The 127488-nt window shown below is 40.4% G+C and overlaps 3 protein-coding genes across 3 annotated transcripts; 2 read left to right on the top strand and 1 right to left on the bottom strand.

Moving 5' to 3' along the window:
• Positions 1–38589: 38589 nt before the first annotated feature.
• Positions 38590–79143, top strand: BAIAP2L1 (BAR/IMD domain containing adaptor protein 2 like 1). Its single transcript, XM_061992987.1, has 14 exons — positions 38590–38764; positions 47509–47584; positions 50748–50834; positions 67495–67556; positions 67651–67722; positions 68046–68183; positions 69513–69665; positions 70678–70845; positions 71588–71735; positions 72900–73107; positions 73388–73465; positions 73785–73950; positions 77788–77828; positions 78387–79143. Exons 1-14 carry the CDS (start codon positions 38714–38716, stop codon positions 78460–78462), a joined length of 1524 nt encoding a protein of 507 aa, XP_061848971.1. The 5' UTR covers positions 38590–38713; the 3' UTR covers positions 78463–79143.
• A 1246-nt stretch (positions 79144–80389) lies between these two features.
• Positions 80390–96078, bottom strand: BRI3 (brain protein I3). Its single transcript, XM_061992359.1, has 3 exons — positions 95797–96078; positions 94069–94183; positions 80390–80778 (listed from the first exon to the last, which is right to left on the bottom strand). Exons 1-3 carry the CDS (start codon positions 95960–95962, stop codon positions 80646–80648), a joined length of 414 nt encoding a protein of 137 aa, XP_061848343.1. The 5' UTR covers positions 95963–96078; the 3' UTR covers positions 80390–80645.
• A 3238-nt stretch (positions 96079–99316) lies between these two features.
• On the top strand, positions 99317–125040 carry TECPR1 (tectonin beta-propeller repeat containing 1). The gene is made up of 25 exons (XM_061994016.1): positions 99317–99399; positions 102569–102801; positions 103621–103803; positions 104260–104382; positions 105035–105160; positions 106627–106801; positions 107204–107304; positions 108648–108749; positions 109115–109260; positions 110102–110631; positions 111468–111613; positions 112553–112708; positions 113195–113344; positions 113966–114123; positions 115110–115237; positions 115518–115620; positions 116297–116393; positions 116797–116876; positions 117201–117257; positions 118756–118930; positions 120115–120250; positions 120574–120666; positions 121749–121855; positions 122297–122416; positions 123379–125040. The coding sequence occupies exons 2-25, from the start codon at positions 102571–102573 to the stop codon at positions 123574–123576; spliced, it is 3621 nt and encodes a 1206-aa protein (XP_061850000.1). The 5' UTR covers positions 99317–99399; positions 102569–102570; the 3' UTR covers positions 123577–125040.
• The last annotated feature ends 2448 nt before the right edge of the window (positions 125041–127488 follow it).

Genomic DNA, 127488 nt, shown 5'->3' with positions numbered 1-127488 from the left:
AATCTACACTGGGCATCAGGGACTAACTTAAAAATATAACAGAAATACTTTCTTAGATTAAAAGAAAAGGAAAGATATGTTATAAAGAGAGAACACTGTGTTTGGCTTCATTACTGCTCAGAAACAATGACACCTTCATCACATGGGCAGAGGATGAAAGACTGCCTACAACTGTAATATGCTATCAGAAGATGCCTGTAGCTCCCATTGTCTATCTATAGGGGCTCAAGGTGTTGGGAAAGGGAGCTCTTTCCACAGTAATTTCTCCCTCACTGATGCAGGCAAGAAGGAAATAGCCCAGGGGAAGAGTGGTGAACCTCAATCCCATCAGCAGCACACCATTACCAGCAGACAAGCATTAATGGTGTAACCTGTAATACTGAATAAACCCAGTGCAGATTAGTTTGCTCTGCAGAAAATTCTGAGCTTGCAAAGAACTGCAATGGTATGAGAGAAGTTTGCATCTTCAGTCTGCTTCTGGCACAGCCAGCTTGCACATAGCACTATGCCTCAGAGCTAAGCAGGCCAGTTGCTACTTGGAATGGTCTAATTTGGCACATAGATCATAATCCCCTCCATGCACACAGACTTCCTTCCACACACTATGCCCATGTGTGTACAAACACAGATTGTCATGCACTAGAACAGAAAAGCTATCCAAAACAGATGTGATGCAAGTCAGATAAAAACAGTTCAGTCCACATTCTCATCATGGTTCTGTTCACAGTTCACACCATTTCAAGGTAAGGCAGTTCAGAAGACGAAGATCAGTGCTTCCTCTACTTAATCCAAGTTAACAATGAACTGTCACTGAAAAGGTGGTCCTGTGCTGTTAGGGAAATGCACAGGGACATGGGCATGTGTGTGTGTGTGTGTGTATGTGTGTGTGTGTGTTCTGGACATCCTTGAGTACCAAAGAAAAGTGTATATTCACATTAGGGTAGATGTAAGCATTTTGACAGATGGTGAATGATTAACACATGTCAATATATAGCTGGGTCCCAAGGGTGGAGGTAAGGAGACAGTGTCTGCTTGGCTAACTGTGGGGTTGTTAGGAGTTAACTTCTAACCAGGGGAATAAGTTATGAGCTAAAGTTTTCTAAAATAGACACAACAGAGGGAAGTACCCAAGTTAGAAGACTAAAAGTTAAAATGCTTAAAATTGGAAATAATTATATAGAAAAAGGCCAACAAGACAGAACAAGGGCAACACTTTCTTTCCATAATGTTAAAAAGAGATTAGATCTTAATAAAGTTGAAATAGTAAACAACAAATAAGAACCAATTTAAACTCCTCTACCTGATTTAAGTAATACTACTGCAAGTTCTTTACACTGCATTATGCAAACTGCTTTCCATTGATTTGACAGATCAGATTAAATGTTTCTAAGCACTCTCTAAGCTGAAACTGAGGTCATGTACAAGATAATTCTCTACAACTGAAATGACTATTGCATTACAATAAGTCAAAGCAATGCAGTGTGGGTATGAATAAGGATCTGTATTCACTAATGCTGGACCAAACTATTAATGTTAGGCTGGATGATGATTACAGGTTTCCAACAATCTCATTTTATTATACCTTTGTGAAAAATACCGTGCCTCAAAACTTAGCAAAAATTTCTAAGGTGCAAAACCAAAAGCTGTCCCAAGGAGGACTTTGCAGAGAAAATTTTGTCCATACTAGATGTCTAATGCATTTCTCTGTGCAGGAAGTGAAGATGGAGCAGAGAGCTGGGAAAACTATTTCTAAATCCTGCAATTCCTATATGAGACTTGTGACACTAATACAACAGTTGTCTGGGGGCAAAAGGCTCAACAGAATAGCTGCAGGATCACAGACTGTGACTGCAATTTAAAGCTTCCTTCTGTACCTTCTCAGAATTGCTGAGCAGAGTTCACAGATAAATCCATTGAGATTCTCACTACACCTATGCTCAAGTCTGGCATGATAATAGATGCTAAGGTTTTAGCAGCTCTCTGTATTTCTCACCAGTGAAGAAAGGTGGTTGGTTTTCCAGTTAAAGGATTTTTCACTTATCTATAGGGACTTTTTTATTTATTTATTTTACACATGTTTAAAAAAGGAGGACATGAGAAATCTAGGGAAGTTGCTTATTCTAGAGAAGCCAGCAATGACTGACATATGTAGTGAGGAAGGTCTGTATCTCTGTATGTTTCAAACTTTGCCTTCAACCACTGTTGACAAGGCAAAAGTACAAGTATATAACACAAGGTTTCTTCCCCTTCTTTTCCAGATTTTGTTTCCATTGTCTACAAAAAAAGTACCCTAACAATTAAGATTACGGCAACATAAACCTCCAACATTAAGATTAAAAATCTGTTAATCTATTAGTACTCAAATCTATTCAAAAGGGAAAGAGCTCACATTGCCCTGAAAGCCTAGTGGAATGGGTATGCTTTGCTGTATTTCAAAAAAAGTCACAAGATTGGCATGGTACCTTCAAAGATATGACAAGTTCCAAGTGCTAGAACCTTCTCCCAGTAATCCTTTCCTAGTCAAATTTACTAATGCCAAATCCAGTTCAGTTCCCTCTACTGTTGCAGAATGGCACCCGAAGACAGACAGCATCTTAGACATGTCTCGAGATATACTTTTGTTCTGTTTATTCCATTTCAGAAAACAGATATACTTCCCCTGGAATAAATCTGTCTTGGAAAAATCCATAGGACTAAAAGAATTTCGTTGCTTTGACAATATTTCAAAAGAGTAAATAGTGTGACTTACACTGCTCTGAGTCATCCACCTCAATATTGATTTCGTGCAATATCTGATTAAAGATTATTACTTACTCTTAACAGATTAATTGTATTTTTTATTACTCCACAGGTTTTGGGGAAAGATAAGTCTTGTCAGATCAAATACTCCCACTAACAATTGACAGAACCAGTTAACAACATCTTTCTGAACATGTTTTAAGCTTTGAACTTAATACCACACAAGTTTCTGATTCTGAGAAACAAGATAGTCAGAAATTATGTTGCAATATCAAATTGCAAGACACCTCGATACTACATTTCTCTAGTAAGTGCTTATCAATTATTTATGATTTAGGGTGAAAAGTGACCGAGAGGACAGATTCTCAGCCAACAACACAATGAATTCTTCTATTACAAATACAGAATTAAAGCTGATAATGTTTGCAAAAGGAATAAGAATAGACAGAAGAGTGAACAATAACATAACAATACCATTTGCTTGGTTAACTGGATTCAAAGGATTCTTCTAAACAGGCTTGCAATGTCAAAAATAAACACTGTAATCCCTGACTCTTGGAAGGACCTGAAGAATTGTCAAAGGTATGTATCTCAAGACAAGCTACTGATTCCCAAGTTGATCAAACAGCTGAAATTTATGATGTGTGGTTTTGTAGAGAAGCATATTAGATTTTCATCATTCTAAATGTTACTACTTGTAAAATCTATACGTAAGAAGTGCTACAGAAGTCATTTGTGCTGAGTTTCCCCCATGAAATCTTATAATATATTACATCAATCATAATGCTGCTGCTGCCATTATTGACAGATTTGTAAATTGAAGTTCATTCTTTAATGTTTTTGCAACTCTAACTTTGATACCTGGAGCATACCAGGAAAAAATCTATAGTAGACAGCTACAGGCTTGTCAAATTTCTCACATTTGATTTAAATCAAAGCTGCAATGGGTTTGATCAATGATGTACTATGCTGATCCTGGACACAATTATTACATTGCTAGCATTTATATAAATAAACTTTCACAATTGTCCAAGTAAAACTACAAACATGTAATAACAGAAACTCACAGGAGCCAAGTCACTGTCAGCTTACTTTTCTGTATTTTATGGCTACACAGAGCTCATATATCACTTACTTGCAAACACTCTGTTGGCCTTGATGCAGCATGGCTCCTCACAGTACAAAAATAAAAACCTTTTTAATTATCACAATGAGAGGCAGAAGAAAGATGAATGCTATTCATTAAACCTTCCCTAATTAATTTTTATCGGGTTTTTTAATCCAGTAAAGTACAACATAAAAGCTAAGTATAGGTAATAATTTTTAAATTTAAGATTACCAGAGGAAAAAAGTGTTCCAGAATTTCTATCAGATTGAAGAAAGGATGTACAGTTATTTTCTGACACTTATGGCATAAAGAAACACAGATTGACCAAGCTCTGCAATTGGCAATTGTAAAGCAGAGACAAGTTGAAGAATTATTAAAAAAGAAAAGCACTTTCAAACCCTGAAGACTGTGGTTTGGAAGCATCTATCTGGTAATATTTCATATTATGGTAGATATTTGGAACAATGATGCAGAAAAAGTCTGTTCTTTTTCCTGGACACGAGATACAATGAACAGAGGTAACGTTTAAAAAGCAGAGCAGAGTATTCTCATCTTCCATTTTTGGAAAGGCTAAAGGGATTTCTTTGTCTACAATGGCATCTCCACTTTTTCTAATTCTATTAACTGTGCTCTGACAGAAATTATATATGACACAAGCTCACTTATCAAGGATAAATATTTGTCTTTGCAGTAACGCAGCATACAAAACGTGTCAGGTATTTTCAAAGCATTTTCCCAGGCACATCACTTCTACCTAATTCCACTTCTCTCTTTTTTCCAATTCTGTATGTTTCCTGGGATCAAAGGCAAACCATGTCTGTTTTCTGCATAGTACACAAAACTGTTCACTTAGGAGCCTTGACAAAGGTTGTAAAAGGGTATCTTTGTTAAGTAGAAAAACAACAGCCTATTTAATAATAAGCTAAATATGAGCCAGCAATGTGTCCTTGTGGCCAAGAAGGCCAATGGCATCCTGGGATGCATCAAGAAGAGTGTGGCCAGCAGGTCAAGGGAGGTTCTGCTCCCTCTCTACTCTGCCCTGGTGAGGCCTCATCTGGAGTTCTGTGTCCAGTTCTGGGCTCCTCAGCTCAGAGGGACAGGGAAGTGCTGGAGAGAGTCCAGCACAGGGTCACCAAGATGATCAGGGCTATGAAACGTCTTTCATATGGGGAAAGGCTGTGGGAACTGGGGCTGTTTAGTCTGGAGAAGAGGAGATTGAGGGGTGATCTTATTAACATTTATAAATATCTAAAGGGTGGGTGTCAGGAGGTTGGGACATCCCTCTTTTATATAGTAGATAGTAACAGGACAAGGGGTAATGGGATGAAGCTGGAACATAAACAGTTCCACTTTAACATAAGAAAAAACTATTTCACTGTTCAGGTGAGGGAGCCCTGGCACAGGCTGCCCAGAGGGGTTGTGGAGGCTCCTTCCTTGGAGGTCTTCAAGACGCGCCTGGACATGTTCCTATGCGACCTGATCTAGGTGACCCTGCTTCTGCAGGCGGGTTGGACTAGATGGACTCTAAAGGTCCCTTCCAACCCCTACCATTCTATGATTCTATGATTCTAGTCAGTTCCTCTGTTTTCTCTGGAAATAGATCATAATGGTTTGTTTTGTTCAGAACTGATATCTAAAACAGTGGCATAACCACTGTCACATGATGAACAAAGACAACGCAAGGTAGAGCAGATGGGAGAAGACACTGTCAGTAAGGATGTGGAGTTTGCAATCAGTGATCACTGATTAATGCTTTCTTGGACAGAGCAAAATATACTTCCCAACAGCTGGAATCATCAGAGTTTTGCAGTATGTTTCACACAAGGATATTTAAGAAATACTTCTACTATGTTCTAAAAATAAGTAGCTTAAATCCCGAGTTTACAACAAAGCATTTTTCAAGAAGAGCACCACAGCACACTTCAGAGTGATATCAGTAATAAATGTTTAAACCCCATTGAATTCCAGAAAATACTGAAGCTTTTCTTTCATTTGACTAGTTTAAATGAACACATAAAAGTCATGTTAAAAAAAAAAAGCATACAGGAGGAGATTCTTAAAAGGTTTCCTGACAAAGGAAATGATCTACAACTCAGAAATGAAAACTAAATTCCAATTATAGATTGAATGTGAAAGTTTAACCTCAAAGAGAAACCATTTTCTATCTGTAAAAAGAGAAAATGGATCTAATCTAATTGCAAAGCATTAGAAAAAAATCAGAGAATAAGTAAGCCACAGTTTAAAAAGACAAAATGATCACAAGAACTATTTGGCTGAGGGTATTCCCATGCAACAAGAAGCAACGTTTCAAAGTAGATAAATAAGAATGGGATGAGGCTTTATCAGAACAAGTATGTTGAACATTAACTCCTAGCAACAAAATTACAGAACAGCATCCTGTAACACTCATATTTTTGCCAGAATCAATTGGGAGTTTCAAGCAGCCGTGTACTGCTACCCTTACTTTCACTTAGTGAACTAAAACACAGAAAATGAGGCAAAATGCCAAATCACTCAGGAGACCCAAGAGTAGTGACCTCTGGTTTAGTTTAGCAAGCAAACTCCTAATTATGCTGCCTTCCAGCATTTCTTACAAAGCAGTAACAAAGAGCTTTAAGAGGCCTCTGATGTTCAGAGTCTCTGAACAGAGTTCATTAGCACAATAGCTCTTATTTTTAAAGTATGAACATCTGGTAATAGACTTAATAATACAAAGTATCTCACAAAATGTCTGTATTTTTATTGCATGGTGGTAATCAGTGCTAACACTGATACTAGAAAAAACACTTCTTTACATATTCTTGTGTATCTATCTCTTTATTATCATAAAGTATCACATTTCTAAAAGGCATAGATTCCTAAACTTGTCAGGAGGTTGGGACATCCCTTTTTTCTATAGGAGATAGTAACAGGACAAGGGGTAATGGGATGAAGCTGGAACACAAAAAGTTCCTTTTAAACATAAGAAAAAATTATTTCACCATGAGGGTGAGGGAGCCCTGGCACAGGCTGCCCAGGGAGGGTTGTGGAGTCTCCTTCCTTGGAGGTCTTCAAGACCCGCCTGGACATGTTCCTATGCGACCTGATCTAGGTGACCCTGCTTCTGCAGGGATATTGGACTGGATGATCTCTAAAGGTCCTTCCCAACCCTACCATTCTATGATTCTAAACTTAAAACAGTATCATAAAATATAATTAATAATAAGTCCCTGGCAATTGAATAAAATCTGGCTTTAATAGTCTACATTAAAATTATTGTGGAACAATTTTATTCCTAAAAACAATAACTCAAAGAATGTTCTTAAAATTAAAAAGTCCTGTAATCAGATTGTGTTCAGTTGTTTATTTTGATTGATAAGGAAGCTGTAACCCATGAAAATATTCATTGCACGAAACAAAAAAGAAAAAACTGGATGGTATTAATCTCATGAAGAGATTCTGAATTACACCTTTTATTATCCTACAGAGAATTACACTTCCATTTTCTCTTACACCCACATAAGATAAAGCAAGTGTAAATCTGTCTTTCTCCAGGCAGGGAATTTCTTAATGCTGTATTAGAGAGGTGATTATTCTATCCTCACATTTCATAACACTGTTTTCTTAACAAGCAGAAGCACTCATTTAATATTGACAGATGTTTTGACTGAGGGCAACTATGGATATGGGCTGAAACTAAAAATGAAAACCCCATATGAATAAATACTGAAATGCACATTAATCTTATTCTAATGGTAGTCTTCCAACATCACGATGCTTGGCCAAGATTTCCTCTAAATATTTGCAGCAGCAGGATTAAATTTTTATGCAACTTTTATAAATTACAATTATTTAAATTACAAAACATTCAATTGTTTCTTCTTCTTTTAACTGTACTTAGCATAGGGCATTCACATCTGTGCCAATTTACACTCGTATAAACAACAGAAGTACAGGCTGATTGCATCTAACTCGAGGCATAATTTTCCACAATGCAAACGGTACAAGAAGAAATTTTTGTAAATATGTCAAATTTGTGTTTGATATATTTTCCTATATCATCCCACAATATGACATATATCATCAATTCAGCTGTGATAGGCTTCTGACTGAAAAGTTAGCTGCCATCCATTTGCATGTGGTAACTACTTGCTCAAACTATTAAAAAATGTCAGCTGTCACAACGTTCCTTGGAGAACAAGGTGGTGGCTTGGGTAGATAGAGTCAAAACTTTTGGGACATTATAGATTAAATTCATACTGGAACTTGGATATTTAATGGAAAGGACAAGGAAAAGAAAGGTCTGTAACACTTGCTAAATTACAAATTGCATAGTAACTGAAATGTAATTAATAGAGGTGTACTGCAACATGGTTATACATGCCATTTGATAAACGTATGTTACAGGTTTATATCTGAAGTAACATTTTCATGCAAGACAGCAGAGTTTAATGATTTGCAAAACCATGTACTTGAAGCAGCAGTAACACACCTTAGAGAATACTCTCATCTTGATGCTTGAGAAGGTTTGCATACAAAACAGTTCTCCTCAAAATGAAAACATAAAACTCTGGCTTCTCAAGTGAAAATTATTATTCACAGACTGAATAATAACTACACTTCTCATTGAAGCTGAGATGCATCCCATATAGCTAGGGAAAGAGGGGGCACATTCCCTTCTGTATCCACTGGTCCCACAGCCATCTTAGACCCAGTGCAGTAAGTGACAGCTTTAAGGATGATCTGCATTGTGCCAGGCCCCCAGGTTTTTCTAGCATCTTAAAATCACCTGTGCCCAACAATACTCTCTAGCCAAATGCTTCTCAACAGTCCTGCAATCAAGTAATCCCCTGTTCTAGTTCTATGTCTCCCCAGGATAGTCTTCTACAGCAAAGTCCCCAACCATCCGGTTAGCTCAGCTTTCAGAGAGCTTTGATTCTACAAAGTGGCTCAAAGCAGTAAGGAAAAAGATAGATCTGCCTCTCAGTATTTTGCATATATTGAACCAGATTCTGAACCTAGTTTGATGAATGTAAATCCAGGAGAACTTCACTGAGGACAAGGATACGGGTCAGGGAACATGATTTTTCTGTCCAATACTAAGCACAGCTGGTTTTTAAGTAAAGAAAGAAAATTCCACCACTGTGCAAACATAAATCAGCACAGCTTCACTGAAATCAACTGAGTTATGAAAATTTACATCAGCTACAGATTTTCTCTGGTGCATAATGAATAATGTTCTGTTTGCTCTCCTGGGTCTCAGCTCAGGCTCTATATGAATACAACTGGATGTTTTTTCCACAATGAGTATCAACATATTTTCTCCTGAGTCACATATTCTTAGCTTCCATACACTGCACATTGCCAAGATGACTAAAAAAGCTTTCAAAAGCAATTAATTGTTTTTTCAATAAAAAACATCAATGGCAGGATTTTACTTACTCAACTTAGAAAACTCACAACATTTTATTGCCATTTATTGTACCAGAATGCTAAAAAAGTAATTTGCTGTAGAAGATAGATCTCAGGACAATATATAGTACTGAATGAAAAAAGAAACTTTGAGACTGAACAAACAGCACCTCTGAAAAGGCCACATGAAATGATGTCATTTGATTTTAGCCAGGAATTATAAAGAAGCCCCTTCTGAGAAGACAAAGAAAGGCACTTATTCAATTTCAGATAATGTACACATAGTCTGACTTCAAAAGTGTTATTGACTTGTAAAGTTAAGCATGCACAAGTTAGCATCAGAATTAGATCTGTTTGTGTTTATTCAATTGAGCAAAGCCTTGTGTATACACTGAAACACTGGGTTGTTACCTTGCTTTTCACATGATCTCTTGTTTTAGTGCACAAAGTAGCCATTTCTTGTCATTAGGCTTGCTGCAGTAATATGAAGGGTATACTTTTAATGCAGAAAATGTTTGATTCTTAAAGGCTTATTTCAGCTGCACTGAAGCCATTACCAAAATGTCAGTCAAATCCAGTGGGATCATGATTAGTCATACTAAATCCTGCTTGAAAGTCTACAGATCTTTGTGGCTTACGAGCCCTACTTACAACAGTAGTCAGTGCAGAGGGATAACCTTACCTTCTTCTAGTAAATTCATCTGCAAGCCCATTAATACATACTACTAATGAGTCAGAGTGACGTAGCTAAATAAGTCTCAGTAGACCCAGAGACTGTAAGACTACCTAAATGAAAAGAAGTTAGCAGCTACACTAGATAGGTGGAAATGGCTTGTTAAAAGATTTTCAACCAGCTGTAACCAGTACTGTTTCCATCAGAAAGCTGAAAACATAAATGCAGTTTTTGTTAATATTGTAGCAAGAAAAGGATTTTCTTGAGGAAACAGACCTTGAGTATTTACGATTTATAATGGCAGTTCTAGGAATCTACCAAGGAGCAGGATACCATTCACAGAAATAAACTGAACAGTTTCATGTATAGGCAAGAATTATAAGAAAAATAATTCTGGTTTTCCTTTTTTAATAACTAGAATCTGAATAAGAATTTCATTTAATGTAAAGTTAATGAAAAGTTAAGGCCCTTCCTCCATTTTTGCTTTGGTACAGTTTCTATTTGTATGAACAGCCTAAGATATATCATAGTACAGGCATCTCTTTAAAGATAAAACATTAGGAATTCCAATGTAGAAAATTTGGGCTCAACTACCTTCATTTTTATTGGTAAAAATATATCATAACAATAAATTTCCAAATACAACATTGGAATTACAGTGGTATCAACTAGTATTAAGTATTAAGCTCGATATGGTTAACAGTATAAGGTTGCTAGAAGCAAACAATAAAACTAGAAATTCACAAGAGAAGTTTTCTCAGAACACTTACCACATTCTACTTGGAAACTATAGTTTAAGTGTTTGTTTTCTTCTGGAAATTAGGAACAGTTGGAAGCAAAAGAGGCAGTACAACATGTGAATAGGGAACCAGCCCTGACCTCAGAATTCATTGGTTTTCCTTCCAGCTGTATCATTAGCTTTTCAGGTGACCTTGGATAAATTGCTGCTTTTCTCTAGATCTCAGTTTTCTCATCTGCAAATAGGTACAACAATCCTTTGCAAAGCCTTTTTTAAAATCCACAGGTGGAAAGCACTGTAAGAATTATCCTTTCCCACCACTAATAACAAGTGTTCACAACAGAACAGGGTCTAAGAGATTTTCAAAGTGATGTGTTCATGCACTTATTTTCTGTTTAAGGTTCTTCATGCATTTCTAACCTATAGTCATGTGTATTATTTTAGAAGATATATGACCACAAGTTATAATACTTAATGATTAAGGAAGACTAACGTGGTCCTGTGAAAGCATATGCAAGATAAATCAGTGCCCCTGATATACCTGGATCTACAGATTTGATTACAAAATAAACAATAAAACCTCATTAAATAGCTCAAGTAGAATGGCAGTTCTCAAATAAAACATCTATATAAATATTTAGAATATATACTACAACAGCACTTTATTTTACCTCTGCCACCATGCAATGATCAAATATCCATCATTTTAACTGGTAAGAAGTAATTATTTTGCTAAAATAAGCAGAATATACTCATAGATTTCAAAATCTGCATTAAAATAAAAATTTCAGGGAAAAAAACCCCACACAAACAAACAGAAAATACAAAGTGCAGAACCTAATTTGTAAATATGGATGTTTAAACAGAATATACAAGTATTGGAGATTGAGAGTAATATGCTACGAAATTTTTCATGCAGCCTCTAAATAAGCTACATTCAGAGAGGAATGATCAAGAAGAACTGGCTATGGTATAGCTGCATAGCTGTTCTGTTCATACATGTGTAACCAGGGACCAGAAAACCAAGCTGGGGTTTTCCTAGTAAAGCTGAGAATGTGAGAGTCATCCTACATAATACCCGCTGCCATCTCCATGGAGCAGAAACAAATGAATTAATCTTTGCTTTTAAAACCTCCCTTATTGTTCAGTCTGCTCTGTGATATTCTAATTACAATGTTTATGATGACAAAAAGTAAATTTTGGTCATTTATGCCTAAATATTGTTTAGCCACATCCTTTGAAAATTAAGCCTGCAATAGTATTTAAAATGCATTTATTGTTAATATTGGTATTTTGCTCTTCTTCTAATTATTCTGAGGAAAAAAAATGAATGGAGGAAAGAATACTCTCTAAAATACCAAAAGCTGTAAAGTTATTCTGTAAGATATCTTACACTTCACTGAAATAAGCTGAAACAAAAGACATTATCCCTCAAAAACGCAAAACATGAAGAAGATAGAAAAGTAATTTTAAGCTGCTCAGGTTTAAGCACCCAGTAGGCCATAGCAACAGAATTGTTTCAAGCAGCTATATATCCGCTGAGATGCTCAACATCTGAAAATAAAATCCCCTTTTATCAGCATAGGTGGGTAACAATATTCCATTTCTTTATGATTTGGCAATTGTTGCAAAGATAGAATGAAAAAACAGAATACCATCCAATACTCAATTTTCAGTGGTTTGTGTCAAAAACTATAATGTAGCAGTATTTTCTGTTTTAAAACTAAAAATGTACTCTCATCACACCTGAAGTAAACAAGACCATACTAATATACCCATTCTGAACTTTAGGAAAGTCTTGATTCAGCTTTGAGCAATTCTAGTTACTTAATTTGTTCGATGTGTCAGCAGAACTAGAGTCTACATTGCTCTTTTCAGTTCCATGACTATAACTTTCAATACTGCATAGGGTATCTTAATGGAAAGACAGACCTAAAACAACTTCAGGCTCGCTTGCTACATTTGCTTAAGACCATAACTCAATCAGAAACAAAAAGAATACTAGCCTTTGTAGGAATAGGGAGGAGATAAGGTCAGAAACATCCCATTAGGATTTGGAAGAGATTATGGGATCATTTCCCTAGGTGAACTGATGTTATTGAGCATCTTATATCAAGACTATTTATGCTGTGCTGTGCTCTTTTTTGCTTGGAAGTCCCAATCATAGATGCTGCTTGATTTGTAAATTCCACTCAGAAAGTTGCATTGGTTTTGGCACAGAACAATCAAACTTGGAACATTCTCTGACCCAAATTTCTTCATTTCTCTTTCCAGCATGTAGCCTGTTTCATCCCCAGAATTTTGCATGAAATGGATTTGGATTGGAGGCCAAAATCATGATAGCTGATGGCAGTTAAGTCATCTTACTGCACTTGTTAAAAATAAGGTTGAAGGATATCTGTTCTCACAACTAACAGCTGTCATTTTGACATAACACTTACGATGTGAAACGGCTCACAGGATTGGGCAACACTTCATTTCCAATATATACAGAATCAAGAGATACTTTAATTTCTTAAAAGGATGAGAAGTTAAAGTATTTCTAAAAAGCACTAGAAAGTAATTTTATTCTCTTTTAAAAGTGTTTTCAAAGAGGTTGTTAACAGCTGATTTATTTTATTCCTCCTACATTCGTCTGTGTGTCTTCATGATTACACTTTAAGGAAAAGCTGTTTCACTGTTTTAAGTTGTGGGCTGTTATTTCTTTTTTAGACTGACTAGCGTTGTCACTTCCAGTTTCTCTGTAAATCAGTCCATAAGGCTCTGCACCTTTCATGAGTTTTACTTCTGCTACTGTTAGCTGTGATGTCTGCATCAGAACAATGACTGTGCTTGTCTCATTTCAACTGTTGTGCCATATGTCAGCAATGTGGTTTCAAAATAATTTTTAAGCTTTGCATTCTAGATAAATCCTCACACGTGTTTGTTCACAGCAACAGCTACTTCAAGAATTACTGTTGTGTTGGGCACCTAGAAGGACACATCCTTAGACAGTAGCACCAGCGATAAATATGTATTTCCTACTTATTTGACATGAAATTTGCTATCACCTCTACCACGCATGAGCAGGTATGCAGAGCAGTTTTAAAACAACATCCACTTCCACACGCCTACCTTCTGCTATATGAGATTGTGTCCATGAGGAAGGATGATTGCCATGCCATTAGGCAAAAGAAAACAATGCAAAATTCAGAAGAGCCACTACCTGAAAATGGAAGTGATGAAGTCGAATGGCAGAGCCCCCAGCAGTCAACAGCAGCCACTCATTTATATCTTTTCAGTGACATGCTATCTCCATCAAGGTAAACCAAAAAATCTGATTTTAGAAAGTTTAACAAGTACATAGGTATTGCTGTGAAGAGCATCCTTCTTAAAACAGGTTTTATTGTGTTATTTCTTTGATTCAATTTCACTTTTGAAGTAAGACAATGTTGTCTACATAGAGTTTTATCATAACTATATCAGTGACTTTACTGCCTCTGAGCATTAAAAAAAGAGTTGGTTTCCAAGTGGGATGGAAGATATTGTCAAGAATTAATAATTTGAATTCACTTCCTCACTGTAACACAAAAACTGTGCTATATTCAAGTCATATGACTTTGCCCTAGTTTTCAAGCTGTAAAAGAAACAGGAAGTTTCTACACTTACTACATAGTACTACTGTAAAGCTTTATGAATTTAGATCTTCTTTTTTCATTCCTTACAGTAAGTAACATCTCTACAACTAATCCCATTAACACTCTGGTCTATTTCTCTGGTCTATTTCTATTGCTCTTTTTTATTAAGAAACATCAGTTGCTTACCTCCCTTCAAATACATTAGCCAGAAGAATCAGAAATAAAATTATGTTCTCCTCAAGCTGTATTTCTCACCTGACCTTCTTAAAGGGATAAAAAACCATCTTAAAAAATAATTCAGTTGAAACCCTGGAACAGAAAAAGAAATTTTCCTTTCTGAACTATACTTACAAACATATACAAGTTCCCTTTTCTTTTTGCTTTAGCCTAAGGCTTCCAGTATGTAGAAACCTGCTGCCTAAAATAAAACTTATACATTTAATAAGAATTCGAAGCTGTCTGAAGAGAATTGGCTCTTTTATTAACTACATAAGTCTGAAACTCAGTTAGACACTGTTCAGAGTTCTGTAAATATGTCTATATTTCACCATGGACATGTTCAGTTACTTAACAACAATATAAACAGGGTAATTCCCAAATGAACATGGCTTTTTTTTTTCCTCAATGCAGGCATATCCATCCCAGTTACTGAGAACTCTATTTCTTACAGTATTCTAGTGAGGGTTTTTGAGTGAGGTTGTTTATGGGAAAAGAAACTTGCAAAGAACAAGCAGCGTGTGAATAGCAAAGTTACTGCTCATGTTCTAATACAACATCCAAAATTACAATTATATATAGAATATTGGTACAACACATTGTCTTGGTTACAAAGAGAGCTACATTTCTGGCCTACCTCAAAAAGAACAAACTGAAAGAGGCTGTAAAGGGAAAGAAGTTCCTTCCTTGCCTGCATTGTGGTGCTACAATGGTGCCATAGCAGGATATCATGCACATGGTGTATCTTGTTACAGCAGCCCTATTTTCACTTAAAAAAATAAAAGAAAAGAAAAGAAAGAGAAAACTCTTAAGCCTAATGCTTCAGACAGCTATTGGCAAAAACTTTTTTGGGTACAAATGTTGAACAATTCTTAAATCTTAAAAACCCATTGAAAGGTTACTCTTAGAAACTCAGCAAAAACCACATATTTTTTTCTAGACACATTGAGCCAGCAATACTTCCCTACAGAAAAGCTCTGAATCTCTCTGATCTGCAAAAGATGCAATGCCTTCACCCACAGTCAGAGACTCTATGTGTGCAGGACCAACAGTGTGGAAGCAGTGTCTTGGAAAGACAGACACGCAATCATTGGCACAAGCACACTGTCAGGCTCTGTCTGCTTCTGCAGCCTCCATGTAGAATATCTCCTCACTGACCACCTTTAAAAATCCATTGACAATTTCAAATCACAATGCTGATGGAAAGAGGCAGCACCTTCCAGTCCCAGGGACTCATTTCCACCTCTGAGTTATCCGTGGCAGTAAAACACAGCCACGTGAAAGATTATAACTAACGAGTCTGCTCCTGATCCAATTTATCACCTGAACATTGTACCCTACCACCTGGGAGGGAGAGGTGAGAAGGTGAGACTGAACAGCTACAACAGAAGTTAATGCAGGGCTGAAGCCCTCAAGAGTAACACTGGTTTAATTTGCACAGAACTAGAACTATACACTCAAGTCAGCAAGGAGGAGAACTGAGTGTAAGACTGATTTGACTCTCACGTTTTGAACAGGCATCAAAATTCTTTCCATCGAGTCTAAAGATAAAAAAGATGCAAGATGAGCTCTATGTAGCAAATAATAAGGGCATAAACAGGGACCAGACAACAGGGAAACCGTCTGCCCAGCTACAAGAATGACAATGTCAAAGGACAAAGACTGTAGAAGCTATGAGAATGTATGTTTCCTACTGAATATGTGCAAATAACTACAAAACACAGACCGCCCTAAAGAGTAATATCCAAGTATTTCCATTAAAGGCAGAAAGTATTTATTGCTTCCATAACTTTACAACAGAGTTATCAAAGACAACGTACAAGGATTGAAATTGTAAAACATTTTAACACTTCTGAAAACAGATAGAGAAGAAACATTTTTTTCCCAGACACATATAACAGTAAGCAGTCTATATTAATCCTGCGTTGCAAAGCAAGCTGGTCTTGTATTATTTGGGAGTGAAAGACAGATTTAGCTGTACTGGTGAAACAAAGTACAAAAGCAAAGAATTCCATCAACATAACGTGAAAAGGCAACCAAGGTCATTTCAGATGGCATCAAAACGTTACCTTAAAAATGGTTTCCAATTTTTTCAAACATCCAGAGACAACCAAAAATAGAGACTGAACTTACCCATTATAGGGCTCTGGAACCATAGCCAAAATTAACTGCAGTGACTAAGCATACTCCTCTTGCCAGCAACGAGGGAGGGAGAAAGAAGGGATATCTTTTATCCATGATGATTTAAGGATAGTTATTATTAACAAAAACTCAAATATCAATGTCCTCACTCTAAAATACAGAATTTTTCATATTAACAGACGATGAGCATTTGACAAGGTGAGCAATCTCACAGAAGCCCAAGGATAAATGGAGTCTGAAAGGGAATATTTCATGCTGAATACAAACTGCAGGGATGACATGAAGACTGTTGAAGAGTTTTAGCAGAAGTTCTCTCCAAGACTTTTCCATAGTAGGCAAGGATTGATAAAACAACAGAAAATGTCAATAACATCAGAAGCCTTAATAAACACAGCAGGGAGGCTATTACTTATTCAGGTCTCAAGTGAACTTCAGGTTCACTTCAAAACACTTTCCTCATTACAAAAATATGTAGCAAGTAGCAACAGGCATCATAAATGGGAAAGCACAAGGCTAAATACTAAATCTCTACAATCTCTACTAAATCTCCACAGCAAGATTTTAAATTGGATTTGGTTTTGCTCTCTGGAGGAGCTACACTACATGCTAGTAAGGAACTTAGAAAAGACTTAGGGTGAAATCTGCAACTGTTTAGTTGTAAGTAGCTTTACTGCAGACACTTGATAGCAGCCACAATACACAAATTGCATCAGAACTTTCATTATAACACATAGGTCTCAAAATCTTGCAGGTCACATCCTATGCTTGCCATCTACAGCAGTTTCCAGTGGTTTCAGGAAAGCAGCAAAATTAAACAAAGCTGGAACATACTGATTTTCAGCAGCTAGGCTGAAATTTCCTAGTCTTGGCTTCAGTTTAGAGCTGTTGTTTTTAAGCATTCAGAGATATAAATTCAGCCATCTTTTCATTATGGAAAGTGAAAAATTATGCTTACAGTATACTTGTAAGCCTTTTTCCTGCTCAAGTAGCTTGACAATTTGGAACTTGCACATCTTTATGGGAATAGTCTCTCCAAGGTTAGTTAAATCCAATACAGCTCCAAAGTGTGTTGACCAGCAATACCTTAAAACTATAAACACTGTAAATTCAACCAACACCTATGTTTTGAACACCAAAACTCAAGATAGGTTCAGAAGCATTTCATTGCCTGTTCCTAGTTAATTACAATTCAGAAATGATATGTAAAGATGCTGCCACTCTGCCCACATCTCTGCAAAACCTAAATACATCAGGAATCCCCTTCACACTGAAACTTGGCTAGGAAAGGAAAGATGTTGGTTGCACTCCCAGACCACTGGATTATTCGTGTTTACTGGCCAGTGAATTCCCTGCCCTCATTACTTTCAAACAAATACATTGCAGAATCAAACGTTTGTATTCATGCTTTCCTTCTGGGCCTATTTTGCACTGTGGCCCAGCTTCAGTAGACTAAAGAGAATAACTGCTGCTGCCCACAGCCTGTGATTTCAACATCCCTCATCTGCATCTGATCTGGGGAGCTGTGAAACAGCCTATTATTGTAACTAGTTAGAATAACAGAATATGCTAAATTTTCAGAGCAGACCTATTTTTCTGGTTCAAAGATTACCACAATCTGTGCATTTAAAGCTTTTACCAATGAGGTGATGTATTTTCTTTTTAGCTTTAGAAGTCTACAGATTGAAAGGTCTAATGTCCCTCTGTCCACTTCAGGAGCCAAGAACTGTGTCCATGTCTGAAAGGAGAGACCTCCCCAGATTATCAAGTCTGTTGTCAGAAAAATGAGGTTGGGCAAACCCATGACCTCCGTATAGTTGGGAATTTTTTGCCTTTTGAGAGGAGAGAAGACCAAATCTTTACATTAACATCTGAACCTTAACTTTTAAATCTGCAAGCCACACACCAGTTGGCAAACTATCCATTGTGAACAGGACTTCTCGTTTTGTACCAAGCCAGTGAATCTGGCACAGCCTCATTCATTTGTAACAATTTATAGGATCACTATAATCAATGATCAATAACCTAGAAGTGCAACAATAGAAATTTAAGGTATCTATACCTTTATTACATGTTTTACTATAAACTTTACTTAATAAAAACATTGTTTCTCAAATAAGCCACTATAATATCATGCACTTTTCTTAAGGATCAATTTAAACCTGCACATGCTGAAGTGATTTACATTTTAATACCCACACACTCATCTAAATTGAATTTAATCTGACAACTTATTAGCAAGTTCTATTACATTCTCCTGGAGCTCTTAGTAATCTTTTCTAATATTGACTAATTTAAATAAATTAATGACATTACCATGCTTTGACATCCAGCTTTTCACCATTACTCTAGGCAGATCACATAGTAATACATCAGTTGGTGTACGAAGCCCCAGATAACCCCAATGTTTGTCTTCTTTCCAGTCTTCCCCAACCTTGCTTTTTATGTTTCCTACCTCTTCATGCATTTTACATGACTGGAAAAACTTTTCCATTGCCTTAGTTGCTCCAATATTCCTTAATAATTTTGTATGAGTTACTTTAGCTAAAACCTTTCAAATGTCTAAATATATTATAGCTCCCAGGTCTCTTTTATTCTCTGTTTCATTAAATCCTTCAAGAATTTTCAGCAGTTGAAAAGACATAATTTAACTTTATAGAAGCTATCCAGATTTGTCCTTTGTGTTGCTTTATGTAATATCACTCATAAATACATATATAATAGATTCTTTTTACCTTTTATGCTCTTCCCGATTGCTTTTCTGGCTCTGAACAACAATTCTTCATATTTTTCTAAGATAAACTTGTCTTTTAAAAGGATTTTAAAAACCTGAGCACTCATCAATCAGTATTACCTATCAGTGATAGGAAGCTATGGCCTTGCTCTAACTGTGACTCTGAAAAGTTGTGTAAGATTTCCACAAAAACTTCCACTAGAAAGTTCCAATAGATTTGAAGCCTAATTTCTTCACTTTTTCCCTCTTTCATCTTTTCTCAGTCTCATTCCCAGCAGAGTAAGTACCATCATCCTGGGTAAAACCAAATGAATGTCAGCAAACATTTCTATAATGTCTTGAAGAATATCTTTATTCTCTTTAATATGCATTTTTCATGTTTGCTATGACTTGATGAGCAAACAATCCTCATATCATGACTGAGCTCAGACTCGACTGACCACTCTTGAAACATACACATTGGGCCCATTTTTGAAATCATAGAAAGACAGGGATTGAAAGGGACCTTTAGAGATCATCTAGACCAACCTCCCTGCAAAAGAAGGTCCACCTAGATCAGGTCACACAAGAAAACATCCAGGTGGGTCTTGAAGACCTCCAAAGGAGACTCTACTCCCTCCCTGGGCAGCCTGTGCCAGGGCTCCCTCACAGTAAAATAGTTTTTCCTTATGTTTAAAAGGAACTTTTTGTGTTCCAGCTTCATCCCATTACCCTTTGTCCTGTTACTATCTACTATAGAAAAAAGGGATGTCCCAACCTCCTGACACCCACCCTTTAGATATTTGTAAATATTAATGAGATCCTTCCTCAGTCTCCTCCAGACTAAACAGCCCCAGTTCCCACAGCCTTTCCTCATAAGGAAGATGTTCCAGTCCCCTGATCATCTTGGTGGCCCTGCACTGGACTCTCTCCAGCACTTCCCTGTTCCTCTTGAGCTGAGGAGCCCAGAACTGGACACAGGACTCCGGATGAGGCCTCACCAGGGCAGAGTAGAAGGAGAGGAGAATCTCCCTCAATCTGCTGGCCATGCTTTTCTTGATGCATTCCAGGAAGCCATTGGCTTCTTGGCCACGAGAGCACATTGCTGGCTCGTGGTTAGTTTATTATCAACCAGGATTCCCAGGTCTCTCTCTGCATAGTTACTACCATTGTTACTGGTTAACACTTTAATGAACAGAATCATGCTACTACAGAGCTTTCAAGATGAAAATTCATTTCATTCGCAGAGTATTGAGGCAATAAATGTTTTATCTTCAAAAAAAAATTATTTAAAGATTACCTGTTTGAGAAGGATAAGAATACCAGCAATTCAGAGACAAATTGTAGGTAACACCATATGCAAGACAGTATTTTATTCTGCTAGACATTAGATGGCTTGATAAAAGACAAAAGTATTGCAGGTTAATAAAAGAAAAAATCATGTTAGTACAGAAAGATGACAACCCCAAACATATGCAGCTTTTTCTAACGTACATTACAAAAGAATTTGCTTTTAAATTAAGTAACTACAAAGCTTTTAATCATTACTAAACACAAAAGATGATGCCAGAAGTAGAATAAAGGATTGAGAACTCACAAATTCCTTTTCTTGATCTTTACTCTGTAGTAAACTTGGTACAAGTTGTGTAAGTTGCTTAGAATAAGCTTTCAATTTATCTTCACAAAGCCCTAAAAAAGGTTTTCAGTGAAAACATCTGCATTTGTAGTTAAGAGATACTACAGGAGTGTAACGAAGTACTTTACAGTTTCCATCTCTGATAGAGTGTTTCTGAATTAATACAAATAAATGGATTGAGAACAAAGCTATCCTACAAATTCCATTGAGAGTGGACAACAATTACTTACCTAAAATATAGATTTGTAATGGATTACTGTACGCTTTCATCAGCAGTTGTAACAGTTTTAGCCCAAAGAACTGCATTGTCTGTCTCAAAAGATCTCCGTTGACATGGCAACACATTGTCATTAAATGAAACAAAAAACTACCTTCAAATAAATACAACACTTCTGTAATGGATCATGTAGTTTTTTGGAAACTTTTAAATGAAACTGCAAATAAATATGGAAAGGTAAAACACTATCTTCCTAGAAAAGTGTGTCTGCAGCACAGGTAAGATTCTTCCATAACACAGGACAGATGCCTACACAGGGTGGTCAGAGCTGAAAAACACATTTACTTGTCTTTAAACACCATAAAAGCCTGATAGAGGAATGATTCCTCATAACAATAAATAGGTGCTATGTTCATTATTCTAAGATTGAGTAAGTGGCAAATATAAGAGTACAATTCTACTAAATGGGCTACGGAGTTGGGAAGAGAAAACCTAAGCAGAGGTAGCTTTTAAGAGCGCCCTTGGCTCTATAAAAAAATTGAGGGAAAGTAAGACCACTCAAAATAGCATGCAGAACAGCAATATGCTACAGCACAGAGATGCCTAAAGTCATGTCTTGAAGCCATTGCCTAGAATAAAACATTGGCATCCAGAAGGATTGGTGCAATCCCTGTCTCAATATGGGAGCTGCAAAACACTACAGCTGCAACCATTTTTGCAATAGGAACATGTTATACATACCCAGGTACTTCTCATACTTTCAAACAACTGCTATCACCTAAATCCCACTGTTTTTATTTAAAAATAAAAATAGATAAAAAAGGGCTACCTACATTCTTCCAAAAAAAAATAAGGCTGGAAACACTGAAATCATTCTATTTTCGGTTTTACAGCTCTTAACCAACATACAACAAACTCCAGTTCAAGTCCTGCCTCAAGGTGAAGTAACTCAAAGCTATAGTTCACATCTCACCAAAAAAAATATCATGCACAATTAGACTATCAACTGGTTTTGTATTTCATGAAAAATAGTTACTGGTTAAGCATTAAGTAACCAGACAAAACATAGAAATAGCTCTAGTAATAAACTTACATTTGAAGGCTCTCCACTCACAACTGACTTCAGGAGTCACTAGAATACTACGATCTTGTCCATTCCATCCTTATGTTCAGTAATAGTGAATCTCAAATACTTTTCATGGATAGTAGCACACTTCTGATCAAAAGGTGTCCTGAACTTGAGGCCTCAGAAAGTTTTAAGATGACTATTTTAGACAGGAGAGCCTACACAATAGCTAAATTTACTCAGCTTAGAATCTTTTTTTGCCTCCAACATTATATCCTCAAGTAACTGAAATGCATTCTTGTGTTATAACACATCCAAAATAAATGTCATATCCAGACTTGATATCATTTGAACACTATTTGAAGTTCCATATATCATTTTGAAGACTTTGAGTTCCTCAAAGCTAGCAGAAGTTGTGACTCTTGTCACACTGGAAGATGGCTCATAAATGGGGGCTAAAATTGCACTTATTTTCCTCCCCTGCACTCTTCTCTTGGAAATACTCAAGGTCAATGACAATGCTTGGGATTATTGTAAAGAAGACGGATATCTGTAGGGAAAGCCTCCCCTTGGGAGTTCTTAAAAATCCACAACACAGAAAATAACAATGAACATTATTTGAATGTAAATTGGAAAATGTATTTCAGTTCTGTAAATTAACCAGCCTTAAATCTCCATGGGAAATTAGGAACATTGTTCTCAGTTTCACTTCCCTACAAATTACGGTTTCATTTTGCAAACATTTCCCCAAACCAAACTCCCTTAAATTTACACACACCTACGACAGTTGAACAAAGCATAAAGAGGCAGCAACAGTTCCTGAAGAAATAAAAGATAATATGTTATTACAGTGTGCATATTCAGACATATAAAGTGATACATAACTTCCAGTGACATCCAAGTGATACCTAAGTTCTAGTGCCTAGTCATAGAATGGTAGGGGTTGGAAGGCACCTTTAGAGATCACCTGGTCCAAATCCCCTTCAGAAGCAGGTCCATGTAGATCAGGTTGGATAGGAATGTGTCCAGATGGGTCTTGAAGATCTCCAAGGAAGGAGACTCCACAACCCCTCTGGGCAGCCTGTGCCAGGGCTCCCTCACCTGAACAGTGAAATAGTTTTTTCCTATGTTTAAATGGAACTTTTTGTGTTCCAGCTTCATCCCATTACCCCTTGTTCTGTTGCTAGACACCATTGAAAAAAAAGTATGTCCCAACCTCCTGACATGCAACATTTAGATATTTGTAAATATTAGTAAGATCTCCCCTGGATCTCCCCTTTTCTAGACTAAACAGCCCCAGTTCCCGCAGTTTCTTCATATGAAAGATGTTCCAATCCCTTGATCATCTTGCTAGCCCTGTGCTGGAGTCTCTCAAGAAGTTCTCTGTCCCTCTTGAGCTGAGGAGCCCAGCTCTGAGCAGGAAACCACCGTGAGGAAACCAGTGGGAAAGAGTAAGGCAATGAGACTCAGGTGGGATCAGACCATCTCAATATAGTATCTTGTCGAATAAACCTCACAGTAGATGTTTACTATGTTATTTTCTTGCACTGTAGAAGATGTCGTCTCACCCTCAGATACCACCTACGCATTTTAATCTACATGATGCCAATACTTATGCATGTATTCATACTCACACAAATATTTATACTTAACTTTGCAATAAAGAGATTGAAAAACAAGAACAAGAGATTTAGACATGTTAGAGTAAATGGGATCTTCTAATTGACTGTAGGCTTGGGCTCCTACCTCCCTCATTCCTGTCACAACAGTGGGAACGTGTACATCGGGGACATTCACTGAGAGTATAGTAGACACATTCCATATCCTGGACAAAACAGCATCCTGAAGAAAGGCTCCAGGTGACCACAACTAGAAGCCCATCTTTGCCAAAGCAGAACAATCTGTCTCTGACTTTAGACTTAATTCCATCTCAAGTGGACTTCACTACTTGTACAACCACAGAAGTAACCACCCCAAAAAAATTAAGTAGATTCAGAGATTAAGGAACTCCTAGTTAAACAATGAATCATCAGTTTTGGCAAACAATGGGAAATAATGTATATGTGTTATCACAATGTATTTTTGTTATACTGCAATATTTTTCAATGTTTTAAGTTTATAGCCCAAAAATACTAACACATCTCTTATGTTATGCAAATAATATTCCTATTTTACCCAAGTTGTATACTGCAATTCCAGGTGCCAGAAGGTCTATCCATTTGATTTCTAGATAAAATCAAAGGCCCTCCTTTTTATTCAGATGAAAGATACCTTAGTAATGCATCACTACTGTCTACATTTTAGATCAACACTCATGTGTCAAGCTCATTCTTACATTTGCATACCAGTCTATGACCAGAAATGTTAATCTGCATTAGGTTTCTCTGACCTAAAGCTCACCATGTGCATCAAGGTGAGAAAAGTATTAGGGAAAAGGATAGACAGAATGACACAAAAACTACTTAAAAGATGAATAAAACATATTAGTTTCTCACACTTTGTGTAGAATTGATGAATTGATTTGAGCTGTGAAACTGTCGTAGCATAGAACGTTTGAAATCTCTGTTACATGGAGACTAGGTAAAGAGGAAGTGTGAATCAACAGTATATTCTAGCTTAATCTATTTTTCATTTTCCTCTCTGAGCCAAAGCATAAAAATGTATGATTTTGAGTAAATGCCAATGCTCTTAGCTTCAACATATCTTACTCATAAAGTACATAGGGCTGTGTGATCACTATAGGGAGACAATGCTGCCGACAGATCAGCAAGCTTTGATGGTCTTTGTTGCCTCCCAGCAAGCAGAAACAGAACTGGCATATGTCAAATTTTCTTACCAGGCCCCAAAGAAAAATTAATTCTAAAAGATGACTTTTGCACTTAGATACTGTTTCGGTTCATAAAAACAGCAAAAAGCAAATAAAACTCTTTGTGCAAAGTGAATGCTGTGAAGGAAGCAAGCAGCTGCACCATGAAATCTATACCTAAACCACTCTACTGGACAAATTCTTTCTCCCCTTCTTCCTGTCTCTCTCTCATACACAGTAAGTGTTCATTTTCCAGTACAATACAGTTGCTACATCAAGTCTAAGTAAAAAGACAAAGCAATATAGCAGGAATCATGAAGAGAAATGAAAATTAGGATGTGGTCCTTGAAGTGGATCTTGCATCCAGTGATGGCTTACATGAATATAACAGGATATATAAACAAACATATAGGTTTTGCAATAAAAGGGAGAATTTCAGCTGTATTTTCACTCCAGATTTTAGAGGTTAGATTGTCTGTTTCCATAGTGAAACAGGACAAAAAGGCAAAAATTAAGATAAAAGTAATCAGGAACTGATAGTTCTGTTCCCAGCTGAACAGAACTGTATCGAGAAAAAAAATATGTGACATAAAATGTTTACAAGTATTTATTTCATATTTTTATCTAATTTTAAACAATTTGAAGAAATTCAAACATAAAAAACCCTTGTTTCACAGTACTAAATGACATATAAGCAACTTCAGAGCTATAAAAAAAAGGTGGTTTAATTTTTTGGAAAAAAACCATCTCTCATGTTTGATTTTAACACTTCTGACACCAAAAAAAAAGGCATTCAGCAAAATAATTAACTGTTCCAGCTATCAGTAGCTTATATACAACTGGCAGTTATTTTATTGCTTTCTGGAATAGCATTTTCATGCTAGTTCCTTCAATGAAAGACTGAATTCTATTACCTGCTGCTTCACTGGTTGTATTTGGTTATTATTCTCACTTTCTTTGCAATTATTGTACTTAAGCTGAATGAACTTGCCTTCCCCAGAAGCAACTTCCACTTCAAGTCAGTCAATAGATCAAGTTGCTGTCTCATTTGGGAAACCCTGTGTGACAGCACATTATTTATAACTGCAATCCAAAAGTCTGCATTTGTATAGAGTACTAACATTATTGCACTGACCTCTGATGATGACTTTTAGTGTATATACAGGTTAGTCCTTTTCCACCTTCTGGGCTTGTTTAAGAATATAACAACACAGTAACCTCAACAAAATTGGAATCAACTGTTAATTGTTATTCCATTTAACAGAGATGAAAGCCAAAGCATTCTGACTAAGAGGATATTGCACAAGGCATTCGAAGAGGATGCTGCCTTTACTACATTACATTAAGCTATATATAACTGCATCAAATGGAATATTTAAGCATTTTAACTTGAGCATTTTATGCCTTAGTAATTCACTTAATTATTTTCTCTGGAGAAGAAGTGGTATAATATCATGATGATGCATGGGGAGTTATATGAGTAAATCTCTAGGCATCAGGGTAGGATCAGATACCCAAGAGCCTCACTTAAATCAATAAAATTAGGAGGAAGTAGTGGGAAAGATGTTGCTTCTGGCTTATTTTGCATCACTGTATGTACAGCACGTACACAAATCTAGTTGCCTTAATAAAAATGTAACTCAAATTTTCACACATCCATAAAAAATAAAGAGCTACCTACTTATGTTACATTCTTATTTAAAATGTATCTGCTAGCCCTCTTGCTTCATAATAATCAGGTTCTAATGAGTGAGAGCTATTCAGGTCACATTGTACTTCTACATGGTCACTGCAATCCCGGAAAGCAGGTGAGAATGAATCAGTAGAGTGAAAGGGCATAAACAAGAAACCTCACTAACGACTTCCTGCAGATAAATAAATTAATATGTCACTATTCTCCAACAAATAACCTCACCAACTCAGCTAAACCAGCTCTCTCTAAAATATTTTCTGCACACTGGTCTATTTTTATAGCTCTGAATTTGATACAGGAAATATTCCATCTGTAATCGATGAGTGCACAGAGAAATTGAGATGGGAAAGAGTCATAAAATGAGCAGGAAAGGTGAGGAGAGATGGAACATAATGTTAGAGATCTGAAAAGGGGGAACAGGACTTCTGTTAGTTTTCATGTATTTTATACTATGTTTTCATTTTATTACATTGGCAAATAGCACCTGTAGTTGGGGCAGGAGAAACTCAAAATTAAAGAAATAGAATAAGACACTGACTCAAAATTGGCAAAATAAAAAGAGCTCAGGATATGAAGTGTACCTGATCCCAGCTGCATCTGATACTACAGACTGGGTGACAGCCAAACAGCTCCATTTTCAGATCTCAAACTCCATGACTGCTGCGGTAAAATCTAGACCACAGTGTGATTAAGCTAGCATTAACATCCAACAGATTTCAAGCTATAGTGTTGCCTTAATTTGTATGCTGCTAGCCACTTTCTTGGGTGGATTGTGCTAATAGCTGAGACTAAATCAGAACAAATTTCCAATGCTAGTTTTGCTCTGGAGTTTCAACAGATTGGACACTAGAGAAAAATTTACTTTAAGCTGCCATGGTAGCTGTCTGTTACTGAAGCATTCCTCCTATGTAAAGGGAATTCTTACCTAGTCACTTTGTCTAACTTTCAAACTACTTGGTGCTGCTGCTGAGGTTGAGATGTGATTTTGACCCTCATTATCTAGGAACTAAGAGCTAACAAAGTACTACCCATTTGACTTTGTCATTGTGACATCATTCTTGATATGATGGTGAGTAGTTGCCATAGTTCTCTTGAAGTCTTGGAAAATTCCCCACAATATAATAAAATAAAAAGAAATTAACTACCCTTTTTTTTTCCCTTCTTGCCTGTAGTTATTCCAGTAATTAGCTTCGTTGTTGCTACTAATTAATGTATTCAAGATCTCCTAGTCCATTTGCTACAATGTTGCCTTTCACCTTTTTGTTTTACAGGAGTACAGATTTTGGTCCTTGACTGTCAAGGACCAAAATGCTTTTATTCTTTTTATAAGCATTACTCCATTATGAATACACAGCCAAGCATAATAAACCCAGATTTCAGCCTTCCTCTTGGCAGTCCTTGTAATATTGTTGTTGATGAAGTGTTACAGCTCTTACTTTACCTTTATAATTTGCAAGATCCTTTTTTGCCTAAAGAGCTATCCACAGGTTTTAGACAGACCTAAACTGCTCCCACTCCCCACAGCCCTTACAATAAAGTAGTTCTGCTGCTGAAAGATTACAGGCTTAAGTAAGAAAGTTTGGAGAAAATAAGTTGTAGATACTTTCGCTGTATATTTCTCTGTAGTGCTGAAGCAGTACTATTTGTATTGACATTTTCATCAGCAGTATTAATTTTACACACCATCTCATCCCTTGGAGTTTTCCAGAAAAAACAACAAAACAGGTTAATACTTGAAGTGTTACTTAAAGCATTAGCCATGAAGTCAAGAATATACCTGGACTACAGGTATATGTCTTCCCGAAAGAAAAATCTATTCCTCACAGTGTGAGTTTTTAAGGATTCAGAAATTGTAGGAGATGAACTATCCGTTGTGTCAGTTGGAGGAGGAAGGGGACTTAGGAAACTGATCAGGAATAGCTCCCAGTAAAATATTACATCTTCTCTGGGTGTTCCAAAAACAGGGACAATCATAATTGTCCTTTTTTACTTCATTACTATGTATGGTAGTACTTTTGTTTCAATCTTGTGTGTTGGTTTGTAAATGCTATATACAGAACACTGGAAAGCAGAACCAGGCCACTCTTTTCACACCTAAAAGTATAAAACCAATGTCAGATCCCTGAACATCTGAAAATTTCAGATCCAAACTGAAATCTGAATTTTGCAGCTTAGGTCCATCTCTCTATAGTAAACAAGGGGTTTGAATGCTTTGTTGTTGTTGTTCTTTTGATTTACTTTTAGTTGCTAAGCAGTATTACAATAGTAACAACGTGGGCAGAGAGAGAAAACTTTACATAAGGCTTTAGCTGCAAAGTATATATAATCCTTGATACTAAAGAAAAACAGCTTTACAAAACATTCCATCTCTATACACAGCGGATGATGAAACCAACTGATTGATGAAATACAGGCAATAAAAGTGTGTCACGTACAACAGCTATTTCCTGATATTTTAAGAGTTAAAGGAAGGAATAAGTAGTCTAAAATTATGTTTCACAAATCCTATCAGTGCAAGAATTTCTGAGAAACTGCTTTCTCTCTTAAAAGTTTCCATTACTCAAAGTTTAACATAAATCAAGAGAATAAAAATGAAAGCTGGGCTTCACTGAAATAAATCAAAAACTTGCACTGATTTTAGTTCAACTAAAATGTTGTCCAAAATTTAACAGAAAAATATGAATCTCATAGACAAGATTGGCCAAAAGAAGACCTACTACATGTCTTCTTTCCTAGTTTGAGCAAGCAGTATTGTACAGGCTTTCTGTATGAAAAAGAGCTTCAAATTTAACATATCCATTTAGAAAAAGCCAAAGATAAGTATCTTGATGTTCAATTCAGTTAATTCCAGGGTAGAGCAGAAAGGCAGGAATAGGCAGCAGAGAAGCAACTCCATTTATCTCCTGCATCCAGATGCAATGTTTTCTGATTCCAGGACAGTTAGTTCTAGAAGATCCAGTGTACCAAGGTGGCCAAGAAGCCCGATAGGTCTAGAGAACAAGTCCAGTGAGGAGCAACTTTGTTTAATCTGGAGAGGAGGAGGTTGAGGGAAGACATGATCACTTTCTACAGCTACCTGAAAGGAGGCTGTGGCAAGGTAGGGGTCAATCTGTTCTGCCAAGTAACGAGTGATAGGACAAGAGTAAATGGTCTCAAATTGCACCAGGGGAGGTTTGGTTTGGAAATAAGGAAGAACTGCTTCACTGAGAGGGTTGTTAAACACTGGAACAGACTGCTTAAGGAGGTGGTAGAGTTAACGTCCCTGGAGATATTTAAAAACCATGTAGCTGAGGAGCATGGTGGGTGTGAGGTTAGTGGCTAGACTTGATGACTTAAAGGTCTTTTCTATGCCCAGGAATCCCTGAAACAGAAACCATAGCCCTCATGTGAAAGGAAAAAAAGAAATAGTGAAATGCTTCTTCCTCAGAAGCCGTACAACTGAGCAGCTGCAACATCCATATTGTATCACAACCCACTTCTTACAAGTTATTTGTACTCTAAAAATCCCTTGGGTTCATATCATGGAAGAATTATGCCTTAGAAACCTCCTGAAAGTCAGTGGCCCACTGTGCCATCTCTCAGAAGTTACCTCCTTGTGTGTTAGGTGAGGATGACAAATAAGCTTAGTTCACTCCTGGATCCCTTTTACCCCCGATCATTTACATAACACATGTTACTTGACATGTTGGGTCTCTCTTGCTGCTGCTTCACCTTTAAAATTAAATCTGAGCTGCACCCTGAGATAAGCCCATTGCAAGGACCTACCTTAGAGCCCAAACATGTACAACCACACAGATTTAGCTGCCTCCACTCAGCACATTGCTGTAATGCTGTGGAGCTCAATCCGCCCTCAGAAGCTCACACCCCTCATGCCAAGCCCCAGGGCATGCACCAGGTACCTGCAGTATCATTCCATGCAAATGCTGCTTGGGCAAGCTATAACATAGCCCTCAAATTAGTTCAGACACTTTGAACTGAAAAACACACACCAGAGGAATGGTTAAAGATTTGCACTCTATGGATGGAGGCCAGCAGTGACCCAAACCAAGTATTGCCCAGCATGGATGTAGTTGGTATGTCTTAGAGAAAACATACCAGGATCCAGAGGGATTTGAGCCATCCCACAACACCTTGCCTTTAGGCTCAGAATGATGCCTTGTGATATAACCTACACATTTAATATTCAAATGAGAAAGCTGAGCAGAACATCATGCCAAACTCTTGCAGCAAATCCATAGGAACTGTACTGGCTTTAATGAAGACAATTAATCAGGAGCTGAGAAGCCACCTGTAATCCCTCTAACGTCCCTAACCATAGTATTTTCCCAATCTCAGTGTGACTGAAAGAGAGGCAGTTTGACCCTGGAGCTACTACCTTCCTGACAACCAGATAATCATCCTCTCCATCAAAATCTCTCAGACTGCCCTTGTCAATGTAATCACCACCTTCCCATCTTTGCAGACCAGCCCACTGCCTCCAGCCACTGCCCTTCTTAGGCAGTTTGCAAGCCAGATGCAAGACATCAACTGTATGTAGTAACTGCCAGCATTTGCTTTGGCATCTGCTATGGAGACGTGTTCAGTGCACACCATGGAGCTGCACACACACTTGTGATAGGCATTATTATAAATATCCATCACAGGCTGTGTGGATTGCTCCCAAGATTTGCATTGTTGAGCATCAACTATCCCTGCCTATAAGGTTCCTAGAAAGCATTTCAAGTATTGCCACTAGCCAGTGGGTGTCTAGAAATACGGAGTGGGCTGGCACAGCAGTGTTATATTCTGCTTCAGCAGCTTCCTGGAACAGCAACTGAACATAAAAGGAGAAGGCAGGCTCATAAGGACTCCATACAAAGAAACTTCAGTATGGTTTCATCCAAAAATACCCATGTATGGGTTTTGAATCATCATATTTTTTATTACCAAAACAGATTACTTTTTTTTGGTATCAGTACAGCTTCTTAAATATGTGCACAACTAAATAAGTTACAGGAAGAATGTAATGGTATTTTCTTTGAATTGCTTATTATTAATACAATCTTTTACTTTCTAATAACTCTCCATTACAGTAAGGTGGCATAAAATAGGTTAATGAGCTACAAATTTTGTTTCAACATGGAAATGCAGTTACAGGATTTTTGCTATTTTTAAAGTATAATCAAATTAGCAGTTTCATATACCTGTTCTTTTTCTAGCAGTGAAAAGGAAGAGGTGACATCACAATTTATGTTTGAGTTCTTTGAAAATACTCACAGAAATGCCACTTTACTCCTGGTCCATGTTTAGTTCCCAGCACAGCAATAGTATTATGTTCCAGTTGAGGTCTTTATATTCTAGTCCATAACAAATATAGGTAATTCTTACTCAGGTTGGAATACACAATCTATTGATATTACTAAGAACAGCAATGTGCAGATTCTGTGTTTAGCTCCAGTACTCTACACTCAGCCTCAGGCAAAACTAGTTTATCCATTTGGAAGAGAGTGCATCTGTTGTCAGTTAATCCCCAGTTGACAAATTACAAAAAGGAGAGTAACAAATACGTTATTATTTAAAATACTGTGTTTATGGCATGAGTCACTTCATAAAACCCTGAAACCTAAATGGATTAGAAGTTTACAAGAGTTTCACCAAGATGTTGCCTTGCTACTAGTGCTGACTTACAAAATAAAGTTACAGATCCCAAAGCATGTTTAGATTTCAGTAACACCAACATCCTAACAGCATCTACACTATTAAGAAAAAAAATCTGAGGCTATGTATGAGCAATATAAAGACTGTTCCATTTGCTTACTACTAATATCTACCTTATTACATTATAAAGCATTTTGAGAAAGCCTTGCGCATAGGCTCTGCAAGTTTACTTTGTTCCATCGTGCATACCTCGCTTGCCATCTAGTGGACACAGCATGCAAATTAAAGTGACTTGTTTTCTGCAAGAAATGAGCAGTCACGAAACGTGTGGGTATAACAGTTTTGAACAAACTATTTCAATTAGCAGCAGGAAAAGATTAGCATTGCTAACTACCACTGCCTATTATATTCCCTTGAACACTACATTCTGCCTAAATCCTAACCAGTCCCCTCAAAAATGTTTTAAATGCATTCTTCTATCCCTTGCATTCTGTCCAGTCTCAAAAAATTAACCCCAATGAGGAAATTAAATTATAACTCACCTTATAATAGCCAAATATTTTTGTAACATGAAAAAAAATGAGACACAAAATACAAGCATCCAAAGCATTCATCTCCAAGACAAAACTATCGTCCCATTTTCAGTGTGGAGAAAGAAGAGTTTATAAAAAGCATTTTGATTCCACCCCCAAAATACAGTGAATTAATTACACGTTTAAATTAGGTATTTGATTAAGTGTCTTTCTTGATCAGAGAGCTCCATGTCTTATTGAAGTGACCTGTGGGTCTGAGTTACAGCTCATTTGCTCTGAAATCAGCTCAGGACAATGAACAGCAGGGAACAAAATGATTTTGTGCTTGCTTGTATCAGTTTAAAAATGAAGTAAATCCATTAAACTAACCAGAGCTGAATCAGACCAAAATGTTCGGAAAGCCTTCAGAAGTTTTCCACACTTCTTTCAAATGACACTCTGAAAGTTTTAGTGTGCTTTTGCATTGTCAGCTGGAAGGAGACTAAAATACTTGAAAATTTCCTTGCGTCAACAGAGGACCAAAAAAAAAATACTAACCAGGAAAACTGATTGAAATGAAGAGTCATTTTCATTTCCTGCTCAGAAAATTTTATTCTGACTCTGAATGTTGTTTGATATCACTATATAATGTGCTGTGTCCATTTGTTTTGCTCTTAATTGAATTAAACTAATGACCACAGGGAAGGGAACAGGCCACAGCTGGCTATATCATGCATATGCGATTGCTGCTTAGCCACAATTTATGTAATTAGTTACAGTCATATTAAGCTATTTAAAACACTCGTTAAAGATCTAATGATGAGCTGACTTTAATGGGTCATTACAGCATGCTTAAATCATTTCCAAACAATATTTGAATGTGCCACTGACATGCAAATAGGACACAGACAACAATCATACATCAAAATGTTACCAATTTTAAAGAAATAAACATATTTACTCAGTGGAATATTTCTAAGTATGTACTCTTAAAAAAGATAGCCCAACAATATAATTTTCTCGTTACAACTTCAATGCTGTAAAGCTGACAATGCATGGGGAAAATTTTATTGTTGATACTCATGTTCCAGAACTCAAATGTTACACAGGAGAACTGGCCTTCTGTACGGAATGAACACAGCACTTATTTTGAGTTATTCCCATGACAGCAGTTTTACTAGCAAGTCTATGAGATTCTGCTTTTGGCCAACATGGAATCAACTGCCTGATTCAGGCCCAGAGCATAAACTTCACAGAAATCTACACAGAAAGACAGGCTCAGATTGAGATGAACTCAGTTCTAGGCCAGTCCCTGTGCTGGGCTGCCTCTGATAGCCATGAACCTGTGATGAGATAGAAGTGTTAACGATTGCAAGGATTAGATCAGGAGGCACTGAAGTCCATGTAATCTCTTTTAAGGGGTCTATTGGAGATTAAGCATAATTACAGCCTGCAAATATTTCTGTCTGGCATCAGGAAAGTGGTATGTGAGGCAGAAGGGGAGGTAGTGAGGAAGGAGTTTTGTTCTCTCAACAGGTAATGTGTTGCAGCCTAACGTCAAAGCTCTACTTACAACATGGAGGATGGCTGTTAAGGATAGGCAACCCAAGCTGGATGGGTTATCAAGGGATAGCCCCACATAAAACTTAACAACTATTGTGTCCCATTACACTGTAGAGGATTTTCTTGCAGAATTATGGGTTGTTTCAAAGAGAACTGTTGCAGTTCTGCTCCTCAACTTTTGCTTTCTGGAGACTTTCAAAATTCAACTGGACAAAGACCTGAGCAACCCAATGCTGAAGTTAGCCCTACTCTGATGAGAGACTGGACCAGGGAAGTTACTAACCTGCCAGGTTCTCTCTAATCTGAATCATTCTTGAGATGCAGTGACTGCTTGAGATGCAGTACAAAGATAAGAGTCAACAGACACAATTCACCAAAGAAAGAATATTTCTTTCTTCATATTTTCTGGCCAATGAAACAATATTTGAAGTGTCAGAAAAAGTAATCAGATAAATTTCAGTTCCAATCAGTTCAGCACATATGATTAGTGTATATATATTATATATAGAGTATATATTGTGTGTATATATACACTATATGTACAGTTTCTATATACACTATCTATATATATAGCTAGATTCCTGCTCAGAACTCCTCCCCAGAACAAAGTTAGCAAGTGATCTTTAGACTCTCTAAGAAATAAATCCGAAACAGACAACCCTGAGTACTCAAACACTGCTGTATCCAAAATCCAGCGTGATTAATGAATATAAACCAGAAACTTTTAAATGAAAATAATCATATTGGTATGTTTATTATATTACAGTAGTAGGTAGAAAACAGAGTATAAAGATGCATTCATTAAGGTTGCCGTTTTGCAAGCTATTAACTATTCTGTTCTCATCAGACAAAACACTTTGGTGTGTTACCAGAGGACTACTGCAAACGTGTTTAAGTGTAAGAGCATCCCTAAGTAACCTGTAAAAATGAGATCTCATTCAGCCGTTCTAAATTCATGTTGTTTGCACACATCAGGATTGATTCCAGCTAAATCATGAACATAACGCTAATCTGAACACAGTGTAAGATCAAAACTTCCCTATTAAGAGAATCAAATATTTTCTTTTGTATTACAAGCTCAAGCAGTCTTTTTCCTGCTTGAATGTGAAAATTTATGATTTATAGCAAAGGTCTAGATACTCATAAATTATGAATTCCATGTGCCTGGCAAGTTTCAAGTTTTTAGTCACACAGTAAAACACATCACTTAAACTGGAAGAGAGCAATAGTAATTATTATGGTCAATATATAAAATATTTCTGACACTGCAACAGAAAGAAAACACAGAAAATGCTTCCAAATGGTGTAGACATTTGTAGGATTCCCAAGATTTGGGAAAAACAATACAAAGCCATGACAATAATGGAAACATGAATAAAGATATAAAGATTATTTTCACACTATTGTTTTCATATTGGATTCTAATTTCAACAATAAAACTTGCTGTTGGTAGTTGGGAAAAAATTAAGACAGGTTGTCCTCCCATTTTTGCATCTGTTAACATTTTTTCCTTCATTGTCTCAATTACTTACTGGCATTTTTACATTCATCTGTACACAGATGACTTCACAGAAGCAGTTTATACAAAGAAAGGCTGCGGGAACTGGGGCTGTTTAGTCTGGAGAAGAGGAGATTGAAGGGAGATCTTATTAACATTTATAAATATCTAAAGGGTGGGTGTCAGGAGGTTGGGACATCCCTCTTTTCTATAGTAGATAGTAACAGGACAAGGGGTAATGGGATGAAGCTGGAACACAAAAAGTTCCACTTAAACATAAGAAAAAACTATTTCACTGTTCAGGTGATGGAGCCCTGGCACAGGCTGCCCAGAGGGGTTGTGGAATCTCCTTCTTTGGAGGTCTTCAAGACCCTCCTGGACATGTTCCTATGTGACCTGATCTAGGTGACCCTGCTTCTGCAGGGGGTTGGACTGGATGATCTCTAAAGGTCCTTTCCAACCCCTACCATTCTATGATTCTATGATTCTATGAATCATTACTCCAGATTAAGAATTCTTGCTTGTTAGGTTCATTTCTTTCTTAGGTATTCTTTTAAAACCACTTTTTTTTTTCCCTACACTACTTCACAACTGTATTATTAATTTCAGTTTTTCCTTTCCTTTCAATAGTCCACAGTACTAAAATCTCTAGAAATTGTATGGACATGAAGGCTGCAGAAACTAATACCAAAGGTCAACGAGAATACAAAAGAATATGAAGTTCAGTAGACCTATAAAAACAATTACATCTGTGTACACAGTTGAAAGACCTTTAGAAATGTGTAGTTTGAAAAGCTAAGCATTCCCACAATGTTAAGTATCACAACATTTTTAAACAACTCTGCCTGCATTACTTATCTATATTGCTCCTTTCTTATATGCACATCTCTTTAATACTTACGTTGCCATTCACTGTGGCTGAATTTAGCATGCCAACTGGAAACAAACACACTGCATCCTAGGTGAGCTCCACAACATTCAGAGGAAGGAAAACAAAATGCTTTGCTCTTAATGGGAATCATACACTCCATGCTCTACAATATACTCCCAGTAACTCTAGCAAGAGTCAGCAAAGGGAAGATACTTTTCATCTTCCTTTGGGTACCTGCACCCTCAAATTTGAATGCCAGCCTGTTAGGGAGGAATATCTTTTTTATGCATTGGCATATGGAAATACCAAAGCGGTAATACCCAGGCACAGTTTGCTTCTGGAGCTGTAAAAAACTCTTCAGACAAATGACTTGGGAATGAACAGTATGATTCTCTATCCCATGGTCACACATCACATTCTAGAGAACTGTTTATATGTACAAACAACTACTTAGTGGGAACGTAAATAATTCACTATACCTACAATATAACATTATAAATTAAATTATTGTTATAGAAAGACAATTAATTACATGATTATCAGATGTGGGAGTATGAAGCCTCATAAAACTCAGAGCATTTTATTGCTATTGTAGGTAAGATACTAAATGCCCACATTTTTCCCAGAAGATAAATTGCATTTATAATGGTATAAACACTTCCACGTGCTTGAATAAAAACATTTTTACAACTCTTGAAACCTGATAACAACGTCCTCCCACACCAGAGTACAACATCTAGAGTTCTGTTTCAAGTCCAGTTTTTGTTGCATGCTTGCCATGATTTTATTGCTGCAATAAAGGGGGGGAGAGGGAATAGAAGAGACAGCAACCTCGAGCAGGATATCCAGTGTGTAAGGATGTTGATCACACCTCAAGTATTCAACACTTAGCACTGTGCCTGAGTTTTACATACCCAAGATTATGAAATTCTCACAAAGTCCTTCAAGATTATGCTGACATTACATTATCAGAAAGATATTCCAACTAGGGTACTTTAAATTAATCTCACAATCTCTAGGCAATTTATGGTCCACAAAAATTTACAGCTTATCCGAGCCTTCCTTGCCTCCTTCCCACCCTCTGAAGGCCTTGTGAGTCATTTCACAGCAGAAAGATGACTGAGAGCACTGTTTTATTGTGTATATTTAAAGGAAGTAGAAAACTTAAGCGTGTGGCACAACGCTCAGGGGGTGCACCGGACCAGGTTTCAGGAGAAAGACATTTGTGTCCTTGCCTCAGAGGCCCTGCCTGAGGAACCGCCCCACATCTCTCCTTCATGCGGGGCTGCTGTCGATGGGAGAAAAGGGGACCATCTCCAGCCTAACTCCACTGGGGCTACGTCAGTTGATTCCGACAAGACTAACTCATTCTTACAGAGCCCTCATTAATTGCTGGGAGGAAGAATTTACATCCGACTGCCGCTGGTCGATCACAGCGGAGCTGCCTCCCTGAAGAGCCCCAGGCTAGGCGTCGGCAGCGGGGCACTGCGCAGAGGTGCGACCGCCGGGGCGCCGGAGCCGCGAGGGAGAGGCCCGGCAGGGGCTCCCGGAGAGGGGGCGGGGAGGAGGAGGAGGTGCCGCAGACGAAGAGGGCGGCAGCAGCTCAGGTAGCAGGGCCGCGGGCCGCCCGCCCTCTCGGCTGAGGTGAGGCGAGGCGAAGCGAAGCGATCAGCCGCCCGCCCAGCCTGTCCTGCCGCGTCAGGCTGCCGCGGCCCCGCAGGCTCCGCCCCGCCGGCGCTGCCCAGCTGGTTCCACAAGTTTTTGACAGTTTCTTAGCGGCGGAGGAAGAAGCCGACTGTGGTGTGCCGGCGCTGGGCCGGGGCCGCGGCGCTCCCCGGCGGACCAAGCTCTTCGAAGAGACCGCCTCCCCGCCGGCACCATGTCTCGGGACCCCGAGGAAATTAACAAGCTGACCGAGAACACCTACAAAGTGAGTGGGGGCCGGGGAGGGACGGGCGTCTGCCCGCCGCCTCGCCTGAGGAGACGCGGCCACCTTTGCCCCCGCTGGCCGGCAGCGAGGGGCCGAGGCGGGGGCTGTTGGCCGCCTCTCCACAGGCGGGGCCGGCGGGAGGGCTCCGGGCAGCCGCGGCTCCTCACGTGGAAAGGGAGAAAACTTTCATTTCATTTCATTTCCTTCTTTCTCTCCCTGGTGAGCGATCTTGCCTGTCGCAGGGTGACAAAGACCAAACCGGGGCAGAGGCAGCGGGGAGGCTTGGCTGCCCGCGCCGGCTGAGCCCCCGCCGGCGGCCGCTCCGCCGCAGCCCCTCGGGCGCGCCCGGCCGCGCGGGTTGCACCGCGTTACAGCGGGGAGCGACAGCCCCGGGACACGGCGGGCTTTGGGACTGGTTTCTGCCTCTCTAGCAGGCTTAGTTTTCTAGTGAGCCATAATTCCCTCAGCGTGTTTAGTGATAAGGTGGTTTCGAGATCTTGGTGCTTGTGGTCCCAGGGTATGAGCCACAACCTAAAAATGGCTTAACGCTGAGTTAGGTTGCTTGCCTGCGTTCTGAGCTGATAATCAGATTGATGGTTGTACACCCTAGTACTGCCTTAAAGCACTGACTGTGGTCCAGTTTGTGTCGAGTGGACTTTTTAAACTTTCCAAAGTGCTAAGTTATTTGTAGAGTTAAAAATATTTTGCATATGCTCCCTAGACACTCGTTTTGAACGTTTTCTGTTTAGAAACTTGGACACTTCAAAAACGCACGATTTTTAATTGGAAAAAAAACCCATAAGAATTCCCAGTTAAGCAATGGCCTTGTTGGATCCGTAATCTTCACTCTGTACAGTGTGTTGTACTAGAGGAAGCACTTAAATTTGCAAATGCATTTAATCATGCAAATGAACACAGCTGCAATGCATTTGCAGCTTTGAGCCCAAAGAAAAGCTGTCTGGGGGGTAGTTTTGCTATTTAGTAAATCTTACTGGTTTACTATCGAATGTTTTCATATTTCTGAAGTTGTTGTTGTTACCATTTAAAGGACTCTAAAAACATTTACTGGAGTATTTTGCTGTAAGTTTCGTGGTTCTTCGACACATTTAAGTCAACTTCATTCCTTCAAGTAGTCCAGTTATATTGGTGTCACGTTGTATTTGCTGTTTACTTTCTTTTGAATTAGGTAACAATTTAATGCAAAACTACTGAAGGGGGGGGGAAAAAAAAGAGACATTACTTGGCTGTAAGTTTAGTCCTCTAGAATCGGTGCAGGTCACCTTAAATGGTCTAGTGCTTTTTGATATCAGTTACATTCACGGCAAGGCCATAAGCAAACATAAGTTCCTCTTTCTCAGGGAGCAGCCTGTAAATACAGGCTCACAGAAGAGAAACCTGGGAAGTTGACTGTTCGGGGCTGTGCCGACAAAGGAATGTCCTAGCCTGTCTATTGACTTCCAGAGTGTAGCTAAAATAGTTTTACAGCAGAGAGGGAAGAAACTCTCATGTGTTTTAATGGATATTATAAAAGTTTTAAAGGAGTGACAGACATCTAGATAAACAAAATCTTACATGTTATTGAGCTCTTATTTACTGGGAAATCCTGCTGTTTTGCTTTATTTTTAAACTAATTCAAAGGTATTATGTAAGACTAAAACAAGTAGCAAAAAGCACAGTAAGGTGAAGTTAATGTTGACAGTGTGATGAAATGTCATCTAAGTGGATATTTTGAGAGGTCTAGTATGTTGCATCACATAGCTAGTACTCACAGGCTTGGAAACCCTGCTGCCTTGCCCTCATTAAAAATTGAAACTTTATCCAGATAAGGTGTAAAGGCTGCTTCAGACAGAGAGTGGATTCTGGGTCTACTTTTAAAGTAATTATTTCTGTATCAAAGTTAAAGTCTTGAAAGTAGCCCTTTACTTCCTAAGGGCAGAGAACAGTAGTCTCAGTAGTCAGCATTTGCTGTGACTGTAATCAACAGCTCCCTCATCTAAAACAAAGGAACACCTCTTGGTGCTGTGCTTTAGTCTGCACAGTTAACAAGCTCTGTTTAATAATGCTCATGTAACTTCTTCTCTTGTTGTGTGCCATCCTAGCAATACAATGCCTAACACCGTGCTGGTATTGATAAAATCAGGAGCAGTGTTTGTTTCTCCTACCAGGAAGGCTTGGTCTGGGGAAACCAATTCAGCATGGTATAGTGATGGCATCTGTGTGCTGCAGGACCAAACACAGGCTTTTGATTTCTGAAAAAAACACCCAAACAACTTTTGGGTGACCTGGAAAAACAATAGAAAATGAAATTGAATGCTTTGCTAGTTTGTTGTTTTTGTTATTATTTTCTTACAGTGCTAATCCCTGGGATTTATTAAATACATCGTAACCTGTGTTATACAAAGCTTCAAAACATACTTACAGGAGTGATCAGGTGGCTAAGTTAGGCCCTTGTATTTTTATCTTATTCATCCTTTTTGTTGGCAGCGATGTTGGAAAGTGAATGCCTCAACGTTTTTTAGCTAACCTGACTAAATAAACAACATAATCAACAAATACATGCATGTGTGCACACAAAAACCAAGGCTGGCATTTATTCTTTATGTAATACCTGAAGAATCCCTTTAGTGCATGAGAGGAATGGCACGTGCAAAATGAAGCCTAAGGGTGTGGGAGCCTATGACTAAAGAGGGCCACAGCCTCCCTTTGGCCAAGGAATTGCTGAGAGGTTCACTGGTATGATACTGCCCTGCCCTCGGAACCCTGCAGCAGCGTGCCAGCCTGGAGGGGACATCAGGGGACCCCTCTAGCACACTGACCAGGGCAATCCATAACCCCAGGAAAGCTGTTACATCTTGATGTGTTGCCAGAGTTCATATGATTTCATTTGTATCTGCTGTGTAGGGGTGAAAACTACTTGGCATCCAAGCTCTGATACACACAGTGCAGGGGAAAGGGGACAAAACAGGAAAGCACTGAGTTACAGACCTGTCCCTCTGTATGGTCTGAGGGCTGGCCAGCAGCTCACGTATTACTCCTGTGGTTTGAGGTTTCCAGAGCTCTTGATAACAGTATGATAGCTGTAATTCATTGGAGTTGGAAATCTGGTGGTTTAAAGTTCTGTTTATCTTTATACAAGTAAACCTTAACCCAGAAATTTTGGTTGTCATTCGAAGTGTAATTTAAGAAAAAAATGAAAACACACACCCCACCTCCCCCCAAAAAACCACAAACCACAACCAGTCCAACTTTGTTTGAGGGAGTGCTGTGTTCTCCTGAGGGGCATGTGTTTTTTACAGGGGCATGTAGAATTATTTTATTAGGCTGTATCGTGTTATTATGGGAATATATCTGATAAATTTACTTTAGAGTCCTAAATTCCATGTTTCCATAGCTTAAAAAGACCAGTAACTAAATTATCAGACGTTACAGAAACTAAAACTCACCTATAGTCCCATGTTACAGTAAAGCTGTTGTTTTGCATGACATGTATCTGCCTTTGGAAGTTTGTATATGTGTGAAGTCCAATTTTATCTTTGTGCAAATGATCTCTAGTGACCTTAGCTATGCCCACTTACAGTCTATCCTAGGTCCTGTATTCATAAACTGAAAAAGTTTACATTTGAAACACACTGATGGGTGGTGTATTAATGCTTCTCTTGTTCAAGAAATGTTCCATCAAGCTGAGTAATAGTTAGTCATAAGAATTAGTCTTTTTGAGTAAACACTGGCATCCTCATTTTTTCCTCATTCTATTAAACCTATTTTAAACCAATATGAAGCCAATTCACAACTTAATGTGAGATGTGTTGAAGGCTTAATCGTGCCCCTCTGAAAACTGCACTGTAGACTTCAAAAGCTAAAGGAGGAAATGCAATAATGTACAAAAGGCTGCAAGTATAGCAGAGCACAGTATGATTTACTCTCTATACAGCTTTCAGAATCCTCTCTGCCATACTATAGTACCACGAAAGATCTTAATTTTGATGTTTTCCAAACTGAGGGATAACAATTGAAACTATTCTATAAGGTGCTATTTTGTGATTTCAGACTTCTACCCAAATACATTGTTATCCACTGCAGGATGTAAACTTGAAACTACAGGGAGTCTATGCATTGTTTAGTTGTGTTCATACCTGCTGAGCTATTGTTCTGCGAGGTGTGTCTTTAAGTAAAAAGCAAAGTTGAGCATTTACAGGAAGGCACTTTTACAATGGTTGTCATTTGTTTTGAAGATTAGCGTTATTTAAATGACTGTCGGGAAATGCGGAACATATAATACCTATACACAAGTGGAAATACAAGGCTTGTTCCTCTTCACTCAGCTGCTTCCTACCAGGCTGCTTAACTCTCAGTGGTTTCATGTGAAGAGGTTTCATAGCACCTCTTGTACCGCATTGTGTGAGGATTTAATGATTCAAAGAATGACCAGAATTGGTTTCTCTTCTGCTTTTTCTTGGAAGATCACTTTTGCCAACTCTTAACTTTCTCTGCATAAAAAGATGTTTCCAGCTGACTGTTTTGCAAGTGTTTCCCTTTATTCCATTCATCCTAAATAATAGAAAGCTGTAAGATCCGATCATGTGCCTCCTCCTCTCCTCTAGTTAATTATGCTGTTCATGAGAGGTAGTGTGTCACTGGAATATAGGACACCAGACTGACAATTAGGAGGCCGAGTTTGTATCCCTCACTGTACAGGCAAAGAATGTGTCATGAACATCTTTTATTCCCAGGTTTTTCTTACTTTGTCTGTTGGGACTAAGACAAAAGTTTAATTAGTGGTTCTCTTGATCAGAAATTCTCCTTTGTTCCTCTATCACTGCTTTTGTAAAAGTTTTGAGATGCTGCTTAAATGTACGAGTTGCAGTCTTGAACTGGTGTTTCGATCATTTTCATGACTTATTCCTTTGACTGAAAGTAAGAAAAGCCATTAACTGTAAGAAGAAGAAAAAAAATGCCATACAGATTGATTTCTGAGTGTCTCCCTTCTGAAGCTGAACAAAATAATACAACAATTTTAACTGATCTGAAATGTCTTGGCTTTATCCAATTTATACTGATTCTAAATAAGGAGTTGCCAGTGACAGTTTCCTTTTTTGAAAAAGTGATGTAGATATTTCTTCCTGCATAGTACTTCAAAGACAGCAGCTGTGGTTAACTGTATAAAAAGAGCACTAGAAGCACAGCCTTGTTTTTGTTTGCTTTGAGAATCTAGTCTTTGGTAGAAAGTAAAAAAAGTAATCTAAGAATTATTACATTAGATCATTTTGAAGACCTAATGGGGGAGTGTGAGTGAAGCTAAGTCTTTCTATCAAACACAAATCTTTAGTAGGAATGCAGATGAGCCTTGCCCAGTGCTGTGAGGATCAGCTAACCTTACTCTGTGTTAAACCAATTCGGTTCTAAAGGGGAATTTCCATTGCAAAGGTTTTTGCTGCTTGTTGGGTGTCCACGTGCAGAGCCTCGTACAGACACTTCTGCTAACAATCAACCACCGTGGCAGTGCAAAGACTGCAAAACTTGCAAAGACTTCTTGGTCTAATAGAGAAAAGATCCATTAGTTGTATGCCTTCCAGCTGTTGCAGGCACTGAGCTAGAAATTGTTTCTCCATCTTTCCCAGCAGTTTTACATATACATTGAGCAGATGTGCTGTACTGGAGCTCTTCCTCAGAGTTCTTTGTGTTTCAGAGGACCTGTAGTGTTTCCACAATGTGGTCTATATCTGTCTTTCAAGAAACTTGTTTTCAGTACAGGGTGGCAATTCAAGGTGACAATGGCATTCTTTCCTGCCATGGATACATGTGACTTCTGTGTCATGTATGCCTTTTCCCCAGTATCATTTGAATACAGGACTCTGTATCCTAATACAATTCCCAAAGTCACCTATTTTTTTCTTATGGTTCACTGACTCCATATATGCCAGTAGACGTAGTTTTCAACACACTGCTAGAAAGAAATGGCAAAAAGTGAGAAAGGGAAGAGACAACTTAAACCTTGGAATAAAAGCCTTGCAGTCGCAGTGCCTCAGCTACGGGGAGGGAAGAGGCACAGCACCAACATCTTTTGAGGAGGGATGTTCCCAGACACTAGAGCTTGAAAATCCATACCATTAGAATAGACCTTAATGTTTTTGGTCCAATATGAAACACACGTTGCCAAATGATTTATAGAAGTGGTTTGTGAGTTAACACAAATCAAGGGCCTGGGGACAATAGGTAGTTTGCTTGCAGTGATTGTGTTTGGGTAGGTAAAACTTTAATGGTATAGACCAGCAAACAATGTCAGTTGCATTTAATTTATACAAATAGAGGCACTTAGGCTAGATATTGTTGTTCTGTGTCTGGTTTTGGTGTCTTATATATCTACGAGTATCAGAACTTAATAGATTTATATCTTTCCTTCTTTTTTCAATATCTGTATTTTTTTACTCAATGTGATTGTTCAAGTATTATTGGCGAAATCTGGAGTTAATTCCTCACTTTTTAAATTGACTGGAGTTCAGGCATAATACTATATTTGAAGGTCTGTCTGAACAACCGTGCCTGAAAATACAATAAATGTGGTGTTATTCCTGTTCTTTCTGGGTTAATGTATGTACTAAATATAAATATTTTCATTCTTTTAGTAGTAGAACAGACAAAAGCTTGACATTATTTCACTTGTGTCTGGTAAACAGAAAGCATCTGTTTTGAATTCCTAGAACCTAAAAGTTCTGCTGTGTGAACAGTATCTAGAAAGATGTGAATTGTGTCATTGTGAGAATAACAGAATCATGTCCTCGGGTACCTCACAATCTCCTTTTCATAATGAGAAAATTTTAGAGAATAATGTCATGGCTGTAGTTTTGTTTTGTTAGGAAGATTAGTGGAAAAGAAGGTTTAGAATATGCACACGTTTGTAAGATTTTCCCTGAAACATGGGGCTTGTATTAAAATGATTTTTAAAGAAAATATTAATTAATTGGAACATAAGAGATTCCAAAGAAAAACAAGGATTTCTTCACTGTGAGAGTGAGGGAGCACTGGAACAGGCTGCCCGGATGGGTTGTGGAGCCTCCTTCTCTGGGGACATTCAAACCCCACCTGTATGAGTTCCTGTGACCTACTCTAGGTGGCCCTGCTCTGGCAGGGGGGTTGAACTGGATGATCTTACAAGATCTGTTCCAACCCCTAAGATTCTGTGATTCTGTAATTACCAAATTGTTCTGAGACTTAGCAACTGGTGTTATATGAAATATTTTTTTTATGGAAGCTAGAAAGGATTAGAACATTGTGGTTACATGACTATTAAATGACAAGGCATATATGGCAAATTCTACAATGGTCAGAGGTAGTTCCTTACATACATGTAGGGGAGATTGCTACACAAACATGCTGTGTCTTTAATTCAGAGGGTGATTCTACCTCAATAAACCAAGAAGCCACCACATAAGTGAAGCTCAGAAGGCTCTCTTTCAGAGTCTTTTTCAGACTTCAAAAGTTAATTGCAACATCCAATATTTTGGAATACGGTTATTTATGCTACGTGTGCTTGAGACATCTTAAAGGGCATGATTCTAAGGAGGGAATTACTACTGTATTTATATCAGCATGTCAGTTTGGGGTTTTTTTCAGTGCTGTTAACAATATAAAAGGAGTTTTTGAATGTTGATTTGGTGGGGAGGGAAGAGAGTTATTGTCTAACCAGAAGGAAGAAGTCTGAAGCTTTCCTATGAGTAGAGACAACTAAAACCTTGTGTTTGACTTTCCTTTTTGGAGTAGGCAAAACCTTCCTCTCCTTTCTTTTTCACACCTCAACTTTGGGCAAAATCAAATTTGAATTCATGCTTCATGGCTTAACTTATTTTCTACTTTTTGCAAAGACTTGAAACTTTTCCGTTTAATGCTGTTGCTATTTTTCTTGCACTATCAAACTGCCAGTCATGATTTCTACCACTTCATCAGTTTACAGAATTTGCTAGGTATGAGAGCAGTCACTCTTAGAACTGCTGGATTTCAGATTCTGGTTGTTTCAGCCAGTAATTGTATTTAACAGCCAAAGCAGCTGCAGTGTATTTTTTTTCTTCTCTATTTAAATAAGGTCATAATTTTCATTTTCTTTCTGAAAGAACTACAGCTTCAGGTAATAAAATGCAGCTTGTTCAAACAAAAGCCCCAACAAAAAAGCCCACAACTAATTTTCCTAAATATTATCTGTAACTTAGGAAAGAGGAAGAATGTGCTTAATCTTCCTCAGATCAGGTATCTGGTGAATTTCTTTTCCTTTTTCCCTTTCCCAGTTTGTTTTTCTTTTGTTTGTTTGTTTTTTAGCAAAAGCAAGGAAAAAAACTCAAATCTTGAACTGTTCTCAGAAAGTTCCTTTTATTGTTTGTATTTCTAAAATTGCTGGATAAAGGTTTTTCTCATTCCTACTTCACCTTCACTTACTGTAAAAGAAGGATCTGTGTAAACTTTGATCACATACTTTACATCCTTTTCTGTTATAAACAGTCAGATTCCTTTTCATGCCTGTTGAAATAACTTACCTTTTTTTCTTCTGTTTGACCTTAAGTGCTCAGTTTCTTCTCTCTTCCATCCTTTGCTCTCCTCTTCCTCCCACATCCTCTACTTTTCATCCATCCACAGACTTTTCAGATTTATTCTGTACAAATGAAACAAAAAACTAGACATAAGTGACACAGATAAATATTTTCATATGCTGTTGAATTGCCTTGGTTATGACACAAATTTTGTTTTCTGTGCACTAGAATGTTATGGAACAGTTCAATCCAGGACTGAGGAATTTAATAAATCTGGGGAAGAGTTATGAAAAAGCTGTTAATGGTAAGTCTTCTAGGTGCTAATTTTATAAAGAATGTTTAACTTTCATGTAAATAAATATACATATTGGATATGAGGATTGTGTATAAGCTTAATTTCCAAGTTGAACTTTGAATGTGTTTAATCAGGAGAAAAAAAGCCACAAAACCAAAAAAGCACAGACACCTAAAGAGATGCACCTTCTCCTCTCTTTTTTTTTTCTTCCTTTTTTTTTTAATGCAGAAGTTACATCTCAAACATTTAGGCATAGGGCTAACATAAACTGCAAAATAAACTGAACATGAAGTGTAAATAACTCACATTGAATAATAATATAAATGGAGAAACCCCAAAGTTATATAAACTAGATGTTCTAGCGGTTTTTTTAATGGGAGTATCTTCCAAAGATATCTCACACTCTTAGATCTGTCCTATGCACATCACTACCTAAACCACCATGTGAACAACTTGAATGGGAGTTGCAAGAGTGGATTAATTTTTTTTTTCTTGTCCATACTACATCTGATGGTATTTTTTTAATGGAATCAAAATTGGAATGAATACATTTGAATCTCTCCAACTTTTATAATGTAGTTGTTTACCTTTATTATTGACTTCACAGAAACTGTCTAAGAGTGAGTTTCCAAGGCTTGGGCCCTAGATTCAAAAAACTTATGTTGTAGGCCTGGTAGGGCTTGCTACATTTTAGCTCTGCAGACCTGTTGAGCTACTTGATAACATATTAAAGCACTGTAGAATCTCTCTAATTTTGCCTCCTTCAAGTTTGTGGCACTTCCTTCCCGTACATGTAATCTAGTCCTCTGAGAAATGCTGTTTGGCTACGGCGTAGCCAAACAGACATTGAAATCTCTCTTCATGCAAATTTTAGGCCAGGCTTGAGAAAATAGCAAAACTAAAGCCTGCTGGAGATGAAAACAGGGTAATGTTGATTTATTTGCAGTAATGCCTAACCTGATGGATTACCATGGTGGTTACCTCATACCTAGTCTTAGTGATTGTAAGTAGTAACAGAAGTAATAACAAGCATTTTGTGTTCATCTCAGACTTTTATACCGAGTTCCAAGGATTCTGCTTTTCACTTACTTTACCGTTGATATGTTATATTGTGCCTCCTCTCCTTCAATTCAGTTTGTCATCAGTAATTCACAAAATAACTGTGCACAGCAGCACTGGAGAGGCTGCTGGATATTGTGTTCTAGCAAGTTTGCCTTTTTAAAACTGGCTGATAAAGCATTTCTATCATGAATGCTTAATTTCAAATGAATAAAGGTTTTCAATGTTGAAAACATTGTTGAAACTAAAGTTTGGACTTTCATAAATTGTCAATAATTTCTGCAGAAGTTTTGAGTGGTATAAATAGATCTATAACAAGGACTAAACAACTCTGTTGCTAAACAAATACTTTGCAGCTTTCCAAACGAGTCAGAAAAGAATATAACACAAGAACTTTGGATAGGTTCACAATATATTTTTTCCATTTTGAGGATAAAAGGTCAAAATTCCTTTTCTGCAGAGTAGTTTAGTAGCCATGGTATTGGTGAAGAGATTATGGATATTAGGGTGACCTGGATTAGCACAGGAGAAATCATAATTTTTCTTCCCTTTTTAGTGCCTGTATTATGATAAAAAAAATTGACTTGAGCCTGTCTTAAGAAATGGTAGAAAATCTTTGTGTACAAGTGACATACTGCTCCATCAGTAGCACCACTTCCCAAGTTTGGAAAGTTTGAATAGAGAGCACCCATACAGCTTAGACAGAAATTACTCTTGTCTAAAGCAACAGACCCTCAAAAAGAATCTTTGTTTCTTTTGGAAGAGTTTCAGGCTTCCCAGTGACTATGCTGTTAGGTAACCAAAGATGTCACCTTTTGCTAGTAAAAACTATAAAATTCAGACCTAAACACTGTATGTGGCAGATGCCAATTATATTCCTCTCAGGAAAAAAGTATGCTAAAGTCAACAGCGAGAGTCTGCTTGGTTTCCACTTTAGGCTAATTTAAAAACTAGTAGTGCAAAAAAATAAAGAATATTTGCTTCAACAAACTCTTGCTGCCTCTCACAATAAAAGCTTGCCAGTTTCTCCCTGTTATTTCTTTTCTTTGTGGTGTGCAGATCAGTTTTAGATATTATGAAGATGCAAGACAACCATTGTAAATCTACTTATGTAATATGTTTCTTGCATTTGGCCTCCCCACAGTTTGAATCTTGATGTTTCCGTGTTCATTCTAGCAAAACTGCCTTTGCTGTTTAAATCAGCAATAACCAGGAGATGATTAACTGAGACTAACCAAAACCTCAGTAATATATTATATATAGCTTATTGGTGCCTGTAAAACTGGAATTGAACTAGAAACAATAAAAGGTGGGGAGATGCCCTGGGGATGGGGGGGCAGGGGGATGATGAGCATCCAAGTGTTAACTAGGGCCTGTCTTTTTGTTTGGGAATGTTAAATCTTCAGGTTTTTCCTTAAACTGCATGTGCACCCGTTGCCTGAGATATTTATTGCTGAAAGTATTTGGAATACAAATTTCTCTGCCATTCTGAGTTCAGTGGCAAAGATAAAAGTAAGCACTTTCCCAGAGTATCAAAACGACTCTGTGCAGAACTTGTGGATATAAATGGCAACTTTCTGTGTCTGTCCAAGAAACCAGAGATCTTCCAGCACTGAAAGTCACTAAGTTGCTGGACAAAGTAAATTATAATAATGTCAAGAATATTGATGGTATATTGAAAACTGGGGGGGCAGTCAAATGAGTTATCTCCATAACCTGAACATCAGAGACTTCATTTTTGAAGTTTTAGCATTTCAGGCCTAAAATTTCTGTGAAGTGGAAAAGTTGGTGTTTAAAGTGGGATCCTCCGATTTCTATGCATTGCTTTGCCAAGGAATCATATTTGTCATTGCATTATATGATGTCTGTACGGTGTTGTCCATAATGTCAATTTTCAGGAGTGGCTGTATCGAATGTATCAAGTCTTCCATTGTTTCACTTTGAATTCCCTGATAGCAGGGTTTTCTTATTGCCAAAATACCCCTCTTACTGTGTGCCCTAGATTGCAAGAATTCATAGAATCATAGGTTAATACAAATGGAAAATAGTTTCATTTTCTCTTTTTCTTTTTCATCTTTTTTTCCTCACTACTCCTTCCCCCACCTCCCTCCAGCTATGGTAGTGGCTGGAAGAGCGTATTATGATAACCTTGCAAAGATTGGGGACATATCAGCTGATTCTCCAGTTTCTAAAGAATTGGGTAAGTGAAATCTCACTACTTAAAATTATTTCAGAATATAAACTTTAATTTTTGTTTTCCTGTTGGCAGTTCACCAAACTAGTGTGAGGTGAAGTATTGGAAAAAGTAGGGTGTGCTCTTATGCATAGATGGAAGTGGTTAGATTCCTTTAAGCTATATAATTTCTCAAGACACTTATAATGTTTGACATAATCACCTTTTTTACTTTTGTGAATCTATTTCTGCCTATGTATTTTTTAAAAATTGCATAATTCTATAATAAGTATGAAAAAATGTGTAGCTTTATTTTTAGTACCGAGATGAGTGTTGAAATATTTCTGCAATGGAATATTCGTATGAGGGGTCCTGGTGTTTGACAGCAATTCTAACCTAAACCAATTTTCTGGATGAGTTCCATTATGAAGAGTCAAGTTCTCCTTCACTATTTTTAATCATATATATTACTAGAAGTCGTCAGATGCATTCTATTTCATTTTCTAGTTGAGCTTTTGAGAGAGCAATTGTAGGATCAAAGATGTAGTACACCTAAATTAATGTAAAATGAATACAAGTTCTGTACTTTCCTGAAAATAGTTTCTGAATTTTTGAAAGATTATCATCAGCACTTCACTTTATCCTCCTTTGGCTAGCACTGAAATGATCCTGCCCAATCTATAAAAGTGAAGTTGTCACAGGTATTTGTACTTCTGACAAAAGACTCTAACCTCTCTGGTAATGGGAACTAATTCTGTAAAGAAGAAACATTTGTTTAAAGCCTGTTGCTTTTTGGCAAAAATAACTTGATGGAGTGTCTCATCTCTGGACTTTTGGTTATGGGCGACGTAGGACTTCCAGTGACGTAATGTGCAACTGCTCCTGTAAACACACAACAGTGTGTTAAATCAGCTGATTAAAAAGGGTATGTTTACTAAATATTGTTTTAATGATCCTGCCAAAGAAGAATTGAGGGGAATTGAATGATGGCCACTGGTTTCTATGTGTCTGCATGCATTTGTATGATTTGTTCTGAAACCACTTTTGTGTGAGTGTTGACATTCTGTGTTGAAGGTTGGGAGCGGCAGAACAGCAAACAGTACAAAGCAAACAGTCCCAATTTAGTTGCCTTCTGTATTTGCTTTGCAGGTTGTTTACAGAAAGCAGAGTGGCTAGTTTCAAGCTATAGACCAAAAGTGTGAGAAAATTAAAAGTAGTAACCACAGAGAGTCTTAAAAATATCAACAAATACATAATTACCATTTCTGCAATGAAGCAGTTGGTCAAATCCATGGAAGTAATCTATTTAGTGAACTTTGTATGACTGTGGGATATTATCTACTCATTTGAAAACATTGGGTATGCTCCAGATGAATTCTGAAAATAACTGTTTTTCTGTATTATTGGGGACAATACAGATTTGTAATTGTATAAACCTTTTTCTAGATAAACTGTAGTGAGAAAACACAGCTTTCTGCAGAGTCAGGCCTCTAACACTGCTTTCTATTCATCTTCAGCTATTACTGAGGAAAAATCTTTTCTTCATAAGGAAAACAGCAACTTTGAATTTCTTCCAGTATGCTCTCAGAATTTGGAGATAAGGAAAGTCTCTGAATATTGGAAAAGGCAGGATAATGTGTCTAGGGGTCTGCATGAGATAATTGACATTTTCTTGAAAAAAAACACACCTTAATAGTTCTGAAGCTGGATATGATACTGAACTACTCAGTAAAGCAATGACACTTCATGTGTCTCTAAAAGAATCTTTGCTTAAAAAGAAAAAAAGTATATAGAAATCCAACAGTTTACTGCATCTTGTAGGATTCTTAAAATCTGAAGATGCATGTGGAGCAGTACTGGATGTGTAAAGACTCGATCAAGCTTTGCTGTGATTTGCTCATTTATGGGCCCTATTAATCCACGTGGTGTTATGGTAGGCCCAGCCTACTGTGGAATTGTCTCTTCTAGGAGTTCCTTTACACTTGCCAAAAGACATGTTATTGACATCTGACATCTCTAAGTATATATATCTCAGTGTCTTGTATTAACTGAAATTAATAGCAACCTTCCCACATATATCTGCAGGAGATCATTAAATTTTTTAATACTTAGGACCTTGTCCTGGCTCTTCACAACAAAATAGATAAACCAACAATGACCAAGTTCTGAAGCCTTTTAGGATGCTTCAGTATGTGAGCGCAAGTTGAGGTACTGTGGTCTGCATTTCCAGTGTTTAAGTCTTCAGATAAACATTTCCATTTTCTGGTTTCCTTTGAGTTAGTTAAAAAAATTTAGACATCCAAAGTAACTATTTCAAATAATGCTTTAAACTAATCTGTTTGAAAGCAAGCAAGCGCCTCCCCTTCATGGCATACCACTTTAAGCCAGTTGCACTGACTGTAGTTTCAGACAGCAAGACCTCCATCAGTAGGTACTTTTGGGCTATAAATGAAGGTGTTAGAACAAGATTCCCTCTTTTTTCCCTTTTCTCCCATAGTTAACATATCAAGCTGTAACTTTTCCAGATTCAGTTTGTATTAAAATCAGTTTTCTGAATAATGAATAGGGGAATGAGGCAGGAACCAAGGTTTCAGGTCTCTTCTGTAGCAACTTCACCTTTAGTAGTGGATAAAAAGTAATGTATTGTGCTAAATTCAGTTGTATTGCATTGAACTTCTTGTACTCTATTATGAAAGCACTACCAGGCTCAGATGGCTGAAACACCAGCTTCTTTAAAATTCATGGAGAATCTTTACTGGAATATTGCATTGAGTTATTTTAGAGTTCAAACCCAAACCTGTTGAGTGACCTAGAGCGTATTTACTGCCAAGTGTGATGTAAAGATTTGTATCAAAACCACAGTCCTTTCTTCTCATAAGGAAACACAGAACATGATCTTCCTGTAATGAGACAGTAAGATGGATACCAACCCCACAGCAGGGCAGAAACAGAAATGGAAGATAAATAAGAAAGAAAAATTTTTGGAGCAGATGGTAGAATGTAGAGAGGGCAGAGAAACAGTGTAAAAAAAATCTAGTAAAACTAGTAGAAAGGGCTTTCTTCTGTCAGATGACTTTCAAGCAGATGAGGGGAAACAAGAGAATGAAATGGAAATCAGGATATTCTTGCTGATTCAGAGCTTTTGTACCTTTTGAGTCTGGTTGAAGCTCTCCCAACTATTCTAATACAGAATAACTTAATATGTGGAAGTAGAAGATAGTACTGTATTCATAATACAATCCTTATGAATAGGGGATAAGTTGATTTAGGCCAACATTCTTTCTATCTTTTTATTTCCTTAACTTTCTAAGTTTGCTAAAAAGAATTTCATGTAGCTACTCTACCACTGATACAGGGTTAAAAAAGTAACTTTTGTGATATGTTGCTGGTTTTTTTTGTCCAAAATATGGAATAAGGCTTTGTCTTACCCATTTTTACTGCTTATAGTTTTAATAAACTCTGGCTTCTAGTAACATAGACTGTCTTTGTAGCCTTCACTGGCTTAAAGAATCAGGAAGTTACTGCCTGCTGACTCATGAAAAGCTACCTGTCATATCTTCCCAACCAGCCTCTTTAGCACCTGCCAGTTACTGTAACTACAACTCATTTATTATGCCGTGGGTGTAAAGTCCCAATTTGTTTGTTGTGTGGCAACTGTATCTATAGCAGTCAACCACAACTATATTAGGCTTGGTACCCAGAGCCTATTGCTCAAGAACTAGTAAGTGTAACCTATTCATTCTTTGTAAAAATAATATAAAAATCCAAATGGACAGAAAAATACTACGTTGCATGGTCTTGACCAATAGAACTAAACTGCAGAAGTTCAGCATGTTAAAAGGAAAAAATCACAGGAGATAAAATCTCTTCCCTAATCTAAACAAGACTAATTATTTAAAGATTAGTCTGTGTTCTAGGCTTACTTTCTTCATAGTCTCATAGTGTTAAAATTTCTCTGGAAACAGGAATGCAAAAGCTTATGCTCATCTGCAGTCAGAGATGTAAGAATCTGGAAAAATTGGATTCCTTACAGGAGAAATTTTCTGTTTAAAAACTGCTACAGATAATCTAGAGAAGCAAATACTGGACTAGAAGGTTGCTCTGTGTTGTGATAGTTGTAAGACAGGGAGAGGTGAAAGAAAAATTCCAGAAACTTCTAATGGTGTGCATAGTAAGTGGAATTCTTGCCTGACAGAGGATGAGCCCTGAACTTGGCACTCCTGTCATGGACAGAAATTACTATTCTTTGGGTCTAAAAGACAGATTTTGAACATAATAATGAGAGGCAGGTTTGATCATAAAGTGATATAATTTTAAAGGTCTCCAGAACTTTGTCGTGCTTTGTCAAATACAAAATCTAATTGTGAAGTTCTATAGTAATACACATGGTCACACAGTAATTACAGCAACATGAAGATATGAGTAACTGGGGACAGGGCTTCTCTCTATGCACATCTTTTTGTCAGAGCCCCAACTTCTCTACAGTTGGCCAAATGTCTATAGTTATTGGGGTAACTGCATATTAGTCTGACAGTCAAGGTTGGTAAATGGTCAGAATAAGCTAAACATTAGTGAATGGGCCTGCAATTTATCCAATAGTTAGCATTTCTTATGGAACTCTGTGAGTGAAGCTAGTAAGTTACAGCTCTTGAGTAATATCTGAGAGGATCATAGAGATCCTTCAGTAACTGTTTTCTATCTTTTTTTAAAGCAAACTAACACTAATTTCATAATGGTGTAAATTTAATTTAAATGTAATCTCTTAAGACTTTTTCCTCTCTCCTCATTTCTATGTAATGAGAGATTTTCTATATCAGAAACTGTGAGCTGAAAGTAGCCTACAAAACTTTTGGAACTGAGTTGGAAAACTCTAAGCAGGCTAACATGTGAGGCAATACTATCTTTTAAAAACACTGTCTTGCAAGTATTGGTCATTCTAAACTGTTGATTTCCTTCCTGATTAATAAGCAAAACTGCCACTTCAGGGAGTACTCCTCAAAGCTATAGCTGGCTCTGCTGCTTCAGTGATAGAGCACGGAGTGTCACTCTCACTATGGAGAATGCCAAGCAGAACATGAATGTAGGTGGTTCCACTTAAATTCCATTTAAAAAAAAAAGGTGAGGTGGAGGGGAGGGCAGGGTTATTTTCTTACTTTAGCATATAAATTGACCTTTTCAGCTGGAATCCTATTTCACTTGTCTTGGAAAGATGACACCTGGCACCCTTCCCTTCCTCAGCTCATTTGAACTGAAGTGAAGAGATCTGTCATCTTGTCCCATCACTTACTACATTGGTGTCATCTCTTCTATAGTGTAAATGTTCTGCTCTTGGAATAGGTTGTGTTGGAGAGAAAGGCCAGTGAAGTGTGCCAGCAACTACAGAACTCCTTTAACACTTCATCTGGTGGAGACTTCTGGGAAACTAGCTTAGAGGCTGCAGTTCAAGGTGTTAGTTTATCGGGCCAGCTTTTCCTGTGCACCATTAATAAAATGCTCTTATACTACAGCAGTGGAAGAAGTCACTCCATTCTTCCCTTATGAAAGGAAAGTCCACAGAGCTGTCTCGAAATACAGAGGAATCTATGTTTTTTCAGGAGTAAGGTTTTGTAAGTTCTAATTTTACAGTAACATTCTGGACTTGTGCTATACCGACCTCCAATCTGGAAGCTGGAAGGAGATGGGTCAGCCTTTCTAGATACATTTCCACTGATGAAAAAAGTAACTGGATTGGTGGAAACTTCCTGCTCTTTACAGTGCTGCTTTTCAAGGTCATTCGTAAGATTAAAATGAAGCAAACAATCATATTGACTTTTTTATTTCTGTAGAATCTGTACTGTGGCTTTTGATATTTGTCCTTCTGCATGTAAACTGTTGATAAAGCCTGCTGGAAGAAAGAAAAACTTCAGTCTTAGATTCTTAAATATGAATGACTTAACTCCACAGCTGATAACTTGCCTGTCTCTTGCAGAGCTATTGGAAGCTCTATATATTCACTGATTTATTGATTTTTAAAATCAATTTATTGAGGTATTCATAAGTGTGTGCCCTGCCAATAGCCTGGCAAAAGCTCCTGCAAGTCAATGTTCATAAATGGTTGAGAGTAGTTGGCACTGTGCTAATAATAAAGCAAAAAGAAAAGCAAGAGAAACTTGTTACCATGCTGATAGCCAGAAACATAACTATCACACAAACAGAAATCACAAAGCAATAAATAATCAGTGAGAGGGGCTGCTGCAAAACATGTCCTGGACAACAAGTGATCAGTTGGCATCATACAATAAAGCTGAACAAACAGCTGTTAGCTTAAGATCTTTTGGTGATTGTCAGTTTTATTTGTGTATTCATTCCCTACTACAATATGAAAGAGAAACAACCCTACCAAGAAGCAGAGTGAACAAGAGTTGAGTTTGTTAGTAAACATAAAGAATGTGAATGCTTAAAAATGAATATTGCAGCTTGTTCTTTGAGGGCTACCACCCAAAAAAAATGTGTTTTCTTCATATAGTCATGTTGTTCTTACTTCTGTTATGAAGACTTCCAGGTAAGATCCAAATTTCTGGTTCTAGAAATTGCTGAAGGGCAGAATAGAATATGAAAATACACAAGATTCTTTGGGAACAATTGGAGTTAGCACCAGGGGAAGAAAAGACAGATATTCAGTGATATTCAGGGACTTCAGTGATATCTTCCCAGGTTCTTTTTTGATTAAATTCTAGATAACTGGTCGAGTTTCCCAGTCAATTTCAGTATTTTATCCCTTCTTCCCCCTCCCTGGTCTGGAAACTAAAGGTGATTCTCCTGATTTTAGTCAGTGGTAAGAGATGGATGTAACACTCTTCCAGTACAGAGCCCCGGGTTTCCCAGGTTGGTTACAAGTTAATGGGCAGCAGTGGTAGCTCCGTTCTTGTGACGTGCTAGTGGAGTGTCACAGTCACAGCAATACAGCTGTGGCTCTGTTGTGTGTGCCTTTGTACTTCCTTTTGTGTGCCATGACTCTGGAGCTTAGCACAGAACATCCGTAATGATACATGTGACCACACAGCCTCAAGGGGAAAAGATATTCAAAACACCCCCAGTGAGTGTGTACTTACTTGATATCTTCATGCTATGCCTCAAAGGCCTGAGAAAATGGCAAGAATACTATGAAGGGAATCCTTGAACATTTTCTGACTATATTGGAAGAGTTAAATTTCATGTGAGTCTCAAATACAGTGAAGAGGTCTTTCACCGTGCAGTGGAAACCCACAAATGAATGCCCTGAATTTCACCTGTGTGTACATGCAATGCTTTCTAGATTGTGGCTAGTGTCTGTCTCATTAGAAGAGAGTAATTTGGAAGTGTGAGAACTGCCATTCAGTGTGCACAGCAGTGCATGTTTCCCAGCAGCTCTTTGAACTTACCCAAACAGAGCAGAGTCACAAGGTGGTAGGGCTCATACAGTGGGCAGAAGGCCATCCTCACTCACTCAGATAGTGCTTAGCAATCAGGATTTGTTCTTCAGCACTACTCCCAGGTATGTCTGGCAGAGAAATAAGCCTGAGAGCCTGCAGAGAGAAAATATACTTAGTTATCTTCTCTGTGAGAGAAATAGGTGGGAAATAGAAAATTAATTACAATGTTGTGAAGAAAATGGAATTATATATATAACTAGCTTGTAAATCCTTAACTGAAGTCTATGTTCTGTACCTACAGTCAGCTCTTACTGATGTTGGATTTTTTCTTTGTTTAGAAATGTCTGCTGTAGATGTCATTAACATTCCTGGGGAGTTGTCTTGGACTTCTGAGAAATACTTTTATCAAAACTTTTGTCTCGACTCAAGTGTGGAATGGTTTTATTTGGTGGGGGAGGACACACTGCTAAGACTGGGAAACCTGATGGCAGTTTCAAAGTGCTGCAATCAAAACCAGATTCCTTGTATATTATTGAATTTCATGTGACATAATGATAACTTAAATAACTGGAAACCCAGAAAGAACTTCAGGTTTTGCCGTTCAACGTGATTTGCTTGTTCCAGTCCTGCTGAAAAACAGAGATTAGCTCTCTTGTATGATCTTCCCAAACTAATTGCCTAAAACCAGCAGGGCTTCAGACAGGCAAGTTCAGGCTTGTGATTGTGTCCTAACTTATTTTCCTTGGACCTGACTTGTGCGAGGATTTCACGTCACTTGTTTAACACCATTGCAGATCATGTATGAGAAGCTATTGTATATAAGGCTTTCATGGCCCTGTGAAAGATCAGTCTCTGACATATGCACTCAATATATTGTGGGTTTAGGTTTGGATTAAAAAAAAATGCCTACAACAGTCTTCATATATATTAGCAATAGAGTAACAGGTGGAAAACAAGTTAGCCATTTTTCATGAATTATTTCTAGCATATACTTTTTCTTTCCCTTTTTTAACATTAAATTTAGCTACTACACTTACCAATCATTTGAAACAGAATCAATACTTCAGGTTAATTAACATCTGCTCAATTATATAGTAGGTTTAAAGAATTCTAATCTCTGAGTTGAGAAAGAGGAATTAGACAAGCAAACCGACCTTTGCTAAAACTGTAATTAAATCACATTGCTCTTTTAAAATGCAAGCTAGTAGTTTTATTCCAAATAAAATTGCAAAATAGGAACATCATACCATGAGCAAACTCAGGGTAAGTGGAAATTGTAGTGGTCTTGATAATCTCTGAAGTATTCTTGTAAAGACTTATGTGGGAGTAGCTAATCTATGAACAGTTCATTGCCCACTGTATAGTATATAGTGCCTGGTATGAATTCTGTAATACTTCTTAAAATCACTTGTGTCAAGCTGAAAAAATTTGGCATTGATTTTTTAGTCAAAGTAAAGTATATTTTAAAAAGCAAGTTGATCCTTGGGTTTAACTGAATATGGCTTTTTTATAAACAGTTATAGACTTTCTGAGGTAGAAGGAGTTGAGAAGTTCATTGTACCTTTTAATTCTTAAATATTCCAATGTCTTCAAGAAAAATCATCATTTAATTAAAGCAATTTTAATTCTGTCTGTGTATTGGGAAAGTACTTTGTTATGCAGTTCTACGCTATTTTCTTTCACATGATAACAAAGTTTTAGGACTAGGAAAAGATTACTACATAATTTTGACCCTGAACTACAAAATAAAGTGATATCAGAAATAAGAGGTGCTAGGCTAATACAGGAGAAGTGAACTGTACTTTGTTCCTTCATTTTTTGTCTAATTATGAAATGGGAGAAGGATTTTTCAATAGCAGGATGCTTTGATTATATTCCTTATGCTGAGAGCAATGTGTAGGCTAATGATAGAGGAAGTGTTAAGAGAGTGTTGCCAAGTATGTGTTCTAGCAAATTTTACTGTAAATAATAATTAACAGCTGAGCTGATGAGACTTGGTGGTTACCATTTTGCTTTTGCCTTTAGAAAGGTAAATTCATTTAGGGTAAAATTCCAGTCATCATTTTATAACTGGTCCTCAATGCATTTTGCCAGCTAGTTCCCCAACATAATAAGCCTGTGACTAGAGGACAGAAATCCTTAAGATGGTGGCCACAGCTGAACTGTCACCCTCAGTGCCATTGATCCAATTGGCTATATGCTCCTGGGGGGGTCCAAGAAGCTTGCTAGAAGATAGGGTGACCAAGAGAAAATAGCAGTGGCAGCCTGCTACTAGCCATTTTTATCCTCTCTCTTTTTTTCCCCTTGGTGCTATTTGGCTCTGGTGTAGAGGGAACAGGCTGTGAGGCAGAGATATTTGTATGTATGTATATGTACATATGTACATATCAAAACAAAGCAAACCTTTTGGAAACAGAATTTACACAGTAAATGTGGTAGAGAAAAACGGGAAAAGGTCCTCTTCTTTCAATAGCAGAAAGTCTGTTGATCCTAAAAAGTAGTTTCTGCTGATTGTAACAGCTGTGGACTGATTAGTTGACTATGATAGAGCTGGAAAGAAATTATTTGGCTGGATAAAAACAAAGGCTAAACTACTTTTTTATCTTTTTTCACTGTGTGATTTGATCTTAACTTCAAGCAGATGAAGTTTTGACTTGGGTCAAACACGTTCTAGCTCAGGCAGTTTCCTTACTTTTCATTAGAAAACCATGTGAGAAGCACAGGCAGTGAAGCCTTATGAGAAGGAGAAAGTAGAGCACTGGGAGTTCATCACCATTTTACACTGCAGGAACCCAGCTCACAAAATTAGCAACAGTGTCTTGTACAACTCTATTGCTTACTGGTTTTTGTCTGGGCATGGGGGCAAAACACTTCAATCTAGGCATCTTCCAGGGTCTTATGAACTTTGGGAGACAGTTTGTCTGTTCTGTACCAATGAGGCTGTGAAATATCTGAAAGTGTTAAGTATTTAGAAAAAAAGGAACTTATGCAAAAATAGTGATTAAAGTGAGCTATGGAGACATTGGAACTTAATTGAGCATTAAATCAGTTTCAGATAATTACTTGAAATATTGTGAGCTAACTTTAGGTGAGAAATGATGGTTTGAAAGCAACTTCATATAAAATGCTTACAAAGTGAAGGAGGAGCTGAAAGCATGAGACTATTTGTATGTTAAATGAATAATTGGTGCAGTAGATTTTGTGTGGGACCCTAACGTAAGCAACTTTGACAGCACATGCTGTTAACAGGACCACACTTGTATAACTTTGTAGCTCTTTAACTGTATAGTACTTTCAATTTAACTTTTATGTGTCCAATAATATGATGATGTTCAGTTTCATTCCTCATGGTTCATAATGAATATCTCTTTTGGATTTTATCTTGGTGAACTAGTACATGAGTACAGAGACTTCAGCCATTGCATCATGGGGTTTTTCATTTCCTTTAACTCATGTTTAATCTGGTTTAAATTATATTTGCTTGTTATATTCACAGCTTTAGTGAGAGCTCTACAGTTTTTAAAGTAATTGATCTGAGTACTATTTAGAATGTGAAGTTCCCTTTGCTTCTATTTTTGTTTTATTTACAGACATTTATTTGCTGGCAGCAAAACATTTCTATTTGGAGGTGCTTGCTTCAGAGCACTACATATAACATGGAGAGTGAACTTAAGATACTTTATTATACTCTGAAATTTCTTCCCCTTCTCTTTATTGTAGGTTTTTATTCTTTTGTTTTTAATATCCTTCACCTTCTGAAGTCACCTTCATGCAAAGGCATTGAGTGGTCATGTGTCAATGCCCTTTTACAAAATGAACTACAGAGAGATTTACTCCTTGCTTCCTATTTCAAGTTCATTCATGCAGTAAGGAAAGGCAGACTTGACCTAGTACTATTGATTTATGTGCATATTAGCATTCATTCTACAGATTGGGGTTTTTTTTTAAAGCATTCTGGACAAATTGTGTTAGAAACAAAGTAGAGTTAGACTTGGGAAATTTTATACTACTTTGTTCTTCTTTATGATTTTAGTCTTTCACATTAAATTCTGCAATAAACCCTTCCTATAAAAGGATGATTAATTTAATGCATTTGAGACTTATCACATGTTTTGTTCAATCATATTTGTTTGTTCTACCATATTCCTTTGAAAACTTTCGATTTTACTACCTTTCAGGGGCTACTGGCTTCAATAGCCTGTTTCTTACATTCCCTTGTTTAAGTGCCTTTCTTCTGGACAAAGGGTAGCTTAGAAGAAAGAGAACGTCACCAACAGAAGTGGCATCTAATAGTACAGTGGCTCTATACTGTCACCATGTGTAGCTTTGACTCAGCCTTTCATTCTTCTGTTTAATGTAAATAATTACATGGTTTCTTCACCAAGACATGAAGTTACTAGACTTGCCCTGAATGCAAAATAGGACAAGAAGAGATAAATGAGTGATATATTTAAGCAGACATCAAAGGAAGTTTTTCATATTAAGAGACTTGAAATTTTTCAAGAGTGACCACCTCTAAATAAATCAAAATTGAAGTATATTTCAAGTAAGGTGATGCAATTCATATGTCTATTTATTCTAATATAACTGTCTAGTATTTCAACATCTATATGGGTTTTGTCAGTAGCTCTTAATACTTTTCCATGACAGAAATCTGTTGATTGAGTTCAGTTTTTGTTTCTAACTTCAACTAATTCTTCTTGTTGTTGCCATAAGAACAGTCAACCTAAGCTAAAAAGACAAATAATAACCAATTCAAGCACGCAGTGTGAGCAGTGAGGTTGAAGTGGAACTGCTGCAGAAGTTTTGTAGTCAGCCCTACAATGAATATTGCTGTTAGAAATTGCTTTTCCTGGTTTTCGTCTACCATAAAGACAGTCTTTTAAAGATATCTTTTGTTCATGGAATGCTATATATGGAGAAATAATTGTTACACATTTAGGTTTAGTGATTGAGTAATTTTCTTGTAACAAACCAACAGCACTAATGGAATTTTAGTCTGGCTTATTTTCTTAATAGAAAATATAGATATGACCATCAGCCTTGGCTAAGCCTAAAAATATTCCACAAGTTTAAGCTTAAAAGATCTTTCTACCTGTGCATTGAACCTATATGAAACTAAAATAAATTTGCTTGAGGTCCTATTTCAGATTACAGCTGTATTATACACGAGAAATGTTTGGTTTATTCAAAGTTATTTAAGGTATTTGAGGCCTTCCCCAAAGTCTCTCCCTGGAAGTGATTGTATCTTCTCTTCCCCATAGTGCACCTACAGCAAGATAACAGAACAAGTACCTCTAAGCACAACTGTGGTTTTGTTTTCTGAAACAAATGTGGCAATATTTAATGTACCTCTACTTTTAGTCACAAAGATTTCATGTTCAGGGTGTGGGGGAACGGAAAGCAGAAAAAGTATCTTCAAAAGGCAAGTGTTAATAGTTTATCATCAAGACCATTGGTTTGGTTTATTAATCCATTGCATAATATGATGTCTAAAGCTGGTTCAGGTTTACAGTGTGTCTGTCACAAATGATAGATAAAGTTGGATGTAAGTGGTGTGTTATCACACACTGTAGTCATGTCATTCTGTGGATAGGTTTGGGTTTGCCAATAGATGACAAGGTTAATATTTGTTTATTGTGTATTATGAACTCTCGTATATAAAACCTGGTCATGAGCAGCTTTAATACACAGCAAAACATTTTTAGTTGATGGGAGAAATATATGTCTTTTACCCTAAGGTGGTTTCTGTACCTTTTTTTGCAGGACGAATAATTACTGAGCATTGGAGTCTGTTTATGCCTGTATTAATCCAGAGTAACCCATTGTCTTTATTAGAACTATTCTATAATTCTCCATTGTAATTAAAATCAAAATATTACATTGAAGGTGTTCAATTTCCATTCCACTTGGACACTGGAACATGTAGGCTAGGGGTTGCTTTGCCTTTCTTGAATTAGTCTTCTACAAAAACCTGTCTCCTTGTATAATCTTATTTGGGAGAGACACTGAAATGTGACTAACCCCTTACCTGAAACTGGCAATAAAAGACCATGGTATATGTTCACTTTTAAAATGTCCTCTGTTTATTCGAAGTGCAGAATCTGACCTATAATTTAAACTGTAATTTAAATCTTAATGGGTGTGCTTACTGTGGGTTCTTCTCCAAATGTTGATTCAAAACATGAAAGAGGAAATTAAATGGGTGAGCCAGTACATAGAGTGCCTGTGGATTACCAGTGACAGTAAAGAGGTTCCAGCATAAAATGACTTTTGCCTGATGCACAGCATACAGAGAGCCTTTGTTGAGAGAAAAAGAAATTGCAATTAGATACAGTCATCAATAGCTAATAATACTATTTAAATTGTGTTCTAGAACACTCTGAAGTTAACTTCTGAAAGAACCCAGCACAAGCCATTTAGAAGGAAGCGTAGTTTGTAAAGTTCTCCCTATTTCAGGACATGTTTTCACGGTAATAAAGATGAAAAAAACCCTGTTTCTAACCAAGCATTCAAAGCTGAAAGACTTGAAGGCTGCAGCCAGTTCAAGTGCCGTGTGAGACAGAAATAACACCCTGGCAGCAGCGTCAGGTTTTCCATTCTTGCCGCTGCGGGCCCAGGTGAATGGGCGGTTTGATGGCGCGGCGCGGCGGGGCCGGCCGGCGGAAGGGCGGCTGAGCGAGCGCGGCCAGCCCCGTCAATGCCCCGCGTTGTTGGGTGTCTGTGGGTACCTGGGACGCTGGGGCTGGCTGCCTCAGCCTTGCCAGGGCTCAGCTCAGTGTGCTGCGTTGGCAGCTGATTCGCAAAGCGTGCTTTTTAAAAAGAGGGACAATAAGTTCATTTTGAAACGAACAAAAATCTAGAAGGGTGGTTATTTTGAGGGGCCGCTTCAGCACTCCCCATGAATTTCTGTAGCTTCCCAAACGCTCTGGAACTAAATTTGTGTGTCTTGGATATTTTGTCATTATTTCTTTTAACGCTATTTTCCATTTGAAGTGTTTGCAAAACTCTACTAACTTTAAAAGCCTGATACAGTCTAAAATATATATTTTTAGTTGACTTTGGTGAAACAAAACCACTCTGGACTATATAGAAGTGCATTCACTTCTACAGCCTTAAAATAACAAGGTGGCTTACTCATGTCTGTTACTTCCAAGTGTCTGTGTAGCTACATTGTATTTACTTTCCTATTGCTTATGAGCAACTAATTACTGTCGCACCTCTCACTTCTCATAGACCTTAGATTTCTGTAGACACCAGCAACTTCAAATATGAACAAAAAAGCATAGCGCTCTGTAGGCTGTACAGAAGGACTCAGAAAAGCTCTCTGTGTGTATTTATATACACACACACACACACTGCTTCTTTAAAAAAAATACAGCAGCCCTCTGTCTCTCCCATCTCACATCCTGAGTGCAAATTCCTTTTTCATGCTAATCAAGAGGTTGACTGTTCTCATTGTACTCAGATTCCTTCTTGCCTGCTGTGCCCAGAGGTAGAGGTGAGGACTGAGGCATGCAGAGGGATTCCTGAGAAGTCAGGAGAGGCACGTATTTTTCTTCCTGAACCACCTGGTGTTTCCCTATAAACAATTATATAGAGACATATTTTCCCTTATTTAGGTAAAGATCTGCTGTGTCATGTTGCTTCACAGGAGAGGAGATACAGTTGTCATTGCAGAGAAACTACAATTTTGAGACGTTGTAACTTGAGAATAACAGACAAGAGAGGAGAAAGGTGATAATGCATATCCAGGCACAAGGGGAATGCACCTGTGTTATAGGGGAAAGTTACCAAGCCACCAGCATACACTATGGGGTGATAGTTTTGATGAGACGATGAGAAGGATCTCATGAAAAGTTCTGACATTCCTAAAGTATCTGCATCTTTGGGAGCTTTTGTGTGCACCTGAAGGACCTGAAGCCTTATAGGATGTTTGCTGGCTAACTCAGGAGGGAGCTCTCAAAGAATGTGGATGGGGGAAAACAGGACTTGTAGCACAGCATGTAGAACAGTTAATGGATCTTTCTTCTTTTTTCCCCCTTTGAAGCAGGGAAACTGAGAATCGTGGAAGATAACAATTGGGAGGGTACACCCAGAGCAGTGCCATGCAGTGACTGCTCTGGTGATACACAGGCAGGGTTCCAGAACTGTGTGTAGCTTTGTAGGGCCTGTCTGTGCACTCAAACACTAAATGAAATGGCAGTAAAACATATGTCTAGTCAAGACCTTCAGATGGGACACAGTTTGGGAATTTGATCGTTGCCCTAGCACTTTCAGCTTTTCATAAGGGCTCCTGGTTGAGACCTGGTCACTGTTTCCATATCTTGTTTGGGTGAAGTCAAACTAGGAGCTTCAGGACTTCCAACTACTCTTCTGGGCAGGATGTCGCAATGTCCCAGACAAGACTGGCAGAGGCTCAGAAGGGAGCGGGGGTGATGTGGCCGTCCATGCCAAGCAGGATGATGTGGCTGTCTGCACACAGGGCAGGATTGCAGCGGGCACAGCTTACGTGTGTTTGCACATAGAGCCAACCACACCCAAAGGATTGAGCTATTTTTCCTCTATATCCTCCTAAAGCAAATCGAAACAGTCCAACTTTTCACTTCCAACTTTTAACTTACTGTAAAGTAAGCTGTGTAACATTGTGCTGGAAGGCAGCAGAGCAGAACAGGCATTTGTAAGATTTGTTGAGACGATGCTGAGAAATCTTCTTGGCTGTTAGTGAATGCCGTGCAGTCAGGCTGTAATGGCTGATAAAACAGCACAGGAAATTAATCAGCATATGTATCAGATCTGTTTTAGCAGGTGTGCTGTGAATGAATGTGAAAGGTTACTTCACTAATTCTGAAAATTAAACTGTAATGTTTATTAACAAACTGCACCTTCAGACTCAAAAATGCATAGCAGCTATTTGGATAGCAGCAATGGTCTTTAGATCTTGTGTGCTATTCTCTGACTTGGCAAGAAAAGAGGCTGTTACTAAATCAATATGTTATCAATATAAATCCTGGAGAGAGGGAAGTATTTATTTTGTCTGGCACTCTATGTCCCTTTTGCAAAATAATGCATGATCAATTATTCTTCTGTCACTTATGAGCTTCTTGGTTTCTCTCTGGCCAGATCTAGGTGTTTAATTAAACTGCTGAGATAAGCAACAGCAAGAAATTTCCTATCCCTCTTAAATACATCCTCGTTAATAAATACATGAATGAAATATATTTTATTGCTGCTCTTTGTTAACCAACTTCAGAACTCTATGAAAGAAACAAATATGGTTGTATGTTTATCAACAGGCCAAGTTCTGGTAGAAATTTCAAGAACACACAAGAAACTTAATGACAGTCTAGAGGAGAGTGTGAGTTAAACAGTTTCTTTTTTAAAATTTCCTTTTGAAATTGTAAATTACTTTTGCCAACTTCTAACAACCTTTTATTCATTTGCCTTTAAAGTTCAAAGAATTTCATAAAGAAATTATATCTGAACTGCAGAAGAAAACAGATCTGGATGTAAAATACATGAATGTGAGTACCTTCCATTCTGAAAGCCGGATTTTGTTTATCTATTGTTAGTCAAAGAGTTTTTTCAGACACTGTTCCCTAATAGTTAATACATTAAAGCTGAGTTTTAGATACTTAACATGGTAAAAATTTTCATGCTTATTTTGAGTTAAAAGGGAACAATTCATGTCTTAATAGCATTTATGAACTCAACTTGAGAAAGGCAATTGCCTAACTCACCTAGTGTGGAGCATCTGTATCTCAGAGGTGACAGTAATGCCTTTTAGTCACTTACCCAGGCATGTGGCCAAGTGCACTGAGGGATGTGTTCAATGCTTTCATTGCAGGCAACTTTAAAGCGGTACCAAACTGAGCACAGAAGCAAGTTAGATTCTTTAGAGAAGTCTCAAGCTGAGCTGAAAAAAATCAGAAGGAAAAGCCAAGGAGCACGAAACGTAGTGAAATATGAGCATAAAGAAATGGAGGTCAGTGCATTGTCTCTTCTTTGTTTATTTCTTTCTATGAGAACTGGTCAAAAGAAAATGTTAAGTTACTGTATGTCACATTGGAGTTTGTTGTAAATGAGGGCTTCTGAACCTTACCACAATTTCTGTATGTATGTGCAACATTATTACTGCATACAACTTCTCTTTAAGTTGTAATTATTGACCATATCTGTTGCTAAACAAAGAATACACATTTTTTGATTCTTAAAGTTGGTTTATATTAAATGCACTCCTAGAATACGTGTTCCGGTTGAAACTAAGCTCTGGGCTGCTTTGCTGCACTTGTTCAGAGGTCTCTCCTTTCTAGGTTTCATCCCTTGACCACTACTTTATTTATTTATGAAGTACCTCGGTAACTACACCTTTCTGCAGAGGTTTACACAGGGAGGCAGCCACGCTGCGCAAATGCAGTACTAATTTGCTAGAAATGATTTTTTAAAAAATTAATTGTTGGCAATGCCAACGTCTCTTCTCACCAGTCCCTTTCCTACCAATCTTAAAACAGCATTGCCATCTTGAGGCGAAATGAGAAATGGCAAGGCAACGAAGGAAACCAACTCCTAGTTGTCGTATCTCTCACAAAATACTCACCATTGATATTTTTACTTGCACAATACTTTTATTCCGTGATATCTTACGTGGGTTTTTTTCCCGATATTCTTCTATTTTTCTTTCAAAGAAAACTTTGTTTATAACACGGTTCAGTAAACATAAATAGCACCAGCTCCTTTTTCTTACCACCTGTCCTTTAACCTGCATGCAGAGCAGTTCTTTTCTTCAGGTACTGGACTGAGAATTCGAGGACTTAATCACAGTTTTAATCACAGCATTTAATCCTCACAACCTCAGGCAAATACAGTTTAGTCTTTTTCATAACTCCTTTTGTCTCTCTAAAACGAAGCAGAGACTCATCATAGCTTTGTGCAAGTAACTAACTCCTAGGGAGCAGATGAAGGTAGTTAGTCTAACTAGAACACTTGTGGTCTTAAAATGGCTCAGCATAGCTGCTGTTTTGATTTCTTGTTTACTGCAGCATTTTGTTTAGAGGCTGAAAGGCTGTTTTGTTTTGCTTCATTTCCCCCCATCCTCACCCTCTAAATAGATGATTGATTGCCTGTAAAAGGTATGCATTTACCTGATGAGATAAGGGAAGTTAGATGTATGCATGAGGACTTGGAAGTGGAGCCACCCTACCTCACTCCACCTTTCCAAAATCTTTTCCCAAGGCCTTTGGAGTTTGCCTCAGTAATGACGTTGTATCACATAAAACTCAAACTGTATGTGGTCATGTTTTTGTTTTTTCCTTAGTATTTGGAAACTGTGACCTCTCGGCAGAGCGATATCCAGAGATTTATTGCAGACGGCTGCAGAGATGCTCTCCTTGAAGAAAAAAGAAGATTCTGTTTTCTGGTTGATAAGCACTGCAGCTTTACACAGCACATGCACTTCTATCACATTCAGGTTGGTAGCACAAGTGTAAACAGAAATTAAACTCCTGAAATCTAATGATACAGGAGATCAGGCTGCCATAAACAGCAAAGAGAATATGTAGGAACCAGTGCTGTAGTGGCAGACAAGTGTTGGGATCAGTTCACAGCTATGTTTACAATGCAATATTCTCTTAAATATATTGTAGCAACAATAAAGGGTCACTGTGACTTTTTAAAAATTACATATTAAGAAGAAATGTATGGACTGATTGGGTATTTCCAGTGTCTGGCCCTGAAAAGGGACAGTCTCTTTCCACAACATATGGCTTGGATCAGGAATAGTGTGACTGTTCCCTTGTACTCAGCACTGGTGAGGCTGCACCTTGAATACTGTGTTCAGTTCTGGACCCCTCACTGCAAGGACATGGAGGTGTTGGAGCGTGTCCAGGGACGAGCAACAGCTGGTGAAGAGTCTGGAGCAAAAGTCTGATGAGGAATGGCTGAGGGAATTGGGATTATTCACCCTAGAGAAAAGGAGGCTGAGAGGAGACCTTATCACTCTCTACAACTACCTAAGAAGGAGTTGTAGTGAGGTGAGGGTCAGGCTCTTCTCTCCAGTAATGAACAACAGAACACGAGGAGATGGGTTCAAGTTGCACCAGGGGAGGTTTAGGTTCGACATTAGGAAGAGCTTTTTCACTGAGAGGGTTATGAGGCATTGGAACAGGCTGCCCAGGGAGGTGGTGGAGTCCCCATCCCTAGAGACATTCAAAAAATGCATAGTGAAGTGCTGGGGACGTGGTTTAGTTAGTGATGGGCTTGGCAGAGCTAAATTAGTGGTTGGACTTGACATAAAAGGTCTTTTCAAACTGTAATGATTCTACAGTTCTATGACTTGTTTCAAAGAAGCATTACTTACAAAGGTCTTTGAAAATACTTCCATTTTGCTGGTGTCATTTTGGTATAACAAAATTCACAAGTAGGTCTCTGCAATTTTATGAAAGTGCTTCTCTTTGACATGTACCTTTTAAACTTGGATGCAGTGTGCTGAATTCCTAAAATCCAAGCTGCCCGAGTGGCAGAAAATCTGTAGTGATGCCACCAAAGTGCCTGAAAAAGTCCGAATGATGATCAACGAACTAAGGACACCCGGTTCCACCCCAGTATCAGGAACCCCACAGCCTTCACCAATGATAGAGAGAAATACCATGGTACGTTTGCTCTTCGGTGGTTAAAGGTTCTCCCTCTTAAACGGGTGCAGAGTGGTTTCACCACCACCTTCTGTAGCTAAGCATTTAGGGGCTAGTCTCTGATGTGCCTCAGCTGGAATATGTTGGGGCTGGTTATGAAAGCAAAAGCTGAAGGTCTGCTGCTGGGAGAGTCCACAGGACAGTAGGCGGAAGCACGAATCCAAACAAAGCTCAGTTTTCAGTTGGTTGCCTGGGACTCGGTCTGCAGAGCCCAGCCTCAGGACTATATTTGTTCTAACCATTCCATTTTCCTACATTTATTGCTATTAATTACATCCTCAGTAGTTCAATATAAACTTAAAGTGTTATTTCTATTTTCAGTCCTCCTTCTGTCCATGACTCTCATGAGCGTATTAGAGTGCAGGTTAAATTCTAAATTCTATTTGTATGTTGTGTCACCATTAGTTGTTGAATTTCTAAATGATGTTAGTAAACTTAAAAAAAAAATCTGAGATTATCTAGGTGTAACTGTGCTATTTGTGGAGGAAAAAAAAGACTATCCTAGCATTCCCACATACAAATATTTATCAAGGCACAGAAGGCTCGTACAAACAATTCTATCAGCAATTTCATGAGGACTTTGACAGGTCTAAGTACGTATCATTTAACCATACATAAGCATTGCTTTCTAGAATTGAATGTTGCGAGTAAGTTATCACTGTGTCCTCAATGTTGTGAAATTGCTGGGTTTTTTTGACTCTAGATTGGAAGTGATTTCTATCCTCATCATGAGAATGCATCAAGTGTGCCCCCAGCTCCTATGGGCAGGGCATACACGAGTCCACTGGTTGACATGTTCAACAATCCTGCAACGACTCCAAAGACTTCTGAAAAACTCAATCACTCAGCAGGTGAGTGCATTAGTTGCAAACTATGCATGTGTAAATGACACACTGTAGTGTTTGAAATCATCTTAGGACTTGTTGGCTGCTACGATGATGGGAATTCCAGGACATACAGAGGAGTGGAAAATGGTCTTTACAAATTCTTTATGTAAGTTATCTAACAGGAGAAATATATCTTACAAGAAGAAAATAATTGTTTGCAGTAAAATGCAGGTCAAGACAGGTAGATTCTATTTGAACCACTTTCTATGTGTCCCTCATTAACCCAGCTTAACTGCTTGTATAACTTCCAACCATATCAGAAGAATAAATTCTGTAATTGTAAACAAGACACAGCTGAGTGAGTCAGTGCACACAATAAACATGAACTACCATTACAATCTCTCTTTGCTTTTGTTTAAGGGCAGGTAGCAGTTAGGGAAGAATGCACATGGGACAAAAGAAACAGTCTTCTACTTCTTTCCTGAAATGTACAATCCTATTAAGATTTGGGGTTCTAAGTTTCTGATTTTTTTTTTTAACTTTCTGTGCTATAGACAAGAACTAAGCTAAGATCACAACCTAAGAAAAGCAGAACTGCAATGTGATATTAGCAATACCAATTTCTTCCTTAAAAATAAGTTCATAATATATCGTGCTGTTAAAATAAGATTTCAAGAGCTGCTTTACACTGTCTTCTGGCAACATCTGGTGCCTGCAAAGTGCCAAGTATCTGCAGCTCCCATCGATTCCTTTGCAGCTGAGGCACATTTGGAAATGAATTATTGGATTTTATACAGTTACTTTCTTTTAGATTGGAAAGTTTGCAACTATTTTTTTTATGGCTGTGAATATTTAGCATTTCTCATGCCAAAAGAGTAAAAAAGTAGCCAGTTAAAACTGACGTAACATTTATGTGCCTTGGTTCAAGTTTATTGTGATGAAGTGGGTGTGTGTGTGTATATAAATGCATGTGCTATTAAAAACTTCAGAGTGATAAGAAGCATTGGTAAATAATTGACATGTGTCTAAGTGGAAACCAAAGCAGTACAAAGTGTCAGAACTTGACTTGCACGTGAGTATTCCTATCTACTTTTTTTTTTCCCATCAGACTACTAATTGTATTTAGTTTTGTTAGTGTGTAGTTAACTTTGCTTTTTGGTTTTTTCTTTGCTTTTCTTTTTCTGACAGAGAATTCAGATGATGCCAGTTTATCACGTTCAACTTCTGTTGCCACGGGACTAAATATAATGAAGAGGCAAAAAGTAAAGACAATCTTCCCACATACTGCTGGAAGTAACAAGACGTTGCTCAGCTTTGCTCAGGGGGATGTCATCACGCTGCTTGTAGCTGAAGAAAAGGATGGATGGCTCTATGGGGAACATGACACAACTAAAGTGTAAGATAATCAATATGTTGGCCAAGGAAATCAATATAGTTGAACAAGACAAAATTTTGTTAGCAGGGATTAGGAAATGGTTTCCCACCTTTTTTTTTGCTGGCTGGGGACCGAGAGCCTTTCTTCAAGGAGATTTTGTGCATTCATTTGGTATCATCAGAAATCAGGTCTTTAAAAGTTAAATCTCGGTTCATTGAGTTCACTGTTTTGTCCTCTGTTGTCTTCTGAAAGATCTTTCCATTTTTATATACTATGAAACTGAGAAACTTTCCCATTACAGAAAAGGATGGTTTCCATCATCGTACACGAGACCACTGGAAGAACCAGCAGCAGATAAAGCATTTGTCCCAGTGCCAAGGTAATGTTTTGGGTGGGACTTGCAGAAATAATCTTCTCTAACATTTATTAAAAGTTATTTTTCTGTTCATGTTCTTTGTTGTTCAGTAACACCTACAGTAAATACTTTCTAACAGTTCAGTATGATCCCTTGGTTACACTAACATATTTTAATGGTTACACAAAGACCCAGCTTTATAATGTAGAGTCCCCCTGACTTCAACGAGGTTGTTAGGCTTCATTAACTTTCAGCTCATGCATTTTTGTGCTTTCCTGGGGCTAAAGTGAGAGAGATCTATTAATAGGAAGTGCAAACATTCTTTGTTGGTTCTATCTTGCAGCCCTGCACCAATCCGAAGTATGAGTTCTGTAAATCTTGTGGAAAAAGGTGACGTTGTCCTCCCACCACCAGACTATCTGGGGTCTTTAGAAACAGATAAAAGAATGGAGCCTGCCAAAGGTACCACTGTTAAAACACCAACCGACAGACCAGAAACTGCAGCTCCGGTGAGTAATCAGTACCATGAAGCCAAACGTTCTGCCCTGCTTACTTCTCTTGACCTACTTCAGTAAGCTCTTCAGTGAGGCCCTGGACTGTTCTGCCTTAGCTACTTCAGTGGCCCTCGGCTGCAGCTGTCTCAGGAGAGCTGTGGCTTTCTGGTATTTCATTCCATCTGTAGTAATAGGAAGGGAGAAGAATTGTTCAAGGATAGAACTAAGGGTCCTAGGAGGCTTACCCTGCATAGCAGACTTCTCAGGAATACAATCTGTGAAACAGGAAAATAAATTCCTACAGAAAGTTGTACAAATCCATCATCTGAAGTGAATTGAGAGCTGCAGTGGAACAGGAGATTTAAAGCAGCAGAAGCTCTGAGTTCAGGAATGCTTAATGCAACCCCATGAAAGAGTGTTGGTTTTGCAGATGTCACTGAGGGACACAGGTACTAACAAACCTCTGTATTCACAAAACCACAGCTGAGTAGAAGTAGAAACACATTTTTATGACTAGATAATGCTATAGAAAGCCAGTATTTCTGCTATTAAGTTGGCATTCAAACAGTGATTCAAAATGAAGACTAATGAAGTCTCTTCCTTGGCGATTGTTTAAATATTTTGCTGGTGTGTATCCAGTGGTGATAAACATTCTTGAGACTTAGTCTCTTGAAGCAGAGATCACATTTTGATGGCAAAGAACTTCCTCTGATTATATATATTAAAAATATGGTTGCCACTGCTAAAATTGAGAGCCTGTACCAAACAAAGATGCAACATTCTGTCAGCAGGTGCCACAGCAAATTTCTCAGAGGTGAGGAATCCTCTAGTTGGCTGCCAATAGCTAAAAAAGTAACATTATTGATCAGTATGGCCAAAAGGTTTTGTGTATCATTGTAACATCTGAGTAACTTTTGGGTTCTCCTTCTGACAGATGTTTCTGTTTTCTAAGAAATCTGTTGAATCATACTGTAAAAACTGAAGTGGCCTCTGTAAACTTGTACTTTATGGAACTAAAATTAATGAAAGGAACTTAAAAAGCAAAAACCAGATGTTTGTTCATCACATCATGATTAATGGTGAGAATATCCATTTCAGTTCAAAGGATGACAGAATATGTATAACAGTACTCCTGTAAAATGGAAAAGCATCAGGAAACAATGGCTGTCTTCAATTAATCTTCCTCTCCCGTTTCATTTTAGTCTACTGTTAGGACGTCAGGTCTATCTACGGCATTTTTTACTTAAAGATATTAGGCACTGGAGGAGGTTAACAAGGCTTGGATATGTTGACAAGCAAAGAGAATGAACTGTGTTCAAAATAAGCAAAAATAGAAACATTCACTTGATAACTCGAGAAAAAGCTACCATATGGGAAGACACAAGCAGTACACAAATTACATCTCAGTAACATCTGAATTATTATCTGCATTTCAGAAGCATGGAGAAAGAACTTTAACAAAGGGGAAGAAAGGAAATCATATTCATTTTCTTTCCCAAGTAAATAGTGGGTAATCACCTCAGACTTCTAACTAGTTCTTGAAAGAACAGGTCACCTCAACTTTACAAATACAAAAAATGTGAAAAATTGCTGTCAGGCCTTTTGGAAACGTTCCCTCCAGTTGTGCTTGGCTCTGTAAAGCCCCTCTGCAGCTATTCCAGAAGAGCAGCTATAGATGCAGCAGAGGCACATTCTGCTAACTACTGCCAAAGCATCACTTGCAAATACAGAAACTGAAAGAAAAGAAGTATCTTTCCTCTGGCAGAACAGGGGAAAAAAAGGCTTGTGCTTTCCATTACAGGAAAACCTGTGTTCCTTAATGCATGAAGTACTAGAAGCAGAGTTAAAGAGTCTTTCCTGACAAAAAGGATGAAAGTGGCTTGACAGATACTTGTGAAGCTCTTTCCTCAGTTAGAGATCTTACCCTATTTAGACTAGACTAGTATGGTTTGGGGTTTTTTTTTCCTTATCTAAATATATCTATTTAGAAGCTTAACTGATTTTTCTCTTTTTTATCAGAAGAGTCCAATATTAACATATATATTTGTACACAGAATTCCTAAATCCACATTCAGTTAAGTGGTTCAATTTCTCAGTAATGAACCTTGCTGTGTAGGAAGTGTATCATTTGTGCAGTGACGTCATGTTTCTAGGACATTTTTCTATGAGGAATTAAGCTCTTCCAGTGCATAAAATTAAGAATTAAGATCTAAATTTTAGTGTTCAACCACTTTCAAATCAAATATCTGAGAACTTCTAAGCTGATTAGGAAGACAGGCATCTATATTTTGACACATTGGTGGTTCTCATTTCTGGATGGGGCAGCAATGAGGCGTAACGATGATGTAATGTCAAATTTTGCTGTGACCAGCTGGTGAGACCGATGGATCAACGTGTCCTTCAAATGTCACCATGTTCACAGTAGATCAAAGATGTATCAGCCTGTGGAAGCTGCCGAGCAAGCAGTACAAGGAGTCCTTTGTCCTGTGACAAGGAAAAGGTGACATTACAGTAGAGAGCTTTAATGTTAGGGAACTGTTAACTTGTCTCAGTACCGCTATGCTGGGGTCTTTACTGTGGCTAACCGTCCGCAGTCAGCTCTCAGGAGGGGTTCTCACCTTAAGGGCGGTTCTGTTCATTCCACAGCAGTTAGTTGACAGGGCTGTGGAATGAAGCCTTTTGGACTAACACTCCTGTTGAACTGAACAACCAAGAGGAATGGCAGATCCTTTAGTTGACAGACTAGGATAGGACTCTCATTACAACAGTGTTCTCTTAGGAGGACAGAATGGCCTGACAGCCTCTTAGGAATGGAAAACAAATACATCTTTATTGAGATTCTGAATTTCCAAAAGGAAAGCAAGACCTTAAAAAACACTGGGAATTCTGGGAGTATAAAACCAACAGCAACTCTTGTTTAGATTCGTATGTAACTCATAGCAGCTGCCTTTCTACAGTGACTCTGTGCTGCTTACCTGCTGTTACACAAAAGAAGGGAACTGCAGAGCAGAGTCACTGCTCTTGCACACAAGCTTTTGCTCCAAAGTCACTATTTACTTTCATTCTTTGAAAGTTAAGAACTTCCTTGTCTTTCAATTTCTGGGCAAATCACCAGCCCCCCCTCATCACCATTATTTGGAAATAACCTCAACATTATACCAGCAAGATGCACACACTATACCAGGCTGGGTTTTGTTCTCATACAGAATTTACACACATGTGAGTATTCTCACACTGTCGCTCATGCAGGAGCAGGAAATGATTCACTGAGACACCTTAGTTTTGGTTTAGAATATACAGAAAAAACAGCTCAGGATTTTAAGGAGGAAAGATGGGGAGTGGTTCTTGCAAGTCCCATTGTTCATGCTGTGTTATGTAGGACAGTGCCATACTGAACAGCAGCAACTAAAAAAGACTTTAGCACTTAATAGAGCTTTGAGGACACTTGGTGTTCAGTAAGAGGTAGCATGTAATTCAGGCTTTCATTCACTCTAATTTTAAGGGCTAATTAGCCCTAATTCTGACTGATCTACACAAGCAATTTAATTGGACTCACAATTGAAGAACCCTGGCGAATTTGGTCCTGAATAATAGAGAAATACTGTTAAAACAGCTGGTGTGCCTGAGAAGGAAAGGCTACAGGCCTCTGTTTAGCAGTAAAGTTTCACGTATCGGAAACAGCCATATAAACTGAATAATTAGTGCAACTCCTTCTCTACAGTTCACCTGAAAAACACAAGAATTATTCTCAATAGCTAAGTGTTTTAGCCTGCTTGACTGCCAAGGTCTCTCCTCCGGAGCAAGGGCATCTGCAGCATGTTTCTGAAACTCTGTGTGCATTTTCTCTTACAGAAACCTGATCTGAATGGCATTGTAAAACCACCTTTTCTAAGGTATGGGGTTTTTAAAAGATTTGATACTAATTTAGTTCTGTTTTATATATAGATTTTATGTAGGTTTTACGTAGGCTTATATTGTTGTAGTGATTGTGAGGGGAAATATGGATTTCTTACCTGAAACTACTGTGACCTTTCCTAAGGACTGGTAAAACATTTGGCTAAAATTGGTTGCACTTGTCTCAAGAGTGGCACCGGGTAATACACTGGCACGGACCCTTCTCAGAGAAAGAAGCATTTCTCTGGTAGTTTGACGGGGAGCAGAATTTAAACTCTCTTCTAAGGGTTAAAACCAAAAGCCTTTGAAGACTGAGAGCTGTTTTTAAAAAAAAACCAAACACAATCCAGGTCACCTGGACTTCAACTTTTGGATAAAGTGTTGGATCAGTACAAAGTGAATCTAAAACAAGTGAGTTTGTTTTAAAAACTCACGTTAAACTAAGAGTTGCACAGAATCCTTTAGTCTTCCAGCACCTTGGATGAAGAAACTGCATGGCTTAGATTTGGGGTTGTACTGCAGCAAGCCTTCTAGTAACTTTATGCATTTCTTTTCAGCGGAGAAAATCCCTTTGCAACTGTGAAACTCAGACCAACAGTAACAAATGACAGATCAGCACCAATTATTCGATGAATATAACATTCCACACTCATGTACTTCCTCCTTATAAACACCATTTTCAGTAATGACAACTACTCTCTAAACTTGTTCTAAAAAATGATGTAATTGTAATTACTGTACAATAGATTCATCCTGGAATGGATTGCTGATGATTTTTTTTAAAACCTATACTTTCTAAGGAGGTAATTTGCTTTGGGCTAATGTTTGAGCATTTTGGCTTGATTCTACAGTATGCCTCTTGTTGTAGTAGGAATTGTGAAAATACTGGAGCTAGTTTGGCTACTTTGGCAGACCAGCCTATCTCATAGCTCACCAATCTGAATATTTGGCATTCATGATTTGGAAACTGCAATGGTAAGTTCTAGAATATAGTAAGCCTCCATCTGCCACTTAGGAAATAAGTAAAAGATGATTTTCAGATAGAACAATGTAACAACTGCCTTATTTCAGAATAGAGAATTGCCTGTATAAAGTGATGATACATTATTTTGTTTAAGAAAGATATCCTAGGTTATAAATAAATAATTATCCTTTAAGAATAGACAATTTGCAATGCTTTCCTTAATGTTCAGATAAAATCTACACTGTTAACATAAACCTATTTTAGATCTAATGTACTGTCCACATTCTTCAGTTATAACTTTCTTTAAAACATGTTGTCAAACTTTAGTCTTATAAAAAGTCATAATAAACCAGTGCCATGATTTTCTTCTCAAATTCTGATTAAAAAAGCTGCCTTGAAGTTACTCCATTGCTGCAGCCTTTCACAAATGAAAAACAGATTAAGTTTGAAAAAATTTTTGGTTAAGGAGCCTGTCCCTGGATCTGAATTAGGTGAAATGCAGCTTTTCACTCCAGTCACAAGCAGTTGTACAGTCTGTTACCACAGGCACAGATTTTCTGAAGTCAACAGCACTACAACTTGTCTGACTATTCCTACAGTACTGACCATCTCAGAAACCAGCCTGGAATGTTAGAACCTGCCTCTTTGCTCTGCATCAGCCTTGGCTGTCGTATCACTACAGTTCAGGTGATATTTCTGTTGTATAACGTTTGCACTGTGACTCTGGCACCAATTACTCCTTACTCTCAGTCACTCTGCTTTACATCTGTACCTGTGTCCCACAGCACCCTCTGGATATCCATTTTGTTGCTTCTGCTATAAACAGGGAATTCAAGTCATGTGAAATGCCTTTCAGTTACTTAATATCAAAAAATAGTATATGAGCATGTGATGGCTGCAGACAGGGAGTCTGCTCATTCCGCCTCCTCCTCTCACCCTGCCGCTCAAGTTCAAGGCTGAGGACACTTCATGTGCTCTGGAACCTTGCAGGAATATCTGTGATCCCATTTTGAAACACCAACTTTTCAGAAGGCTGACTTACACTTGAGCCAGTTTTCTAAAGCATCTTAGAGACAAGTCCAGCTGGACTCTATAAGCTTTCTCTAGCTCAGTATCAGAGTTAAATAATCCAAAATGCCCAAGTCTTTACTGAAAGCAGCTCCCAGGTGACAGTACTTCACCCCTGCTTCTACAGCAGTGCTCTGCTGGAGTCAGAAATTACTCTTGTCACCTATTCCAGTGACACAAACCTTCTGCTACATCAGACAAGACCCTGCCACTGCCACCCTTAGAGCTCACCTGTCCCCTTATGCAAAACCTTCACTAATTCAAATAGAGCACTTACTGTTTGCTCTTGCTAGTGCCTTCAGAAGCCACCAGAGGCTGGCCACTGACAGAGCAGAAACACATACAGCACTGGCAACAGTTTCTTACAAAACACCCCCTGTGCTTAAACAAGCACAGCCCTAAAACAGGTCTTTTTTATCATAATGATTCTAGTAGATATTTATCCCTTGTAGCTAGGATTACTAACACCACTTTCAGGCCACACCTTATCAGAGCCATTGGTCACGTACTTAATAATCCAGCCACAAGTTGAGGATTGCAAAAGGAAAAGCAGTTTTATTTAGTTTTCAACAGGTGCCACTAAACATGGAAAACAAGTCAGGTTTTCATGTTTTGCAATGCACATGTTCATAAAAGATTAAGTTTAAATTACATGCAAAAGACTAAGTTTCTTCACACTTTACAAAACAGATCTGAAGCAAATAAGATGATTGTACATGACATTTACATTAGAAAGAGTATGCTAAGAGTTGTAGCTTCCATAAGCACGTCCACATTCCTCCCCTTAGCCAAAAGCTGCCCCGCAATTAGGACATCTTCTCTGCCTCAGTGCAAGACAGAACAGAATCCCAATTGGAAAGAATACAATGGCACACAAAACACCGAGACAGGTGAAGGTGTCCTCCAACACGCCAACCCTGCAAAAAAGGGAAAACAGTCTTAGTCAAGGACATCCACCACTTTTGCCCCAAGGTTACCACTTTGTGATCTGGCAGCTACTAAAACCCACACCATTTAATATAGCAAGATAAAGTACAAAGAGGGTTGGGGAGGGAGAGGGAGAGTTGCCCTTTAAAAGGGCTTTATTTTCATAGCTTGCAGCAGGAGATTTTTCATTACACCACTTAAGGAAAAACAGGAAATTTGCAGGTGATCAGCCTGTAGATAAGAAGGTTTAATTCAAACTAGCTGGTTAGTTTCCTGGACTTCTTGGAATCACTGCAATCCAGGACTGGTACTTAGAGCAAGACATCCCCACCACACTTCCCAACACTTGCATCAGTTCCAAACGCTGGTTCACCTGGATGCACCCAAGAGCAGGGGCAGCACCTGCCATGCAGTAGGAACATGCCCCATGAGCCCTCAATGCAGAAGGCTTTAACGTGGAAGCCTGTGCTCTGCTGCCATCGGTGGTCCCTAGAGGATCTGAAAGCTGGCTCTTCTGCATCCTTGCAGCCTAGCTCCATGGACCTGGCCACATAACTGCACAAGGATCAGACATTTAGGACAGAGACTGTAGGCAAGTATCATGCTTCAGTCCTTGCTAGCCCGTCCTGAGGTCAAGTTTTTCTGTACAGAATTTCCTAGAACTAAACCTTTATATCACTGAAGTTTACTCTCACAAAAATGGAAAGAAGCCTACTTTTAATATAATTTATGTCTTCTGGAATGTTACAGTGCTAAAGATGTAACTGTACCAGTGTTGTTACAGTGGTTACTGCACACCAGACAGCTCCATCTCTCATCTTTTTAGGTCACAAAAGGCAGCAATCACTCTTGTGTCATGTGCTTTGCATACCTAGTTTCTGCAATAATCCGGGTGAACCATCTCAGCTCACTCAGCCCCAAGTCTCCCACTGAATGTGTGCACCAGAGGCCCCTCAGAACAAAAAATAATCCTTGTTTTCTGAATGCTTTGGTGCTTTTTGTCAGCTTCTTCCTAAGAGAAAGGCTTCAATGCACAGAGGGTTGTGTAGCTGGTTATGGGTGTCCAGTGAACTATCCAGCTGTTTGTGTTCACAATAGAGACAGAGGAGTCCTGTAAACTTTAGTTTTACTTTTCTCACCTAGCCCCTGTTGAATACATCTTCAAACCAGTCTGTCACAATGTATTGTTTTACACATTTCTGCCACTTCCCAGCATTATAAAGTTCTGAAAAGCCCAGAAGAGACCTGCTACACCACCTGGCTGCAAAGCTCAGTTGAGGCCTGCAAAGCTACACTGCTACCTCTTTCTTTGTAGAGGCCCTTTATCTACTTTCCTATCACAGCTCGTGCTTTCAGCGAGTAAAAACCACTACAGACGTCGGGATGCAAATAGGTTTGGTTTCAGTCTGTTACTTCAAATTAATACACCAAGTCTAGTTCCTGCAGTTGCATTCCAGCACATCTGAGAGAACCTCCCTCTTCAGAAAGCACAGGTCAATACAACAACCATGCAAGGGGCCAGATGCACTGGGCATTTAGGGCTCTCATCAGTTCAGCAGCATAAGGAGGATTTAAAACAACAACAACAAAAAAATCCAACTGTAGATTTGCAGTGAATGAGTATTTCACATGTCAGCACCTTATTGTGGAAGGGGCCAATTAAGTAAGTGTGTAGAGGACTATGCTAACTACTCACATTCAGACTTCCTAAGTCACCAGAACAGCTCAGAGGTGCAGCACGACTGTCATAAGCTGTTTAACAGGTTTATTTCTGGTAGCTAGGAAAGTTCAAAGGCCAAACACGCATCACTATTAAAATAACCCTCAGTAGGTGTTCCTAGCTTCTACTTCCAAAAACTGATGCCCCTTTAGAACTGCAGGAGAAACTACTGCTGGTGTCATTTGGCTTCAACTGAGTCCTGACTGAATGACCACCCTACAGGAGGAATTCTGCTTCAGCACAGTTCAGTGACAGCTGAATTCTACCTGCATACCCTGACTTCCTTCTGAAGTGCTGTGCCTAAACATTCCTCAGAATAATAACAGACAGTAAAGCCTGAGTAATCAGACTTTGGAAATTTGAGCAGCTGTACTAAATAGTCAAGATTTGGAGTCTGGCAAAACACTTGAACAGAATGTGTCCTCTTAGATGACCTGGTCCAGTTAAAGTCAACAGAAACAGAACTAAGTGACCTTGAAATACATGCTACAAGGAAGGTGCCAAGGCCAACAAGTTGTTTTTCCCCTCCAGAGGAGTCACAGACAACCTATTGTACATGTAAACAGAGAGATGGAAGATACAAAGATCCATTTTCTCACTGCAGTTTACTACTTTATTAAACTTCAGAACCATTTCCCTTCCCCTCAACCAGCACAAGAAGCCAAAAGGCTTTTCCAAGTGTTCTTGATATTTGCTGCTTACACAACTTCATGTTCAGCTGAAGCTTTCAGCATCAGTCCTTTTGATGAACTTTATTTCTGGTTACAGACTTCCTGCGATAGGAGTCAACTTTATATTTAGTATAAATGTATTGTCAGGGTACACTTAACCCCAGCAGTAGTTTTATCATTTCATATCCTCAACACTCCTCTAAGGCAACAAGTGAAGAGATGCAGACTAGTGCTCAAATCACCACATGGATTCTAGTCTCAGCACTGCCCCAAAGCAGCCTGTGCAGCTCTGTGGCTACTCCTACAAACACAGCATAACATCATCCCCTCTGCTCTTTGCTGAGCACGTGCACTACCAGAGTTCCATCCATCAGCGCAAACACTTTATTTTCCCACAACAATGTAAGATTATTCTTGAACACTGACATCTGTGTATCCAGAGAGATAAGAACAATGAGAGAAGCTCTGCAGAAGTTTTCTGCTTTTATGGCAAGCCTTCCAGGACTTCAGATCCTATCCTTTTTCCCAGAGCTGGAACACATTTTTTAGAGTCCATTTCAGTGCAGTTGGTGCCACCTTGTTTTCCCCACAACTCCCAACCACTTCAGAAAAGTCTCTTTAAACATAGAAAAAGCTTCTCCTCTCTCTCTGCAGTTCCTTTTAGCTCCTATTCCCATACCTCTGCTACCAAATCATAACTCTAGAGATTAACACTGGCCTAAAATAAAAGTTATCCATGGTACTGCCCAAACTGACAAACATTTCTCCTGGATGGAACTGCCACATTCAGCACACTATTACAGCTGGCACACGGTGTAAAGGACAACGGTTCTGGCACATCACTCACAGGTACTGTTGTTAATCCTCGAGGCGCTAAAACCCCCTAACATTTCCTGAGCACTTTGAACAATAGTTGTGCTGTCAGTAGTATCTTGCTCTCCAGCTGAAGCAAAAATAACATTTAAGAAATGGAGCCTAAGGTAACAATGAAGTGTTGTCTTTATAGATTTCTTTACCTCTCCAAAAGGATGTGCCAACAAGACCTAACCAAACAGGCTGCTCCAGCGGGCAGCTGGCTCAGCGTACCAACCAGGGCTTTGTTTCACTCAAGTTACTGACTCTTGCCACAACAAGCTGCAGACTTAGAGAATACATGGACTTCACACACAGAATCCCACTTCCAGTCCTGTTTTTTCTACGACAAGTTTTAATACCGACCGATTACAGACACACTTGGCATCAGCAAGAGCAAGTTTCTTGGAAACGGCACTATTGCTTGTCTCTGTGATACAGGTTACCACAGCTGCCTTCTGTAGGTCAGGTTTGGCAAGGCCTGCATCTGTCCAGCTTGTAGTGCCAGCGTTTCCTGCTGGCATGATGAGCAGAGTGCTGTGTGCCATCAGCCAGCCCTGACCCTTCTGCTGCCTTCAGGACAAGAACATCCAGTGGCATCACATCCCCCCCTCAAGGCGTGCAACGTGTCTGTACCTCCACAGAGTGCTGACACACTGCACTCTCTGCCAGCAGACAGGAGGAGCCCAGCCATTTCTGCAGCAATGCAGAAACTCACCCTTGTCTTGGCGCATCAGTCACTGACTCACAGCACTTGCCCTGCCTCATCTCAGCAAACAGCACTCAGAAACTACAGGCGCTAGATTTGCTCAGCTCGGGTAGTATTTCTTTGTAGTGTGTGTCGAGTGTCCTGCTAAAGGAACTTAAAGTCATGGAAGCAGTGCCAGCTTCCCTTCCCCTCTTACCACAGAGACCCCCCAGTGAGGGCAATGCCAAGGGGCAAAACAGGGAAAGAAATCAGGTGTTACTGAAAAATTCCGAACAGAAGAGCACTCACTGTCACTACTAGAAAAAAGGCCATGAAGTAAGCTCATCCCCCTACGCTCTGTATTATTAATGCTTCATCCAGACCATGGTATACAGCTTTGGTCCTCATTTATAAAAAGAAAGAAAATATGTGGATTAGGAAGAGAAAGTCAAAAGGAAAGAAAAATAGTAGTTCCCATCAATTTACCACGGCTACCCAGTTTTCAAGTCCTAATCCCAAACCACCTTAATACCATTAGCCTGTGCCAGAAAACATCCAAACCTGCTTGCTAGGCTGAGTCCAGAGCATACCAACTTAAGCAGAGATGCTTTTATTACACTGACTTCCACAGCAGAGTTGAAAAGCCTCCTATTAACCTTTGCTTCAGAGACTTCCTACCTGAGCACATTGTTGCATGAGAAGGGGTTATGTAGCACGGCCTTAGGCCCACAAGAAAGCTTTAGCACCATTGCTTTGCTGCACAACCTCTTTGCCTAAAGCACATCTGGACACTAAAACTGTAGAACTACATTGCAAGTGACCCTCAAAGTTAGACTGCAATTAAAGAATGGAGTCAGTAAACAAGGCTCTCATATCTTCGACTTCATTCAGCATGGAAAATGGTGTGCTACTAAAAGTGTCATCTCCTGGGAGGAATCTGCTAATAGAACTGCAATGCAAAGTGATCCAAAATTGTTTAGGTGGCCAGACTGGTTACAGGTAGTGACAGAAAACACACTAGTGTTCAGCCAAAAATGGCCAGCCTGGATGCAGAAGGTGAGTATGGGAATTTATACTTGCAGAAATGCATGAAACGCTGAGCACCCTCAGGTCAAATAAAAATCAACAGTAGAAGCTCAGGAGGTCAGGCCTCTCTTTTCCTCTCCTCCATAGGTTAATCCAATAGCATACTAGATGTACTGAGAGGCTCAGACACAGTCTAGATGTTTCTGAGTAATTAAACAGGCAGTTTTCAGTACTACCACGAAAGGCAAAGTCCCTTTTCCAGGCGTTTCAATGACACCAAAAATAACATCATTTTGGAAAACACATCCTAAGTTCAGTACACAGCAGTTAAGGCTATTGTATCTCCTGCCTGGTTTGGCTGTTACCCCAGTGCTGTCTCTGTCACGCGCAGGGGCTGAGCACTCCCTTCCTGCAGGCACTCAGCTCCAGCTTTCAGAGTGCTTTTAGATCTTCTCATTGTCTCCTAACAATTCCATATTCCACTCCTGCCCCAAAAAAATCTATGTTTGTGACAAGTAAGCCAGTGTTAGTTAAGAGTACATGTGCCTCATTTTGATCTGACTTTAAGAGAATAAACACGCTAATTAAACATTAGAGAGAGGGACCAACTGGGATATTTCTGGTCAGCCCCAACTAGCTGTAAACCCAAGCACAGAAAGCTGCTGTCTAACCCATTACAATCAACCCTCTTAATCAGCTTGCAAGGCCCAAGTCTATTGGTCAGCAGATGTCCCTGACACTTCACATAGCATTTATTTTCAACTCCCTTCCCCCTAAGCAGAGTTACTCAGAAGTGTTTTGTGGTAACGCAAAATGCCAATTTAAAAAGAAAAAATTGCCATCCATGTTGAAACCCAGACCCAGGGCAAAGGAACAGGAGGGCCACAGCAAGCCCTGCTGGGCCAGCAACAGGGCAGCACAGGGACAGCACAGCCAGGCAGCAGACCAAGGCAGCTCCAGGAGAGGCTCCTTTGGAAAGCTGAGCAGAACTGTACCTTTGTGACCCCACCACGTACCTGCTGTTTCAGAGCCAGCTCCTACCCCGGCTACAGTAGTGTGTGATGGCTACCACAGCGTTAACATCACAAACACTTACTGGCTTCTGGTAATTTGTGTCACCACCAATTTTGGATGAACACTTAACCAGTTACTGCTTAGCCAGTTACCAAAGTTAGAAGGAGAAGAAAATAATTCTTATAAAGGAGAAAATGAATATTTGGGTTCTTGCTTGTGTATCTCACCTGAGCTGCAGGGCAATTAGAGATTCCATATTCAAACTGTAGATTCACTAATGTAACCAGACATGAGTTTTGTTCTACAGCATAAATCACATAAAAGCTGATTATAACTACACCACTCCCAATCTAAAAATAAAGTGGAAAGGTTTATTTATACTGCAAGCAGCATCTTGGATTTAAACTATAACTGCAGCTGCCAGCTCCATAAAGTAAGGTCAATTATTCCCACTGACAACTACTTAAAACCAAATTACTTCTCAGACAAACCCCTTCTTGAAAATAAATCTTAAAACGTTAGTATCTTAAGTCAAATGCTCAGGGTCAGAGGGCTGATAGCAAGATCTTCAAACACAGCATCAGTACAATTTAATACGTGCATTTTTAGACTTTACACTACACCACAGTATTGAAGTGTGTGTTTATTGACATTTTTAATCCTTTACAAGTAAAACCCAACAGGCTATCCCAGCTAATCAGAGACGGTTTGGTTCTACGACAAGCTTTGCAAGACCTGAAAAAAAAGTGCACTTCACTTAAGGGTGTCTCCAGCCATCTTCTACACACATACTCCCTCACTGATCCAGCCAGGGGAATTTTCAGATCAATATCCAATGCTTCCTGCCACTGAGGATGATTGAGGCTTTATCTTTAGATTTCCAGTGTATCAGCCAGTCCTCCCAGTTTGGTGCCATCAGGGAACCTGCAGAGGGCACACTCTGTCCCCTCATCGAGGTTGCTGATGAAGATGTTGAACAAGACTGGTCCCAGAACCAATCCCTGTGTAACTCCACTGGCCACAGGCCTCCAACTTGACTCAGTGCTGTAGACACCATCCTCTGGGCTCTGTCATTCAGCCAGCTCTCGATCCACCTCAACGTCCACTCACCTAAGACACACTGCCTGAGCCTTCTGATGAGGATGTAATGGGAGTGTCAAAAGCCTTGCTGAAATCAAGGTAGATATCATCCACTGCTCTCCCCTGATCTAGCCAGTCAGTTTTACCCACATAGAAGGCTATCAGGTTGGTCAAGCAGGATTCCCCCTTGGTGAATCCACGCTGATTACTCCAGATAACCTTCTTTTCCTTTATGTGCTTAGAGATGACGTCTAGAGCGATATCTCTCAGGAAACACTAAGAGATCTGGGGCTGTTTAGTCTAGAGAAGACAGAGGGGATGGTATCCATGCTTATAAATACCTAAAGAGCAGATGTCAAGAGGATGAGGTGAGTCCTTTTTCGGCAGTGCCCAGTGATAGGACAAGGGATAACAGGCACAAGCTGGAACACAAGGAGAAACTTCTTTCCCGTTCAGGTGAGGGAGCCTTGGGACAGGCTGCCCAGGGAAGGTGTGGAGTCTCCTTCTCCAGAGGTTTCCAAACCCACCTGGACACGTTCCTGAGTGACTCAATCAAGGTGAACCTGCTTTAGCAGTGGGCTGGGACTGGATGATCTCTAGAGGTCCCTTCCAGCCCCCACCATTCTGTGGTTCTCTGATTTCCATGGAAACATCAGACCAGTGACAAGCTGCACACCAAATGTTTAACTTTGAACATAAAAACATAGAGAGCTTTTTATGTCTGTCCTTGCTAATGCAACAGCAGCAGCTTGGTTAAGCATGTTTAAATTTCACCTGCAAGCAGAGCAAGAACTGACAATTATATATGCAACTATTGAGGAAGAATGGGATGCTTACAGTTTTAGTTTTCAAGAAGAGAGATGCCAGCTCCTCTAGCCTCAGCTTGAAGGCACTGAATGGTTGCTGATCCATATTCACAGAAAGGAGCCCAAATCTATACATAGCCATTGGCTTGTCCTCCTCAACACCAGCTGTATGTGTATGTGAACACAATTATCCTTAAAAGTCATCTTCAAGTAAGAGACACCACAGTATTTACAGACTTATCTGAACTTCCTTCTGCTTTAGGCTCCGCTTCCTATACAGAGCGCTGGCTGCAGAGCCAAAGAAATTCTGGCAATGGGAACTGCCTGTATCTAGCTGTTGCCTTTCCTGAAATGCCTACAAATCACCAGCCTGCTCTAATGCAGTAGGAGTACTGCTTTAATTCCAGTTCTGAGAACACACTAATTAAGAGACAAGCTTCATGGCTTCACACCAACAGCCTAGCCTAGCAAATTAAGCTAGGCATGTCAGTTAAGATTCTCTGAAGATGGTGGACATCTACCCATGATGAACTAAACTGGGACCTGGTGTGGCTTTTCCTCACTCATCTGCAAACAGAGCTAAAAATCAGTATCACTTCTGGTTACCAACAAGCAAGACCAGTTTCCTTCCCTCACCCAGAACCACTCATTGCTTCAAAGAAATCCTGACTACCAGAATGCAGACACCAAGACAAATGGTGACACCAATAACAAAAAATAAAAGCTATCAGACAGACTGGGCACTAGAGACCAGCTTATCATTTGTATACGGTTCCATTAAGGACTACATTCCAGATGTAACTTATTCATTGCATAGTCTCATTTATTATGAAAAACGTGTTTTGATTGTTGTCCACAAATCAGCTGAGAGCAGTAGAACAAAAATCCTCAGAAACAGCAAAATTGTTCCCACTTGGGACCCTATTATCAGGCTTCCCACCTCCTCTCTTTAGGGCTTAGGTAAAAGGCTTCCTGCTAAGCAGCTGCATGCCTCTGCGTTGGGCCAGGGGGTGGGGGGCAGTTACACAGCAATCCTAATCAGTAATTCCAAGTGGCAGACTCGTGGCATCTGCTCAAGCCTGCTGCAGTAAGGCTTGCTTTCTTCTTTGCAGTCACGTGCAGAAATCTTTGGTGAATTTCACGCCCTAACTGCTCCAGCCACGGAATTACAGCAGAGCAGGGATGGCCAGCCTAGCCTGCCTGAACAGCACACAGTTACAAGCGCTGCCAAGGGAGCTACACCAATTCCCAGCACAGGCCAAGCAGCTCAGTGACAAAAAGCAGGGTTGGGAGTTGCTGCACTATTAGAGCTTTTCATCTTCACAGCACTATTGATATGGTATTTCCAAGTTGGCTTTAGTCACAAGACACAAAAGGATCTCTAGCACATCAGCCTGCTCTTAAAACCCACAATCTGCATTTCCTCAGAATATCAGACATGCTTTCTAAATAGCTAGCTGAGGTGGTTTTAATTCCTCATATTTAACCAGTACATAGTATAAAATTACATTAATAGTTACATGAGGTTTAAATATCATTGTTGTGAATAACTACAGAAAACCTCTACCCTGAATAGTCTCCTACCAAACCACACAGCCATTTGTCATTGGAGTCACTGATGTAAAACCAGAAGACTGAAATTTTGAAGTACTTGATCACCTAAGCACAATCTTCTCAAGAGTCTATTGTCTCAGGAGAGGTGCACTTATTGAAGAAAACCCAAACACGAGAACTTACTACTTTGTCAAGTCAAAGAAAAACCCCAAACCAAAACCCAAACAAAAAAAACCTCAAAAAAACACACCACCACCCACCTCCAAAAAAAAACCCAAACAAACAAGAAAAGTCCCCAAAAAACTGTGGCAGGGAGAAGGCTGTAAGAGGTGTGATAACAAACTTGTCTCATCATCCAGTCCGGGAAGAAGCTTCAGCATTGTTCTAATTCGGGACCCACTAGAATACTTCAAGCATATGTTTTACAACTGTCAGAAGAGGAAGCTGCCCCAAGACGGTGGTGTTAAGTCCTTCCCCTCATCCTTCTTCCAAAGAATTGATTACTTGCTAAACAGGAAAACAAAAACCCAACAGGGTTCATCACAAGCTCCATCCCAGACTTAGAAAGAATCATCTTTTGCAAACATCAGATGAAGTTTTCACAGCTTTCAAAGGATGTTTCTGCTCAGTAGTAGGAAAGCAAACATTCTTGTGCACTTTGTTCTACCCAAGACCACCAGATGGGAGAAAAAGAAAATGAAAGTGACCACAAGAGAAAGCACCAGCCCGCATTCTCTAGGGTAAAAAGATAATGAAATGTCTGGATCTCTGAAGTTAGTGACTTTAATGACTCAGTCTGTACTTGGGAAGGCAAAATAGTTTAAAAGCAGAACTTAGACGATCCTCAGATGTCAAACTACAAGCAACAAAGCTGACAAGATTCCGCATCTCAGCTTAATTCTCTGTATATCAGGACTGGGGGAAAAAACTCACACTAAGAGAACAAAACTGCAACCACACAAGACATTTTAATAATGCAAGGAAGGACGGAACACACATTAATGCTGAAGTCTGTAATTAGAAATCAACACTGACCAATGAACTAAGATGATCTAATGAATCTCTCAGCAAGAGGTACCACTTGCAGGACAGGAGAGTCGTGTCATCCCTCAGATGCAGCAATGTTCCAAAGACAGAAAAAAAAATGCAATTACATAGTGACCATGAGCATACTACTTACTTGTAGAGAGGTTTCTTCTGGAGGTAATTTGTGCTTTTTATTACTTCCTACCATAAATCAAGTCCAAAGATCACCTGTATTGTAGCTAGTTTATTAATCCCAAGATCATTCCTGCCTGTATTAGACTCCTACCCAAATAACAGAGCAACACTGAGTATTTCTCCTTAATGCCACGTATGTTAAGTTGGAAATTGTTTTGATTTCAATTACTAACATTCCTAACTGCCACGGTGCAAGAGATTAGTTTGTATTTCTGACAGTAGAAATACTGGTTACATGACTCCACAGCCACAAGCTCTTTCCACATGACCTAAGGCAGATGGACTTCTCATAATCAAGCACAGCATCAAATCAGAAAAGTAACAGGATGACTGACTTGACAGTATAATAAGGAAGGTTTTTTATGTGCTATTAAGAGCTTTTTTAGGCTTATTAATACTCTTTAAACAACTTTTCTATTCAGTGTTGTAACTGCATGTTGCATTCTTCACAAAACAGGTTTCCAGGTCAAGGAAGTAAACTAGAACTATGTTTAAGATCTTGAAAAGTCAAAGAGGATTATAAGCTCCTTCTCTAAGCAGCCAGTGTAACCTTCCAGAACATGAACTCTGACATGTTCCCATGAGTGTTTCTAACATTATGCTTCCCACTCAGCCATCCTGTCCTTTCTCTTGAAGTACCAAACTACGAATTCCTTAAGCAATCTGACTTTTTTCCTCCCTACCTAGATACTTTGGCTCGTTCTCTGAAGAAAATTAGGGGAAAAAACCCCATAGTAATAGTGCAAAGAGGACTGTGGCACACCATTACTAGGTACACCCTTGGGACCAGTTACTCATCCTTTGGACTTTCTGATCAAGAGCATTTAAGAAGTGTTGAGAAGAGTCCTACAGTTTAAGTAGTGTGATATTATGCCTCCTAGTATTCAATGGGTCTTACCTCTCCCTACAACTTCTCCACTCCCTGCCAGTCTAAAACAAAACCTGAGGATCCAAGAGTAAATAAGGTTTTTGTGGAGGGCATTTTGCTTTTAGGAAAGAGTCCACAATGTCCCCTCCAACAGAGCAAGTCTGAGGACTTCAGAGAACTATTCAACTGAGGACACTTTTTAAAAACACCTTACAAAAGATAACTCTCCCAAATTTGACTCAAGTTAGCTATTTTACTTGCCCACAATTGCTTCAAAGCTATTTCCTGGAACATCCCAAGAGAACTTCCAGAAAAAAGAAGAAAACCTGAAGGATAGCAGCAAGAGTCTAACAATCTTTCTTGCAGACCACTTCTACAGTAAAACATTTTGACATTTACAGGGCTTAGGCCCAGGTCTGTATATACACACTGCCTGCCTTTCACCAAGCAACACAAAACATCTTTCCTGTCTTCTGGCAGAGCTAAGTGTAGGCATTTTAACGCAATTACTCAGGTGGCAGGATCTACCACATCCTCTGAACAGCCTAGTGATTACTTTCCCTCACTAAAACATACAGCTTCTAGAACAATAGCTCTACCTGCTACAAGTTTTTCAGCCTCAACTACTGGCATTTCAGCAGGCACCTGTTTTTAAGCAGCACCACATGATACTTCTCATCTGAATCCAGCTTTGAAAGCAGGTACTCTCAGACAAACGTCAGTCTAACAAAACCAAAAGGCACTCGAGAGCCTCTGACACTGGGATCATCTCTATCACACTCATCACACTGAAACTTGGTGTCATTTCTGCTATTCTACCCAGTTTGTTCCCTAAACATTTTTAAAATGGACACACAAGGGCTCAGACTTGGAGAAAATGAAGTGCCACCTCTTAGGACACCACAGGGTAACTCCCATATGTTTTAACAGCAGGGAATGATTCGGCATTTGAGTCAGAGCTGGCCACGCACACCAGAGGCTGAACCACACCAACAGTTGCCCTCACCCATTAGTTAATACCCTGGGATGAGAAGAACTGAGAAGTGCAAAGGGACTTGCAGCACTAAAGTGGAACCATAATGCCTGCTTCCCATTTTTTGTGGCTGTTGATCTTCAAGGAGGAAGCTGGTCTTTTGCTGCAACTCCAACTAACAGCTGACCACTTTTTCTGGTTCTCACTACTTCACCAGATTAACTTTCAATCAAAGCTACTGATTGCCCCATTCTTCTGCAATACGAGGGCTTTTCAAGTAAGAGATCTTTTAAAGCCTGAAAACATCGATGTTTTCAGGCAATACTGACAATCACCCTGCCTGGTTTTGCATGGTCTGGATGTTAGGAGCGGGGATACACACCAGAGCAGCGGAAGCCCTGCCACAGGACAGCTGTATGACCAGAAATGACTATGGTCACAGATTACACAAAGTTTCACAATAAAATCATGCTACCCACAACCACCCTTCAGAAAAGACTTCCTGTCATCCTCTCCCTCAAGAACTGACCCTTTATATCTGTGACTGAACTGCCTTTTCACTAAAAATACTGCTTACAGATCTTCCTCCACCATAAAGAACAGATTCGTGTTTATACGTACAACGATTTCATGCTACATCAATTCAAGCACTGGGCTGCTGAATTTTGGCAGTTTTCAATTCATTCCATTCTGGCACACACACAGAGAAGGACAAGCTACTGAAAACCAAGGAACTATATAGATAACTGTAATTTAAAAAATAAAAGCCAAGACTGAGTTTATTTCTTAAGTGGAGAGCTATTTTACCTGCAGGCAGGACAGCCACCAACTACTACTACAGAAGTGGTGGTAGCAGGCTGTTGAATAATGGTGTACGTGCTCGAATAGTTTGGCTGGGGTGGCGGTGGAGGAACAGCATACCCTACAATAAAAAAAAAAAAGCACCAACAAAACTCAGTCACTGCACATAAAGCACAAATAACAATGGTAACAGTTAAAAATTATGGAAAAAAGAACACGGAAACAAATAAATAGAAATGTAGTCTTGATTGAGCACTTCAAGAAGCTCTACCAAAATCACTTGGAAAACACTACTCAGCACATCTAATAGCAAATCCACTTCATAAACCCAAGTATCCAATACAATTTAACCATCTAAAGAGAACACTGAGCTAATAATTAACTTTGAGGATTTGTTTCAACACTGAGTGCCAGAAAAAATAAGAGTTTAAACAAACAGTGATCACGGTGTTCACTTCTGGGAATTACGTATCAGAGGTGGGTCCCACTCCAGGAGGCAAACTAGCTGAAACAGAATGAACCTTCCTCTGGTTTCCAGTTTAACTTCCTTATATTATGTTTATAATCTGAGAGAGAGGTAGGAGTGAGAAGATCCAAGTGGAAAGGAAGCAGGTTGCATAGCACAGGGAAAAAAAAGCCTTTCAGAAAACCCATCTTGTTAGCTGGTGAATGTGTCATTTTAACAGCTGTAGTTAGAAAACACAAGCCCTTAACTACTGCACTAGCATTTGAAATTTAAAAAAGGAAAATGCTTCTTAAAGGGAGGGTTAGATGTATCCAGCATAATCATACAGTCAAGGTACAGATACAATCCATTTTGAGCTTCTCTTCCAGGATACAGTTCTCAGATTTTCTTAAATCGAGTTATGCACCTGTGAAGTCCAATCTCACTACTTAAAGAAAATAATCAGTGTCATTTGTACAGTAGGAAAATAAGCTCCACATTATTATCAGGAAATTGATCTGTGGCCCCAACATTCTATCCAATGCTTTTGACACACTCCCTTATCTCTACAGTCTTTTCTGAGATGCTACTTCTTTCTTTGCTGGCAATTAGTTAACAAAAGTGCTGTGTCTACTCACCTGCTTAAGCCTCTCCAAGACTACCGAAGTGTACCAGAAAAAAACCAAACATTAACTAGAGTGCAGTGAAATGCATGTACAGAAAAGTGCAAGTTCGGGGTCCGTTTTACTGCCATGTCTCTTTGCCATTTTGAGCCAGAAAACCCTCACACCTGAGGGGTGCATGCAAACTCTGTCGGTGTTTTGGGGAGGGCGAAACAAACTCACGTTACAGCTCGGAGGCACCGAGGGAAGGAGGGGAAAGGGAGGTGGCGCCTGGAACACCTGGGCGCCCTGCGCGCCTCCTCCCTCACTCCCTGTAAGCGTGGAAACGCAGCCGCTCCCCCCGTCTCACTCCTGGCAGGGAAACCTCACGCGGGAGACTCAGGAGTTTCCTCCGCTTCTGCCGGGCAGCCCCTCGGCGGCCCAGGCCACGGCCCTTCTCTACAGCGCGCCGCCGGCCTGCGGCCCCCCGGACTCGCCTCCCCGCTCCCGTCACCTCGGGGTACACGGTGTGGGGGGTACAGCCTCTCTCTCCCCAGAGCCGCCCCTCATCCCAGGGAAGGGGAATGCGGGGCTCAAGCTCTCCTCCACACGCCGGGGGCCTCTCGCCCCTCCAGCTCACCCCCCCTGCAAGCCAGCGGCCAACCCTCCCCGCCGCCTCAGACCCACCTGCGGCAGCCGCGGCGCCCGGGTACGGGTAGGGCGGGGGCGGCTGGAAGCCGGGCTGCGGGGCGGGGATGGTGCCGTAGTTGCTCTGCCCGTAGTCGTAGCCCGCGCCCTGCGCGGCGGGGCTGTACGCGGGCGGCCGCTCCTGCAGCAGGGGCTTGTTGTCCATGCTGGGGGCGGCGGCGCTGCCGGCCCCGCGGAGCAGAGCCGAGCGGCGAGCGCTGCGAGGGCGAAGAGGAAGCGGCGCCTTCGCCTCAGCGCCCAACTTGGCGGGCGCCGCCCCTCCGCCCCGCCCGGGGGCGCCGAAGCTCAGCGGCGGCGCGAGCGCCCCGGCGGCAGCGCCACGCGCATTCGGGGCCGAGCGCTCGCGGCCGGCGGCGCGGGGGCTGCGAGCGGCTGAGCGGCGCCTGGCGCGCGGGCGGCCCCTCGCCGAGCGCCCCGCAACCGCGGCCCCGGCTGCTGCGCTCGCGGCCGGTCACAAGACTGCGCCCCACGTGACGCCGCTCCCCGGCGGCGCGGGGTGACTCGCCGAGAGGCGCAGGGAACCCTCGGCCTTAAAGGGGCCGCGCCGCCGCCTGCCCGGCAGCCGCCCACCCTCGTCGCTTCTCTCCGCGGCGTGTGGCTGCGGCAGGGCTGCCCTCGCCGTGCGGCCTGTGGCGTGCGACGGGAGCAGCCGCCAGTGGTGCGGGCTGCTGCATGCGACCTCGAGTGGCCGGGCCTGCAGATGATTTTCTAAGGAAATGGAGGATGGATTCTTCACGTGGCTCGCCGAGGCCCCTTTTTGCATCGCTTCGCTTGTACCGCGCCGCCCCCTCGACGTGCAGTCCCTGCTGGAAACGGCGGCCTGGACAGGGCGAGCACGGCTCGGCCTCAGCTAGCGCTCCGGCCGGCACGAGTGTCTGCGCCACCCGCGAGGACCCCGACAGCGGCCACCGCAAGAGGGCTGCGGGTTATCAGCGCTGACACCCGCCTTGAATCGTAAAGTGGGCAAAGGAGTTCGTCTGAGCGGTGGGGAGATGGAGCGTCAGTGTGTGTGTGTGTGTGTGCGTGTGGTCGCGTTTGCACAGAACCCTCGGCGTGAGAAAAGGCACAAATGGGCAGGAACCGGGGCTGTGTTCTGCTGTGACTTCTGCAAACTTTCAGCCCCACTGGGAAGAGTTGCAGTTGAGCGTTAACGGGAAGGGAGAGCACTGGGGGCAGTGGCACGGAACGGGAATGCTGCAAAAAAAGAGAGAAAGCTTTTGAAAAGTGATGGAGGAAAAAGCAGAAGAAAAATCACGCGGTTGGAAGAAAAAAAGAGAGAAAGCTTTTGAAAAGTGATGGAGGAAAAAGCAGAAGAAAAATCACGCGGTTGGAAGAAACACTGAAGTTAAAGAACAAAAGGAAGGAAGACTACACCAGAGGGGATAGTGCTTTATCCCGTACTGCAAACTAAAGGAACAAGTTCAATAGCACTTTGACCAGGCTCAGCTGCTTCTGAAGGAACAGAGGTTGGCTAGCACAGGCCAGATGCTGAAAGCATCTTAAATGGTTTTTTTCATCACAGTTAAAACTCGGGCCTCTTCCCTGCACGCCTTCATCCCTTGAGCTGTCTGATTCACCAAACCTTTTGTTCTGAAAAATGCACAGGCAGGTCTTTCACCACAGGTACAAACACAGCGACTCCCACACCAGCACTCCCGTGCAGCAGGGGAGGTTGAGCCACGTTTCATGGCGGGGAGGACATTAAAAAGAAAATAAATTGTTTAATCTCAAAATCCAACAAACTCCTGAAACAGATCCAGATGCAGATTACAAGGCCAAAAATCCAAACCAGTGGCGGCATCACATGATGGCGAGAGGATCCCTGCCCTCTTGCTTTGCATCACTCACTGTTTTCAGTGACCTTTAAAGACCGCTCCTCTTCTGAGGAAGGCTTTGGCTTAATGAAATTGTAGTGGTATAAATATTACATGAGGTTTTGGAAATTACAGACTTCTATAGAAGAGCGAGCATACTCGTTAGCTGGGTACAGACCACAAAGTTATGTGCTGCCAGTGTCATGGAAAGCATTTCTTTGGTTTCATATATAAGGTCCTCCTTAAGCATAAAACGGCTGTAGTGGTTGTACATGACTCCTCACATAATCATTCATGCTGCCATCCCGAAGGATTACAGCACTGAGATTCAAAGTGTAAGAAAATCCCAGTAAAAAGCTCCTTCATTTTTTTCTGCAATCCCGTTCCCATGGAAAACAACAAGTCTTGTTTCCACCTGCTAAAAATGGCAACTGGATTGAATAGATGTCACACATATCAGAGTCAAAACCATGACAAATCTTACAAAATTTCTTAGGATCTAAACACAAAAATGTTTTGTTACAATAATGAAACCATCAAAAGACTACTAGAGAGTCTTTCTAGAGAAATTATTGTGTATACCAAACATTTCAAACACAACCCTCTGCACATCAAAATCACTTGAACCTACAGGCCACTAGAAACTTCTCAGGCGGGATTTGCAATGGATCTGCCAGTTCCTTTTGAAAAAGGCCTGACAACTGCTTTTCCACAGATCTTTACAATACACAAAGAGCAGAGATACTTTTCATTTGCAGATCCACTGAGAGGCAGAGCCACCGAGGTGATCAGGGGACTGGAGCATCTTCCTTCATGAGGAAAGCCTGCGGGAACTGGGGCTGTTTAGCATAGACTATATTCTAATACATATTTATTGTTGCTCTATTTAAGTGCTTGGTTCCTAGTCCTTCACCCAGCATGTAAATGAGTACACGTGCTCAGTTCATCGCCTCCACCTTCTTCTTTTGTGTCTGGGCTATGAACTGGGTAGGTGAGCTGTGAGCTGATGGTCGTGCTCTCCTGACACCTTTACCTTTCCCCCAGTTGCTGCAGATGTTTGCTGACTTCATGCTAATTCGACACCTTCAGCCTTTGGGCCTTCAGAGGCATGAGGTTCCCTCCTTATCAGTCTCTGCTCCCTGTTCAAGGATACAGAGCAGTCAGGGTCAGGCAATGAGGCTGGTGATTCATGGTCATCCCACCCTAAACACTGTTACTCGAGCCTGGGCATTAACCCCTTCTTCTAACCACCAGAGGCTGTTTCCCAAGACACTCGTCTCCTTGTTCTTGCTTAAAGGACAATTCCGTTCTATAAAGTATATCGCACCTTAGCTGTCCCTGCGGAAAGGGCTGCTGCCGTGTTACTGCTGCACTGCTGCAAGTTCCCACAGTGAAGGTGGCCTCATTCCTTACACCTCAGGCCGCCTTGCTCCCGATGAATGACGAGTAAACGCAGTGCTATCGCACGCCGCCTGCCCTCAGGGCCAGCCCCGCGCAGCAGCCGCTGCGCGCCTCAGCACCACGGGCCTCAGCACCACCGGCCCGGCCCGGCCCCGCCTAACGCGCGAGCCGCGGCGCCTCTCCGCCCAATGGCGGCCGCGTCCGGGGCCGCCGCGCGGCGGCGCAGCCAGTGGGAGCGCGGCGCTCTGCGCGGCCGCTGCCTCCGCGCCGCTGCGGGGCCGCCCTGGCGGGGCGCGCTACGAGCGGCGGCTCCTTCCGCCGGGAGCAGCGCCGGGCGGCGAGGAGAGGCGCGGCCGGCGGCACGCAGGTGAGCGGCGAGCCCGGGGGCCCGGCGCGGGCGGAGCCGCCCGCTGTCAGCCGTCTGGCCGCGGGCAGCGGGGCGGCCGGAGATCGGGCCTCCGCCGGAGCCGCCGCGGCCCCCGCCGTGTCCGTGCGCCCCCGCGGCTGTTCCCGGCGGCTGGCGCGAGCGGGGCCGTGGCGAGATGCGGCCGCCTCCGCGCAGCGCCCCCGCCCCCCCGCCGAAGGCGTGTGAGGGTGGCCCGTGGGGCGTTTTCGGGCAGGAGTTTGCGCCGTCGCCGCTGCAGACCCGCTCCCCATCTTCCTCCCGCAGCTGGCCGCCCCTTTTCTGCGAGAGAGCGGCGTGGAGGAGGCGCGGGCGCCCTAACCGGCCGCCATGTCGGCCCCGGGACGCGCGAGGGCCGGTCACCCCCGGCGAGCAGCCCCCGGCCCCGCGAAGGCCGCGTCCCCGTACCGCGGGGCTCTTCAGCCGATCCGGCCTCGATGCCCGCCGGGCAGAGGCGCGGCGCCGCGCCGCGCGCCCCGCGGGGTGTCCCGGGTGGTGGTTGCGCGGTGTGAAGTTTGTAAGGCGCTTTGAGAGGTGTGAAGTGGCGCGCTCGGGGCTGCCTGCGAGCCTCTGGTAAGCTCGCCAAGTGTCTTCACTTGAAATGGGGGTAGAGCTCCTCTGTGCCCATTTCATCTTGGAGAGTGTTAAGTGTTGTGACGGGCACCCAGGCGAGATCCTGCGGCCCTCAACGATCTGAAAACGGGGGCACATCCTCTGTGTTACTTTTACTTTTGTGGTACACAAGGAATTGGGATATTTTTCATGAGTTCCGTAGCAATCATATGGCAGGCAGCTGGAAAATTTAATTAACAACATCATCTTCACTGAAGTGGATTTAATTCTATGAGAAATTACCTGGCTGAGCTGAGCGATGGGGAAGAATTTAGCAGCTGTGGATCTGATTTTTTTTCTCAGTCATCTGAGAATAGTTGGCAACTTGTGGTACATGAGCCACAAGCACTGAGCATCCTTCAGAACCAGGCAACATCTGTCCTTATCATCTGCAGCAGCCAGTGCAAAGGGGCCTAAGTTAAAGTCTTCAAAGTAGCTTGGAGTTCCAAATGCATTTAGGATTTTCCCATCTTTCTCCAAACACTGTCTGAAAAGTTTGAGGACAAAATATGCAGAAACTCTCACTTACCTTGGCAGGCTTGAGTATTTTAATCCAGTTGCATCTGCCTGGATTGTTTTAATCCTGTCTCACCTATATTTTTTCTTAACTTCATAGTCTTTGGAGCATCGACTACCTTTTTCTGAGCCATTCCAGGTACTTTTCTGCCTGCCTGCACCATCATCCCAGGTACAGGCCTTCACTTGTGTATTTGCCTGCCTTTAACACACCCAGGCATCACTTCTCTTTATTACCTGGCTAGGTAGATACCTTCATGGCATTATCCATCATGTTGCCCTTACTCCAGACTCGCTGGCATTCTGGCTGCTTAAGATAAAATGCAGTTTTTCCTCTGTTATAAAGACTGTTTTGCAGAATTTTAAGTGCTAATACTGGAAGGTTTCTTTGCATGGCCTTTCTTTTCCCAGTTATAATTTTCACCTCATCTTCACTTTGTTCCATTCCCTTTTTTCCATACTTTGTCCTTCTGTACTGCCCCACTAACATAGAAAGGCAGGATATAAAGAAGATCAATGGCTGGTCCAAGAGCAGACAAAGGTAGTAATACATGCCTTTATACTCCCAGCAACAATGAAAAAAAGAAGTCAGGACTAGAGGATTTATCCTAGTTAACGCTGCCACAACTGATAGAATTTTGCTCATGAACTTCCCCTGGCCTCACTCTGCTGCTGCTGCTGCTACTAATTTTCTTCTCAGCATTACCTATTACCTGGTGAATCCAGGCTTTTAGGTGCTTAGCACCAGCAGTTCCAGGAATCAAAGAATTTGGAAACATCCTCCCTAGGATCCCACATGAATCTGTTGTGCTGTTCTGTGACACTGTCCCCAGCTGTTCCCAGATTCTCTGCAGTTTCACCTCTGCCATTCAGATACACTGCACGAGTTAGTTCCTCTGTGCCACTGCTTAATACCAGTCAGAAAGCAGGCAAGCAAGTTTCCTTAGGCTGTTATGTTGAAAGCACTGTTGCTGTTTAACAGTGAAGCTGATTCCACGCAAGGATTCCTCTTTTCTTTCACTGTGGTGGATCTGAGTCCTCCTTTCTGCCTCCTGCCCCCTGACCCCACTGCATAATCAATAGATCTGGAGGCAAAGTTCAAAATACTCACCCATAGTTCCAACGGTCAGACATACAGAACAACTGAAACTTGCCATTTAATGGCACCCAGAAGGCCAAATGACAGAAATATGCTGGCCTTTCTTGACTTTTGAAAGGACTGGCGTACACCTCCCTCACATAAAACACTGACCCCTCCATGAAGGGCAGGGCTGCAGTGCCCAGAAAATGGCACGTAACAAATGGGAGTGATAAAACTGGAATGGAACTCAACCAGGTCTCTGCTGTCAAACCACACTCTACGTGTGCTTAAATGAGCACCACACCTGTGTATATTAAATAAAGATCAGATCCCAGAGTGGTCACTAGAATGCTTTGGAATGAGGTTTCCTGGCAGTAGTAGGTAATATGTCCATGGATTAAAAGTAGATGTGTGCTTACAGAGAAGCTCCTTTTCACATTGGCTTCTGTGTACATCTGTAGCTATGTTGGCATACAACAAGAGGAGGCTGAGGAGAGATACGGTAAGATACTGTGACTTTGTGGAACTGAGATGAGTGAGGTGTGTAGCACCACCAGTATTACCAGCTATTCGGAGTGGAGCCTTCTGCTATAAAATGGGCCATGTTACTTCATCTCAGTTCAGTGTTGGCTTTTGTCCTCAGCCTGCCAAAGCTGTCCTGTTAACATTGTGAACTCTTGTGGGATGGTCAGTAGTGTGCTGGTAGCAAGGTCTTTCACGTGGATTTCCAGAGCCATGTAAGAGGTATGTCTGCACAGCTCTGACTGAAATAGACCAGTCTGCCAGCTCTGCATGGGCTCCTGCAAAAAGATCACTCAGTACTTCATTATTGAATTTGACTGATGATGGCTCAGAGCAGGAATAGGTTCAAGATTCATTTTTTAAAACTGCTGTTTCCATTAATACCACTCTTTTGCCTTTCAGACATGGCCATGCCCAGTTCCCTTTTGTGGGCTGTTGACATTTTTGGGAGGGTTTACACTCTGTCTACTGTTGGCCAGTACTGGGAGCTCTGTAAGGATACACAGCTGGAATTCAAACGAGTCTCTGCTGTCAAACAGTGCTGCTGGGGAATAGCCTGTGATCATCAAGTATACACCTACGTGCTCTCTGGTGATGTTCCTATTAGATACCAGGAGGAAACCTATGAGAATCAGGTATGGCACATGCCAGGTGCCTCTAGCACACTGACACATCTTGGTGAGAAAGCAATGACAGTTGATCTGCACATCATCTGTGTCTGCATGTTTTCTCTCGCAGGAAGATCAATCATTTGGTTTTAGTTTTCATTTTTGTAGCTGATGTTTCTGAAGAGATATATATGTGGCAAATATACGTGATTATTCTTTCAATATTCTGATTCCCAAAGGCAGCTCATACTCTCCTGCTCTTACCAAAGCAACACCAGTGTGTACCGTGCCTTGGTTTATGCAAGCCATTTCAGACTGGAACATTCACCATTTCACCAGGTGTTTTCCATTCCTTTGTGACAAATACACAGTCCCCTTAAGAAAACATCCAGGCAACAAAGATAATTATCAGAAACCTGTTATTCTTAAGAAAGTGCTGGTTTTTAGCATTTCAAAGACTTCTCCAATTAAGGCATAACTCCCCAACAAAGAATAAAGTTTCCCGCTGTTTCGCATAGAAGTGTTGAGATGATCCTTCCACATCACAAAGAAAAAAAAAAGCACTGTAAGTAGTAAAATATATTAATAGAAGTTCCTATTTATGTAGCTGAAAATGACTTGTTTGGGACTAGCTCTGCAGTCAGCCTTTCTTTGATACTTAAAAAAGGCTTCTGCCAAAGACTATGCTACGTAGGGTCTCATAACGTGAATGCTTTCTCATTCACCCACAGAATTTATTCCTCTCCTACTGCTGAAAATAAGAAATGTGTCGTTGATGGCTCCCTGTAGATGTCCAATGAGATGCTGTGATCTCAATTTAAGTGCTTTATTTATTACTTCTGGCAGCGCTGGAATCCCGTTGGTGGCTTTTGTGAGAAATTACTGCCCAGCGACCGCTGGCAGTGGAGTGATGCGAGCGGGCTAAAACATCAGCAGCTTGATAGTTTCACACTGCCTTCACCACACTGGGAGTGGGAGTCTGACTGGTATGTGGATGAAAATATTGGAGGGGAACCAACAGAGAAAGGGGTAGGTGAACAATACCAAAAAAATGATCTATTCTGGGAATCCTTAGTCTGCAAAATAAAAGGCACATTCCCGTAGCTACTTCTTTCTGGGACATAGCTTAATCCAGTACAAGGAAGGAGCTTGTTTGAAGGCTTTTGAAGTCTTCTGTAGAAGCTTTTTTGTTTTGATCAGCCTGGGAAATGCTGGCCACCAAATGCCATTGCTCTTTAAGGTCTTTACTGTAAAGAAAGTAAAATGCTTTACTGTGTCTTGTTCTATGCATATCACACACAGGAATTTGGACGTGGTTCATAAATCATTCATAGAACTGGCTGATCTGTTAATCAAGGCTGTTTAGACACATACAGTAACTTGTACTGTATTTATAGCAGTGACTCTTGTGCAGAATTGCTCTGAGTTATGACTTCAAGCTTTCCCTTGGTCCCAGTTTTCATAGAAGAAAACCTCTGTTTGCAGGGCTGGACTTATGCCATAGACTTCCCCAGCACCTACACAAAGGATAAGAGATGGAATTCTTGTGTCAGACGCAGGAGGTGGATCAGATACCGGAGATACAAATCACGGGACGTTTGGGTGAAGGTTCGGGATATCTTTTAAGTATTATTAAGCTGATTTTTTGAATAATCAAGTATAAACACGGGGACATTTATTTTTTCTCACTGCTCTGTAGGCTGGAGCTGGATTCCCTGACTTCCTACTTGCAATTGTGCTTGCAAAGCATAAATGGAAGGCTGGGATTTTTCACAGAAACTTGTGGCACTCAGGTGCCAGATCTCATGGCAATGCAGTTGGGGGGAGCTGCTCAGCTCCTTTGCAAATTTCAAACCAACTTTTAAACTTCCTTTGGATGGTTGACTGACCACTCTCTCCCTTTCAAGGTGGCATCTGCCCGGCATCATTCACCAGCTGTGTTCATCAGTAAGAATAACTGTTCTTTAATAACCGTTGTTCTAAGAATGTACAACAATTGTAGTTTGTGATATTCCATCTTTCTAATTCAAAGAACATCTGTATGCACTGTTTTAGGCGCTGAAACAGACTTCCTCTCAGTGCTCTGGCAGTGTGTGTCCTCTCTGCCTATAGCAGCCAGGAATGAGAGGAAGACTCTCCATGAGTTTAATAAGTGATACACAAACCAATCTGCAAGAAACAAGTTAGGCCACCAGCCAGATTGCTGATCTGTCTTCAGTGTGTCTTCTTCTCTTCCCAATCATCCTTCTCTGTGCTTCAGATCGCATCAGGTGATGACCCAGGTCAGTTGCCAGATCCTTTCAATGACATCTCCATCGGAGGATGGGAAATCACCGATGAGCCTCTCGGCCGCTTATCAGTGTGGGCGGTTTCTTTACAAGGAAGGGTATGTGCATGTTCCCTACGTTTTCTAATGTCAGTTACTACTGAAAAGGAGTTAAATGCTTCTAAAGCAAGGCAGGTTTGTTACTGTCTTATGTTGGTAAGGAGATACACTGTTTGTGCATCTGGCAGAGGCTGCAAAAGCTGCTTTAGGACTATGTTATGTAACAACTTGTGTTGTAAGTGGAAGGGTTTAGTATCTCACAGGGTTGCCGTTTTATGGAAGCCTTAAACCTCTAAAAACAGGTGAATCTTAAAAACTTAGGCTGAGTACTTATATAGTGAAAAATGCGCAGAAGGCTGTCTGTGTCACTGGTGACAAGTGAAGGAGACTCAAAAGCCAAAAGATTCTTGCAAAGCATTGTGCCACATCTCTGTGCTGGAGAGTCAGGAATGACTCAAGAGTTTACAAAACGGTATTCTAAGACTTACAGGTCAGAAAATGGCGACCTCCTGACTTGGCAATGTGGAATCCAGCTCTGGAATGTTTTCAGTTTCTATTGAAAACTATACCTCTTTTGTTTTGCTTTGTCTTTAGGCCTACCACAAAGTCGAGAGATTTTGCTCAGTGCTCAGTGCTGTAAAGATTTGACTCTTGTTTTCCTTCCTTCATCCTTACAGCATGTAACTGACATTCTTATGTCTCTAGACAACATCTAACTTGTGGTCTCACAGTGAAGAATGCATTGCTTTTGACAGATAGCCAGAGATTTTAGTCACACTTGGCACTGCTTGGAGAGGCAAGCAATCTTGGTTAAATTGTTCAAAACAGAATTCCCTATGCCTCATACTTCCCAGTAATAAGTGACAAGCATCCCACTCTACAGGCTTACTTGATGACATTGTAAAGTGCTTTAATTTCCCAAGTGAAAATCCCCAGAGAAATAAAGTATTTCCAGAATGAGGATTTAGTGCTCAACAGTCATGTTTTGGAGCACTCATATGACTACCACAGGATGCTTTCTATGTTTGACCTTCCCATTTTGACTATGATCTATAGAGGAGTGCACAGACAGTAGGGCCAAGGTTAGCAAATGGACTGGAACTCACTTTCTACCCACATTGTAGCAAGCTCTGTTCAGTCAGAGAGAAGTTAGGCTATCATCTAGTAGTAACATTTTGGTGCTTTGTATTTGTCTGTTCTTGGTTTATATAACGTGCTCCCAGGTACACTGAAAGTGTTTCTTAAAATGTTGAAATATACCTAGGGCTTGTAGCAATAGGTTACTGTACCAAATCCAGATTTGCCTCCATGATAAAAGCTAGTCTGTAGAAAAGCCCCCACCCTGAGTACATAAGGAAATACGTCTTCAACTGCATAATCAACATCAAAAAGGTCAGAGTGCATACACTGCGTAAAACAATCCTGTTGTTAAAGAAAGACTGTTATTTCCAGTTTGTCTTTATGCTTGTCTCAATGGTTTCATTGTTGTAGTGATATTTTTCTAAGATTTATTTGGTTTTGTCTAGGTATGGTACAGAGAAAACGTCTGCCATCACAATCCAGAAGGTTCCATGTGGTCCTTAATCACCACCCCTGGTGAAGTTGTACAGATCAGCTGTGGACCGTATGATCTCCTTTGGGCAACTCTTTGGGAAGGGCAAGCTATTGTGAGAGAAGGAATTGATAGGAATAACCCTCAAGGTAAAGTCTGTTCAATTTAGAATGATAGAATCACAGAATGGTAGGGATTGGAAGGGACCTTTAGAGATCATCCATTCCAACCCCTCTGCAGAAGCAGGGTCACCTAGATCAGGTTGCACAAGAACGCATCCAGGCGGGTCTAGAAGACCTCCAAGGAGGGAGACTCCACACCGTCCCTGGGCAGCCTGTGCCAGGGCTCCCTCACCTGAACACTGAAATAGTGTTTTCTTATGTTTAAATGGAACTTTTTGTGTTCCAGCTTCATCCCATCACCCCTTGTCCTGTTGCTAGATACCATAGAAAAAAGGGATGCCCCAACCTCCTGACTGGAAACCTGTTTGATTTGTATGGTGTTGAGTAAGAAACCATCCTATAGTGCCTTCTGGGTTTTGTTCCTTGCAGGAATTTCCTGGAGCATTGTGGAGTCTCCAAGCTCTGAAAACGGGATTTCACACGTCTCTGTGGGTGTTGACGTGGTGTGGTGCATCACAAAGGATAGAAAAGTAAGAGATGTCATGCTATGGTTCCGTATTTTTCTTCCTTTTTTCTGACTGCTTTTCTCAGACAGAGATGTAACTTTCATAGGTTGGTGATTTGGACTTACTAGCCCCATGGTTTGGGGAATTCTAGTTCCCCTTGCTGTTATGGGAATGCTCTCTGGTTTTTATGTACACAGTTGTATTTAATTTAAGTCAGGCAGATGTGGTAGGTGGATAGGGATCTAAAAAGGGGCCTACTTCTAAGGGATATTAAGCATCGAAGTTGAAGGGACTCCCAGCTGCTCAGTCTTGTTTCCATATGGTCTGAAGGTTATATCAAAAGCAACATGGGGAATATTTTCATCTACAGTTTTGCATGTTATCCTTTTTTATCTTCCTACTGTAACTGTTCCCTCTTCGTCAGCCTTTATTAAGTGACATCTGTTACAGATATGTGTGGTTACCTTCTTACTCAGGTTTTACCTTAAAATCACAGAATGTCAAGTTGGAAGGGACGTGTAAGGGTCTTGCAGAGAGCCTTGAAGAATGTACTAGAGTGGTCTTGTACTGGTTGCAATAAAATCCCTTCACATTGAATTCAAAACTGTAGGTGAATTCTCTGCATGTACAGCAGTTTTAAATAATTGAGTTACTCCATTTTAATGAGTTACTACTCATCAGCTGAGCCATGGTAACAGACTGTGTAACAGCCTGTTCCATCTGCCAAACAAAACCACTACGATAAATGCAGATAAGATAGCATGTTTTTCTTTAGATCTGCCACAAGATAAGCAAATACACTCTCTGTTATGTGATTCAACAAACAACTTCTAAAGTACCTACTTGCCACTAAATGCTAAATACAGATGGACATTTTTTCCAGGTACACAGCCCACAGGCTTTCAGATTGGTAAAATCTAATCTAAGAGGAGACAATTCAAAGAGCTGTACAACTGAAAAGACCCCTCTTACCGTTCCATCCATCAGTCCTGCTTCCAGGATTTGAACACAAGAAGACTATTTAGAAGCCCATTCAGAGTGACCAAAAATAGCCTGCAGTTGACATGTAATAGAAAATATTTTTCCAATGTAGCAAAACTAACTCTGTCACAGAAAGTCATAACAAAAGGGTTCCTTGTGGGCTGTTCTGGCTGTAGCTGGTCACAAGGACACATGGTCCGGGTACTATTAGGAGAATTGTTTTATCTTTACCTGATAAAGAGCCAAGGAGGTATGTGACTTCTTAAGGCACTACAGTAAGTCAGTATTAGAGATTAAGACTAATGTACCAAAGAAACTAAATTCCATCAGTCTGCTTGCAAATGCAGAAGGAGAGAAATTTAGACTTGTTGCTGTTGCTGTTGTAGGTGTGGTTTAGAAGAGGTGTGAACTCACATAATCCTTGTGGAACAAGCTGGATCGAAATGGTTGGAGAAATGCTGATGGTATCTGTAGGCTTGAATAACCAGGTAAGACAGATGTATGCCAATTATGAGGATATTTATCTTCCCCTTGGGGCAGACAGCATTCACACGTGGTGAGGGCTGTCAGCAGTGCCATTATGGACAGCTGAACAAGAGGTCTATGTGCTTGAACTGCTAGGAAGGAATGCATAGCTGAATTCTTCACCAGAAAATGAACAATCAGCATGTCTTTTGTATGGCACATTAGTTTTCTCTTGATGGTACAGAATTTTATGCTGCATCTAGAGTATCAGCATTAAGGGAGAACACAAAAGCATGTATTGTCCACCACTACACCTTTGTTCTGTAGCTGGTATCTACCTGCATTCCATTCCATTCCATTTCCTTCACCAAGCCCTTTCTTTCCCTAGGTCTGGGGAGTCAGCTGTGATGACAGAACCATTTATTTTCGTCAAGGCATCACACCAAGTGAGCTGAGTGGGAAGACGTGGAAGGCAATTGTAGCTGTCCGAGACAGTGACAGGTCTCAGACCGGGAGCTCAACAAGTCTGCTCAGGTACTTAGTAAAATGCCTGCTGAGACTTTGTACACCAAGAGTTCCAGTGCTAGGGGATTCTTCATTCCAATGGTACAGGCAGGGAGGAACAGGGAAGGCATCTCTAATCGTTATGTATACCAAAAAACATTTGCATTTTGCCATTAAAATTAACAATAATCAGCAGTTGTTGCACTTGGAGTAGAAGCTGAAGCTGCCATACTGCATGCATGCAGTAAAGCATGTTTCTTTGGGCTTTACTATCAATCCCTGGAACTAGTCTCTAATAAGAGAGAATGTTACCTTTGAAATATCGTGAAGGAGTGTCAACTCTGCTTAGGAATTACCCTTCTCCTGAGTGTCACTGTACATTTCCTTTCCCAGAGAGATTAAATCGGTTACTGCCCACTGGCTTGGCTGTGCAAGACATGACAATGAAGTCAGGAGTGCAGCAGAAGCTACTTGTTAAGAGTCAGAGCGTGCTCTGAATAAAAGCTCTCTCTAGCTAAGACAAAAATCATAAAGTTAATAATGGTCTTTAGAAAGTCCTACTCATTATTTCATTTCCAGAAAACCTGCAGTTGCTGTAGTGTTTTCCTGAGAGTTGTAGGCAGCCACCACCGTTTCTTGTTTGAAAAGATCAGTGAAATACCTTCTCATGCTTCAGACTATTAGCCTGGTCTGCCAAGTTTGTGTTTGACTCTTTCCCCTGATGACAGACTTTGACCTTTAAAACAGAAGTTTGCCATTTCACTCCTAAAGCTGAAACACTAGGTCGATTTCTGTATATCTGCAGTCTCAGGCCTGTGCTAATTTACAATGCTTTGAATGATAGTTAATTAATTATCTATTTGTCCTTCAGTGCTGGCTGTTTCTTTACTGATGATATTCAGAACCAAACAAACGCGATCATTCAGGGTGATGCAGATACTTCCTCTGATACAGAGCTTCCAAGTGTACCCATGAACCTTGCCAACACTCTCCCAAAGGGAGCTGAAGCCAGCAGCAGTGGGAATGGCACAGGCAACCAGACAGCAGAAATACCTGCAAATTTGACTGTGGATCCTCTGGACTCTGATCAAGGAGAAGGCATTGTTGCTTCAAGTAGTAATGAGAAAGCTAATCTTGAAATGCATAAATCTCCTACAAACCCAGATCCTTCTGCAGAACTGCGGTGGACAAACATTGACTTGAAGGAGGCCCAAAAGTATCCAGTGCTCTCCGTCAGCACCCTTGCAGAAACATCCAGCCTGTCTTCCCTTGGCATGTTCTCAGTGGGAGCTGAAGAACAACAGTATGGAGCTGATGAGCACCCACTGTGGGCCTGGGTGTCTGGGGGAGGCTGTCTTGTAGATTTGCACAGCCCATTGAAATGGTTCACTGTTCAATCAGGTACTGCTTAGTCACCAAATCAGACCCTAATCCCCAACCACAATTCAATATGCTCTTTAAGAAAGACATTGTTTTGGAGAGGTTTTTTGGCACCAAACTTCTGATGACCCATTTACTCCTATTGCATTTGGTGAATATGCTCCATGTTTGAGGGTAGAGCCGTGTGTATTTAGCTGCAAAGACCTTTGAGATTGTTACAGACAAATGTCAAGGAGCTACTTTCTAAATTTCTGTAAGAATTTTGTAAAATAACCTGTGTTGGATCTGCATCTCATTTTTAATTGTACTGGAGCTGCAACTTCAGGCAAAACCCCTAATACCATTGAATAATAACTGACGGTAGTGAAAAAGGCTTTCTTGAGAGATGCAGGTGCCACAAATAACGGCCTTGCCTCCTACCTCTCCTGAGACAAAGAGAAATTACTCAGAGGCATTGCAAGTGCAAGCCTAGCTGACAACTGGATGGGCTTGGAATTTAGATTCTTGAAAGACAGTGGGATGTAATGATATTTTCAAAATAAACCATGAACTGAGTCATCCCAGCATTCAGTAACTGGAACTCTTAATGCATTGTATTACCTAATTACCTTGCAGCTCAGAGACGAAACTCCCAACAAAGATGATAGCTTTGAAAGATTCTATATAATCCTCTAGTGATCCCACTTCTGTGCATAATGTACAAAGTGTGGCATTAATACATTGATTCCAAAGTGTAATAATTAGAAAAAATGTTAGAGTGGGTTGATTCAGTCCAGGGTTTAAAGCAGCATTGTTTTACTTCTCACAGAGCTGTATTCAGAGCTCACTGGAGTTTATTGGTTTGGGTTCTGCTCTAGGTTTGTCATCCTCTGCGCAGTCTCTGTCTCTCTCAATCACTCCAGCACAGACAGCAGCCTGGCGCAAGCAGATTTTTCAGCAGCTCAGTGAAAGGACAAAGCGGGAGCTGGAGAATTTCAGGCACTACGAGCAGGCTGTTGAGCAGGTAAGCGATAAGGACACTTACCTCTTGTCTACTAAACACATGTTTCAATACTGGACATCAATAATACATTCTGATATATTGATCCCAACATAGTGTCAGCTTTATATTCTTGTCCATATTTCTGTCTATGACAGCTTTCCTGGGTTATCACTGTCTGACATCCCTGTAGGAAAGCAGGAGCTGACCAGGCATGGAGCAGCAATCTCTAGCTAAAAGCATTAGCTGATAGTTTTGTACAGGAGCAAATGAAGCATTGGACAGCATTGTTTGAGTACACTGAAACCTCAAAGCCACAGAGAAGCATTTGGAACAGTGGAACGTTGTATGAATTATTCTATCACAAGATGAAGCTTCTTAATTGAAACGGTGACTCAAGGAGGTGAACTCTCCCTCTCTGTGACCATTAAGGGATTGCTGCAACTTGCATAAATAAAGCAGTGATCCAGACACCAACAGCAGCCCTGAAATAGCAGCACTTTTGTTTCATGTTTCCTTTTTTATGATTCCTTGGCTCTTTGATTCATTCACATTTTTGGTCCCTTCCTTGCTAGTTGGAATTTAGTTGATTAAAAACACTTGGAGTCCAGGGTTTTGATCAACTGTAAAGAATATGTAAAAACTTTTTAAAACAGAAGCTGTGTTGTAACAAAAAGCACCGTAAAGTCGGTTAGTATCTGTGTGCTGTTGCATTCTTGCAGAGGTAAAATGTTAATACTGATGCAGACGTGCTATTTTGGTGCCTTTCTATCTGGTTTTGTCAGTTTTCATTTTGTCTTGAGCCTCCTGAACACTCTGATGTAGTCTGGGTCAGAATTAACTCACATGGTACAGTCTAACCTGCAGCAGAGATTTCTTGTGGTCACAAAAAGTAGTTATTTGGGAGAAAGAAGAGTCGTCATGCAGTTTCCTTACTTCTGCTAATTTGTATTTGCATTGCAGTCAGTTTGGGTCAAAACTGGGACCTTGCAGTGGTGGAGGAATTGGAAGCCTCATAAATGGATGGACGTTCGAGTCACACTTGAGCAGTTCACTGGGAGCGATGGACTGCGCGACAGCATCCTCTTCATCTACTACATGTATCACGAGGAGAAAAAGGTGTGTTCAGCTTGAGACCCTTGGAAGAGTTGCATTTGGCAAAAGAAAAGTTTTCTTAGGGGAAACAAACTATGTCATGCTATTGTTCTGAGTTCTGGGACCCAGGGTACTAGCAAATCAAAAGCTTTTCTGAGCTGTTGATGTTATGTCAGAAATATCCATCCAGCAAAAATACACATTGCTTGAAGATTCAGCTTTGCACCAATTAGGAATGCTTCTGGAAGTTACAAATTATCTAGATTGTGAAGAAAGAACCAAGCTTGGCTGGCCAGGGTCTTCATCAAAAGCATTAATGCATATGGGCAATATGAATCAGAGGTAGTGCAGGACTGGAAATAGAGCCCCATTCCTTCTACATCAAAACCTAATCCTTTGCTGTCCTTGGCAGAATGCCTCATTCATAGTCATGGAGTGCAAAAATGCTGTCACTCAGGAAGACATATCTGACCTTGCTGTAGCTGAGATACTTTTTTTCTTTTATCTCAGTATATCCACGTGTTCCTGAATGAAGTCACTATCATAGTTGAAGTTCTGAATGAAGCCAAGCACTCCTTTGCACTGTATACGCCTGAAAGGACGAAGCAGCGGTGGCCAATCTGCTTGGCAGCCACAACAGAGCAAGAAATGCATGACTGGGTAATTCTGTGAATTTCTCCTTTCGAGCTGGCAATAGCTGAAATAAAACACAAAAGCTAGTCTCAAATCTCAGCATTACCTTTGCAGTCCCTAGGAGACTTACGTGTTTTACAGTTTAGGTATTGAAAAAGTCTGTTCAAACTTACTTAGAGGCACTTAAGGCTTCTTGTCCCCTCCAGAGTTTGCAAGCTTTCTGAAGTTGCAGTTATCCACATTAAAACCAGTACTGTTTTTCCTGTCCTTCCTATCTCCAGATACAGATTAGGTTAAAAATGAGTTAGTAGTTTCATTCAGTTAGCCTGTTCTTCTGCACTGGTAGAAGAACTGTGACCCATTTGCATTGTGTATAGGCAGGAAGGTGTATATACACTGAAGCAATGGAAAACCTGAAAGGTACTTCGTAGTCATCAGACACTGCAAACCAGATTGGTTACAGTGATTGTGGTGTTAATTTCTAAAACAGGGAATTCCAGTGACTTTGAGAAAAAGCTGCTAAATCACTTTGATGATTTGAAAGAACCTGCAAAGGTAAAACTTTGTTTTGTAACACTGAAACATCTATGGACATTTTTCTTCTCCCTGTAAATGGAAGCTTTTGGTTCTCTTCTTCCTGTTTTTTAGCTCTCTTTGCTGAACATGTCCTGTTGTGAGAGCAGACGGATTCAAGGCCCTCCTTCTCACCATGCCATTTGGTCAGTTACTTGTAAAGGAGACATCTTTGTCAGTGAGCCAAGTCCTGAACTGGAGGCTGGACCACACCTGATGCCGTGTGATCAAATGTAAGAGGTTTCAGAAGCAGCTCTTTCTGCATGGGATGCCATCCAGCACAGGCTGTCTTTCATGTTAAGTCACTGGGCTGTTGGTGGGCTGTTGGGTGTATAGTACACCGCAGATGTTTGTCAATGACAAGGTTAATGGCTGCCCTGAAGACATTCACCAAATCATATTTTAATTCATAGATGTTGAAGCTATTCATGCAATTTCAAAAGCTTTTCTCAGCAAAACCCCATTTTTTTGTGATTGCATCTTTAATGCCATAATTATTTAAATGAAGAAATGTCCTAGACTAAAAGTAAACATACTCACTATAATTGTCATGTAATTCGAGCTTTTGGTTTTATCTGAGTTGTGAAACTTGAGATTCTCTGTTCTCCATAGTCACTACCGTCCAGGAGCAGCCCCTTTACACTTTCTGCTACAACTATGACAATATAGTACTGCAAACTCTTCAAGCAAAAAAACACCAGCCTCAGAACTGATGGATTAAAGGACAAACTTGAATTTTAAAGATATCTCCAGTTTCGGTTACCCGAGCAAAGTGTCTTTGAATAAAACCTTTTCCTTTAGGGTGGAGCACCTTCAACATCTGTCAAATCATAAAGCTGATGTGCTCTTGCATGAGGATGAAGTTAAAGCTGAGGCAGTTGATGGCCACTAAGATGTAAAGAGTCTAGCAAGGTCATCCTAACTAGTATTTAAATATATATATATATATATATATATATAACACAAGCCATAGAATAAAAGGAAAGTAAAACACTGCAGATTCCAAGTGGAGGCAGACAGGTTGCTTCTGGTGAGCTTTTCAGTAGTTGTTCAGAGGGAAATGCTTTCAACTGGCATCTGCCTTCACTTACAGATTGAACAGAGGGTGAACAAATGAGTGTGAAAAGTTGTGTGTCCTTGAGCGTTGAGTAGTAGGAAAGCAAAGTGTATGTTCTTGATGGATGTGGGGTGAGGTACAGTGTTGTCCTTTTTCTGGCAGGTTTTGGCGTCAAGTTGGAGGTCACCTTCGGCTGATAGAGTGCAATAACCGAGGCATAGTGTGGGGCATAGGATATGATCACACAGCTTGGGTTTATACTGGTGGATATGGAGGTGGCTTCATTCAAGGTATGGAGTATTGGTCTGCTGTGGTGTGCATGTTTCTTACCTTCTTGACAGCATCAGCTATTCAGGCTATTTCAGCTGTCCTTCCTTTAGCCTAAGCAACATGAAAGGTTATAGGGTGAACAGGCCACACACCAGACAGAATTGGTATTGCAGTTTTATACTTTCAGCTTAAGAGTGAGAAACAGGATAATCAGCAATATTACTGTGGCTATTGGAATTGAAACTGTAGTGTCTTTAAGGCTTAACTGCAGTATAATCTCAAGTACTTTCTTTCTCCCAGGATTGGCCAGTAGTGCTGATAACATTTATATGCAGACAGATGTGAAATGTGTTTACATCTATGAGAACCAACGGTGGAACCCAGTCACTGGATATAGCAGCAGGTTATTTACTCAATTTATTGTATTTATTTACTCTAATTTTTTAGTACTGTCAAATGAAACAAGGAGTTTGTTCTAGCTTTTCATAATAGTTATTATTCTATCTTCAGTCCCCTCCAACATTTATTGTTAACACCTGAGATGGAAGGAGCAATGTTCCTCAGTTTTCTAGATTTGTAATTACCCATTCAAAAAGCATTTGGAGGGAAACAGTACAGTTTCGTGCTTTCTGAGTGCAAAAAGTGTACCTGCTTGCAACGTCTTTCATTACTAAGGCCATACAGCAAAGTTCTTGTTAGGACCTATAGATTCACATATTGTGCTAAATATATTGGATCCTTGAATAGATTACTGAAGTATAGAAAAAGCACTCACGTGTATGGGTGTCCATGCCAGAGAAACTCTGGATTCACCTTCCAATTTTAAATAGTAGTGATGAATATCTCTCTACAGAGAAAAGCTTATGTGGTCCTTAAGTTTGATGTAACTGGAAGTAACTGTACAGATCCTTTCCCACTATCTTCAGCACTCACACGATGTTTCTAAATACAGAGATTAATGACAGAAGACTGATTTGTGTGTGAAAGTAGGAAGTGCTACAGATAGGCTTTTCTCCCCTTGCCTTTTAAATTTGCTGTTGTAAATGACCTTGCATTCCTTGTACACTGTTTGACCACAGAGGTCTGCCCACGGACAGATACATGTGGAGCGATGCATCTGGCCTGCAGGAATGTACAAAAGTCAATACCAAGCCTCCTTCTCCGCAGTGGTCTTGGGTAAACTTTGTCTTAAAAAGTCTTTTTACTAAGAAGGCAAGGCTTAGCAAGTAGGATGCAAGACTTGGGCTGCAGTGACTCAGATTTTCTTCCTGGATTTATTGTAATATTTAACCTTGGTTTCTCCATTTATACGATAGCAATGATCTTCCATAGTTTAAAAAAATATAGCATTGAGGGGTATTTTTTGTTTAGTAGGACTTAGACTTATGTTCCCATCCTTTTCAGCTGAATTAAAAAGACTTGGGAAGCCGTGTATGAATTTATCTTGCAAGTCTTAGAAGGTTTCTGCCAAGTCATTGCACTCCAAAAGGTGGAAAGGAAATAGGAAGAGGAGGTTATTTTTATTATACATTAGGTGCTGACTGTGTTTATTATGCTTATTGTCTCCTTCTGACGACAGGTATCCGACTGGTACATAGATTTTAACACTTCAGGTGGAACTGACCGGGAAGGCTGGCAGTATGCAGCAGACTTTCCAGCGTAAGGAGATACCTTCTTCTACCTAAAATCCCAGCAGACAAATGCTATACTTAAGTCCTCATTTTTTCTTGTTATTTCACACATTACCTGTGCTTTAAGAGGGACAAGTGTGCCTTGGTTTTTCGCTTTGTGTGGGGATACTAACACTGACCCTTGCTGGGGAGGCAGGGCAGCAAGGTGTGCTCAGCCAACTGTAGTTTCAAGTGTTTTAATGTCAGCCAGCATGTCTGGCAAGCAGATACATAAACAGTGCTCTCAGGCTGGCACTGACATCAGAGATGTTCTGACATCCTCTTGAAATCCTGTTTAAATCTGTTTTGGTAGGTCCTACCACAGTCACAAGACAATGAAAGACTTTGTGCGACGGAGGCGCTGGGCAAGGTGAGGAACTACGATATAAACGCTTGTAACTTGAATGCTGACTGTTCCCTTAAGGTCTTCTTTAGTTCTGAGGGGAAGACTCTCATTACCCAAGCAAGAAAAGCAATAAACCTGCTGCAAGTACCCCATCTCCAATAGAGAAGTTGATGATCTTTAGCATTATGGCTTTAATTTTAAGCCTTTACAAGTGGAAAGCCTATTTGATTTTGGCAGAATGATTTTTGATTCTCCATAGATAACAGTCAGACAGTTTTTCTCTGTATCTGATCTCCCTTAAGGTAAATGATTAAGGAATACAGTAGAGTCTAGGGATATTAATACATACCAGGTCACTGTTAACAACTGGCAATATGTCTTTTATATGAATAGTTTTAACATAGGAATTCCACATACTGCATACTAGGAAGCAGATAATCCCAGCCCAGTTTCAGTCACAGTACACAACATTCAGGTGAAACCTGGAAAACAGCAAACTGCCACTATATTCTGTTAAGCAGGGGAAGTTTGGGCATTCACTGTTTTTCCAGCCTTTCTATGCTTTCTCTTCTAAAGTATCAAACAGTTGTGCTAATAAATTCTTGTGAACTTACAGCTACACATTGTTCTGCATGTTACTGAAACTACAAGGCTAGTAGTTTGGCCCTTGTACAAAAATCTTTGCAGTAAGGTCCGGAAGCTTCAGATTGTTGTTCCAGGATGTGAGACAAAACAAACAACATCCAATCAATCAAAATGGTGACTCAAAATAAAAGAAGAAAACATTTCCTCTGGTTTTAATTATCAGTTGAAAACAGATAGAGAACATATCAGGGCTGGATCCAGTTTTTCAGAACTGGAGAAAGGAGGAATGTCCTGAGTTTTTTAGGCTAATTCTTCACACAGAGAAACTGCTGTTGGGATGACAGAATCTAACATAATTTCCCTAACAGGTGGCACTACTTCCTTGCAGTTTCCACAGAAAAAACAGACAAATTCCCAGAATGATCTACCTCCAAGTCTTTAGAGCCTCCTTATCTCTGCCTATCTCACAATGCTGCATAACTTTCTAACAGGCTCCACCAAAAAAAAAACCTACTTGTAAAGTGATTTCCTTAACCAAGACAGAGGAGGGAATGAACCAGGTGTGGAGTTCTTGCTGCAATGGGATTCTCAGCTTAGGGTCAATTACTTCTTATCCATCTGTTGCCCAATGAGTTTGAGAGAGCTAGGGAGCAGTGTAGCACAAGCTGCAGGATTCTTTAGTGGCCTTGGTTTACCAAGTAACTTGTTTTTAAAAACAGAAGCTTTGAGAAATCAGGAAAATGTCAAAATTCAAAACCTGATACAAAATGTGATTGTTGTAAACACCTTGCAAATGGAAAATACTAACAACTTAAGTACCCACTTAATGAAAAAAATTAAGGATTTATTTGCACTGAAGTCAGCAACAGAACAGGAAATAAATGCAAGTTCTCAAAACTATGCACTTCTGATGGTTTTGGGGTTTTTTTTGCTTCAGAAAATGTAAGATAGTCACCAACGGGCCATGGCTGGAAGTGCCTTCTGTGACCCTGTGGGACATCTCCATAATTCCCAGTTCAGATGCAGATGATGAAGAAGCAGTAGCACTGTGGGCAATCAGTGACAAAGGAGACGTGCTCTGCAGGCTTGGAGTGACACAGCAAAACCCAGCTGTAAGGCTCCCTCTTTATTTTTATGCCTTATTGATGTATTTAATGTAATTATGCAAGTACATACACACAATCATGCAGTGGCCTCTCTAAAAGCACCTTGGAATGTTTTTCCCTGTTTATGTCCCAGATTTGAGAGTGCTTGTCCATCAACTGTAACACAGTTTGCTGCCTGCATTTCTTACAATAGCGCTTCTTGTGGGTAATCTACCTTTGCTTGTGCCACCTCACTTGGCAGGAGTATCTCTCAGCCCCTTTTGATCTTCTTGTGAAGCACTTGACTCCCACTTCCTGCACTGATAGCTCAGTTCTTCTGTTGGGTTTTGGTTTTTTTAATTGTTGATAATGTGTGTATCATTTAAATGAATCACCAAGGGACAGAATTTCTCTTAAGTATGGTCCCAATCTAATACCAGCTGATATCAGCAGGAGTTTGTTCATTAACTTTCCAGGGCCTAGAACTGACTCTGCCTATTTAAGACAGGTGAGCTTAGACTAACCTGCAGATTTGACTTTTTTATGGACTAGGACAAAAATAATGAATGCCTGTCTGGTAAAGTCTGCAGGAAGGAACAAATAGTCCAAGTAACTTCGATAGAAATACTTATTTCTAGTTATAAACACATCCCGAAACACCAAATTAGGGTTGATACACACTAATTTTAAGCCATATTTACAACAGGGGAAAAAAATCAATATACTGTAGTAGAATTGGGAGAGAAACCGCAAGAATTTGAAAATGTATAGGGATCACTTCTTTTTCTACCTGATCAATCAGTTACAACAGCACAGACCTGTAAGGCACTGCAACAGCAGCAAGTGTCTGGAATCTGAAGCCCCATATCAGTTATTTTTTGAGACTATTGTTCGGTGTAATCAAAACCAAGGGATTATTAACAATAAAAAGGCTCTGGCCCAGCTATTGAGACATGTAGGTACCTAAATTCCAGTGACTTCAACAGAAAAGGCCCAGTTCTAGTCCAAAATAGCTACTTTCAAAGAGTTACAAATCCAGATATCTCTGAGGATCAGGAAACTTGTTTCTGTTCAGCTGTAAAATTATGTAAGAATTATTCTCCAGAATCTTTTTCACTGTCTAGGGGTTTTCCCATTTGGCAATAATGAATGGTGTTTTGTGGTAGAGTTTTCAACTATTGCTTCACAACTCATCTTCCATGATTTGTTAGGGAACATCTTGGCTGCATGTGGGAACAGATCAGCCCTTCATTTCCGTCTCGGTTGGAGCATATTACCAAGTGTGGGCTATTGCCAGAGATGGTTCTGCCTTCTATCGGGGTTCAGTGTCTCCAAAGAAACCTGCAGGTAAGTACTTGTACTTTTTTAGTGCAGCCTTCATCTTATACATTGAGTAAGCTCGACTGTAATGCCTTGTCTGAAAAAGACAAATCTTTTTAGAGTCCTTTCCAATAGCTGTGCAAAACAGTGCATATGAATAATACTCATGTTAATTTCAGCAGTTAACTTGTGCACTTCACTTGAGTAATTTAAAGTGTTTGTTTCTAAAAACAAGCTAGTAAAAATGTATTGTCATTCTCAGTTGTGTGTTTCAGTTGCAGACATTTCCAAGACCTCTCATACCTAACTCTGTTTGCTCAATGTTTTACTCAAGTATTTCTGACTTTTAGGTGACTGTTGGTATCATATTCCTTCACCTCAAAAACAAAAGCTAAAACAAGTCTCAGTAGGACAAACATCTGTGTTTGTGTTGGATGAAAATGGTAAGGACTTGAAAAAATATTTATCAATGTTACATTAAAATAAAACGGTATCTCTCCAGTGGATTTATAAAGGAGAGGCTAAGTCAGAGCTGTTGCAGAGATTGCTGTTGCTCCAAGGGAGTAATACTTAACATTCAAAGAGATGGAGCAGTGAAACAGGCAGCCTCCTTGCTTACTGGTTTTCAAGACTTGGTTTCTGTTATATCTGATAGTGCCCTAGAAAGCACCAATCCAACATCTAAGCAATTACTTTGGGGTAGGGGAAAGAACTAGATGTGTCTGGAAGAGAATTGCTTGGAAGGATTTGTCTGAAACCCTAGAGTATGAAAAGCTGAAGAAGAAAGCATAGCTTTCTGTTGCAAATCAATGCAAATCCTTGCTAGTAGTTCTTTTACAGTCTTTTTGTAAAAGAAACAAGCCTTTACCACCGGTTTCATCTCATGTTTTACTTGTCTAGTGCATAGTTCTTTATAGTTTCTTCTCCCCAAGAAATTTTACTTGCTATTTTCCAGAGAAGGTCATAGAATAACTATAGAAATACAAAATCAAAAGTAGGAATGTTTCAAATCAGTGCTTCCAAACCCCTTTGCTTTGGGGGGAGTGGGGATCTTTCCACTAAATATGCATGCCACAAGACAAAAGCACACTCATTTTTATGCATTAAAGCATGAATATTTGATGCCTTCCATGGGGCTATTTACCATAAATGTGCCTATTCCAGGAAATAATTACCCAGTTCTACAATTCATTATTTCTTTCAGTGGTCCTTCACTGTTTGTCCTCTAGATTTGCTTAAGTGATTTGCCATCACTGGTTTGGCAACACTGCTAACTCAGTTAATTACATCTTGAACATCTGCTGGTCTTACCTTGGGTATTCTCTGTCTAGGAACATTAACAGTCTTAGGAAACTTTAACTACGCAAAGGCCTTGAGAAACAAAAACAATCATAAGAATGCACAAAAATTCAGTAGTATCAGTCTTAAGAAACTAAATTGAAATATTTAAACTTGCAGTGTTGTTTTCTAGCACTATACACAAAGCAGACACCCTGAGCTGTAACCAGGGTTATTTATTTCGTAGGCAATCTTTGGTACCGGCAAGGTATCACACCAAGCTACCCTCAAGGATCTACTTGGGATCACGTTTCAAACAATATCCGTAAAATGTCTGTAGGGCCCCTGGACCAGGTGTGTATTGAGCTCCCTTGTATTAGTTTATTAAAAATGATGCTTAAAACACTTCTGTAATTAAATGCACTTCAAAATTAGGGGTTTTTACTTATTCCATGAGGTAAGTGTCTAAATGCTGTTCTAATAGCAAGACAGAAATCGTACCAATTAATAGTGGTACAGCCAGTCCTTTGCTGTGACAAGCCCAGTTAATTTTTTTTTCTTAAATGAGGCTATTTAATAGATTTAATATTCTGTATTTATATATTTAATCTCTTTTTGCTGCCAGGTGTTACTATGTAGCAATGTTTTAGTTACAGCCTTTGTGTGTCTCTGACTACAGTAGAGCAGTTTTGGCCTATTCAGGATCAAGACTTAATTTCTAAAAGTGGTCAGAGGGATTTAAAATTTTCCTGTCTGAGCAAAGCAACGTGAAGAGCCTGTCTTTTCTTTCCTGAGGTCTGGGTGATAGCTGACAAAGTGCAAGGAAGTCATGGTTTGAGCTGTGGGACCATCTGCCATCGGACTGGCATTCAGCCAATGGAACCAAAAGGTGTCTCCTGGGACTACGGTATTGGGGTAAGTTCTGGGGCCATAAAGTTGCCTAACAGTTGTTCATCCAAATACCTGTGGGCACGCTTGAAAAGGAAGGTGTCATCCTGCTCCAGCTGGCAAGCTTCCTAAATCTTCCTAAAGCCTGTATATACAGGCAAGAGGTTGACCTTTGTTCTTCGGTTTTTAAGCTCATATCGTGGGTTATGCAAGTATACCTAGGAAATAACTTATTTAAATCTGACAAGTAATCATTTAAAAACAATGAAAAAATTAGAAAAGTATCATTTCTAAAATATGGATTCTTTCTGAGTCTGCTTGTGATTGTTCCTCATTGTTGTCCATATTACCCTCGATGTTTTGAGAAGGGCTGTTGCAAGGTTTTGGGCCCTTTTAAGTTGGTAGAAAACCTGCAGTGGCTCTGTGATGAATGCCTGAAAGAAAAGTAACCCTCAAGCTTAACTACCTAGGTGTCTCTGTGTAAGGGAGGTGTGTTTTGTTTTGTTTTACAAGCCTTTTATATGAGTCAGCCCAGAGCAGGGTTACTTTCCTCATGAGAAAAACACAGTAGTATAAAACTATATAAGTATGTAAATGGTGTGTGTCAGGAGGTTGGGGCATCCCTTTTTTCTATGGTATCTAGCAACAGGACAAGGGGTAATGGGATGAAGCTGGAACACAAAAAGTTCCATTTAAACATAAGAAAACACTATTTCAGTGTTCAGGCGAGGGAGCCCTGGTACAGGCTGCCCAGAGAGGGTGTGGAGTCTCCTTCTCTGGAGGTCTTCAAGACCCACCTGGACACGTTCCTGTGTGACCTGATCCAGGTGACCCTGCTTCTGCAGGGGGGTTGGACTGGATGATCTCTAAAGATCCCTTCCAACCCTACCATTCTGTGATTCTATTAGCTGTACATAGAGCACTGTATCAGATGCTGTAATTGCAGGCTGATGTTTCTCCTTTTATATTTCTTTATCAATCTTTTACAGGGTGGATGGGAGCACATTACAGTCAGAGGAAATGCAACCGATGCATCAAGAGTTGCTGTGCAGGACACTTCAGAGGAAAACCCTGCAGTATCAAAGGATTTAGAAGATGAGGAGGGTAAAGGGAAAACAGAGCGTTCAAGAACTCCTCTGATGGTCAGTGAAAGTCAGGAATTGGACAGAAATGCAGTTAATTGTTAAGTTGCCATCATCTACATGTTGCAAACGAGCAGTAGTTGGTGTAATTTAAAAATAAACTAAAAGTCTGTTGCCTGGAGAGAAAAATGTGACCTTCTTGTGCTACTAATGAACTGGAATTTGCAGTGGGGTATTTTAAGTACTGATTGTTTCTACTGCATCACAGGTGAAATGTGACTTGATAGAGTCTTGTTAAAGCAGGCAAGCTTTTTAGCCACAATGTACTTCTGACCCTTTACCATAGCTGCTACACAACTACATGAATGTGGGGATTGTTGCAGAAGACACATCTTCATCAAGTGGAACCACTAGTTTCAGCAAGACTACAGCGAGAGCATGATCCTATTGGGTCTAAGAGTGGCAAAAGTCTCACCCTAAATGGTCCAAATGGTGGTAACTCATGTTTTGTCTCCCTCTTAACTGGAACCATGGTAACTTAGGTATTCAGATGTCTGCCTAATAAAACAGAATCTGACTTCACAGATACCAGTGGAGTTTGCCAACAACATACACTAAACAGGTTCAGAATGAAGCTCTGCTCTTTGGTGTCAGTAAGTGATTGAATCATCTCTTCTTCCAACATGAAAACACTTTTTTTTCTCCTTTCTTATCATAATTTGACTGTTATATGAAATTAACTATGTGAAGTCCAGTCCTCAGGCAGTGCTGAAAAATCCATCTCTCCTGATAGCTTCAGGAATACACCATAGTTTTTCCCTGGGGGCAGTTTACAATCATTTTTTCTCTCTGTATATGAAGTTATTTTTATATGATAAGCAGTGCAGTGTGGTCTCAGTACTGTAATTGTAAAAGTAAAATGTATGCTTGCATGTATTTAAAGAATATAGTTGGTATTTTAATGCCAAGGAAAGCACTGTTTCCAAATCCAAATGTGAATGGAGGTTCAAAGATGCTTTACTGTTTAAAAAATACCCGTTCATCTTTCCAGTCTGTGATGATAGATTTCTGGTTTATACATACATTGTGGAAGTATTATAAATAAGATGTTTGCATTAATTACCGTAATAGGTTTTGCATAACTTGCACAGGATCTTGTCCAAATAAATATCATGTGTATTTTTAGAGAGTTATTAGGACTGTATTTTCTCTGCATCTTATACAAAAATGTTGTTCTTTTAATAGCATTTATATATTGACAGAAATTGATTTAATATAATAAGCTCAGTAACCTACCTTTGCATTTTCCCCTGCATTGCCAAGTTTCACTTACTTTACTGTAAAAAAATGGGTTTAAGTGAACAAAGATAAATTGTAAGTTGTTTGAGTACTAAATATTTGCCTTCTGAAACTATTATTTAGAAAATTAATTTAAAAAAATAAAAGGTCATTGTTCTGGCTAGTTAAAATTGGCAGAAGTGACTTTAAATGAAAACATTTGGAAAAATAAAAGTGATTTATCAGAAAATAACCCTGCTTCTTATTAAATCCTTGCTGACATGTTCAGGACAGTAGCACTTTGTAGCAAAGTACCATTGTGATGTAAAACTTGTCATTCTATTAAAATACCTGCGTCCCATGCCTGACTATTCATTGAGGAGGGCTGTGTTCAGAGAAGGGGTAACCCTCACATGTCTTTTCTGCTACTGTATTACTAGCTAGATGCTACGTGACATTTGGAGCTTAATATTTGAAATAATGCCTCTGTTTGCAGGAAGTTCTGTCAGAAATGGACTGCCACAAGCATTTAAACTATATATTTTTAACACTATATATTTTTAACAAGGACTAGTATAATGAGTTCTTAAAGCAACAGGCAAGTCATCAGTGGCACTGTTAAAATACTGTTTTTCCAAATTTCTTTCCTGTAGCAAAGTAACCAAATAACGATTCCCACAAAAAAACCCTCAATGAAACAAACACTGGGGAGTGACATTTTAGTATCTGGAAACTCTCAGATCTCCCTTACAATGCACTGGGCTAGTGGACTACTGACCCTTAGAGAATCCTAAAAAAACCCCAAACATTTTCTTAAATGCTTAGTCATCACTTACTGTACGACACGTAGAACCACAAAATTCAGGCTGGGATAGACCACAGGAAGTCATCTAGTTCAGCCTCCTTTAGGGCTAACACAATCAGGTTGCTCCAAGTCATATCCAGTCAATCTGTCAATGCTTCCAAAGACGGAGGTTCCACCCCAACCAGTTCAGGCAGGTATCTGAGGCCACCACTGCTGCAGCCCGGGCCAGACCTGGGCAGCCCACACCTGGGCAGCAGTGTCCCTCCCCAGGAAAGCGGTATCCCGCTATTAGCTGCTATCCTGCAGCTATTTTGCACCGGCTCCAAGCTACTCTCAGCAGAGGTGCTGGGCCTCTCTGAGGCCCGCCGCTATGTCCCAGTCCGTGAGTCTCCCCAAACGCTGGCCTCTCCGGCCGCCGGGGCTGCCAGAAGCAGCACCCAGAACTGCCGCAAAAGCTACAGTGGGGAACGCGAGCCCGAAGCTGCAAAAGGCCAGCTTCGCAGCCCAGCAGCCCGCCAGCCTGGCAGCTCCTCAGCCCAGCAGCGCCTCAGCCCGGCCCCCGCTCAGCCCAGCAGCGCCTCAGCCCAGCCCCTTGCTCAGCCCAGCAGCGCCTCAGCCCGGCCCCCGCTCAGCCCAGCAGCTCCTCAGCCCAGCAGCTCCTCAGCCCGGCCCCCGCTCAGCCCAGCAGCTCCTCAGCCCAGCAGCTCCTCAGCCCAGCAGCTCCTCAGCCCGGCCCCCGCTCAGCCCAGCAGCTCCTCAGCCCGGCCCCCGCTCAGCCCAGCAGCCCGCCAGCCTGGCAGCTCCTCAGCCCAGCAGCTCCTCAGCCCGGCCCCCGCTCAGCCCAGCAGCTCCTCAGCCCGGCCCCCGCTCAGCCCAGCAGCCCGCCAGCCTGGCAGCTCCTCAGCCCAGCAGCTCCTCAGCCCGGCCCCCGCTCAGCCCAGCAGCTCCTCAGCCCAGCAGCTCCTCAGCCCGGCCCCCGCTCAGCCCAGCAGCTCCTCAGCCCAGCAGCTCCTCAGCCCAGCAGCTCCTCAGCCCGGCCCCCGCTCAGCCCAGCAGCTCCTCAGCCCAGCAGCTCCTCAGCCCAGCAGCTCCTCAGCCCGGCCCCCGCTCAGCCCAGCAGCTCCTCAGCCCGGCCCCCGCTCAGCCCAGCAGCCCGCCAGCCTGGCAGCTCCTCAGCCCAGCAGCCCCTCAGCCCGGCCCCCGCTCAGCCCAGCAGCCCCTCAGCCCGGCCCCCGCTCAGCCCAGCAGCGCCTCAGCCCGGCCCCCGCTCAGCCCAGCAGCCCCTCAGCCCGGCCCCCGCTCAGCCCTGCAGCCCCTCAGCCCGGCCCCCGCTCAGCCCAGCAGCGCCTCAGGGCGGCCCCCGCGCTCCCTCAGGAGCGGCACCGTCCCCCGGCTGCTCTCGCGAGAGGACGAGCCCGCCAAAACCCCTCAGAGCCGCCGTCTGCTCGCGGCTCCGTCGCCCCGAAGCGATGTCGTACCCAAGCGCTCGCCGCTGCGGACGGCGCTTCCCCCGCGCTGCCGCGCCCCTGCCCGCGTACCTCGTCGCCGCCGCTGCTCGAAGGCCGTCGCTTCAGTCGCCGCCACCACCCGCACCGCACCGCCAGGGACCCTCCCCGGCGCCTGGCGGGTCGGGCCGCTGGGTCACCAGCTGCCGCGGCCGCTCGCCAGAGTCTTTCAGGGCCGGCCTCAGTCCTGCACCGCGGGCAGGTTCATTCCTCCAGCCTCTGGCAAGCCCCAGCAGGCAAGGACGCTGTACATGGCAGAAACCACCACCGTGATGTGCCTGGCTTCTGCCCGGGACCGGTGGAGCACAGGTACAGCATGATCTGCTTAATGCATTTCGATTCCTCGGCCCCTTCAGTCAACACGGTCGATTAAATGACGCCCCAGCGCTGAGCTCCTCTGGTGGTGCTGCAGGTGGATGTGCACACCAG

The sequence above is a fragment of the Colius striatus genome, chromosome 3 (genome assembly GCF_028858725.1).
Source record: "Colius striatus isolate bColStr4 chromosome 3, bColStr4.1.hap1, whole genome shotgun sequence".
NCBI classification, from domain to species: Eukaryota; Metazoa; Chordata; class Aves; order Coliiformes; family Coliidae; genus Colius; species Colius striatus.
This window is presented reverse-complemented; position numbering and strand designations above follow the sequence as displayed.

What these genes read in the sequence shown, in the direction of transcription:
- BAIAP2L1 (XM_061992987.1), top strand. Translation starts at nt 38,714, where the DNA reads ATGTCTCGGGACCCCGAGGAAATTAACAAGCTGACCGAGAACACCTAC. An exon ending in TGGATGTAAAATACATGAAT is followed by an intron (nt 67,723 to 68,045) that starts GTGAGTACCTTC and finishes CTTTCATTGCAG; the next exon opens with GCAACTTTAAAGCGGTACCA. An exon ending in GCATTTGTCCCAGTGCCAAG is followed by an intron (nt 73,466 to 73,784) that starts GTAATGTTTTGG and finishes TCTATCTTGCAG; the next exon opens with CCCTGCACCAATCCGAAGTA.
- BRI3 (XM_061992359.1), bottom strand. Translation starts at nt 95,962, where the DNA reads ATGGACAACAAGCCCCTGCTGCAGGAGCGGCCGCCCGCGTACAGCCCC. An exon ending in GGGCGCCGCGGCTGCCGCAG is followed by an intron (nt 94,184 to 95,796) that starts GTGGGTCTGAGG and finishes TTTTTATTGTAG; the next exon opens with GGTATGCTGTTCCTCCACCG. An exon ending in GGTGGCTGTCCTGCCTGCAG is followed by an intron (nt 80,779 to 94,068) that starts GTAAAATAGCTC and finishes CCTTTTTTGCAG; the next exon opens with GGTTGGCGTGTTGGAGGACA.
- TECPR1 (XM_061994016.1), top strand. Translation starts at nt 102,571, where the DNA reads ATGGCCATGCCCAGTTCCCTTTTGTGGGCTGTTGACATTTTTGGGAGG. An exon ending in CTTCTCCGCAGTGGTCTTGG is followed by an intron (nt 116,394 to 116,796) that starts GTAAACTTTGTC and finishes TTCTGACGACAG; the next exon opens with GTATCCGACTGGTACATAGA. An exon ending in TATGCAGCAGACTTTCCAGC is followed by an intron (nt 116,877 to 117,200) that starts GTAAGGAGATAC and finishes CTGTTTTGGTAG; the next exon opens with GTCCTACCACAGTCACAAGA.